The 144179-nt window shown below is 43.4% G+C and overlaps 2 protein-coding genes and 1 long non-coding RNA gene across 3 annotated transcripts in view; 1 reads left to right on the forward strand and 2 right to left on the reverse strand.

Moving 5' to 3' along the window:
* Window positions 1–5553, reverse strand: part of CTNNA1 (catenin alpha 1) — a 274271-nt gene extending 268718 nt beyond the window's left edge. The window contains exon 1 of the mRNA XM_089657034.1: window positions 5376–5553. The gene's annotated coding sequence lies outside the window, so the exon portion shown is untranslated. The remainder of the gene's footprint in view (window positions 1–5375) is intronic.
* A 64682-nt stretch (window positions 5554–70235) lies between these two features.
* On the reverse strand, window positions 70236–118221 carry LOC149441695 (uncharacterized). Its single transcript, XR_016307307.1, has 2 exons — window positions 115747–118221; window positions 70236–70625 (listed from the first exon to the last, which is right to left on the reverse strand). It is a non-coding gene; the product is annotated as an uncharacterized LOC149441695 (long non-coding RNA).
* Window positions 118222–138581: 20360 nt separating this feature from the next.
* Window positions 138582–144179, forward strand: part of PFDN1 (prefoldin subunit 1) — an 81029-nt gene continuing 75431 nt past the window's right edge. The window contains exon 1 of the mRNA XM_089657035.1: window positions 138582–138908. Coding sequence (XP_089513161.1) covers window positions 138876–138908 — 33 coding nt within the window. The 5' untranslated portion in view covers window positions 138582–138875. The remainder of the gene's footprint in view (window positions 138909–144179) is intronic.

Consider the following 144179-nt stretch of genomic DNA (forward strand, 5'->3'; position numbering starts at 1 on the left):
ATTGCTATGGTGTACAAATCAACGCCAAGATGGCTGTTGGAGGAGGCGCTAGAGCAGCTGTCATACTAGAAATGCGCCATGACGTTTGGGGAAAGTTGTTGGCACCCACCCACGAGTGGTAGTGGGGAGTGTTAGTGGATGGGAGTGTAGTTAGGAGAGTTTAGTGGTAATTTGCAAGTCTATTCTTTAGTTTTGTGAATTGTTCTTTTGTGAAATTCCAGACCACATCTGGACATGGCGAGATCGCTGTTCTCCACCGAGGGGCTGATCCTCATTTGCCGGGGAAACATTACTAATGTTGTATTTTCAGTTGAAAACATGTCCAATTCCTAGATCAATTGAAGTACATAGCAGATGTTCAAGGTTCTTCAGGTGGCACAGACACAAGCATACACCCAGGGCCAGTGTTCGATATCACGGGGCCCCGTACAGCCTACCTGGCAACCCCCCACCGCCAGAGAAAATATCCAAATTATATTTATGGTAAAAATGCACTAAAAACATTAATGGACATAATCCCAACCATATTCCTGTGAAATCTAAATGCTAAAACTGTACTGAGTTCCTAAATAAAGCTGTGCGTGTAATTGAGGTCTTGGGGCTCAGTCACATGGGTGCTGTGGCCTGTAGAGTGGGGAATCAGTGGTTTGTTTTTGTGGCTATCGCCGTTTGCAGGCAACCTGTTACACTATGGAAATGCTGCAGGTTATAATTTGACAAGCATATGGGTGCAGGTGTACAGCCCTGAACACAGTGAGCATTCAGGGCCACTTCCCCACACATGCACACCTGTCAGATGACAACCTGTGTTCATACAGCTGCTGTGTCCCCATAGTGTAACAGGTGTCTCCAGCCACATGAACAACCCCCTCATTCATGCTGTACAGGCCAGAGGACCTGTGTGAATGGGGCATTTGTTACTCTTTTTTTTTTCCTCAGCTCATTAATTTCAATGGGCTGCCTAACGTGTGGGAACATGCAAAAATACTGCAGGCATATTATTTTTAAAGTGTGTTGCACCTAACCGCACAGTAGTGTGGTGCCATGCGTTTTGGTGGCTGTGAATGCCTGTGTGTTTACTAGACATGTGAAGGTGCAATTAGATTTTCATCATGGTACCTACGCAAATCTGCAGAGGGCATTGCATTTCTTTGCTGTGCTGGAAAACAACATGCTCTTGCATGCGTTTCTGCACCACAAATGGTGTGAACAAGTCCTAAGGGCCAGTTCACACTATAGAAACAGTCTAGATGTGTTCCAGATGTTTTTGCATGCACTATTTTGATGCATGTTTAGCATGTTCCAGTGCATTTTGATGTGTTCCACTGCATTTTTTATGCATTCCAGTTAATTTTTTTCCCCTCTCTTTTTCTTAAATTTAATTAGGGACATGTGCGTTCCAGGGCATTTTACCGCGTTCCAGTACAGTTCTATGCATAAACAATGCCGCCTGTTTGTCTTTTTTGGCAGCACCTGCAACACACTGGAACTTCAAGTGCTGATGTGAACTATGACATTGACAACCATATAACCTTTCTGTGCGTTTTGGATGCCAAAAAAAGCAACTGAAACACATGTAGTGTGAACTGGCCCTAAAGGTTATTATAGGTCAGGGAACGGGACTGACCAGGAATTGTGAATTCAATCAGACTAGTGGTGAGATACAATCAGGAATCATATAATAATGTGAGATCTGAGCTGGAGGTGATAGGAAATGAGACACATTAACAAGAGGAGGGAGGAGGAGGAATTCCAGTCCGCTATTATGTTTTACATGAAAAGTCTTGCGGCTGCAACAATGTATCTATTTGTATCTGAATGGATACAAATGGATACATTGTTGCAACCGCAAGACTTTTCATGTAAAATATAATAGTGGAGCTCTCTGCAGGGACAGAAGTAAAAATGCCGGCCATAGACGGGACGAAAATCGGCTGTTTTTTTACCATTGCTGGTAACGTCAACCTATTGAATGATCGATTTTTTGTTTTTTGTTTTAAAAAAAACGGCTGGTTTTTGATCCGTCTATGGCCTACATAAGAACAGAAACTCAGACATATACTAGGCCCAATTAACCTAACAGCATGTCTTTAGAGTGTTGGCAGAAACACACCCGTGCAGAGAAAGCATGCAAACAGAGATGCAAACAGGTGCAGCCATGACTGGGATTAGAACCCATGACCCACGTGCTGTAAGTTCTGAGTTCTAACCACTAAGCCACTGAGGGAGACAGAGTTTGAGCTGCAATGCAGAATAGTTATATCATTTAAAAATAACGATAAAGCGAGCGCTGGTCAAATTATATAGACTACTAAAATGGTATTACACAAGATAAATATAGGTATAGATATGAAGGTAGCAGCTAGCACTCAGGGTATTGGCAACAGTCCCAGAATAGAAATATGTTACAGTAATAGTGTAGCGCTATAAATGCATGTTATCAATCAAACGCATGTAAAATAAAAACTGGTAAATGGTGCTCAAAAAAGTTTATATAATCATTCCTGAATAATGGATTGTCCTTCCTGTGAGAGTACCAACTCAGAGAGTGCCCATCAATGGCACGTGTGGTACTTATTTGCACGTTTTTGATTTTACATGCGTTTATGATTGATAACATGCATTTATAGCGCTGCACCGTTACCTTAACATAGAATAGTTACATGATTAAAGAGAATGAAGATACATAATTATATTGGGAAATTAGAACTAGACATTCCCAATTATTTGAGATATAAGTGTGAAAATGTTTGACATTTGAAAATAGAATGTACGACATTCATTAGGAAATGCATTAGTTGTCTGATCATTTTGGAGAAACAGCAACCCAAAAAAAAAAAATTAATAGGTGTACTTTAAATTATAAGTATTCTCATATGCAAACACAAAAACGCCAACAAAGCCTGCGGTTGTGCGCCACCTAAGGAACATATTTGCACCTAAGAATGTGCCAGAAGCGATTCCACATTTACTAACAGGAAAGAGTCTACGAAGTAGACGCTTTTCAATGAGTTTGCTAGACACCTTTCAGAAGACTGACAGGTCTAGATTGTTTGAATTGAGTCTGCCTGAATGTTCAGCATCTGCTGGTAGACTCAATTCTTAGTAAATCAGGGCCATAGTGACAGCCAATAAGGGAACCTCTCTGTATATACACTGCTCCTCTCCTGCCCCGCTCTTTGCACACACTACCCCCCCCCCCTCCAAAAATGGCCTGTCACTCATATGCTATAACATACTGCAGGGGTGTAAAACTATAGGCCCTCCAGCTGTTGGGAAACTACAAGTCCCATCATGCCCCTGCCTTTGGGAATCATACTTGTAACTCTCAATGCCTCATGGGACTTGTAGTTTCGCAACAGCTGGAGGGCCACTAGTTTGACACCTGTGACATAGGGGACTACTAGGAGCTCTCTTTCAGTGGTATTTCATCATCTGTGCGGTTTTTATTTTTTGCACTATAAACAAACTCCGACAACTTCGAAAAAAATAAATATTTTTGACTTTTTGCTATTAAACATGTCCAGAAAAAAAAAAATGTCCTCAAATTTAGGCCAAAACGTATTTGCTACAGGTCTTTGCTTAAAAAAAAAAAATCCCAATATGTGTAAATTACGTGAGTTTGTGAAAGTTACAGCGTTTAAAAATGGCGGTATATATACTGGGCTTTTTTTTTTCTTTTTTTAACGTTTACTAGTAATGGCAGCGATCAGAGACTTATAGCGGAACTGCAGCAGGCATTCTGACACTCAAGGGAACTGACTTGGTGTCACTGACATCCCCAGTGACACCAATACAGTGATTAGTGCCATGCAAAGCAGTGTGCAGGAGCTGACTGTTTACTAACAGTTCTCCCCAACATCAGAGATCCTCAGCAATCACCAGGCGCCGGTGAATAGTCACCGGGCTGGGACCCAGTGATTGGCAGCTGCAAATGGCAACACGGGTAGGGGGTGCGCACGCGCCCCCCCCCCCACCCAGAAATGCAAAATCATGTATATATACACACACACACACACACACACGATTTTGCGCACAGCTGCTGCCCTGTAGCAGTATTTCTGGTATGGGGCGGAGCTGAAGCAGTTAAAAGTAACGCAGTCCGTATCGCAAAAAATGGCCTGGTCAGGAAGGGAGGGGTAAATCCTATGGAGGGCAAGTGGTTAATTATATAGGGTTTTTGGTGGTTTATTATGCGTTTAGCAGAGTGCAGTGCTTTGTTACTCTAGGGATATTAGTCTAGAAAGTTGATGAAAGTCTTCTACAAAGAAAAAAAAATTTAATGTGAAAGTAAAGACCTCCAGCATTTTCTAATGCAGCCTCTCAACAAGGGTGCCTTGGCAAAATGTCTAAAAGCTGGCCAAAACTTGTATACAAGCCAGCGGGTGGAACAAGCCTGCCTTTTAGTTACACAAAGCCACAGGTTTTTTGTTTTGTTTTTTTATTGTGCACCATTATGACCTCCTGACAACCAATGACATAATCAGCTGATAAGGAAGATGTCAGCTGCCTACACACCATCCTAGTTTGACCCTCCCCTGCCCCTCAGTGCTGGAGTCACAGCTCAGTGATGGAGAAAGACTGAGGGAAAAGAGAAATCATAGATACTAGTCAGTACCAGTGAGCGAAGGTGTATTTGTTTTGGAATAATAAATCACCTCTGATGTTGGGTGTCCTAGATGTGGATGTTGCTGCATTATATATAAAACTATTAGAATAGTTTTTCAGAATGGGGTGCCCTTTTAAAATTATGGACAGTCCTGAGGCACCCTATTTTATATTGTCCGTGATTTTAAAGGGTGCCTTGACTGAAAAAAGGTTGAGAAACACTGCTCTAATGTATCAGAATGCCAATCAGATAAGGAAGGCTTGCTGGGAAAACTGACAGTGAACAAGAGGCGTACACACAGCCAGAAGAGAAACTTCCAGTGGGAAGGGCGTGGTAGTAAATTCCAAACACCGAATTAGGTAAAACATTCTTGTGTTGAGAACAATGTTGGGAGGGAGGGGCTGGAGGCCCAGAAAGTTTACACAAATCCAACATTCAAACTTGTGCTCCAACGATTCGGGACCTGTTACATAGCTGCAGAACAGTATGGATATATTTTCCTGTAACAAGAGGATATTCGGAAAGCTAGGCGGATACCGTGGAAGGAGTTCTGGCAAAGCTGTTCATTTTACATTTCCTCATTCTCAATTACTAAGAGACGCCCTAGCACGTGACCGAAACGAACCCCACGCTTAGAAAAGGTACGACGCGAGCAAGTTCAACCATTATTTGCCAAACAGCACGAAGAAGAATGCAATGCTATAACGACGATAAACACATCCCGAACATAACTATACAGTGTCATTTTAGTTTGCAATGTACTCACCTGTCTCTCACTTCGCCTATCTAACGTAGCTTTAGAAACTAAGGAGGAAAATAAAGCCCAGCCAAACTTTATCCAGCTCGGGGAGTTGGTGAAGGAAACAGGATGAGACTGGCAGTTCCTGTCTATAGACTCCTCCCACTTTGATGACCGTCTGCTGCTCCTACTCGCCGGGAAAGTGAGGGATCTTATCTGGCATTCCAGAGAAGCCAGCTTGTGGGTGAGTCACACCTCTACAAGGTGGTGACAGGAAGTTCCAGCTATGGCTTTCTATGTTTCTCTAATGGCCAGGCTTGACTACACATGATATTGAAGGCGCATGCCTGTTCAGCTCAAGCAAGAACACAAAAATAAATGAAAGCAGCTTCATCCCTTTCCACATTCTTTCACCTGGCCCTCACCCCCCCCCCCTGCATAATGCAGAAAGAAAGATTAGGTTCACACCTATGCGTTTTGCAGAAATGCACAGTATTCCATTTAACACCCCAGTCACAGCGGGTGCGACATGGCATGCGATTTGCATGCCATGCGACTTGCAAATCGTATGCCAAGTCGCACCCTATTGTACGTAATTAGAGCCGTCAAATCGGTATGGTTCCAACTTGGTTGGAGCCGCACCGATTTCTAAAGTAGTATGTGTACTACTTTTGGTGCGATTTTGCATAGACCTCTGTGTCAGATGCAGGGGCGGACTGACCATTTGGAAACTCGGGCAGTGCCCGGGGTCAGTAGGGGGCCCCGTGAGATGCCCCTGGTACCTTTTTCATAGGCTTTTTTGAGTGGGCAAGGACACAGGCCCCATGATCCCCTATTGCCCAGGGGCCCCATGAGTTGTCAGTCCGCCCCTGGTCAGATCTCTTGCAAATCGCACCTGAAATCGGCATCTCACCTGAATTTGAAATCGTGTGACTTCACTGTAAGTCGCATGATTTCAAAGTCGGGCTTGATGTGACCAGAGGGTTAAACCCCAGTCATATCGATCTGACTTTGAAATCGCACGACTTCCAGTAAAGTCGCACAATTTCAAAGTCAAACATCATGACTTGAGGTGCGACTTGCAAGACACAGATGTCTGTGCAAGTCGCACTTGAAGTAGTGCATGCACTACTTTACACCCCGATCACATCAAGCCCGACTTTGAAATCATGCGACTTACACCTTGGTCACACTTTGAAATTGTGCGACTTACAGTGAAGGATGACATGCGATTTTCAAGACATCTGACACAGATGTCTATGCAAATTTCACCACAAGTAGTGTATGCACTACTTTAGAAATCAGTGTAGCCGCACCGATGTGACCACTGTAATTGCAGACAATAGGGTGCGACTTGCCGTGCAATTTGCAAGTCATATGGCATGCAATTCCCATGCCAAGAAGACCCCGGTGTGACCGAAGTCTTACAGTGAAGTCGCACGATTTCAAAGTCGGGAGACATGCTGATTTCATTTACAATTTGCAAGACATCTGACAAAGATGTCTATGCAAATCGCACCAAAAGTAGTGCATGAAATCACTTTAGAAATCAGTGTGGCTCCGACCAAGTCCGAACCGCACTGATATGACCGCTGTAACAGCAGACAATAGGGTGTGAATTACCATGCGATTTGCAAGCCGCATGGCATGCAAATCAAATGCCAAGTTGCACCCAGTCTTAGGCTAGGTTCACACCTATGCAGGTTGTGTTTGAGCCGTTTCTGCATTGCGATTTGCATTTTTGCCACGTTTTTGATGCATTTGATATTTCTTTTTCTTTTTTTTGTTGCTAGGCAGATTTAAAATGCAAATCGCAGCAAAAACGCACTACATGCTTTTTCGGCAGCATTTCCATTGAAGTCTATAGAACCAAAAGCTCAACTAAAAAGTCCCTGACCCTTTCCAAAAAACGCACCGGGTGAAAAAGCGGAGATGTGAACATGTCCCATAGGAAATCATGTTAAATGGACTGAACTGTGTTTATGCAAAATGCTGCGGAAAACGCTTAGGTGTGAACCTACGGTAACACCCTGGTCACACTGATCCGACTTTGAAATCATGCGACTTCCAGTAAAGTTGCCACAATTTCAAAGTCGGATGTCATTCCAACTTGAGGTGCGACTTGCAAGGCATCTGTGGCTTGCAAGACACAGATGTCTATGCAAGTCGCACCTGATGTAGTGCATGTACTACTTTAAAAATCGGTGTGGCTCTGACCAAGTCGGAATCGCACCAATATGACTGCTTTAATTGCAAATAATAGAGTGCCACCCTACTCACATGGCATGGCAAGATGCACCCGGTGTGGCTGGGGTGTTGGGCTAAGTTCACACCTATGCAGTTTGCATTTGATCTTTTTCTGCAGTGCATTTTGCGTTTTTGCACATGCGTTTTTGCTGCATTTTTTATGCATTTTTTTCTTGTTGCTAGGCAGATTAAAACACATCAAAAATGGATCAAAAACACCCTACATGCTTTTCTGCAGCATTTCCATTGAAGTCTATAGAACCAGAAACGCAACTTTTTGCGCTTAAAAAAGTCCCTGACCCTTTTCAAAAAGCACACTGGGTGAAAATGTGGAGATGTGAACGTGTCCCATAGGAAATCATGTTAAATGGAGTGTTCTGCAAAACGCTGCAGAAAACACTTAGGTGTGAACCTAGGGTAAGGCTAGGTTCACACCTATGCAGTTTGCTTTTGATCAATTTCTGCAGTGCTTTTTGTGTATTTGTACATGCGTTTTTGCCACGTTTTTGATGCATTTTGCATTTTTTTAATTATCAAAAATGCACTACATTCTTTTCTGTAGCATTTCCATTAAAGTCTATAGGGCCAAAAACCCATCTTTTTGCGTTTACAAAATCCCTAACCCTTTCCAAAAAACGCACCAGGTGAAAACGCGGAGATGTGAACATGTCCCATAGCAAATCATGTTAAATAGACCATAGTGCTTTTCTGCAAAATGCTATGGAAAACGCTTAGGTGTGAACCTAGGGTAACATGATTTCCTTTGGGACAGTTTCACATCTCTGCGTTTTCACCCGGTGCGTTTTTTGTAAAGCGTCAGGCTAGATTCACACCTATGCAGTGTAAAACGCATCAAAAAAGTACTACATGCTTTTCTGCAGCGACTCCATTGAAGTCTATAGAACCAAAAACGCAACGTTTTGCGTTTAAAAAAAAGTCCCTGACCAAAAAACCTGTCCCATAGGAAATCATGCTAAATGGATAATGTACTTTGAAATCAATAAAGCAGATGATACGAACCCAGCTATTAATTGGGCAGCCCATAAGGCCTCAGTCAGGGGGCTTATTATTCAACTCTCCTCACGACTTAAAAAAGCTTGTAATGATTTAATTTTAACTAAAACTCAAGGATACGCTGACCTTGTTACTCAACACAAACAGAATCCTGATCCGGATTTATCGGTTAAACTTGACCAAGTCCGATTAGAACTTAACCTATGCCTCACTACTACCTCTGACAGTTACAATGGTCTAACCATAAATTTTTCACTTGGAGAGACCGGCCAGGTACTTTATTGGCACACAAGTTATCTCCCAAACATTCCCAAATAGCTCTCCCTAAACTCAGACTAAATGACAGTACTTTGTCTCAAGATCCCAGTAAGATTCTCCAAAAGTCTCATTTTTTCTATACTGATCTATACCGCTCGTCTCAGGGAGATACCTCTTCCTCCTCCGACAACTTCTTGAACTCTGTTGTTCTTCCTTCTCTTCAAGAGGCCCCTAGAGACTCAATGGAACAGCCTATTTCTTGCGTGGAGATTCGGAATGCCCTGAAAACTCTCGCCCATCATAAATCCCCAGAACCAGATGCCCTTCCTCATAACTATTATAAAGCTTTCCCTGACCTTTTAATTCCACATATGGCCCACTATTTTAATTATTTACGGGATGGGGGACTAATGCCTCCCGATGAAAATAAAGCATTCATCAGTGTTATTCCTAAACCCAACAAAGATGCTACGGTAGTTTCTAATTATCGACCTATCTCCTTAATTAATTGTGATCTCAAGATCCTTACTAAAATCTTGGCTTTATGCCTCCATAAATTCTTGGACCTTTATATTCATGGTGATCAATCAGGATTCATCAGCGGTCGACAAACTCTGGACCAAATTCGTCGGACTTTGACTTTGTTGTCAGCTGTACAATCTAATTGGGACAAATCCTCACCGAGGGAAGTCCTACTATTATCATTAGATTTCCATAAAGCGTTTGACAGTTTATCTTGGTACTATCTATTTCAGATGTTGGGTAGGTTTGGGTTTGGCCCCTTTTTTATGACTTTTATGCAGGTTCTTTATTCTAATCCTTCAGCTCAGGTTTCCATTCTTGGATACAAATCAGCTCCTCTGTCTATTGAGCGAGGTACTAGACAGGGCTGCCCCATTTCCCCTCTACTTTTCGCTTTGGCAATGGAGCCACTTGCCATTGCTATCCGCTCTGATCCTACTATTTCTGGCATCTACTGTGGCCAATGAAATCATAAGTGGGCCTTACTTGCTGATGATGTCCTTATGTATATATCTGTAGCAATCGTGTGCTCAAATATAGACGCGAACATCCATTTTGCTAAAGATCTTCCATCTTGTGTCATTCTCACTCCAATATCAGCCACCCTCCCTTTCTGTTGAGTGGCCGGTGGTCTGTGTGTGTGCTGAGTTCAGGACTGCACAGGGCACAGATGGATACACTTCATGTTTATAAACCCAATTAGCTGGTTCCATGAAGTCTGTCAGACTCTTGCTTTCAACTGATCGTAAAGCTATAAACCCTGGATTTGAAAAGCATTCCGAAATAGCACTTTTTCATACACTTTCATAATTTCTCGTAGGAAATACATACAATAACACAAAACATATATTTATATTGGTCAGTTTACTGCGAGTCACCTGATACCTTAGACCCCTAGAATACGTCTACCCGAGAGCAGAAAGCGATATCTCCTTAACCGCCCCTAGTAGATATGTCATATCTGGTATCTGGACATTCAGAATATCATTCTGCATATTATCCTACCAGTGGATAGGATGCTACATGTACCTATGGAAGATTATTGACCATGATATAAACTGGGAGGGATTTGGTCATAGCCTGAGTTCCCCGCCTAAACACCCCTCCCCAAATGAGGTGATTGTTTCTCTGCTTTAAGGAGACACCCTGCTGGGGTCCTAGAAAAAGGCTGTTATGCCTTGGGAAGGAAGAGGAAGAGCTCTCACTTTTAACATCAGGAACCAACTTTGGGAGAAACGGTACCCTTTTGTTCAGGACACTTGAACGCTGCTTAAACCAGGACTTCTGCAAGTATTCTACCTTCTTAAACTTCTTTCTTTATCTCTCTGCTGTGTTATTGCTCTCTGTATTTATATATATATTGGCTACATCTTTTTCTGTAATATTTTTCTTGCACCATTTTGACCTTTTTTAGTAATAAATCCTATTTTCTGAAAAGTGTTGAGCTGTTTCTAAAGCTCTTTAATGCAAACTAAGAATCCCTGTCTCTGAAGAGCGCTATTGTGTGTTTTAAACTTCTGCATACATCTGCCTGGGGTGACAGTGTGTATACAGACGCTTATTCAAACATCATAGTGTTACTGCTAAGATTGACGAGTTTCCTCCTTCTCTGTACAAAAAGGCGGTGGTGGCAGTGTGAAGGGTTAATTGTGTAATTAACCTGACCAAGTAACAATCGCTTTCAGGCTGCGGCACATAGATTGTGGTCCAGTGAGCTGGAAAATCTCTGTGCAGGTTGCAGCTGAGTGTGGCATTGTTACGCACGTGACAGAGCAGTTTTAGATTGACTAGTCCTTCGGTCACAGGTTGGTGAGAAGGGCTCGGGGTCTGACGCCTCGCCCATCACAATATCTACCCCTCGAACATCTTTACCTAGTCTCCTCCACTTATTTCATTGTTTTTCTACAGCCTCTGGTCTTACTCTTAATTCCCCTAAAACAATAGCTTTAAATATTTCTCTACCTGATTTGGAGGTTCAATATCTGCGGGACAACTTTGATTTTCAGTGGGCCTCTCATTCTCTCCCTTATCTGAGGATTCATCTCACAAATTCTATCTCGTTGCTATAGAATACCTAATTGCTTTTGACATTGCAGACAAGAGGGCACTATGCTCCATATATGGTGGAAATGCCCGATAGTTTATAGATTTTGGATCCGAATATTTAATTTCATTTATTTGGTAACGGGAATTAACATTCGTAGATCACCGGAAGTAGCCTTACTTCATTTGTTGCCCACTGATATTCCCAAGAAATCAGTTAAATTAACCCTTTATCTTCTGTTGGCACCACAAATTACTTTAGCTAGATGTTGGAGACAGTCATTTAAAGAGAAGGGGGTAACCCTTCTCTTTAAATGACTTAAAACTGACTTACATGACTGGGAGGATCTTCCTTTATCCTGGTTTGGTAGAATTAATTCTATTAAGATGACTTTTTTACCAAGACTACTATATTACTTTCAGACTTTGCCGATCATGGTACCCAAACGGGAACTCTTAATTTTACAGGCAGCAGTCTCTAGATTTATATGGAAAGGAAAACGTCCTCGGGTTAACTAGTCAACTTCATTTTCCCTAAAAAAGCATGGCGGTTTGGAATTGAGGCCTTATCTTGCTGTCCCTATGCTATTGGCACACTCATGTGGCTTCCTAGTCAGTTGCGTCCTCCTGTCCTGTGTCCTACATTATCTTATTCTTTATCGGTCTGGGTTAGGTGGCGGGCCCGCAAACCTCTCTATTCTCTACATACCCCTTTATCTCCAATCTTTTGTAACCCTGAGTTTATTCCTGGCCTATCACCATCTGCATTTCAGTGGCAGATCAATAAGGGTTTTTTTGCATGTTGGGGACTATTTAGATGGCTTTCGTCCTCGTTCTCTCCAATACTTTTTGATAAATTGCCAGATGCCCTCCAGTGAACTGTTCCGTTGCCATCAAATTATATCTTTTATCACCAGTAAACTCAAATTACTTGTAGAACCCTGTACACTCACACCTCTAGAGATCTCCTGTGGGGCTACTGGGATGATGAAAGGTCGATTGTTCATTATTTATGCTTCCCTTGTCGATCCACTTACTAAGCTATCCTATATGACTCAGTGGGAAAGGGATTTGAACAGTTCTTTAGATTTGGACACTTGGCGGACTACGGCCAATGCCCTATCTAAAATCTTGATTAATACTACTCTTATTGAATCCAATTATAAAACGCTTCTTCGTTGGTACCTAGTTCCTACACGTCTTGCTAAAATGTTCCCATCTGTGTCCCCTAATTGCTTTCGACATTGCAGACAAGAGGGCACTATGCTCCATATATGGTGGAAATGCCCGATAGTTCATGAAAGTAGATAGGTGGTCTTTTTCCTTTTCCTTGGGGGCCCCCTCAAGATACCAACGGTCACACCTGGACACAGCTACGAGATCTCGGAAAGTGATTGCACTCAAGTCACCTCAGTTGCGATTGCAAAACACTTCAGTTTTATTGGCATAAGATCAGGGTTATTATACTGTAGTCTTTGGGCAAACACACCCTCAGACCATCCAATCAAATACATGTACATTTTTTTACCTTAACTCAACAATTATTTGTATGAGGTTTGCATTTTCACTCTTCTGCTTTATCTATCATGCCATATCTGGTCTAACGCCCAGACCATGGCTGTAATCTGACCCAACGCCCAAGTTGTGGTTAAAATGTTTCAGAAATGAGAGTAAACCTTATCTGCTTTTTTGTAAAGTTTGCAAAAACACTCATTTCTACATGAAGCTGGCATAGACAGTTTTGTTAGTGTGTACATATCTCATATATGTATGTTAAACTAGCATCTTGTATTAGTGTATACAAAATGGATTCAGTTATATTCCATTTAATCCTTTCAGTCCCCTCTTTTATCACATAGTGATAACACTTTTCATTGACTTACTCTCCCTATCGTCTCAATCCCATGCATTTCCTCATATTGTTGAAGCAAAAACATTTCCTCCCTTTCCTTCTCATTAATTCTCATTTTGATACACATGATCATTCGGTATAACAGATATCCCATAAAAATCAGTAAGAAAAACATAATCATGAGGGAGATCAATTTTCTAAAGCTGCTGAATATGTTCCTAAACCAGGAACCATCTCCTACACTCATCCTCAGCTATAGCTCTAGCTTCAGCCTGGAGATCCTCCACTTTTTCCCTATGCTTATTAATCATTTCATAGTAATCTGGTATTTCAGCGGTTGCATTGTGTACCCAGGTACAGCACTTATAATCAGTGGTGGATTCACAAAGCCCAGTCAGTGCTGTACCAATTTGTTCAACCTTCATCTCATTAATAAACACTTGTTTTCTTAAGGCCCGTAATTCTACGTTAATAAGACTTATTTCAGCTTGTGTTTCATTTATTATTTGATCCATAATAAGTGAGTAGTTATTAAGTCTCCTCATTAATTCTATTCCCCATCCAGTCCATGTAGGAAACCATGACCAAGCCTGGTCTTCTACCTTGAACAAATCTCTCTTATATCTATGTTTCAGAGGATACCAGGGATGATTACTGGCCAATAGGGCATCACTATGTTCTCCTCCTATAACATCCATCACTGGTACCAAAGTGGCCAAATAGCACCAACCCTCCTGATCCCGGGGAATCCATGGGTAACAAACTTTCCCACAGCACACCTGGACTCCCTGAGTAAAAGCTACTGATTGGCTTTTCCATCCTTTGCTTACATTGGAGTCAGGGTAACCCACTAGGGCTAAATTAATAAAAACTCGTCCTAATCCATAATGTTTCGGGTGATCTTTTTGGTCAATTATTTTTTAATATAATTCTCCCATTCTCCGTCAGTTGTATTTATTTGTATAAAATGACCACCTGTAGGTTCCTTCCCAGTAATATTTAATTCAGATTTACTGCAAAACTCTTCCCCTTCTCTCGACCCCTTACCCAAATGAAAACACCATTTGGGTTTCATAACGACCCCCAATACCTCAAATTTAGGTTGGGTGGTAACATTAGTTAATATTGTACTCAGGTTACCCTCCAACATAGTTGTGACATTTAGGGGTACTGCATATATGGGTATGCTCATAGTTTCAGGGTGGAGCATGCTACAAACCCAACAACTTTTAAACCCTGAGAATTTAGCATACTTATATTTAAACTTCAGTAATGACATATTTTTAGTTGTAGACCTCTTCTGTCTTTTTACAGGTATGGTACACCCAAAATTAGCAACCACTTTGCTTCCCTTCTGAACATGTAACAGAAAACCTTCATTCCATTTACAAGTTAGTGCCTGACTACACTCATCCATAATGCAACATGTAAAGTTATGTGTAGTACTAATGTCTATTTTACATTGACCTTTAAAAGGTATCAGATGGGTATATGTTTGGTTAGCTCCTTTTACCAGATGTGATTCAGAAGGGCTATTCCATATTAATGTAGTACATGACTTATTCTCATCCGGTTGTGATGAGGTACAATCCCCCCCCCACCCTGAACTCCCAGAGGGTTTCTGAACCACTGGCCCCTTTCTATCATATGAAATCTTCAATAGAAATCAGAGTGTGACAGTGATAATAGTCACTATTGATAAGATAATAATCAGGTTCATCCAGTCCTTACGGGGATCCAATAGGTTGGGTAGCAAAGTTCTTGGCTCCTTCTTCTGTTAGTTGATCAGCTTGATTGTGTCTCTCATTTTGGGAAATCCTTTTGACTCTTGATGCATGGATCCAGGTGCCTGATCCTTCAGTAAGAACAGCTGTAATGGCCACAATCACTGTAGGTTCTCCAAACCGGGGTCTCACCCTTGGATCCAGTCTTCGGATCACCACTTGATCACCTACCTCGAAGGGGTGGGTTGGTTGCTCTGCAGGTAGAGGAAAAGTGGCGGCAACATCACCATATTCCCTATTCAACTTTTCACACAATGCTTTTACATATTCTGCCTGTATCACCTCTAAATCTCCTTTCTGCCACAGAGGGGGTTGCTGTGTAGTCCTAGGGGTAGGGAATGGTCTGCCCATTAGTATCTCAAAGGGAGACAACTTACTCCGTTTATGAGGTGTCATCCTTATTTCAGCTAGTATAGCAGGTAACACAGCTGGCCAATTCTTCAGAGTCCCTCCCGTGGCTTTCACTAATTTATCCTTAATTGTCCTATTCATTCTTTTCACTACTCCAGAACTCTGAGGGTGGTAAGGAATATGGAGCTTCCATTGAATACTCAAAGCCTTTGAGACTCCCTGAGTCACTGCTGCAGTAAAAGCTGGTCCCTGATCGCTTTCTATGAACAAAGGACAACCCCATCTAGGGATGATTTCCTTACACAAAACCTTGACCACTGTCTCTGCTGTTTCATTCCTACATGGGAAAGATTCCGGCCAACCTGAAAATCTGTCTACTACCACCAACAGCTTATCTCCTTCTTTGGATTTAGGGAGATGTGTAAAATCTATCTGTAGATGTGTGAATGGTGCCTCAGGGGGTGTTGAATGTTCATGTTTCCCATGCTGGCCATGCCCAGGGTTGTTTTGTAAACAAGTAAGGCACCTTCCCAATGTTTCCTTCACCAGATCATGGAGACACCATACACAAAATCGTTTGCGCATTTCTTTCTTCACTAACTGTTTTCCCTTATGACCTACACCATGAAAATTTTGAATGAATAATACAGCAGCTGCCTGTGGAAGTCCTACAATCCCCTCTTTTGACATAAGACCATGCTTGTCTTGTGTCAAACCTCTGCTAGCCCAAAAATCAACTTCACTCTCAGAGGCTTGTGCCTGCAGTGTACCTAAAAGCTCGTGTGACAGTAGGGATGGAGTGGACAACATTACCATAGATAGATCTGCTCGATTATGCAGTTGCTCTGCAGTTTTTGCAGCTGCATCTGCCATAGCATTGCCTTTTGTGACTGGGTCTTTGGCGTTAGTATGTGCCCGCACTTTAATGACCGCTATCCTTCTTGGAAGTTGGAGTGCAGCAAGCAAATCCTGGATCAAAGAATGATGGGATATTGACTTGCCATCGGCCGTAGTGAAACCACGGCGTTGCCAAATACGGCCAAAATCATGCACAACCCCAAAGACATATTTAGAATCTGTGTATATGTTAACATCTCGATCTTGATAAAGAGTGCAAGCTCGTGTTAGGGCCACTAATTCAGCTGCTTGTGCACTGGGGTAGGGGATGGAACCTGTTTCAATAATAAGAGGTGGTTCTACTACTGCATAGCCTGTGATGTATGTAGCATCACTAGGGCGTGTACAAGATCCATCGACAAACACATCAGGGGCTCCAGGAATCAGAGTCTCCAACATATCTAGTCGCGGAGAAGTGTCAGCTTGGATAACATCCAAGCAATTGTGCTCCTCCTGCAATTCTGGTGACCTTGTATTGTGAAGATTAAGCATGGAGGACAATAAAAGAGACGGTCCTGATGTAGATGGGCTGTATTTAACTGTGAGGTTAGTGGTGGATGTCAAAATTACTTCACATCCCGCCAGGCGTTGTGCTGACATGTGTTGAGTGTTAATGTTTTTCAGTACATGTAGGACATGATGAGATGTGTGCAATATCAATGGGTTCCCCAAAACTATGATAGATGCTATTTCCACAGCCAAGGCACACACAGACAAAGCTTGGAGACACTCTGGCATGCCCTGGACCGGGATGGGCATTGTTTTTGATAAATATGCTACCGGCCTCATGGCACCTCCGTGCTCTTGAGCTAGTACTGCAGCCATGGTTTTACATGCAGATTGAGAATACAAATGAAAAGATTTAGTATAATCCGGTAACCCTAATGCGGGAGACGAGACCAGTGCTGTCTTCAAATATTCAAATGCCTGCACCAATGGCGGCGTCCATTCAATACGGTCTGGCTGATCTTTCAGTGTCACTTGGCGTAATACATTGTCATAATAAGAACAGTCAGGAATCCACTGTCTACAATAGTTTACCATACCTAGGAAGGATTGCATCTGAACCTTAGTTTCTGGTTTTGGTTGTTGACATATTGCTGCCACTCTCCTTGGGCTCAGCCCCCTCTGAGGAGACAATACAAATCCTAGGTACTCAACTTGTGGTGCCACAAACTGCATCATTTTGTGAGAGACTTTCTGTCCCTGATCAGCCAGAAACCGTAACAATAACAATGAATCAGCCTGGCACGCCTTCTCGCTCACAGAACTAATCAGTAAGTCATCCACGTATTGGATAAGTACTGAACCATGGGTGGGTACCCAGTCATTGAGCATGGATCTAATGGCCATGGTATATGCTGCCGGCGAGTCTACATAACCCTGAGGGAGACGGGTCCAGGTTAGCCTCACCCCTTGAAAACAAAAAGCAAACAATACCTGTGTCTCCGGGTCAACTGGGACACTAAAAAATGCATTTGACAGATCAATTACTGTAAAATGTGTGGCGTTGGCGGGTATAGCATTTACCAAAGTTGTTATATCTGGGACTACAGGGGCAATAGGAACGACCAGATCGTTAATTGCCCTGAGATCTTGTACTAATCTCCACTCACCATTGGGCTTTTTTACCGGATTAATGGGAGTATTGTAGGGGGATACTACCAGCTTCAGTATTTCCCTCTTTTTAAAATCCTCCACAATAGGTTTAAGTCCGTCTATTTTATTTTTGGTTCCTGGTTTTAAGGTTGGCTTTATATGGTGTGCAGTCAATGAGGCCTGCATCTGTTGTGCTCTTAGTCCATAGGTTTCAGGGAACTTATTTAAATCATGATTCATAGCTGGACAGATTAGGAAAGGTGTGTCCAATTGCATACCTTCTTCCGTGATAGACATCACGACTTTAAGGTCAGCTAACAAATTTCGGCCCAATAGGGACACAGGACAATGCGGGAGCACATGAAATTTATGATACCAGACCTGTCCATCTTTTGCTTGTACCGGGAGGGGAGGTGTAATGCAAGTGGGGGTTTCCTTTCCCTCGATCCCTATTGATCAAGTGTTACTCGAGTAAATATCCAGGGGGGTCCCATACTTACAATGCCATTGTTTTAAAAATTCCTTATTTAATGTTGAGGCAGTGGCCCCTGTATCTACTAAAAAAGTGCAGGGAACTTCCCCCACTGTAAGTGTAATCATGGGATTTTCCGAAAATGAATCAGAACAACTAAAAGATGGAAACAAAGGCACTGTTGAAGAAGCATGCTCGAGCGGACCCTGGCCTCCCTATTTATTTTTATTAGTCCAGTCCACAGTGTACCTGGGGCGTTGTCCTTCAGGATACTGTTGTTGACCTCGCCTATTGGCAGCTGCCTGTTCCCTTCTCACCTCATCAAACTGTCTCTCCTCATCCGTGGGCTCCCTTCTCTGAAACTGTACTCCTGGAGCAGTACACTCCCGACGGAAATGCCCCTCCTCCCCACAATTGTAACATCGTAGGACCCGTTTAAAGGGCCAGCGCTGGTACTGACGCCGCTCCCTGGGTCTGTCCTCCCAGTCATCCCTATGTGCCAGTGCCTGTACTTGGGGCTTCTTTGTTCCCTTCTCAAAATTTTCTGCTGCATCTTTACTAAGAATCCATTTTTCAAAATCTAGTGCAGATTTATCTTCCCAACCATCATACAATTGTCTAATTGCTAAACTAACATATGGTAGTGCCCCATTCATCCAAGATTGGATAAAAAGTGATCCACACTCTCTACCAATCAGATCCATTCCCCCTTCCTCCAACCAGACTTTCTTAAACCTTTTAATAAAGTCAGTAGCAGTCTCTGTGACATTTTGACGACATGCTACTATTGGAGAAAATGATTTCCTTTGTTTGTACAGCCTAAGCAATTCACATGTCACCTCCTCCCATGCAGCATCCCATTGTGCTTTACGTAAAGGATACTGATCTACTCCCTGTGATGGGTCCCACTTTTTGTAACCAGCTCCATCTTTATTATTAAAAATTTTACAATTTTCCCATTCAAACTCTCCTGTAATATCTCCCAATACTTTCTCAATTATCAACCTGCAATCTTCCATCGTATAGTTCCTTTCTACACATGTCCTCTTTAGCCAGGATACCGCCCCACCCGGGGATTTCCTTGGATTAGGGCATCCCTGTACTATAGCATCCAGCTCCTTGGGATCTATTGCCTTTAAAATCAGCTGCTCCCCAATCATCATGAATAGAAAGGCTGAATTTGTCATATCTAGCTCAGCTGTCTCATCTTTAACTTCCCCCTTGTTACTTTCTGCTGACCTAAGAATTATATCACTCTTTTCTACCTTCTTTATCTTCCTCTTTACTTTCCCTTTACCCCTCTCAGTATCCCTTTGACTAACACTCCCAGTTTCCCCATCTGAGCTAGATTCTTCTGACTCCCCTGTATTTATCTGGGAAGCAGCAATAGGAAACTCTGCATCTTCATCTACTTGTTTTACCTGTGGGAGTGCTGGGTAATATGGGGCTGCATGTGGAGCTGTAGGGGCAGGACGTGCCTCGCTGTGTTTGTATGGCAGTGGTGGTGTGAAATCATTTGCTACAATTAGAGTTTTATAGCCTGGTGCATACTTCAACCAATTCTTACCCCCTTCATACATATAATTCTTGTCCCAATCTGGATTTACAGTCCCCCAGATACCTACCTGAGGCTGTTCATGCAAACACATTCATCTAATCATATCCATACACATAGTGTCATTTCCCCCTTCACAAGGAAAACTAGCTCCACCCAGTCTTTTTTACCATCCCACTAAATTATCCACCCAAGGATTAACATAATAAATATCATAAGGGGATACCCTTGCTACATATTCTTTACAAGTTTCATTTGCGGTAGATGTGTTCTTTCCCCTCAGCTTTCTAGTTTTTCTTAACAACTTAATCAACTTTTGTGGTGGCATATGACGGGGTCCTACCTCCTTACCTGAGGAATTACCCATAGCAGTAAATTAGTAAACTAACAAACAAGACAAAAAAACAACAATAACACACTTTTTACAAATTATACAAAGTGCTGTGCCAGGTGTGTCCTGGTATTATTCCCTGAGCCGAGAATCCCTTAGTCTCGCTCCTAAAACTTAACCCACCAAATTTCCCTTAAGTTCAGAATAATTACCTCGGTAAAGAAAGCATTAAAAAATAAAACTCTCACTTACCTTGGCAATTATCCCACTTCTGACACCACTGAAAGTAGGTAGGTGGTCTTTTTCCTTTTCCTTGGGAGCCCCCTCAAGATACCAACAGTCACACCTGGACACAGCTATGAGATCTCGGAAAGTGATTGCACTCAAGTCACCTCAGTTGCGATTGCAAAACACTTCAGTTTTATTGGCATAACATCAGTGTTATTATACTGTAGTCTTTGGGCAAACACACCCTCAGAACATCCAATCAAATACATGTACATTTTTTTACCTTAACTCAACAATTATTTGTATGAGGTTTGCATTTTCACTCTTCTGCTTTATCTATCATGCCATATCTGGTCTAACGCCCAGACCATGGCTGTAATCTGACCCAACGCCCAAGTTGTGGTTAAAACGTTTCAGAAATTAGAGTAAACCTTATCTGCTTTTTTGTAAAGTTTGCAAAAACACTAATTTCTACATGAAGCTGGCATAGACAGTTTTGTTAGTGTGTACAGATCTCATATATGTATGTTAAACTAGCATCTTGTATTAGTGTATACAAAATGGATTCAGTTATATTCCATTTAATCCTTTCAGTTCATGGATTTTGGATCTGAATATTTAATTTCATTTATTTGGTAACGGGAATTAACATTCGTAGATCACCGGAAGTAGCCTTATTTCATTTGTTGCCCACTGATATTCCCAAGAAATCAGTTAAATTAACCCTTTATCTTCTGTTGGCAGCACAAATTACTTTAGCTAGATGTTGGAGACAGTCATCCATTCCGCTAGACTCGGTCAAACAGAAACTTAATTGGATTATGATAAATGATAAACTTACAGGTATCATTAATAAGGTATATTTCTATTATCTAATGGACTTATGGCTGGCCCTCTTCTCTTTTTCTCTTCTCTCTTTTTTTTCCTTCCTCCTTTCTTTCTTCTCTTTTGTTTTTGTTTTTTTCCGTTGTATTCTTTACTCTCTTGTTTTTTTGTTCAATTTTTTCGGTCTCCTTATTTTGTCAGATGACTATCTGAAAACTGCCCAGGTTTACTGACCGATGGAATATGTTCCACCCTACTGGGGTTGTGTTCTCTTGTTTACAACATCATTGGTTGATGTATTCTTATGTGCTTATATACTCTATGAATCTGTTTATTTGCCACAACTCACCATGTAGGTGAGCTATGTTTCCTATTTTTCTGTATACACTTTCTACAGTTTTTCAATAAAAATATTAAAATATAAATGGACTGTACTGCATTTCTGCAAAACGCTTCAGAAAACACATAGGTGTGAAGCTAGGGTAAGGGCCAGCTTACACCACAAAAAATGCACTCTGGTTACATTCAGGATATGTTTTTGCTTACAGTGCACACCACATGCAGTTCCAGTGCAGTTTTGATGCAGTTTGCTGTGTTCCAGTACAGTTCTGTGCAGAAAAAATGCAGTATGTTCTATTTTTTTCTGCACCAGAAACTGACTGCACTGGTGTGAACTAGGGCCATTGGAATACATGGAAAACACTGTACATGCATTGTTGATGCAGAAAACAAATGCACTGGACTGCATCTAGTGTGTACTAGCCCTTAGACCGTGAATAACTTTCTTTTTTTTTTTTGCAGCGTTGCTTCCTAAAGACAAACGTTTTTTTTACATTTTGGATAGAGTTATTGCTCCTGTTTACCATTATCCTCCAGTGAAAGAATATCCCAAATTTGGGGTTGACAGCAGTAATACAGGGAAAATCTTCCAATGAGGACACAAGTTCAGGTGACCCTGGTGAGACCTTGAGATTCCCTCACTTTGGAGGCATTCTCTCTAACTTTCTGTTTTGGCTTTGGGACAAAAAGTGAAGGAAAATCTCTACTATGAAATACAGATAGCAACAAAAAATTGACACCCTTCCTTCCTTACTCTATCCAAAACAAAAACCAAAAAAACTTTTTCCTTTTGTGACAAAAACAGTGCCCCACCCCTGTCCTTCTCACCAACTCCTAACAAAGGACCAGCCAATCTTAGGTAACAGTGTCACTCTCAGCTGATCCCTGCACAAAGATTTTCCAGTTTGCAGGACCACAAGCTGGGTTAAGGAATTAACCCTTTAAATGCTGCCACTCATTGGCGTATCATCCATGGGTGCAGGGTGTTCCCTGCACACAGTCCCTGAGGGTTTGGGGGGCCCTCTGTGCTGTGAACACCCTGCACCCATGGATGAGATGTCAGGGATGCAGTGGTGGGGACAGTTACAAGCACAGATCTCCCTGTATGGCTTTCAATGTAGCAGCTGGAAGCTACTTCTCCTCCTCTCTCTCCCATGGGCTTCCAGCCATACAGGGAGATTGCTGCTTGTACTGTGTCCACCTCTGCACCAGTCACTCCTGACTGTGCATCGGATTTCCCCTCTGGGCCCCCTCGTGTGCTCCTCAGGCCCCCCTCCCAGGTCTCTGATGCCCCGTTTTCCCTCTGATACAGCGCCCAAACCCTCCCCCCATCCTCCACATCAATGAAAGAGCAGAGGAAAGAGACTGGATCTTCTCTGCCTCCCCCTGTCTCCGCCCACACTTTAGTCTGTGCAGCTTCTGAGAAGGAGATGTGTGTGCGGGAAATTGTGAACAGAGCAGCCGGCTGCTGTGTGAAGCTTTTGAATTTGCCAATAAGGCAGGAACCATCCATATGAGTCCTTCCCTCCCTTTCCTTTCTTACTTCCATCCTTCCTCCCTTTCTTCCTTCATCCATTCCCTCCCTTTCCTTCCTTCCTTTCCCCATCCCCTCCCTTCCTTCTTTCCACCCTCCCCTCCCTTCCTTCCTTCCACTCTCCCCTCCCTTCCTTCCTTCTATCTTTCCTTTCCTTCCTCCCTCCCTCCCTTTTCTTCCTTCCTTTTTTTTCTTGCTTCCTTCATTCCCTTCCTGCCTTCATCCATTCCCTTCCTCCCTCCCATTTCTTCCTTCCTTTTTTCCTTCCTCCCCTACCTTCCTTCTTTCCTCACCTACCTTTCCTCTCCTTTCTTGCTTCCTTCCTCCCTTCCTTCATCCATTCCCTCCCTTTGCTTTTCTTTTCTTTCTTTCCTTTCTTCCTTCCTCCATCCATTCCTTCCCTCCCCTACCTTCCTTCTTTCCTCCATCCATTCCCTCCCTCCCTTTTCTTTTCTGTTTCTTTTTCCTTTCTTCCTTCTCTTCCTCCTTTCCTTCCCTCCTTACTCCATCCATTTCCTCTGTCCCTTCTTTCCTCCATCCCTTTTCTTCCTTCCTTGCCTCCCTTCCTTCATCCATTCCCTTCCTTTCTCCTTTCCTTTCTCCATCCATTCCCTCCCTCCCTTTTCTTCCTTCCTTTTTTCCCTTCCTTCCTTCCCTTCCTTTCCTTCCTTCCTTTTCTTCCTTCCCTTTTTCCTCCCTCCCCTCCTTCCTTCCTTTTCTTCCTTCCCTTTTTCCTCCCTCCCCTTCTTCCTTCCTTCATCCATTCCCTCCCTCCCTTTTTCTTTTCTTTCTTTCCTTACTTTTCTTTCCATGCTTTCCTTTCTTCCTTCCTCCATCTATTCCCTCCTTCCCTCCCTTCCCTTTCTTCCCTTCCTCCCCTCCTTACTCCATCTCCTTTGTTCCTTTCTGTCCTGTCTTCCCTTCCTTCATCCCCTTCTCTCCCTCCCTTCCTTCATCCATCCCCTTTCTTCCTTTCCTTCCTTCCTTCCTTCCTTCCTTCCTTCCTTCCTTCCTTCCTTCCTTTTCTTTCCTTCCTTCCTCCCTTCCTCCCTTTTTTTTCCTTCCTTCCTTGCTTTTCTTCCTTTTCTTTTTTCTCCCTCCCCTCCTCCCTTCCTCCATCCATTACCTCCCTCCCTTCCTTCCTGCATTCCCTCTCTCCCTTCCTTCCTCCCTACCTCCCCTCCTTTTCTTCCTCCCTTCCTTCCTCCCTCCATCCCCTTTCTTCCTTTCCTTCCTTGCTTTCTTCCTTCATCCCTTTTCTTCTTTTCCTTCTTTGCTCCCTTCCATTCCCCCCTCCCCTGTTTCCTTCCTTCTTTTTTTCCTCCTTCCTTACCTCCCTTTCTTTCCTCCCTTTCTCTCCTTCCTCCCTCTTCTTCCTTCCTCCACTCCCCTCCCTTCCTTCTTTTCTCCCTCCCCCCCTTCCTTTCTTCCCTTACTCCTTCCTTCCTTCCTCCTCTCCCTTCCTCCTCTTCCTTCCTTCCTCCTCTCCCTTCCTCCTCTCCCTTCCTTCCTTCCTCCCCTCCCTTCCTCCCTCCCACCCTTCCTTTCCTCCCTTCCTCCCTTTTTTCCTCCTTCCTTCCCTCCCTTTCTTTCCTTCATTTCCTCCCTTTCTCTCCTTCCTCCCTCTCCTTCCTTCCTCCACTCCCCTCCCTTCCTTCTTTCCTCCCTCCCCCCTTCCTTTCTTCCCTTACTCCTTCCTTCTTTCCTTCCCTTCCTATCTTCCTTCTCTTGCCTCCCTTCCTCCATCTATTCCCTCCCTCCCTCCCTTCTTTTCTTTATCCCCTTCCTTCCTTGCTTCCTTCCATTCCCCCCCTCCCTTCTTTTCTTCCTTCCTTTTTTACTCCTTCCTTCCCTCTCTTTCTTTCTTTCTTTCTTTCTTTCTTTCTTTCTTTCCTTCATTCCCTCCCTTTCTCTCCTTCCTTCCTCTCTCTCTCCTTCCTTCCCTCTTCCCCACCCTTCCTTCTTTCCTCCCTTCCTTCCTTCCTTCGTTTCTTCTTTCCTCCCCACCTTTCCAACCTTCCTTCCCTCCCTTCTCTCCTTTAATCCCTTCCTTTTTTTTTCTTCCTTCCTCCCTTCCTTTTTACTTCCTTCCTTCCTTTCTCCTTCCTCTCCCTACCTCCCTCTCCTCCTTTTCTTCTTCCCTTCCCTCCCTCCTTCCTCCATCCCCTTTCTTCCCTTCCTTCATCCCCTTCCTCCCTTGCCTCCCTTTCTTCATCCATTACCTCCCTCCCTTCCTCCATCCCCCTTTTTTCCTTCCTTGCTCTCTTCCTTCCTCCCCTCAATTTCCTTCATTACCTTTCCTTCCTTCCTTCCTTCCCTCCCGTCCTCCCTCTCTTCTTCCTTCCATTCCCTTCCCTCCTTTTTTCTTCCTCATTCCCCTCCTTTCCTTCCTGCCTCCATTCTTCCTCCCTCCTCTTCCTCCCTTCCTTTCTTCCTCCATTCCCATTCCTTCCTTCATCCCCTTCCTTCCCTTCCTCTATTACCTTCCTTCCTCCATCCATTCCCTCCCTCCCTTCCTTCCTTTTTTCTTCTTTCCTTCCTTCTTTTCTTCCTTCCTCTATCCATTCCCTCCCTTCCTTTCCTTCCCCCCTTCCTCAATCCCCTTTCTTCTGTTCCTTCCTTCCTTCCTTCCTTCCTTACTTCCTCCCTTCCTTACTTCCTTCCTGCTTCCCTTGCCTCCCTTTTTCCATCCATTCCCTCCCTCCCTTCCTTCCTCCATCTCCTTTCTTCCTCCACTTCCTTCCTCCATCTTGTTACCTTCCTCCCTCCATCCCCTCCTTCCTCCATCCTTTCCCTTTCTTTCCCTTCCCTTCCTTTCCTTTCCCTTCCTTCCTTCCTCTCTTCCTCTCCCCTATTTTGTCTTCCAGCAATAGCATTCATGAGTGCAGCCAAAGAAGTTTAGTTTTGTGTCATCATCCTATGAAGCTTCTTTTCTTTATCGCTGCCTAGGGCCCGCTTTTGATCTTGCACACAGGCCTACTGATTTCATGATACACCCCTGCCGCCACTGCCTCAGCAAACCCACAATTGTAGTAATGACAACTATAACTTTAGATTAACTGTCTGTAACACACATTGTCACCACAGATTGGTACATTCAAAGGATTATTATATACAGTAGCATTCTTCAAGAGACAGGGATTCTTTAGTGATTGGCCAATCAGTGATCACAAGATGTCACTTCTGACATAATTGCTTACTACGTGTGAAATCTGTGAATGATCACAGAGGTCACATGGTACAAGGCTATTCACAACAGTCTTGTAGCATGTGACAAGCTGTGACCAATCACAGCTCACACAGTGGTTCTCAATGGCTTCAAGAATGCAGCCAGAGAGAAGGAGAAATGATTGCTTTTACAACCTTTATGGGTGTAAAAGCAATCGTAAAAAAAAAAAAAAATCTTCATCACCCCCCACAAGTAGTACAGTGTCACCATGGTGACACTGTACTGCTAGGGTAACAGTATGTAAAAAAAACCAAAATTAAATAATAATATAAAAAAAAGTAAAGAAATGTTTAAAAATTATAATTTTTGGTTATAAACTAATTTGGGTTATTTTTTTTTTACTACATTTTATAAGAAAAACACTTTTTCAAAATTTTTGGACATTTTCATTTACATAGCAAAAAAAATAAAAATCCCAGTGGTGAATAAATACCACCAAAATAAAGCTTTATCTGTCTCAAAAAAATGTAAAAAAATTAATATGGGTACAGTGTTGCATGACCGCGCAATTGTCATTCAGCTTGTGATAGCACTGAAAGCTGAAAATTGGCCTGGACAGGAAGGGGGTAAAAGTGTCCGGATTGGAAGTGGTTAAAAGCCTTCGTAACAGTTTAAACACTTTTCAAAATAGGGTTTAATGATGAAAAGGTCAAAATGGTGCAAATAAAATATTTACAGAAAAAAATGTTACAAAGAAATAAAGAGAACAATAAAGCAACAGAGAATTAAACAGAAGTTGAAAATTAAAAATACTTTCAAAGTCCTTGATTTTAGCAGAGTTCAGTCAATAAGCAAGGTATTATCAGCTATCAGAGACCATCTGACCAATCACCCGGTGTAAGGGGTGGTGGCTGGGAGGTCTCCACGTTTTACGATTGTATCGGGCCCTCCCTTACACACAGTTTTATACTAATACTAACATCTTCTACTTTGTACAGGTTGCATTCTAGAAACTGATAGATTATTATTCAGCATTATATTTTGTGTCCAGGGATGCCAAACACACAGTATTTTGGATGGATCTGTCACCCGGGAGGGAGAAGACTGTTTTCTCCCTTTTTGTATTGTTGTGTTTTGATTTTGTGTAGTAGTAGTGATTAAAAAGAGATATAATGTTTGGGGATTCAAAGGAATTTTTTTAGCAAAAAAAATATGTTTTTTCAAGTATACAAAAAGTGTCAGAAAAGGCTTGGTCTTCAAGTCGTTAGAAGAGTAGGTGACGTTTGGCATAAGCTTCTAATGTTAGTCCTGAAATGCTAGGATAGTAGAAGCACCCCCTGCCCCCCAAATGACCCCTTTTTGGAAAGTAGACAATCCAAGGTATTTGCTAAGAGGCATGGTGAGTATTTTGCAGATCTCTTTTGGAAAACAAAGAAAGAAAACAAAAAAATGTTTTCTTTTCTTTTATTCTTTTTCAAAACCCTGTGACACAAATGAGATCTGCAAACTACTCACCATGCCTCTTATAAAATTCCTTGGGGTGTCTGCTTTCCAAAAAGGGGTCATTTGGGGGGGGGGGGGGGGGTGTTTTGTACTATCCTAGCATTTCAGGGCCTCTGAAACTGTGATAGGTAGTGAGGAAGTGATATGAGGAATATTCCCTTTTGAAAGCTTGGAGGTGGTCATTGGATTTTGGGGGCTGTATGTGGCTAGGCTGCCAAAACGTCTCTCACATGTGGTATCCCCATACTCGGGAGAAGTAGCAGAATGTGTTTTGGGGTATTATTCCACAAATAGTGTGAATATGAATATGCTAATACCAATATTCCCAAAAGTATATCACAAAAATATATGGAAAAAAAAAGTAAAAAAAAAAGAATAGGAAGTACAATTAAAATAAATATAATATTATAAAAAGTCACTCTGTGCCAACTTCAATCATCAATCTTCATATTCAGCCTTTCAATGGCTCACAAAGAAACCTCAACATAAAAAGAAAAATCACATAGTGCATTATCTTAAATAAAATATAAATAAAACAGATGTGATAAACGCAAACAACCAAGCGTGATCACAAATAGTGAAAAAAGTGAAAGTGTCAAAACAGTGCCAGTGAATCAATTGAGTGAAAAATATGCATCCAAAAACAACTTGTGAAACACTGTGTCCACATCTATGGTGTAAGGAGTGAATACCCTTACCAAAAATATGTAAATAATATGCCTTTACACCTCCTGGCGATGGTATTAACACAAATTCTGCTTCAACCCAAGGATCATCACAGCCTCATGGATCAGATCAAGATGTCATACAGATATAGCAGCTTTCAAGTATAATCAACAATCTCCACTAATCCACCGATGCCCACCATATATAGAATAAATCATAGTGTAAACCCGCATATACAATTTAAAATACTTTATTGAATATGCTTCCTCTTTAAAAATAGACTTTATCAGAATATCCAAACCTCTCAGAGTCCTCTGGTTCCTCCACGTGAACTATGAGGTTTTGCCAGATTCTAAAATGGCCGCTGGATCACGTCCGATTCCTCTGTGCGTCTGACATCACTTCCCTTGACATGTTTCGTCACCTGACTTAATCATAAGTATGATTATTTAATCAAACTTTATAAATTTTCCAGCTTGCTCACATCTTCTGTGAAAAGCATTTTATAGATCCACACTCACCAAATGCTGTGAATTCCCAAACTGGTATGGCTTTAAGATGCAAAAAAGACAAGCCTGCAGGTGTGGTGTGGTGTCCTCAGAGATGATATAACTCTTTATGCGATCTCACACTGAATCTCCTTCCCAGATATTTCCTCATATAGCAAAAAACATAAAAGAAAAAGATGCCAATGATATACTGCTATATACCGATAAAAATATATTTTATAAAAAATGCAAAAAAAAAACCACCTTCCTTACACTCACATAAAGTAATTAAGCCCCTATTTCCATAGGGTAATTAGATCTCCGTGACGACACCTTTTGGGAGGGCGAAACAAGTTGACGCAACTTCCGGTTCCGACCCTGTACGCGTGACATCACTTCCGGTGTGGCATCACGTGGCCATCTATAGTGTGGGCAAAGAGGTGTGATTTTACAATTTTTATGTCACACAGTATTTGCACAGTATTTTTGAAATAATACACTTTTTAGAAATTTTAATGCACAACAACACAATATATTGCCCAGTTGTTTGCTAAAATATAAAAGATGATGTTTACCAAACATGACATGCTTTAAAATTGCACATACCCCTGCAACAGCGACAAATTACGTAAATTTGTAATATCCATAGGTGACGCTCTAAAAGCCTTTACAGGTCGCCATTTTATATTTACACAGGAGGTCTAGTGCTAGAATTTACTGTACTCAATCTGACATTTGCAGTGATATCTCACATGCATTTTGCAATCTCCACCACCATGGGACCGCCGCTTGCGTTTGCATTTGCGCACGGGAGTGGGGGTGAATTTTTTTTATATTATTTATTTTGTTTTTTAAAATTATTTTACACTGTACTTTTTTTCTTTTTTTTTCGATCACTTTTATTGTTATCAAAGGGAATGAAAATATCCAGTGTGATAGCAATAGGCAGTTTCAGGTATTCTTTTACTATTAGACTCTAGATCTCTCTTCTGCCCTTAACCCTTTGAGGACCGTAAGATTCAATGTTTTTGTTTTTAAAGTTCGTACACTTCAGTTGCTGTAACTAAGCCATTTCATGAAATAATTGGCAAAAAGCTAGATCCATTTGTTGTTTGTTGATAAGAACTAATATTTTGACTCAAACCAAAAAAAAAAAAAGAGTTTTACGTTCTTAATCAGATGATACACGCAATTAAAAACATGGGACAAATATGTCCCTTGGTCCTCAAAGGGTTAAAGCATCTGATCACATCAAGATCGGTGTGATCAGATGCTTTTCCAATTTAAAAATGGCACTGTTTATATCCAGCGAAATGGAAATGATGAAATGATCATAGCTTCTGGTCTCTTAGACCATAGAGATGATTGGAGGCATTCCAGTCCCCGAACAGCTCTATTTTCAGCCAGTGGAACAGCTGGCTGCATTTTTGGGTTCCCCGGTGGGACCGGAGAGCCTAAGAAAACCTTGGAAGGCAGCGTGAGGGGTGGGGGGAGTCCCTTCCCGGTGCTTGTAAAAGCGATCCAGCAGATATTTAGCGGCTAGGATTGACTTTACATGAAAGCCGACTGCCAGCTGAAAAAAACAATACAGGATGATGCCTGTAGCTGCAGGCATTATCCCGGTATAACCGCTCAAGGTGCAGTGAAGCACCAGTATGTTGCTGGTTCATATTGGACATATATGTAACAGCAGAGAACGTAGGCATATGATGAATTGGGTCTGTGGACCAATATGACCGCAATTCATTGTTTTTTGTAATGCCCATGTTGAGGTTAGGCCCAAAAAAGTTTTAAATTCAAAAACTGTGATAAGTTTCCATGCAAATTGTCTGGTAAGAGCTGAATTTGAGCGGGTGGCGATGTATTGTTGTGCATATAAATTGCTTTGACCCACAATCAATTGATACAAATATTCTGTGAAAAACAGCAGAGGGGCTAAGTGTTAGTACTGGCAGCAAACGGGGCTGATCCTGCTAACACTGCGTTTTTGGGGACAATAAATAAAGGAGGCACTAATATAGTTCTGTTTGTGATCAATATATTGATCGGTACAAACACTATACTAGTAATGTTGGTGATCAGCAACCTATAGCATGAGTGCGATAATGTGCAGGCAAACTAACGCTAGCTGACCCTGGCTGGGGGGGGTGCTAACTGATACTGAGACTATATGATGTCGCTAGTGGCAGTAATACAGTGATCAGTGAAAAATTCTATATGCTGACACTGTACTAATGGTACTAGATGAGTGACGGGGTGATCAAAGAGTTAATTGTGATAATGTGCGTTTAAAATGTAGGATCTTTTACTCGTGCCATGTTTGTTCTTCTCTCCCTTGACAGCATACGGGGACAGCGGAGGGGCACACACACATGCGCACGCACACCCGAAAATAGAAAGCGATATAAGTTTACGCCGCTTTGCCCAGAGCCGCCTCTCACCCACACATTGTTGACAGGTAGTTAAAAAAAAAATTTCTCTCAATTTTTTTAAACTTTTTTTTAAACATTATTTTCTTTTTTTAACTATTTTTTAAAATACTTTCATCAGAGTAGTGCAATGTTACCATAGTAACATTGTACTACTCTGGGGGGTGATCAGGGTTTTTTTTTATATATATACTTTGCATTGCATGAGCAATGTAAATCATTGCTCTGCAATGCGAAGCTTGCTTTGAACTGTCATGAATGAGTTAAGGTTGTGAGAGTTCAACATAATAGTGATCTGTGATTGGCTCCAGCTTGTCACATGGTACAGAGTGCTGTGATTGGCCCCATGTGTCATGTGAGAGCTATGGACCAATCACAGCTCTCTAGGAACACAAGCAAAGCTTTTATGAGTCAGATTAATTCATGCAAGCTTTGTTGTCATTGTGACCATGTGATCGCACTGGGTCCCGATTACCGTGATTCTCATTTTGCTGTGTCTGGTGGACACGGCAGACATGGGGGGGGGGGGCAGGGTAGCATGCCACCTCAGATGTGCAGCGTCCCCCCTCAGTTGACAGAAGGCCAGCGACGTACGGGTATGTCGCTGGTCGTGTAACTGCTGCCTGTCTACAGTACACTGAAAGTGGTTAATGTGATAGTGACAAGCAATCTGAATTATGCATATAAGGACAGTGCCTGACTTACATATATAACTATATCACAGTGCCTCCAACTGTTATGGCAAAACAACTTCATGAATAATATTAAATAATTCAGACACCTTAATAAAATATACCACCACAATATTACTCTCCTGAGTCCTTTTACTAATGTTATTTCTTACCAGATATACAAATATCTCCAAATTTGATTAATAAATAAAGATAATTTATTTATATACAAGAATAGTCATGTATATTTTATACAAAACTGACTGGTGATTTGTAGTTCATACACATGATCAAAGAAATGACAACAGTTAAAATGCAATTTAGTTCAAACCTCAGATGTACACAAGAAAAGCATATAGTTAAGTGTTCTTGCATAGCAGGAACACTTATTGTATTCTCACATATATATTCTTATTCTTATTATAGCCATATTTGCCACGCTAACTCCTCCCACAGTTTTTACACTACAAATACAAGTAATATATCAAAACGTGCGGATTGTTCCCGATCGGATTGCTATTACTTTGTGGAATGTTTCGCCGAATCGTTCAAGAAATATCGCGGTTTTTGCGGCAAAATTTTCTCATAGGAATGCATTGAGCAGCAGAGCACAGCTAGAGTGTGCAAAGGAAAAATCAGAAAAATCAGAACATGATTTGTAAACTGCCATCACTCTGCCATTTTCAAGCCCACCTACACATATCTTATATCAAAACGTTCAGCTAACCCTGCTGTCACTAAAAATGTTCACGGCTAGGACATACTCCTGATAGTTTTCACAATATGACCATTTGTTTGGATCTCACCCCTCCCATTGACTTTCATTGAAACTCCACTTTAGACACAAGAAATTTTAAGGGACGTTTTTAAACTGCGACTGTGCCTTCATTTTTTATCTTTCAGAGACATACTATACATCAAAATTTAGGTCTGTTTCTTGTGATTGTCACAATATAAACCTTTTCACGGTAGCATTTATACTTTTAAAACTACAAGCGTTTGAAAATGGCAATCGCCAGTGAACTTGGCAAGTTTAAACAGCCTGTTTAGAGCAGAGCTTCTCACACACCTGTGACTGACTGAGTCACAGGTGCAAGCAAAGGTCACTCAGGGGGCAGCTGAGTCACATTAGAGTGAGAAGTGAGAAAGCTACAGTTGGAAGGAAAAATCAGAACATGATTTGTAAACTGCCATCACTCTGTCATTTTCAAGCCCACCTACACATATCTTATATCAAAACGTTCAGCTAACCCTGCTGTCACTAAAAATGTTCACGAATGCCAGTAGTGTACCGCGCTCCAATATATTCTACCTTATGTGATATAATGAATTCATAAGTGTACCACCGATAATCAAATAATTACATCAATTAATTATACTTAAATATATGATTTGTGTAAATATATAAAATAAATTAATTTATCAATGTGAAAAAACAAAAACTATGAATGAAAAATATAAATAAAAAATATTTGCAGTGGGAATGACAGTTCCTTTTGTATAAATGAGATGGTGTTATTATTCAGTCTGGATAAAAATAAAATAAAAATAAAATTTAAAAAAAAAAAAAAAAATTAAATTAAAATAAAATTAAAAATTAAAATTAAAATAAAATTAAAAATAAAATAAAAATAAAATTAAAATTAAAATAAATAAAAAATATTTGCAGTGGGAATGACAGTTCCTTCTGTATAAATGAGATGGTATTATTATTCAGTCTGGATAAAAATAAAAATAAAATAAAAATTAAATTAAAATAAAAAAAAAATAAAATTAAAATAAAAATTAAAATTAAAATAAAATTAAAAATAAATTAAAAATAAAAATTAAAATAAAATTAAAATAAAAATTAAAATAAAAATAAAGTTAACATAAAATTAAAATAAAAATAAAATTAAAATAACATAAAATAAAAATAAAATTAAAATAAAAATAAAATTAACATAAAATTAAAATAAAAATAAAATTAAAATAAAAATAAAATTAAAATTAACATAAAATTAAAATAAAATAAAATTAAAATTAAAATTAAAATAAAAAAAAAATTAAAATAAAAAAAAAAAAAAATTAAAATAAAAATAAAAATAAAATTAAAATAAAAATAAACATAGACATAAACATAGACATAAACATAAACATAAAAATAAAATTAAAATAAAAATAAAAAAAATAATTGATATCCCGGATAAGACACTATGTTTCTTTTCCCTTCTCTGTATGTTCCATATATGGAGGACTAAGCCAAGCAGCCAGTGGAGAAAGTCTCACTGAGAAGGCTGTGCTGAGGAGAGAGGAGAGAGGAGAGAGAGGTTCACGCAGTGGACACAGACTCATCACACTATCCAGACTGAATAATAACACCATCTCATTTATACAGAAGGAACTGTCATTCCCACTGCAAATATTTTTTATTTATATTTTTCATTCATAGTTTTTGTTTTTTCACATTGATAAATTAATTTATTTTATATATTTACACAAATCATATATTTAAGTATAATTAATTGATGTAATTATTTGATTATCGGTGGTACACTTATGAATTCATTATATCACATAAGGTAGAATATATTGGAGCGCGGTACACTACTGGCATTTATGATTAATATTTATACACCTAGAGAGGGTGCGATTAGTACCTGGCGATCTAATATTTAATTAATACTAATTTTAGCACGCAATTAATTAATTATTCGTAATTAATTTGTAATATTTTATTATTTATATATTTTTCACGTATATTTTTTTATAATTTTTTATGTATGATATCAATTAACAATAGAGTTTATATATAGAAAGAAAACTCCTAGTGGCTCACAAGTAACTATCCAACTTTTTATAAAAATGTTCACGACTAGGACATACTCCTGATAGTTTTCACAATATGAACATTTGTTTGCACCTCACCCCTCCCATTGACTTTCATTGAAACTCCACTCTAGACACCAGAAATTTTAAGGGACGTTTTTAAACTGCGACTGTGCCTTCATTTTTTATCTTTCAGAGGCATACTATACATCAAAATTTAGGTCTGTTTCTTGTGATTGTCACAATATAAACCTTTTCACAGTAGCATTTATACTTTTACAACTACAAGCGTTTGAAGATGGCAATCGCCAGTGAACTTGGCAAGTTTAAAAAGCCTGTTTAGAACAGACTGCTGACATTCCTCTCAGAGTGAGTTGTCACAGCAACCCAGCTGTCTCAGCACAGTGAGCCTACTCCGCCCACTCCAGGTGCAGCAACCAAAGGTCACTCAAGAGGCAGATGAGTCACCAGGCTGGACTGTGAGCTTCAAAATACAAGCTGAAATGCATTTCTCACTATCAGGCTTGCAATGTGGACTGCTTACATGTCATCATTACTTGGTAAAGGTTGCGGCAAGAACACTTTACACAATTTCCCCAGAAATTGTAGATTTTCTAGTTCTTATTTTTATTATTATAGCCATATTTACCACCCTAACTCCTCCCACAGTTTTTACACTACAAAGACAAGTAATATATCAAAACGTGCGGATTGTTCCCGATTGGTGTGCTATTACTTTGTGGAACGTTTCGCCAAATCGTTCACGAAATATCGAGGTTTTTGTGGTGAAATTTTCCCATAGGAATGAATGGTGCATGTAGACTGGCAGCAGAGCACAGCTAGAGTGTGCAAAGGAAAAATCAGAACATGATTTGTAAACTGCCATCACTCTGTCATTTTCAAGCCCACCTACACATATCTTATATCAAAACGTTCAGCTAACCCTGCTGTCACTAAAAATGTTCATGGCTAGGACATACTCCTGATAGTTTTCAGAATATAAACATTTGTTTGCAACTCACCCCTCCCATTGACTTTCATTGAAACTTCACTCACAGCCACCTGAAATGTTAAGGGACGTTTTTAAACTGCGACTGTGCCTTCATTTTTAATATTGCAGAGACATACTATACATCAAAATTTAGATCTGTTTCTTGTGATTGTCACAATATAAACCTTTTTTACGGTAGCATTTATACTTTTAAAACTACAAGCGTTTGAAGATGGCAATCGCCAGTGAAGTTGGCAAGTTGCAGCAGTGTGTTTAGAACAGCACTTCTAACATTTCTGACTGAGTGAGTTGCTATAGCAACCAACGGTCACTTAAGAGGCAGATGACTCACCAGGCTGGACTGTGAGCTTCAAAATACAAGCTGAAATGCATTTCTCACTATCAGGCTTGCTATGTACACTGCTTACATTTCATCAATCATTTGGTAAAGGTTGCGGCAAGAACACTTTACACAATTTCCCCAGAAATTGTATATTTTCTAGTTACATTATATAGTTACATAGTTAGTCTGGCTAAAAAAATACAAAATACAAAATACAAAAATCCTTCTAGTTCAACCATAAAAAAAATATTAAAAAAAAGCTATAATCCTATACCCACAGTCAGGGGCGGACTGACCATTCAAGCACTCGGGCACTGCCCAAGGGCCCGGGGTCAGTAGGGGGCCCCATGAAATGCCCCTGGTACCTTTTTATAGGCTTTTTTGGGAGTGCTTTGAGTGTGGGCAAGGACACAGGAGCCTATTGCCCGGGGGCCTCATGAGTTGTCAGTCCGCCCCTGCCCACAGTTGATTCAGAGGAAGGCAAAAACCCAGCAAAGTATGATCCAATTTGCTCCTGCAGGGGAAAAAAGGATTTCCTGATCCCCGAGAGGCAATCAGTTATTCCCTGGATTAACTTTACCTATAAATGTTAGTATCCAGTTATAAGATAATAGGACAGTTCAGGCACATTCCAAATTACTCTTTTTCTCTGAAGCAGACACCCCAAGGTATTTGCTGAGAGGCATGTTTTTCTTTTTAATTCTTTTTTTAAAAAGTAATTCAAAGATTTTTACATAAAACAAACTTCACCCATAAGAAAATTCCACAAAAACCCATCAAAAACCAAATAATCACAACACCTCTCCCTCAAAACCTTTACCTCCGTATAAGCACAACTGTATGCTTTCCCTCCACTACTGGCCCTCCACTGTTGTTTTCACTCTGAAATAAAACAAGATAAAATTAATAACTTATAGTAGCAACACACTCACCAAAAACCCTTCAAACCTTTTTATAACAACAACCACCCCTACCACCCCCAATATATATCAACTTTAGCATCCTCCTCTCTTAACTACAAAAAGAAAACATATCATACCTTCAAAATCCATGAAATTCTACCCTCCACCCACAAAGAATTACATATTCCGCCCACCAACCACACCCACTCTCATTGTTATTCATACCATTACTAATTCCATTCCCTCCACCCACTCAATTTCCAAGCTTTTTGTGTTTCTTCAAAACCATATTTTTTACAATCACAATATGCATATACTGTATATAATGCCTTCCACGGACCATGGCCACACATTTTTTAACTTTTAATTCCTCTGTAAGGGAATTCCCATGAGATGGCTGGTGAATAGATGTGCGTATGCGCACAGAAATGTGCAATCGAGGACGTGCACACGCATGGTGAAGATTGGCACCAGATGGACTATTTAAAAGGTGCCTCTGTCTGTACTGAGTGCTGACTGGTCTTCAGCTGTTCCCCGTTTCCTGCTCGTTCCTGTGTGATTTCTGCTGATCCAGCTTGTTCCTGACCTGACATGATCATCCACCCCCCTTGGAAATGTATCTTCAGCTAAGGGACGGCCTGTATCTGCATAAAGAACAGATTTATATACCGGAACAACTCAGGACTCTCATTCTTAAAAGATGCCATGACCATCCTTTAGCGGGTTACTTTGGGATCCACAAGACCTCAAATTTGGTCTCCCGTTCCTTCTGGTGGCCAAACTTAATGAAAGATTGTAAAAATGACGTTGGATCTTGCTCAGTATGCCTCTGAAACAAGTCTGATAGAGCCAAAACCTGGGGCCTATTGGAATCCCTTCCAGTACCTGAAAAACCATGGAGTATGATTTCTCTGGACTTTATTGTAGAGCTTCCCCCATCTGAAGGGTTCACCACCATCTTTGTGGTGGTTGATCGTCTGTCAAAAATGGCCCATTTCATACCCCGGAGAAGGATTCCTTCTGCTGCTGAGACTGCTTCTGCTTTCATTAAAGAGATTGTGAGTTTACATGGTATTCCCAGCAATATCGTATCTGATCGGGGAGTGCAGTTCACCTCTAAGTTCTGGAAAGCTCTGTGTGAGGCACTAGAGATTGAACTTCGCCTTTCCTCTGCATATCACCCACAAACGAATGAGCAAACTGAGAGGACAAACCAGACTCTTGAACAATATTTACAATGTTTCTCTTCTTACTCACAGGATAACTGGGTGTCTCTCCTTCCATTGGCAGAATTTGCATATAGCAATTCCATCCACTCTGCTACCCAACAGTCCCCTTTTTATGCCAACTATGGATACCATCCTTCCTTCCTCCGTGAAATGCCGGGGGAACCCGCTGTCCTGACGGTACAAGAAAGGCTGGATTTCCTCAATAGGAATGGTCAAACGTTACGAGAAACTATTTTGGAGGCTCAGGCAAATAACAAGAGATTTTTGACAGAAAAAGGAGGGGGGACCTGAATCTGAAATGAGGAGATAAGGTTTGGCTATCTACAACAAACTTGAAATTGAGCTGCCCTTCAAAGAAGCTTGGTCCAAGATACCTGGGACCATTTGCAATCAAAAGAAAGATTAATCCTGTAGCTTTTGAATTAATGTTACCAAAGAATATGAAAATCCATCCAGTATTCCATGTCTCTTTATTAAAACCAACAGTTCCAAGTCTATTTCCGGATTGAGGTCCAGAATCTCCTGCCCCACTGCTTGTCGAAGGTAATGAGGAATATGAAGTAGAAGCCATCCTGGACTGTAGAAAGAGGGGTGGTCAGACCCAGTTCCTCATCAAATGCAAAGGCTACGGTCCAGAGGATAATTCCTGGGAACTATCCGCTAATATCCATTCTCTACGGTTAGTGCAGGCTTACCTTAATCTTCATCCTGAAAAACAAGCTTTAGTAGGCATCCGGAGGCTGCCCCTAAGGGGGGGGCAATGTAAGGGAATTCCGTGAGATGGCTGGCGAATAGATGCACACGCACGGCGAAGATTGGCACCAGACGGACTATTTAAAAGGTGCCTCTGTATGTGCTGAGTGCTGACTGGTCTTCAGCTGTACCCCGTTTCCTGCTCATTCCTGTTTGATTTCCTTATTGCTGACCCGGCTTGTTCCTTACCTGACTCTGATTACTCTCCTGGTTGATACTTGTTCCTGACTTCGGCTCTGCTTCTGACTTTGGCTTTCTTAAGATTTGGTACCTCGCTGTCCGGCCGTTGATGACCCCGGCTATTCCTATGACATTGCTCCTGTCTCCCATCCCAGCTTCCTGTCTTACTCTGGTGCACACTTGGCGATCTACCATACCAGCTCTGCATATCACTACTGATCCTGAATCGTAGGTTCATCAGTCTTCCAAAGTCTCCAGCTGCAAACAACATCTGCTGGCGCTCTTGTCCCCCTGGTCCCTAGACACCCTCTGTTCCACTTCCAGTGGGGTCAGGGCTAGTGACACAAGTGAGGCCAACCTCGTCATTTCAGTCTCCAATCAGGTAAGTGACATCCTCCTTCCTAAACACCAAAATGTTTTACACATCCCACAGACTCTTTTTTACACAGTTCATCAACATCCAAATAACCCTTTCTTCGCTCTTTCCCAGCTTACATAACCCAAACATCATCATTTCAAGTCACTCTTTCCATCCCAGTCAAACCCTTCACCATCTTCATAAAACTATTCCATACCTTTTTTGCAAAATCACACTCCCAAAACAAATGTTCCACGTTCTCCACCTTCCTGCATTCCTCCCTTGGACACACCGCACTATCCACAAAACTTCTCCTCTGAAACTCTCATCGGTAAACATCTATGCACAGCCATCTACGCCACATCCTTCTGTCTATTTACAAGTACCTTATTACACACATTCCTCCATATTCGCTTACTTTGTAATTCACTCAAACCACGTATCAATTCCAAACTTTCTCTCCCTTCTAACACACCCATCACCTTCTTACTCTTACTTCTTACGTAACCATATCTAACTCATATCTCATACATCTTTCAATCCTCACATAAAACCATGGCGCATTAAAACATATCGGCTTCCGCAAATCAATCTCACACAACTTATACTTTCTTAACACACTTCCACATACATATTTCATACAATATATATACAATAACATACAAATCTTCCTTCTTACGCATACGCACACACATACTTACATATTTTACAACCAAGAACAGTTCAATGTTTACCACACCCTTTCCTCCATATGTTTTTCCTTTCATCACTTTCACTCTCTTTAGTTTTTCCATTCTTGCTGACCATACGAATGTAAAACACTCTTTTATTATTTTCTTCAATACTCTGTCCATAGCTGGAAAAACATAATATAAATACAATAGAATTGGCAAAATGACAAATTTAATAATCAATGCTTTCCTCTCCAAAGTTAAGGTCCTTAATGACCAAAAATTAATTTTTTTCTTAACTTTAACATGCACCTCCTCCCAACTTTCCCTCCCATACAGTTCATCATTAAATTTGCCACCCAAAATTTTTATAGCACCCTTACACAGTTTCCAACCACACTCATCTACATCATTCCATTTACCAAAAAACTTACATTCACTCTTTTCCATATTTATCCCAAACCCACTCACAGAACAAAAAATATGAATCAATAACTTAACCCTTCTCAATCCAGCAATTCTTTTACACAATACAGTCACATCATCCATATATCCAATCACATTTAAACTCCCCCCACTTCCACCCCTCTCACAAACTTATTTTTTTACCAACATTCGCAACAAAGGCTCAATTACGCATATAAATAAAACAGAGGACACCCCTGCCTCACACTCCCACCCACCCTTAACAGTGACCACCCATTCACCTGTACCCTACTAACCATTCCACTATACAAACATTTAATTCATCCAAACATCACCTCAGGCACGCACATTCTGCCTAGTACCTTAAACATAATTTTATGTGAAACCCTGTCATATGCCTTCTCAAAATCCACCCCCAACACTGCAATCACTTGCTTCCTTTCTTTACAATGCCACAACACATCTCTCAAACATATCAAACTTTCTGCAATAGATCTCCCTGGCACAGCACACACTTGTTCTTCTCGCACCATTTTCCAAACCACCTCCCATAATCAATCCACAATCATTTTAGCAATCAAGTTCTAGTCCACATTCAACAAAGAAATTGGCCTCCAATTCTGCAAATTCTCCTTACACCCTTTTTTATATAACAACACAATTATACTCTCACCCATAGATTAAGGTAACTAACATCCACCCAAAATTTCCAAACATACTTTATACATCCTATCACCCAGTACTTTGCAAAAGGTACAATAAAATTCCACCAGCAATCCATCACTCCCAATCATTTTAGTTTCTCCTTTCTCTATATCACCACTCAACATATTCATTTCCTCCTCACCCAAACCCTTCTCAACATGCTCCAAAACGTCATCTTCCATACTTCTATCTATCTTTCTTTATCCACATACAACTTTGAATAAAAATCCCAGACTGCCTTTCTCACTTTTTATTACTATATACCTCTTCCCCATCCTCATCCAACACATTCAACAACTCCACTTTTCCACCATATACCTTCTTAAAGAAAACCTTTGTACACCTGTCATCTTCTTCCTTAAGCATAGCCTTAGCTTATGACAAAATATTCTTCCCTTTTTGTTCCATACATTTATTCAGTCTCTATTGCCTCATCCAACTCACACTTCACATCCTCACCTAACCTCCTCAATGCACTTCAAACCGCCTTTGCTATCTATCATACTCCTCTCTCTCACATCTTGCCTTTTCACACTCTTAACAAAAAAATTATTTGTTCTTACTGTCATCCATTCCCACCATTCAACCATGTTTTCAAAGTCATTCATCCTCCTTATCAATTTATTAAATAAACATACATATTCCTTCCTTACCCCCACATCTTCCAATAGACTCACGTTTAATTTCCATACTGCCCTCCCATATACATTCTCCCTTTTCATGCTTATGTCGATTCTACCATGGTCCGTGAAAGGCTCCCTTTGTACAGCAAACTTTTCCACTTCCCAACACCTAGATAAAAAACAAAATTTAATTTGTGAGCATACATCCCCTTTATCACTAAAAAAACATAAACTCACCCTCCTTCCCAGCATCCTTTAACTTAAAAGTATTTAAAATATCCCCTAATTCCTTCCCAGACTTATCCACAACATCCCCCCCCTTTACTCCCCCAACACACCTATCCCCTGCCCTTGAAATACACCACCATTGGTTCCCCCCCAGAAAAAGCTTTAATTTATCAAACAACACCACCCTCTCATGCCTATTTGTGCTAGCATACACCCCAACCACCTTATACACCATACCTTCATACTCAAAAACCACCACCACACACCTACCCCTTACAACGTGAACAATTTTTTTTATTTTAAAATTTTTCTTTTTAAATAAAATACAAATCCCCTCATTTTTTTCTTTCCCAAGTGACCATACGGTTGCACCATGTGGCCACTCAGCAGAACCCAGAAGGGTTCCTCTAAGAGATTACAGTCCTGTAGACATATTGGCCCTGATTTACTAAGAATTGAGTCTACCAGCAGACGCTGAACATTCAGGCAGACTCAATTCAATCAATCAAGACCTGTCAGTCCTCAGAAAGGTGCCCAGCAAGCTAATTAGAAAGAGTCTACTTTCTAGACACTTTCCTGTTCGTAAATACGAAATCACGTTGGGCGTATTTCTAGATGTGATGCATGATATGTTCACTAGGTGGCACACAAGCGCGGGCTTTGTCCCGTTGCATATGAGAATACTTATAATTTAAAATAAAAAGCACCTATATTTTAATTTTTTTTTTTTGTTACTGTTTCTCCAAAAATGATTGGCCAACTAATGCATTTCCTAATGAATGTCATACATCATATTTTCAAATGTCAAACATTTTCAAACTTATATCTCAAATAATTTGAATGTCTAGTTCTAATTTCCCAATATAATTATATATCTTCATTCTCTTTAATTGTGTAACTATTCTACATTCCAGCTCAGACTCTGCTACAGTGGCTTAGTGGTTAGTACTCAAAGCTTATAGCACTTGGGTCATGGGTTCTAATCCCAGTCATGGCCGCACTTGTCTGGAGTTTGCATGCTTTCTCTGTACAGGTGTGTTTCTGCCAACACTGCAAAGACATGCTGTTAGGTTAATTGGGCCTAGTATATGTCTGAGTTTCTAGTCTTAGATTGTAAGCTCCTTGACATTTATTAATGCCCAATATATGGAGATCAATTTCCAGGGTTCTGTCAGTGCCAGTAATATTGATCAATCAATTAAGATTTTGGCTAATGACTAGAAAGTGGAAAGGGAGTAAATCTTACCTGCGTCCTGTTCTTCTGACAAGTTTGAAACTTTCAATTTTCCTTCTGTTTATATTTCATTGCAACTTTGTTTCTCTTCTCTTAGGCTACATTCACACTAGCTTTGTCAGCAGGCATCAGACAGGCATTTGGGAAGCGTTTTTTACGCTTCTCAAACACCTATGAAAATTCTGCACATGGCAGCACACAATGCTGTTCACACTGAATCATTAGTGTAGCGTCGCAGCAAAACTGGCGCCTCATGTTGAGTCAGGAGGAGTTGAAGCCTACCATTCAAGTCTATAGTGCCGCTCCTCAAACGCCTGGCAGGCATTTGCGGTGCGGTTGCGAGGCGTTTGCGGAGCGTTAATACCATTTAACTTCATTATAGGCATTTGTGGTGCAGTTTTAACACTTGGTAAATGCCTATCAAACGCCTCAAAGCCCTGCATAGGGCATTTGGAGAGTGTTTGAGGAGCGTTAAAAACAAATGCCTGTCAAACTCTATAGAGGTGTTTGGCAAGAGTTAGAAATAAAGTCAAGTGTGAACAAGCTCTTAAACCTCTCTCTGAAACCTCTCTCTTAAACCTCTCTCCTTGACCCCCTCCCCCACCCCCCCTGTCATGACCTGTTCCATCTGCACCTATGCATAACCTCCCCACTCTTTTTATTTAACTATCTATTTACTGATCAAGTTAATGTGTCTCATTTCCTATCACCTACAGCTCAGATCTAGCATTATTATAAGATTCCTAATTGTATCTCACCACTAGTCTGATTGAATTCACAATTCCTGGTCAGTCCCGTTCCCTTACCTATAATAACCTTTAGGGCTAGTTCACACTACATGTGTTTCAGTTGCTTTTTTTGGCATCCAAAATGCACAGAAAGAAGGTTATGTGGTTGTCAATGTCATAGTACACATGCAGTTCCAGTGCGTTGCAGGTGCTGCCAAAAAAGTTGAACTGGCTGCATTGTTTATGCATAGAACTGTACTGGAACACGGTAAAACGCCCTGGAACACACTAAAACACACATGTCCCTAATTGAATTGAAGAAAAAGAGAGGAAAAAATTAACTGGAATGCATAAAAAAATGCACTGGAACATGTAAAAAACGCATCCAAAATACACTGGAACATGCTAAACATGCATCAAAAAAGTGCATGCAAAAATGCATCTGGAACACATCTAGACTGTGTTTCTATAGTGTGAAATGGCCCTTAGGACTTGTTCACACCATTTGTGGTGCAGAAACGCATGCAAGAGCACGCATTTTCATGCACAGCAAATAAGTGCAATGCCTTTTTGCAGATGTGCGCAGGTACCATGATAAAAACTTAATTGCACCTCCACACGTCTAGTAAACACAGACACATTCACAGCCACCAAAACGCATGGCACCACATTACTGTGTGGTTAGGTGCAGCACACTTTTAAAATAATATGCCTGCAGTATTTTTGCATGTTCCCACACGTTAGGCAGCCCATTGAAATTAATGAGCTGAGGAAAAAAAAAGTAAACAATGCCACATTCACACAGGCCTTCTGGCCTGTACAGCATGAATGAGTGGGTTGTTCATGTGGCTGGAGCCACCTGTTACACTATGGGGACACAGCAGCTGTATGAACACAGGTTTTAATCTGACAGGTGTGCATGTGTGGGGAAGTGGCCCTGAATGCACACTGTCTGTGTTCAGGGCTGTACACCTGCACCCATATGCTTGTCAAATTAGGACCTGCAGCATTTCCATAGTGTAATATAGGTTGCCTGCAAACGGCGACAGCCACAAAAACAAACCACTGATTCACACTCTACAGGTCACAGCACCCATGGGAATGAGCCCCAAGACCTCAATTACACATACAGCTTTATTGATTAACTCAGTACAGTTTTATCATTTAGATTTAAAAGGAATTTGGTTGGGATTGTGTCCATTAATAATGTTTTTAGTGTATTTGTACCATAAATATAATTTGGATATTTTTTCTGGCGGTGGGAGGCTGTCAGTTAGGCTGTACAGGGCCCCATGATATCTAACAGTGGCCCTGGGTGTATGCTTGTGTCTGTGCCACCTGTATAGTTAGGAAGAACAATAACTTCTTCTATGGAATACCTTGAACCTCTGCTATGTACCGCAATGTATCTAGGAATCGGACATATTTTCAACTGAAAATACAACAATTAGTAATGTTTTCCCTGCAAATGAGGATCAGCTCCTTGGTGGAGAACAGCTATCTCACCATGTCCAGATGTGGTCTGGAATTCCACAAAAGAACAATTCACAAAGCCAAAAAAATAGATTTGTATATTACCAATAAACTCTCCTAACTACATTCCCATCCACTAACACTCCCCACAACCACTTCCAGGTGCGCGCGAACATCCTTCCACAAACGTGATGACGTATTTCCGGTATGACAGTTGCTCTAGTGCCAACTCCAACAGCCGTCTTGGCGTTTATTTGTGCACCATAGCAATTTTCCACGTGGCTCCATTGTGTATATGACATTCGCAAATATATGTTTGCAGCTCTATTGTGTATTTGGCATTGGTTAATATATGTTTGCCAGTAAAGGCCCAAAGTCAACATAAATTGGGGGCCCAATTTATTATTATTAAGAAGATTGTAGAAAAAGAATAGCTAGCTGCACATTGAACACGACCTATTCATTGGTACAAACCATTGTCTTGTAGTGCAGTAGGGGGCTTTTGGTTTGTTAGTTTGGATATGCTTGCATATGTGCATTCTTAACGAGCTAGATTTGGGCATATTATATAGCTCACAAAATATAAGTGTTAGGGGTGCTAGTATATTGAACTTGAACATGAAATAACCCCCCAAAAAGATATAGTCCAAACATTTATTGATCAAATATATATTCCACATTTATTTGGACAGCAGAAACAAGTAGGTACAGTCAACTTCTTGGTGGGAAAAAAAAAAGCAGGGTTGATGTTGCTAAAATAGAACGGCCCTGCTCATAAGAGCTTACAATCTAAAGATTATACTTCTAATGAACTGTGCTTTCACAGGTTACAGCAGGAAAAATATAGTTAATATGAATCAAGCAACATTTTCAGGGCCATAAAATTAACACACACCATCATTTAGTAGGATTATCTATCCACAAAACAGGCTCCAAATCAAAATATCAATATAAAAATACATAAAGTACCAAAATAACAAACGCCTCCCACCTCCCTAAATCCCCCACACATACATTTCTCATCAGGTTTGTCCCAAAACTGCATTTCAGTTTAAATAAGCAAACTATAGCCAAGTGCAGATTTGAAAGAGCAGAGCAATTGACATGTGGGATTACAATGCAGAGATAATAAACACATAATCATTGTACAATAACACACAAACACACTTTAGAAGGAAAAAAATGCAAAACATTTACAGCCCACAACAAAACACAGCCTGAGTGTTGTCTGGGGCAATTCAGCACAATATCGCTTCTCCCCCCCCCCCAAACCACCACAGGCACGGACTTGCTGAAAACAACCTGGCCTATTACCAGGGGAAATCACCCACTACAGCAGATCTTTATATAACATACAGTCAGGTCCATAAATTTTGGGACATCGATACAATTCTAACATTTTTGGCTCTATACACCACCACAATGGATTTGAAATGAAACAAGATGTGCTTTAACTGCAGACTGTCAGCTTTAATTTGAGGGTATTTACATCCAAATCAGGTGAACGGTGTAGGAATTACAACAGTTTGCATATGTGCCTCCCACTTGTTAAGGGACCAAAAGTAATGGGACAGAATAATAATCATAAATCAAACTTTCACTTTTTAATACTTGGTTGCAAATCCTTTGCAGTCAATTACAGCCTGAAGTCTGGAACGCATAGACATCACCAGACACTGGGTTTCATCCCTGGTGATGCTCTGCCAGGCCTCTACTGCAACTGTCTTCAGTTCCTGCTTGTTCTTGGGGCATTTTCCCTTCCGTTTTGTCTTCAGCAAGTGAAATGCATGCTTAATCGGATTCAGGTCAGGTGATTGACTTGGCCATTGTATAACATTCCACTTCTTTCCCTTAAAAAACTCTTTGGTTGCTTTTGCAGTATGCTTTGGGTCATTGTCCATCTGCACTGTGAAGCGGTGTCCAATGAGTTCTGAAGCATTTGGCTGAATATGAGCAGATAATATTGCCCGAAACACTTCAGAATTCATCCTGCTGCTTTTGTCAGCAGTCACATCATCAATAAATACAAGTGAACCAGTTCCATTGGCAGCCATACATGCCCACGCCATGACACTACCACCACCATGCTTCACTGATGAGGTGGTATGCTTAGGATCATGAGCACCTTTCCTTCTCCATACTCTTCTCTTCCCATCACTCTGGTACAAGTTGATCTTGGTCTCATCTGTCCATAGGATGTTGTTCCAGAACTGTGAAGGCTTTTTGAGATGTCGTTTGGCAAACTCTAATCTGGCCTTCCTGTTTTTGAGGCTCACCAATGGTTTACATCCTGTGGTGAACCCTCTGTATTCACTCTGGTGAAGTCTTCTCTTGATTGTTGACTGTGACACATATACACCTACCTCCTGGAGAGTGTTCTTGATCTGGCCAACTGTTGTGAAGGGTGTTTTCTTCACCAGGGAAAGAATTCTTCGGTCATCTACCACAGTTGTTTTCCGTGGTCTTTCGGGTGTCAGGGCAGGAGCGATGGATTGGGCAGGCAGGCCTATGGTAAGGTCACGCAGCGACTGACGACAGCCACTACCCACAGACCAGAGTCCCTCAGGGAGCGGAGTCTAAGCCCAAGGCTGCCCTTCACCAGGGCCCCTGATGGTGGGGATGGACTTGACGCAGCCTGAGACCAGGTCACGGCCCCCGAGTAACCCCAGCTGCGGTAACGACTGCCGCCAATGGCGTACAGCTGGTGCGAGCTACATGGGAAAACGTGTAGCGTGGTCAGACAGGCCGGGTCTATAACAACGGAGCAGACAGTACAAGACGGTAGGCAGAGAATACACAGGTCACGGGCCGGGTTCAGCAACGGGAGGTCAGGTAGAGGGTTAAAGCAGAGAATAGTCTTGTCCAAGCCGAGTTGGTTACCAGGAGAGCAATGAGAACAGAACAAGAGCTTGCTGCAAGGGAACATACAGGCGGGGGCCGCCATCTATTGCCTCGAGAACCAATGGGGTAACTCGAGCCTGCAGGGGAATGGAGTACTGGGCAGCAAACGAGCTGTCCATAAACAACCCGCCGGCCCCAGAGTCTACCAACGCCTGGGCCGTCACCGAGCCCTCCGCCCAAGAGAGGACATCAGTGGTTTATTTTTGCAGGACGCCGGGGACAAGGAAACTCCACCCAAGATCTGTCCCCGACAGGATCTCAGGTGCGAGCCTTTCCCGGAAGGACCAGACAGGACTGCCGAAAATGCCCACCGAGGCCACAGTACAGGCAGCGACCCTCCCGGCGCCTAGCAGCCCGCTCCCCCTCAGAAAGGTGAGCAAACCCCAGCTGCATGGGCTCACTGTCAGACAAACCATCCACAGGAGGCGTGGGAGGAGAGGGAGGAACGGGTGGGACAGAAAACGCAGGCGCCAGTCGGTTGGGAGGCCTCCGCAGGCGCTCCTTGAGTAAAGGCCTCTCCCTGAGCCTGGTGTCAATCAGGATCAGGAAGGAAATGAGTGCTTCCAGCTCCACAGGCAGTTCCTTGGCTGCAATCTCGTCCTTCAACGCATCTGAAAGGCCATGAGAAAAAGCTGCCACCAGAGCCTCATTGTTCCAGCCAACCTCTGCCGCCAGGGTACGAAACTCTATGGCGTACTCGGCAACAGTCCGTGAACCTTGATGCATGGACATGAGCAGCTTGGCAGCCGAGGCAGAGCGAGCCGGCACGTCGAATACCCTACGGAAGGCGTCGACAAAACCGGCAAACTCGTGAATCACCGGTTTATTGTTCTCCTATAAGGGATTTGCCCAGGCCAAGGCCTTATCTGAGAGCAGCAAGATTGGGAAGCCCACCTTTGACCTTTCAGTGGGAAAAGCGTGAGGTATTAACTCAAAATAAATGCCCACCTGGTTGAGGAACCCACGACACTGACTCCGGGTCTTTTGGTGTTGCTGAGCTCACTGGTGCGTTCCTTCTTTTTAAGAATGTTCCAAACAGTTGTTTTGGCCACGCCTAATGTTTTTGCTATCTCTCTGATGGGTTTGTTTTGTTTTTTCAGCCTAATGATCGCTTGCTTCACTGATAGTGACAGCTCTTTGGATCTCATCTTGAGAGTTGACAGCAACAGATTCCAAATGCAAATAGCACACTTGAAATGAACTCTGGACCTTTTATCTGCTCATTGTAATTGGGATAATGAGGGAATAACACACACCTGGCCATGGAATAGCGGAGAAGCCAATTGTCCCATTACTTGGTCCCTTAACAAGTGGGAGGCACATATGCAAACTGTTGTAATTCCTACACCGTTCACCTGATTTGGATGTAAATACCCTCAAATTAAAGCTGACAGTCTGCATTTAAAGCACATCTTGTTCGTTTCATTTCAAATCCATTGTGGTGGTGTATAGAGCCAAAAATGTTAGAATTGTGTCGATGTCCCAATATTTATGGACCTGACTGTAAGTTGGATTTGGAGCACGCCAAACAAGGCCCCACCCCCAATGAAGGCCACACCTACCACTGTCCTTCATTTGGTCAGAGAAAGTGATTGCACCTGATTATCCAGCACCAATCCTCTTCTCACCTGCATTAACCATTGTATACAGGCCCCATAAATCAGAGTCAGAAATAAAGCAACAGTGAAGTGTACCTGTGCAGCATGAAACAGAAAATTGAACAGGGCTGTGAAGGGAAACCCCATGGCAACATTTATGGGCACTATGGGCACAATTCACTCCAGATTATCGCAAGAGTTAAGGCAGTCACATGACCACATCTTGCATGCAATACTGAAAATGTCAATTCACTTTTGCTACTATGCGGGATTTCCCATAAATCGGAAAAACACTCATGAAATCAAACATAAAAAGACCTTACACCCCGGTCACATCAAAGCCGATTTGGAAATGTAACAACTGATCTTTCCTGTTAATATTGTAACTGGTATATGAGTGCTAGCAGGGTTGAAGGTTTTGTGCAGTGCACAGTGTGCCGCATGTATGCAGCAATGGAGCAATAGCTCCAGGATGAATACTGCTGCGACAGATGTGAGCTGCTTGCTCTTCTGGAATCTCGTGTTAGAGATATGGAGGAGCAAGTTGCAACACTGGGCAGAACTATCAACCTTGAAAGGGGTCTTCTGCTCTCTGAGCAGGTAGCTAATGGGATTGATGTGGAGGGCGGTGGGGCTAATCAGGATTAGGTAGGAAGATTGGTTACTGTAACGAGAGGGAGTGGTAGGGGCTCACAGAAATGGAAGGCTGGCCCTGGGTTTGAGCACCCAAACAGATTTGCCAAGTTGGGTGAAGATGTGGGGGTGGCAAGCTCAGGGGTGGCAGCCCTGGATGTTATTGCCATCCCTAACAGCCGGGAGGGCAGACCATCTGGGAGGGCTGGTGAGGGTAGTGCAGGAAGGTCTAGACAGCTGGTGGTAGTAGGGGATTCTGTGATCAGAAGGACTAATAGAATAATTTATCGCCAGGTTCGCCTCAACCGAATGGTTTGCTGTCTCCCTGGTGCCAGGGTTCGGCATGTGGTGGACCGGGTTGATAAATTACTGGGAAGGGCTGGGCATGACCCAGCTGTCTTGGTTCATGTTGGAACCAATGACAGAATACATGGAAGGTGGAGGCTCCTTAACCACTTCCTGTCCGGACACTTTTACCCCCTTCCTGTCCAGGGCACTTTTCAGCTGTCAGTGCTATCACACTTTGACAATTGCGCGGTCATGGAACACTGTACCCATATGAATTTTTTACTATTTTTTTGAGACAGATAAAGCTTTATTTTGGTGGTATTTATTCACCGCTGGGATTTTTATTCTTTTTTGCTATGTAAATGAAAATGTCCACAAATTTTGAAAAAAAGTGTTTTTCTTAATGTGTTAGTGTTAGTGTTTTCATAATATTTTGCAAATAAATAATATTTCATCATAAATCTTGGCCAAAATTTATTTTGTTATCTTTTTAGTAAAAAAAAAAAATAAGCCAAATTAGTTTATAACCAAAAATTATAATTTTTAAAAAAATTTTTTACATTTTTATTTTATTTTTTTATATTATTATTTATGTTTTTTTTTTTACATACTGTCACCCTAGCAGTACAGTATCACCATGGTGACACTGTGCTACTTGTGGGGGGTGATGAAGATTTTTTTTTTTTTTTTTACACTGCTTTTACACCCATATAGGATGTAAAAGCAATAATTTCTCTTTTTCTCTGGCTGCATTCTTGCAGCCATTGAGAACTACTGAGTGAGCTGTGATTGGTCACAGCTTGTCACATGGTACAAGGCTGTTGTGAATAGCCTTGTACCATGTGACCTCTGTGATCATTCACAGATTTCACACGTAGTAAGCAATGATGTCACAAGTGACATCTTGCTTACTGCTTTGCATGTGATCACTGATTGGCCAATCAGTGATCACATGATCTGGACCTCATACAGAGGTTCCGTCTGACGATCGGTGTTTCACTGTGTCCGGAGGACACAGCGGGCACTGGATCGTGGTGCTGCGCGCTCCCGGGGAGAGCGCACAAGCAGGGTGCGGGGAGGCCGTTTATAAACGGCCACCAGACCCTGCACTGCCAGGCGGGAGGTTAAGAATCAATTTAAAGAACTAGGCTGCAAGTTGAAGGGAAGGATCTCCAAGGTGATATTCTCTGAAGTATTACCTGTGCTATGCGCAACTCAGGAAACACAGGGGGAGATTAGAGAACTCAATGTATGGCTGAACCCCTGGTGTAAGAGGGAAGGATTTGGGTTTCTAGAGCACAGGGCTGACTTTTCATTGGGGTGCAACCTATATGCTAGAGATGGTCTGCACCTAAATGGAAGGGGGTCTGCTGTGCTGGGGAAGAAATTTATAGGAAGGCTGGAGGAGTATTTAAACTAGGATTGAGGGGGGAGGGAGAATTAGATTATAATGGGGTAGACAGATCAGACAGGGTTCAGTACTTATTCGTGGGTGTAATGGGGAAAGATGGGGGGAAGGCTATGGCAGATGATAAGAAGGTTCCCATGTTACAAACAACCAGTGGAATTGGTATCATTTGTATGAAAATAAAAAATATGCAAAATACGTGTGAACAAGATGTCAATCAATTAAATTGTTTGTTCACGAATGCCAGAAGTCTGCTAAGCAAAATAGGTGAGTTGGAAGCTTTGTTGAAGAGCACTATAATTTAATTGGTATTGCTGAATCTTGGCTTCATTCTTCGCATGACTGGGCCATTAATATTTTAATATTTTATGTAAATGGATAGAAAACTAAAAGATCGTATTCAAAGAGTAGTAGTTAATGATTCATACTCTGAATGGTCTAGGGTCATCAGTGGTGTACCCCAGGGTTCAGTGTTGGGACCCTTACTTTTTAATATATTTATAAACGATACAGGGTCTGAGATTAGAAATCCCATTTCAGTCTTTGCAGATGACACCAAGCTGTGCAGTGGAATAACATCCTTACAGGATGTCTTCCACTTACAAGCAAACCTCAATGCACTGTTTAATTGGGCAACTATGAGATTTAATGTTGATAAATGTAAGGTTATGCACTTGGGGGCTAAGAATATGCATGCATCATACATACTAGGGGGAGTACAACTGGGAGAATCAATGGTGCAGAAGGATCTGGGAGTTCTAGTAGATCACAGGCTTAATAATGGCATGCAATGCCAAGCTGCGGTTTCTAAAGCGAGCAAAATTCTCTCTTGTATTAAAAGAGGTATAGACTCCAGAGAGAGAGATATCATATTACCCCTGTACAAATCATTAGCAAAACTTCATCTGGAATATGCAGTTAGTTTTGGGCACCAATGTACAAAAGGAACATTGGGGAACTGGAGAAAGTACAGAGAAGGGCAACTAAACTGATACTAGGCATGGAGGATCTCAGCTATGAGGAAAGATTAGAGGAACTGAATTTATTCTCTCTTGAGAAGAGGAGATTAAGGGGGGATATGATCAACATGTATAAATACATCAGTGGTTCCTATAGTGAACTCGGTGTTAAGCTATTCACCCTGAGGTCATCACAGAGGACAAGGGGGCACTGTTTACGTCTTGAGGAAAAGAAATTTAATCTCCAAACACGGAAAGGTTTCTTCACAGTGAGAGCTGTGAAAATGTGGAATAGACTCCCTCAAGAGTTGGTTCTGGCCAGCTCAGTGGATTGCTTCAAAAAAGGCCTGGATTGTTTCTTGGATACACAGAATATAACTGGATACTAACATTTACAGGTGAAGTTGATCCAGGGAATATCTGATTGCCTCTTGGGGGATCAGGAACAAATTTTTTTTCCCAGCAGGAGCAAATTGGATCATGCTTTGCTGGGGGTTTTTTTTGCCTTCCTCTGGATCAACTGTGGGTATAGGATTATAACTTTTTTTTTTTCTATGGTTGAACTGGATGGACGTTTGCCTTTTTTCAGCCAGACTAACTATGTAACTATGTAACTTACAGTGAAGTTGCCAATTTCCTTGTGATTTGCAAGACATCTGACACAGATGTCTATACATCTGTGTGAATGAGTATGGGGTACATGGTACCGCTACTCATTCACCAAAAATAAAATGTGTAGTGTAAAAAAAGACAGGGCAAAAAAAATCTAAAAGAATGTCCCCCAAAAGAGATCCAATGTCAATCACGATGTAAGCCGCCGGCGACCCGAAAAAAGATAGGGGGAGCGGGATCTGGGGGCCCCTTGTTAAAGGGGGCTTCCAGATTCCGATAAGTCCCCCGCCCACAGAGGCCCTTGTCCCCTTTAACATGGGACAAGGTGCCTTGGCGGGGAGTCCCCCCTACCCCAAAGCACCCCCCCATGTTGAGGGCATGTGGCCTGGTATGGTTCAGGAGGGGGGGCTCGCTTGTCCCCCCCCCTTTCCTGACCTGTCGGGCTGCATGCTCGGATAAGGGTCCGGTATGGATTTAGGGGGGACCCCACACAATTTTTAATTTTTTTTTGTAATTGCCGACCTTTATTTTTAGATTCAGCTGTCAAAATATATATCTAGATCTTCGAAGTATGTAAAAGCATTACAGAAATAAAATATAAAGAATAAGAAACAAAAATACTGTAGAATCAATAGAACTAAGGAAATCAAATTAGAATACATAAAGATATGCCTAGCTACAAATAGTGCTGTTTGTTAAACACAGTAGTCTAATCGTGTCGATCGATTGCTGTCTTGCAGAGGACTCCACACAGAGATTTACTATTAAACAGCATCTAAAAAGAAAGCGCCCATGGCAGACGGCTAGATTGTGTTCTGCGCATGTGCATTTATACCTATGCTTAGACGCTGGAAAAGCATCTAGTTCTTGACTGTCATGATTTCCTTTTTAAAAACTATTTTTTACCCATTTAAAAAAATTTTTTGAAATGAAAGATATTGTTTAACTACCTGCCGACCGCAGATAGCCGAATGACGGCTGCACTGCGGCCGGCCAGTTCTGGGTGGACGTCATATGACGTCCTCCCAGAACGCGCTCTCCTACGCGCCCCCGGGGGCGCACACCCAGCGATCTTCGTGATCGCTGTGTCCTACGGACACAGCTGATCACGTGACGTGGTAAAAGGCCAATCACAGCAGCCTTTTACCACGTGATCAGCCGTGTCCAATGACACGCTGATCACCGGGAAATGCAAATGCCGGTTCTCGGCTGCACTTTCCTCACGCTGTCAGAGCGTGAGGAAAGTGCTGCCAAAAACCGGCAGTTGTCAGAGCGGGGATCGGCACCAATCATCAGGGTGACTGATCATCAGTGCCCTGATGATCGGTGCCCAGCAGTGCTACACACAAATTCCGCCCACCTGTGCCCAGCAGTGCACCCACCTGTGCCACCCAGCAGTGCACCCACTTGTGCCCAGCAATGCACCCACCTGTGCCCAGCAGTGTGCCCACCTGTGCCCAGCAGTGCGCCCACCTGTGCCACCCAGCAGTGTCACCACCTGTGCCCAGAAGTGCCACCTACCTGTGCCCAGTAGTGCTACCCACCTGTGCCCACCAGTGCCACCCACCTGTGCCCACCAGAGCCACCCATCAGTGCAGCCCAGCAGTGCTGCCAGTCAGTGCCACCAGTCAGTGCCCAGCGGTTGTGCCAGTCAGTGCGCAGCAGTGCTGCCAGTCAGTGCCCAGCAGTGATGTCAGTCAGTGCCACCTATCAGTGCTGTCCATCAGTACCCATTATCAGTGTCGCCTATCAGTGCCACCAATCAGTGCTGCATATCAGTGCCACCTATCCGTGACACCTCATTAGTGCTGCCTATCAGTGCAGCCTATCCGTGCCACCTCATTAGTGCTGCCTATCGGTGCCGCCTATCAGTGCCACCCATCAGTGCCGCCTATCAGTGCCCATCAGTGCTGCCTCATCAACGCACATCAGTGAAGGAGAAAAATCACCTGTTTGAAAAATTTTATAATAGAAACAAAGAAACTTTTTTTTTTTTCAAATTTTTTTGCACTTTTTTTGCTTATAGCACAAAAAGTAAAGTGCCCAGCAGCGATTAAATACCACCAAAAGAAAGCTCTATTTGTGAGAAAAAAATGATAAAAATTTCATATGGGTACAATCTTGCATGATCGCGCAATTGTCAATCAAAGTGCAACAGCGCTGAAAGCTGAAAATTGGCCTGGTAAATAAGGGGGTATAAGTGCCCGGTAGGCAAGTGGTTAAAGTGAAGTCCCGATATTTGTGAAAGCAAATTTCAATGTGAACATGTTTCTACAGTGATTTTTCATTGTGTTAGACGTGCTTCTAGCATGCCTGCTTTCTTAGACAGATTCCTGTATTGTGCCTAGTTAGTAAATTTGCTCTCGCGTCTACTTGTTAGACATTTTCTTTAGTAAATGTCTTTGCCGTCTAAAAGTAGACGGACTCTAATGAATCCTCTGCACCATAAAACATGAATCTTCTGCACCATAAACAGCCCAACGGTATCTCACTTAGGCCCGGACACTACCAGCCTCACAGTGCTCGGAGCCTCTGGTGCTTTCGCTGCCACACCTTCAACTTAGACTCTCCCACAACAAGCCACAAGGACAAGCTGGGAAGAAGTACCACTCTTGTTAACTTTCAGCAGTGCTTTACCAAATAGCAGCATGGGGTGCACCCAAAGGAAACACTCCAAGGCTGAATAGAGCTGGTGCCTTCAGAAGCCTAATAGCCCAGACACATGATCTGAGCCAAAAGGCCGGGAAGCAAAGTTTTCAAAGGAAGTCAATTTTTTATCTTACTTCCAGACTACCTTTCACAGGTTTGGAGGCCCTAAAATGCAAGGACAGTTCAGGCACAATCCAAATGATTCTTTTTCTCTGAAGCAGACACCCCAAGGTATTTGTTGAGAGACATGTTGAATCAATGGAAGATTTAATTTTTTGACAGAAGGTTTTGAAAATTGAAAAAAGGAAAGATTTTTCCTTTCTTTTTACATAACATTTTGTCATTTTATTGAGAGATTTCTCATGCATGCCATGGTTATATATGGAAATGCACCCCTAAAACTATTCTGCTCCTTCTCTTGAGCATGGGGTACCAAATGTTGGAGACTTTTTTCTGATTCATGACGTATACAAGAGCCCAGAACCCATGAACTGCATCAATTTCTCAAAGGGTGTCATTTTCTCATTTCACAGGTTTGGAGGTCCAAAAATGCAAGGACAGTTCAGTCACACCCCAAACTACTCATTTTCTTTGAAGCAGAAACCCCATGGTGTTTGCTGAGAGCCATGTTGAATGAATTAAAGATTTAATTTTTTGACACAAGGTTTTGGAAAATAAAAAATGAAAGATTTTTCCTGTTTTTTTACTCAATGTCATGATTTCTCACGCATGCCATGGTTATATGTGGAAATGCACCCCTAAACACATTCTGCTCTTTCTCCTGAGCATGGGGGCACCATATGTTGAGACTTTTTTCTAATGCTAGACACATACAAGAGCCCATAACCCCTGAACTGCATAGAATTTTCAAAGGGCGTTATTTTCTCATTTCACTATCTAACTCCGTTTCAAAGGTTTGGAGGTCCAAAAGTGCAATGACAGTTAAGGCACACCCCCAAACAACTCTGTTTCTTTGAAGCAGACACCCCAGGGTATTTGCTGAGAGGCATTTTGAGTCAACGGAAGATTTAATTTTTGGACACATGGTTTTGGAAATTGATAAAAACAAAGATTTTTCCTTTTTGTACACAACAGTCACTTTATTGAGAGATTTCTCATGCATGCCATGGGTAAATGTGGAATTACACCCTAAAACACATTCTGCTCCTTCTCCTGAGCATGAGGTGTAATGCATATATTGGGCCTATAATAATTTTTACCTTCATTAACATTATTGTGAACTTTTGATAGGTATCTAATTCTCAGTTCTTAAGAAATTCCAGTATCTGGACATTTTGAGAACTGCTGTAATAAAAGGACATTATAAGCCAGCCTTTTTATTCTCTAGCCACCTGGTGTAATCTAACTTTCATGTTAAATAGCACTAAAGGGGTATGAGATAAATAAATCTTTGGGGGCATTTGTTATCATTTGGTATTAACCTCTTTTGGTAATAGCTGTATGAGGATTGGCTAGATTCATACATTGACAAAAGGTTGTAATCACTTATTATATTTATCATCAAGTGGTTAAGGGAGGTGGCAAAACCGCCAAAACAAATGGTGCCCCTTGGTGAGAAAGTCTAAATGTTTGGGTGAATGTTACTAGTGTGGAATACACAGCATTAATTACATCTCTCTTCGTTTTCATGTCTGTCTTCCATGTCTGACTGAAATACCTAGACTAGTAAGCTATGTCGAACGTCATTTTTAGCTTTTGTCTTTGCTAATATTTTAGTTAGACTGATTATGAACAGTACAAATAAAATTGTACTGCCAGTGAATGAAGTGAATGTGAAAACATCCTAACTGCTCAGTAGCACCTATTGCAGCAGGGTGTAAGTGTGAACGAAAAGAGCTCTGAGTAGACTCTTGAAGGCAGTGAAAAAAGAAAACGTAGGATCTGTGCCTTTCTGCCAAAAAGCAGTTCCAGTTGACCCTTGATTGAGATTAGGTCAAGACCAAGGGCGGACTGACAACTCATGGGGCCCCTCGGCAATAGGGGATCATGGGGCCCCTGTGTCCTCGTCCAAACCCAAAAAAGCCTATGAAAAAGCCAATGAGAGGTACCAGGGGCATCTCATGGGGCCCCCTACTGAGCCTGGGTCCTCGAGCAGTGCCCGAGTGCTCAAATGGTCAGTCCGCCCCTGGTCAAGACACTTCCCAATCCTTGTGATTGAAATACACCTGTGGGCCTAAATCACACAGAATGATCTTGTGTATGAATCTGTATTCTTTGTAATCTACTAACTGGGGATTGTAAACTTTTAGTTAGACCTGTGAACAATAGCTACATTGTAACTGCTACAAACCATACTGCAAATAGTTTTGCCTCAATTAACTGCCTGCTGTACTCCAAGCACTCAAATATTTTATTATTCAAATTTGCTCTAATCCTTTTTTTAAAAAAAACAAAAACCTTTCTGAAAAGTCCACAGGGGTGATTGAACTATTGATGAGTTCAGGAAATCTCCAGGCTGTTTTGAAGGACTATAGTCAGAACAGGGAAAAATTAAAGTATTGTTCTAACAAGTAGTAAAAAGCAGCAACGGTGACAGGAGTGGTACCTGTCAAAGCAATCACTGGACTGTCAAGGTCCTACCTTTTCCCTGAGGTTATGTTACTCCATGTGCTGGCGTCCATCTTGGATTCTGCTGTGCATGGTGGGAATCCTTTTATGCCTTCAGGTCTCTGTGGTCCATCCCCCAGAGGGGTGTGGCTGATGACATATAAGCCTGTGGCCCGCACATGCTCTTTGCACTTGTGTCTTGTGTCTTTGTGTTGCTATTACTCTGTTCTGACTCTCGTGACTCTCCTGGTATCTGATTCGGCTTGTGACTCGACTATTCTTTGTATTCTCCTTTGATCTGACCCTCTGTTGCTGAACCCGGCTCGTGACCTGTGATTCTTGTCTGCTGTCCTGTACAGTTTTGTCCTGCTGTTGTTGACCCGGCTTATCTGACTACTCTTTTGTCTCTTCCACCAGCTACACGCCATTGGCCACCAGCTGAGGTGTCTCGGGGGCTGCGACCTGGTTCCTGGCTGCGTCAAGTCCATCCCCACCATCAGGGGCCCTGGTGAAGGGCAGCCTGGGACTTATACTCCGCACCCTGAGGGACTTTGGTCTGTGGGTGGTGGTTGTCGTCAGCCAGTGCGTTACATTGTTAGGCCTGCCTGTCCGTTCCTCGGCCCCTGCCCTGACATGGACAGAGATTAGCTACCTCTGGGGGCAACTGCTTAAGGTTGGGAAATTTTTACAGTATCCACCAACTGACTCCGAGGGAAGAGATGATATGTAAATATGCCCTGGGTTGTAAAATATTTACAGTCAGGTCCATAAATATTGGGACATGGACACAATTCTAACATTTTTGGCTCTATATACTACCACAATGGATTTGAAATGAAACAAACAAGATGTGCTTTAACTGCAGACTGTCAGCTTTAATTTGAGGGTATTTACATCCAAATCAGGTGAACGGTGTAGGAATTACAACAGTTTGCATATGTGCCTCCCACTTGTTAAGGGACCAAAAGTAATGGGACAGAATAATAATCATAAATCAAACTTTCACTTTTTAATACTTGGTTGCAAATCCTTTGCAGTCAAGTACAGCCTGAAGTCTGGAACGCATAGACATCACCAGATGCTGGGTTTCATCCCTGGTGATGCTGTGCCAGGCCTCTACTGCAACTGTCTTCAGTTCCTGCTTGTTCTTGGGGCATTTTCCCTTCAGTTTTGTCTTCAGCAAGCGAAATGCATGCTCAATCGGATTCAGGTCAGGTGATTGACTTGGCCATTTCATTACATTCCACTTCTTTCCCTTAAAAAACTCTTTGGTTGCTTTTGTAGTACGCTTTGGGTCATTGTCCATCTGCACTGTGAAGCGGCGTCCAATGAGTTCTGAAGCATTTGGCTGAATATGAGCAGATAATATTGCCCGAAACACTTCAGAATTCATCCTGCTGCTTTTGTCAGCAGTCACATCATCAGTAAGTAAAAGAGAACCAGTTCCATTGGCAGCCATACATGCCCACGCCATGACACTACCACCACCATGCTTCACTGATGAGGTGGTATGCTTAGGATCATGAGCAGTTCCTTTCCTTCTCCTTGCTCTTCTCTTCCCATCACTCTGGTACAAGTTGATCTTGGTCTCATCTGTCCATAGGATGTTGTTCCAGAACTGTGAAGGCTTTTTAAGATGTTGTTTGGCAAACTCTAATCTGGCCTTCCAGTTTTTGAGGCTCACCAATGGTTTACATCTTGTGGTGAACCCTCTGTATTCACTCTGGTGAAGTCTTCTCTTGATTGTTGACTTTGACACACATACACCTACCTCCTGGAGTGTTCTTGATCTGGCCAACTGTTGTGAAGGGTGTTTTCTTCACCAGGGAAAGAATTCTTCGGTCATCCACCACAGTTGTTGTCCGTGGTCTTCCGGGTCTTTTGGTGTTGCTGAGCTCACCGGTGCGTTCCTTCTTTTTAAGAATGTTCCAAACAGTTGTTTTGGCCACGCCTAATGTTTTTGCTATCTCTCTGATGGGTTTGTTTTGTTTTAGAGCCTAATGATGGCTTGCTTCACTGATAGTGACAGCTCTTTGGATCTCATCTTGAGAGTTGACAGCAACAGATTCCAAATGCAAATAGCACACTTGAAATGAACTCTGGACCTTTTATCTGCTCATTATAATTGGGATAATGAGGGAATAACACACACCTGGCCATGGAACCGCTGAGAAGCCAATTGTCCCATTATGTTTGGTCCCTTAACAAGTGGGAGGCACATATGCAAACTGTTGTAATTCCTACACCGTTCACATGATTTGGATGTAAATACGCTCAAATTAAAGCTGACAGTCTGTAGTTAAAGCACATCTTGCTCGTTTCATTTCAAATCCATTGTGGTGGTGTATAGAGCCAAAAATGTTAGAATTGTGTCCATGTCCCAATATTTATGGACCTGACTGTACATGATTGGGAGCGCTGGACTTGAATGAGATTTTCTAAAAGAGGTATTTTTTAGGCCTAAGGTTTGGGAGGGTTTCTGGTATGATCATTATAGAAAGATGACATGCCCAAATGAAATAGATGTTTGGAGTATATGGTTGTTAGAGGCAATGAGTAGGGCAGAGGCAGTAAATGTTTTTAATATGGAATGTGAGGAGAAATCACGGGACAAACTAAAACATTTAATGTGAAAATGGCTTAATGTAGCTTAACGTGTAATAAACTACCTAAATCTCAATCAATTGACTTGAAACTTTGCACAGCCCAAGTTCTCAACATCCCAAACAGGTCATGGAAGTTTCATAGATTTTGGCTTGCCATAAAGAATATGGGGGACATTAAGCTTGTTTTTTGGGGAGCTTAATGTGGCTTAACATACAAAAAAGAGCTTAGATGTTAACCAATTTCCCCCAAACTTCGCACAATAGAAGACTCTATCTGTGGCAACATATTCTGAAAATTTCAGATCATTTTATAAATCATACCAAAAGTTATTCACATCAAGCTATATTTTACAATGCTAAAATATTTAATGAAAACAGCTTAATGAAAAAAGAGCTTAACATACCATATTGACTTGAAACTTTGCACAGCCCAAGTACTCGACACATCATAGACGTTTCATAGATTTCAGCCTTCCGCAATGAAAATGGGGGACATTAAGCTTGTTTTTTGGGAGCTTAATGTTAAGCTCCAAAAAGCAAGCTTAATGTCATTAATATTCCTTGAGGGAAACCAAAATCCATTAAACTTCCAGACTACTTTTGGAAAACTGAAAACTTACAAAGAAGTTCCAGTCACTTGTGAAAAACTGTAGTTGCTGACTTTTAAAAAAACAACCACTCACCTGTCCCATGATCCAGCGGTGTATTCACCCTAGCCGGTTTCACCCACAGTCTTCTTTCATCAGTGCTGGCATCTTAACCATTTCCATACCGGGCACTTTTACCCCTTCCTGCCCAGGCCATTTTTCAGGTTTCAGCTCTCTCACACTTTGAATGACAATTGCGCGGTCATACAACATTGTACCCAAACTAAAATTTTATCATTTTCTTCACACAACTAGAGCTTTTTTTTGGTGGTATTTAATCACCACCGGGGTTTTTATTTTTTGCTAAATTAACAAAAAAAGACCGAAAATTTGGAAAAATAAACACGTTTTTCATTGTTTCTGTTATAAAAGTTTGCAAATAAATAATTGTTCTTCATAAATGTAGGCCAAGATGTATTCAGCTACATGTCTTTGGTGAAAATAACCCAAATTAGGATGTATTTTTTAGTTTGTAGGAAAGTTACAGAGTTCACAAACTATGGTATAGATCTGAATATTGATCAATCCTGAAGTACTGACAGCCAATCTAATTTCTTGAGGTCCAAGAATGTCAGAACAGTACAGATATCCCCCAAATGACCACTTTTTGCAGAGTAGACAGTCCAACGTACTTCATAAGAGGCATGGCGAGTTTTTTGAAGTTGTATTTTTTTTGTCATAATTTTTCTGGGACCTGTCATGTGTTTCCTTGAAGACTGCAGGGGGGAGGGAAGGAGGAGAACTTTCGCTTTCGATCACCTCGGCAGTCGGAGTGGAACTGTGAGCGGTTATCTGTCAAAATCGGGTACCTGCTCCCCCCCGCTTGCGAAAAGTGCCAACAGGAGTGGGGGACAAGCCCTTAAAGTGGAACTTCCTCTTTTGAGTGCAACTCTGCTTCCAGTTGTGCAAAGTTTCAAGTCAATTGATAAAGGTCTAGAAGCATTATGGCACATAAAGCTATTTTTACAATAAGCTGTTTTTGAAACAACCTGAAATTTTCACAATTTGTTGGTACATGTAGAGTAGGCTTCACTAAATGGCGGACTGCGGTCCATACATGGACCAAGTGGGAGTTCAGTCCGGACCTCGGTCGCACAACCCAGCATCCTGAGCGGACTCCTCTCCTCCCACCACTGCAGATGTTAAGGATTACTGCCCTCCAGAGGGTGGGAGAAATGGCAAGGTGGACGAGGACCTGGACCCCCCCATGCACCCGCCCACCGCAGCAGAGCAGGCAGAAAGAATGGAAGGTCTACAGGGAGAGAAGCAGCTGCCCAACCCCTCCCTCTGAATACACTCATCGCCACTGAACCCGCAGCAAGGAGGACCCAAATCCCCTCCCCCCACATTCACCCACCTGCCAACGCTGTCGAAGTCACAGCAGAGTGGGCTGGAGGAAAGAAAGGTGTAGGAGTATGCCCAACCTCTTCCCTCCATTGCACTCATCCACCACTGAACCCACAGCAAGGAGGAGAGTGGGAGGCACAGAGCCTAGCGGCAGCAGCTGATGTGCGCACCCAGAAGAGGAGTCTACCCTGCCACTCTCCCCGCCCTCCACAACACTGAGTTAAGCTAGGGGGAGATTATGGGGGGCTGTGATGTCAGAGAGGGAGCTGTGATATGGGGGGCTGGGAAGTGAGAGGGGTGAGCTGTGATATGAGTGGCTGTGAGAGAGGGGAATTGTAATACTTGGGGAGTTGTGATGTGATAGGGAGAATCTGTGATATGGGGGCTGTGATATGGGGGGAGTGATGTGATATAGGGGGCTGTGATGTGAGAATGGGAAGCCGTCATATAAGGGGTTGTGATGAGAATGGGGGGGCACTGTGATATGAAGGTTTGTGAGAGGGGAGGCAATAATGTGAGAGGGAGAAGCTGTGGTATGGGGGGCCGTGATGTGAGAAGGGAGAGCTGTGATGCTGGAGGGGGAGCTGTGATATGCTGGGCTGTGATGTGAGAAGTGGGAGCTGTGATGCGAGATGTGGAGCTGTGATATGGTGGGCTGTGATGTAAGATGGGGGAGCTGTGACATGGGTGGACTGTGATGTGATATGGGTGGCTGTGATGTGAGGGGGGAGCTATGATAAGGGGGACTGTGATATGAAGGGTTTGTGATGTGAGGAGGAGGGCTGTGATGTCAACAGGGGGTGAGCTGTGATGTGGGTGGTTGTGATTGCAAGGGCGACTGTGATGCGAGGGAGGGGTCTATGATTGCAAGGGGGGTGTGATGTAAGCGGGGCTGTAATGTTGGGGGGCTTTAATGTGAAAGGGGGTTGTGATGTATGGAGAGCTGTGATTGGAAAAGGGGGACTGAGGACACTAATTGTGCTGATATGGACTGTCATCTTTCAGCATTTGATAAACAAGGAGAGCCACAAGATAATGCCAAGTCTGATACCCCAGTAAAATCCTCAAATGGATTACAGAAAGACTGTGAGGCACAGGAACAGAAAGGGTAAAGCAGAGAAGTAAGACATGGAAAGGCCAGGCTGGAGTTAGAAGAGGATATGAAGTCAAAGCCTAGCGGGAAAAGTTGTAGTAAGCGTGCGGGAAACACTAGCATCAGAATTAGTAACAGAAATTTATAAACTACTCATGTCACTTTTGGATATTTCAAGAGCTTCCTCTAGAGATTCATTTTACAACTTTAAATGTTCATATTGCTTAGCTATCCAACAGGCAGCAAAAATGAGTGGTGTTTCCCGCACGCTTACTACAACTTTTTTTAAATGTCAAATATAATAGCAGAATTCTCTGCAGGGATACTCCGCTATTATTTTTGACATTTAAAAGTATTGCGGTTGCAACATTGTATCTATTTGTATCCGAATAGAAACATCTGTATCCAAAATGGTTACAAATAGATACAGATGTTCTTCTTCTTTTTCTTTGTCTTCATCTTCTTCTTTTTCTTCTTTTCCTTCTTTTTGCAGGTCGCAGCTCATGCGCATTTTTTTTAATCGGTAAAAAGATCGGCTGATTTGCCCATCATTGCTGTGAAAATCAGCTGATCGACAAAATCGGCCGTTTTTTTTCCAACATGACCGATTAAAAAAATGTGTTAAAATCACGAAAAACGGCCGACAAATTCACCCACTAACGATCCGAAAATCAGCCAATTATTCTTTTGGACAAATTTTCAGCCGATTTTCCACCCATCTATGGCCTGCCTAAATCTCTGGATGGTCAGACCACTTGTAAAACTGCCCCTTCATCCTGTAAGCAGCCAGAGAAAGTTGCTAATCAAGTGTCAGCCAATGAATGCTCTCAGTCTAAAACAAAGCCTTTTGTCAATAGATGCTGTACTACATTAGAAAAGATAAAATGTTATGCATGTGGATTATTTGGCCACATTGCTCGATTTTGTCTATCCTCTTCTGCTGGACAGGTAGCGGAACAAAATCCATATAACAATGAGATGTGATTTTGAAGCGTATTCAGCATGCTTTGGAACATGGCCTAGGTATAACAAAATCCATATAACAATGAGATGTGATTTTGAAGCGTATTCAGCACGCTTTCGAACATGGCCTAGGTATAAGAAGTGTGAACAGCCTAGATCATGGGTCCCATTCCAGCATATTAAGGTACAGAATGCATCTATACAGGCTGAGAATAAGCAACTGAAATGGGATGAATTTCAAACTTCCAAATCAGATTTTATGGAAGTAAAAAGAAAAAGTACAGGTTATTGGAGAAAACATGCTGGTATTTATGGTGTCTAACGTTTGTCTTCAAGCTAACAAATTGTAAGAGTGTGTTTATGGAATTTATGTTGTGTTGTCTGAAGTTAACTGACTGATGTTTGTTTAGAGCTTCAAAAAGCAAATGCTGTCTTAGCTGCTGACAGCCCACTAACAACTGACCCCCTCCTGTATAGCCAGGTCTGTGAGTGCAAATGATTCTATTGACATGCAAATGTTCTGAGCTGACTTAATCCTAAAAGGCAAAGGTAAAACATCTGTAGTAGTGAATTGATATGTGTATTTACTATTATTTATTTTATTTATGTCAGGTACTTATATAGCGCTGTCAATTTACGCAGCGCTTTACACATATATATATTGAACATTCACATCAGTCCCTAACCCTCAAGGGGTTTACAATCTAAGGTCCCTAACTCACATTCATACATATACATATTAGGACCAATTTAGACAGGATCGAATTAACCTACCAACATGTCTTTAGAGTGTGGGAGGAAACTGGAGTACCCGGGAGGAAACCCACGCAAGCACAGGGAGAACATGCAAACTCCATGCAGGAGGCTATAATGTTTGTTTTCTAGAAAGACAGTTTTGAAGTTTCGTTGGTGAACTATACCATCTTGTAAATTAATGGTAACACTAAAATGTTTATTTTGAGCTGCTCATTTTTAACCATGGTGAACAATTTTTTTTCTTTGGATATTAATGGTATGCCATGAACAAAATCCACATTGTAATATTTAGTTGACGTCAATAATTTTTGTATTGGGAAACTCACTGTATGCTGTGTTGGTGTCAAAAAGTCCCTAACCGTTGGTTTATTTTTTAGGCGAAAAATTAAATGTTTATTACTAAATTTTATTGGTGTTTTATCTTGCAGGTTCTGTCATGGGCTTTCAGAACAGAAGACGATCATGGCCTCCATTGATTAGAAGGCCCTGATTTACTAAGAATAGTGTCCAACAGCAGACACTGAACATTCAGGCAGACCCAAGTAAATCAATTAAGACCTTTCAGTGGTCAAAAATATCATCTACAGGCAGACTGAATTGTCTTTGATAAATCTCTGATCCGACTAGACCAGGGGTGGGCAACTGTGGCCCTCCAGCTGTTGGTGAACTACAAATCCCATCATGCCTCTGCCTTTGGGAGTCATGCTTGTAACTGTCGGTTTTGCAATGCCTCATGGGACTTGTAGTTCTACAACAGCTGGAGGACCACAGTTGCCCACCCCTGGACTAGATGCAATTGTAGGAGCAATGCCGGATATGGTCCCTAGGTGGCGCACAAGTGCTGGCTTTGACCCGTTCACGTTTATTTGTATGCCAGATGAGAAACCTCACAGGTGTGCTTGTTTTAATGGCTTTTTTGGGGGGGGGGAGGGGTTGCTGCTATTATTGTTGCCTCTATTAATTTTCTTGCCTTTGCCTTTTTTCTCCAAAAATGATCTAATGCATTTCTTAATGAATGTTACAAAGTCATACATCCTATTTTCGAATGTCGAACTTATATCTCAAATAATTTGAAGGTCTAGTTCTAATGTCCCAATCTAATTATATATCTTCACTCTCTTTAATCATGTAACTACTGTACAATCCAGCTCAAACTCTGTTACAGTGGCTTAGTGGTTAGCACTCATGGCTTGCAGCAGTTGGGTCATGGGTTCTAATCCAAGTCATGTCAGCACCTGTCTGGAGTTTACATGCTTTCTCTGTTTGGGTAAGTTTCTGCCCACACTCCAAAGATATGCTGTTAGGTTAATTGGGCCTAGTATATGTATGAATTTGTGGCCTTAGATTATAAACTCCTTGATGTTACAGACTATTGTGAAGGCCCAAAATATGTAGGTCAATATGTAGGGTTCTGTCAGTGCCAGGAATATTGATCAATCAATTAAGATTTTGGCTATGGACTAAAAAGTGGAGAGGGAGTAGAAGAGCTGACTGGTGTATGCAGGGCCGCTGATAAGAGGGCATGGGCAGCTGACAAGCCCATCTACAGCTGTTAAATTCCATTGTTAGCCTCCTGTCGTTCTGCTCAGTGTTGTGAATGTTAGCTGGGCTCCTGCTCTGCTCCACAAGTTTGACATTTTCAAGTTTCCTTCTGTTTATATTTGATTGCAACTTTGTTTCTTTCCTCTCCCCCAGACTGCTACAAACCACTCTCCTTATACAACTTGACCCCCCCCCCACTGTCATCACCTGTTCCATCTGCAAATCTATGTATCACTGCTCAACTCTTTTTATTTAACTATTTATTTACTGATCTAATTAATGTGTCTCATTTCCTATCGCCTACAGCTCAAATCTAGCATTATTATAAGATTCCTAATTGTATCTCACCACTAGTCTGATTGAATTCACAATTCCTGGTCAGTCCCATTCCCTTACCTATAATAACCTTTAGGGCCAATTCACACTACATGTGTTTCAGTTGCTTTTTTCTGCATCCAAAACGCACAGAAAGTAGGTTATCCAGACTGCGTTTCTATAGTGTGAACTGGCCCTTAGGACTTGTTCATACCATTTGTGGTGCAGAAACGCATGCAAGAGCATGCATTTTTCTGCACAGCAAAGAAACCCAATGCCCTTTGCAGATGTGCGCAGGTACAATGATGAAAACTTAATTGCACCTCCACACGTCTGGTAAACACAGATACATTCACAGCCACCATAATGCATGGCACCCACTACTGTGTGATTAGGTGCAACACAATGGGCTGAGGAAAAAAAAGTAAAAAATGATACATTCACATAGGTCCTCTGGCCTGTACAGCATGAATGAGTGGGATGCTCGTGTGGCTGGACCCACCTGGTACGCTATGAGGACACAGCAGCTGTGTGAACATAGGTTTTAATCTGACAGGTGTGCAGGTGTGGGGAAGAGGCCCTGAATGTTCACTGTCTGAGTTCAGGGCTGTACACCTGCACCCATATGCCTGTCAAATCAGGACCTACAGTGTTTCCATAGTGTAAAATAGGTTGCCTGCAAACAGCTCCAAGTCCACAAAAACACACCACTGATTCACACTCTACAGGCCACAGCACCCATATGAATGAGCTCCAAGACCTCAATTACACACAGAGCTTTATTTATTAACTCAATACAGTTTTATCATTTAGATTTAACATGCATTTTGTTGGGATTGTGTACATTAATAATGGTTTTAGTGTATTTTTACCATAATTATAATTTTGATATTTTGATATTTTCTCTGGTGGTGGGAGGGGGGGGGCCTGTCAGGTAGGCTGTACGGGGCCCCGTGATATTTAACAGTGGCCCTGGGTGTATGGTTGTATCTGTGCCACCTGTATAGTTAGGAAGAACAATAACTTCTTCTATGGAATACCTTGAACCTCTGCTATGTACCTCAATGAATCTAGGAATTGGACATGTTTTCTACTGAAAATACAATTATTAGTAATGTTTCCCCTGAAGCAAGCATGAACTAACCCCTTAGTATTATAAAGCATCCCAAATTCTCATTTGCCAGAATGTACCCAATTATGCAGAGGCCAGATCTGTGCGCCCAGATAGGACCTCCCGGTGGCTATTCTATGGACAAGGTACACTTTTCTTTCTGCTTGATATAGGTTGATCTGCATTAGTCAGTATGTTGCAATGGCCAGAAATATTTGGACCCAAACCATATGAGCTCAGGTATCCAAACGTGAATGTTCCTTCATAGCAAACCTCCATTATGTACTGTATGGGCCTGACCCACTCTAAATTAATGCATTGTTCCAGTAGATCCTCCTATTACAGACTTTAGCTACATGTTGAGGAAATTGAACTGACTTTTCATCAATCAGATTGCATATTTTTCATCAATCAGATGGCCATCTGAACTCTAGGAAATAGAATCAAGAGGATATGACACTGTTTTTAGGAACAAAAATAGTCTTTATTCGACAAAACAAAAAAAGGCAAATACATGGCCTGATGTAAACACATGCCTGCCAGCTCCCAATTGTTTGGAAAACCAAAACCAGGCTCCAGCAGATGGCTCAATCATATCTGGAAAACATGGGGACTCCAATATCCATTGCAAGTTCGTTCAGGAACGAGAAACAATTATGCACCCCCAAATGCAGCATAGAGGAAAGGGATGGTCAAGTTGCTGTGCTGCTTCCAAACCACCTCTTGCATGCCAGGGTGTTTATGCAGGTCCTTGATGCCAGTTCTTGCCTAGTGCGACAAAATATCCACTGTCCACAAATGAAGGCGAGTGGAGGACATGAAGGTCAGCTTGAACCGCAAGCAGGACCACTCCTGTAAAATTAGAGCAAAGAATCACTGACATTTCATCATGACAATCACTTCTCAGTGCAGGCTAGCTAGAGTGCCTTTTTCATTCTTTACCATTTCAGGAGTTGAAGTAAACATTCTTGGAACAATTACAGTGTTTGGAAAGGCACAAGGTCCCCCCCTCCCCCAGGCACACTAATGCTTACTTGAGCCCAGGGTAGACTGACCAGTGGGACATTCAGGCATTGTCCGAGGGTTCGGGGTCAGTAGGGGGCACAGTGAGAGGCTCACTGGGCACAAATCACTAAGCGATATCTTAGCGCATGAGTATGAAGTAGGATACCGCATAGCATTTTTAATTTTTGAATTTACCCAAAAATGCTACTAAAATACCACATGAGTTATTTTATCAAGTCATGCGGTATTTTAGTAGTGAAAAACATGCCTTAATGTTTCAGCTGTCAGAGGGGTTCCCCACTGACAACTGAATGTAAAAGAAAGAATTGGGTGAAGGTACGAGCACTTATACATTTAAGGTATAGTAGGGAGTTCACAAACAAATGGGATGGGAATTTAATTCACTGTTGATACCATTCATGGGAACAGATTATTTGCCACCTGGGAAGGAAGTTATTTCTGGTACATGGATAAAGAAAGGTAATGCACAGTTAATAGATATAATGAAAAAAGGAGAAATATGTTCCTTTAAAGAGCTTGAAAATAAAAAGGTGTTTTTCACATTAGATGAATGGAGAAATTTCCAATTAAGGCATTTTATTGCAACACCCCCAAAACCATTAAGAACAGAGGAGAATTTAAACCCCTTTGAACAACTGCTTAGTGAAAGCAAGAAATGGAAACATGGTACCTCCCGTATCTATAAAATTCTTACTACAATAACAGGGTCTATCTCTACTCTGTATATGGAAAATGGGAAAGGGAACTTGGAATATCATTTAGCGAGCAACAAAAAAAGAAAATATTTACACTTATGCACAAGGCTATAGATATAAAGGTGGTGAATGAATTACAAATACCTAACTATAATACGTAGTATAATAAGTAGGAAACACATACGTGGAGAAATCACCTATGCGTTGGAGGGTATGTGGGATCAAGGGAACAATGTCACATATATGGTGGGAAAACCCTAAGATATAGGCATATTGGGAGGATATAATTCACTTAATGCAAGAGATTCTGGAGACTACTATCTTGAAAGATCTGGGCATGATCCTACACTCAGCGGCTAGACTCATCCACCTCAACAACCGCTCCACATCTGCCTCCCCCCTCTGCCAATCCCTTTATTGGCTCCCGACTGCCCAACGCATCAAATTCAAACTGCTAACTCTGACCTACAAAGCCATTCACAATGCCGCCCCAAACTACATAACTGACCTGATACCCAAATACTACCCTACCCGTGCCCTCCGCTCCTCACAGGACCTCCTACTCTCTAGCTCCCTGGTCTCCTCCCCCCACGCCCGATTGCAGGACTTCTCCAGGACTTCCCCCATCCTCTGGAACTCCCTACCCCAATCCATCAGACTGTCACCTACCCTCCTCACCTTCAGGCGCACCCTGAAAACCCTCCTCTTCAGGGAAGCCTACCCCAACCTCACCTAACACCCGACCTCACCTAACAACTAACCTCATCCACTCCTCCCACCACTCCATCCCCCACAGCCATCTCCTCCTGTACCACCTTCCCCTCCCTCCTAGATTGTAAGCTCGAAAGAGCAGGGCCCTCGAACCCCTCGTGTAGTGTATTGTTACTGTTTTGTCTCATGTTCTGTCCCCCTTGCTAATGTACAGCGCTGAGCATACCCTTTGGCGCTATATAAATACTGTATAATAATAATAATATGTTTATTCCATATAACTGAGGTTACTGTATAAAAATATGTCGCTATTCCACCTAATAAGCGCAGCAAAGGGATTGATACCCAAATACTGGCAGCAGCAGAAGGTACCGAAAATAAAAGATTGTATAACAAGGGTAAATTATATTTATAGGATGGAGGAACTCTATCATAATGAAGAAGATAGATTGGAGAGATTTAAAAAAAGGTGGGAAAAGTGGGATTAGAGAATGATGAAAAGAGAGTTCATGTATAAAAAGAAGAAAAGGAGGGCGCATGCGCGGCCGGCTCCGGGGATGGACGCTTACTGAAGAGAGCTCCGTCCACCCGCCAGCCTGACATCGGCACACTATGGCCCAAAGGAATTCTAATTAGCTCAAAAGAGCAATTAACCCCTCGCCATCCGACAGGGCTATGACCCGCAGGAGGAAATCGCCGGGTCACCCTGTCAAAATGACAAGTTTCTTCCCAGCACTCGCTCCCTGCAGCCAAGATGGCACTGGCCCCCTGCAGAACGGCTCATCTGCCCAGCAACAGCAGCAAGGGGAGACCACAGACCACCAGGCTGCATATCATCTGGACCCCAGGCTGAAGGGATCGCTCTACCCAGGAGACCCCGGTGGGTCCTCTCCCCCCCTGTCTCCCACAACCAGCAGCCTGGCAAAATCCAGACCCAGGCTGGATACGGGATCACCCCCTGACAGACATCAACCTTCTCTCTCAGCTACTGTACTCTCTGCTACTACTCCATCTTTAATTGAATCCTATCCTGCTTCTGACCAACCTATTATGGAGATTTCCATGAAGAACATGCTCCTGTCCCTGTGACAAACACTACATAACGACCTGACGGCTTCATTATCCCAAATTTCCAATACGGTTCAAAACCAGGATAAACGCATCCGCCATATCGAGAACAAACTAGGGGAAATGTGTACTACACATAACGATCTTATAGATGCACATACAGACCATAAGACAGACATCGAACAAATCAAGCTCAAACTGGCAGATTTAGAAGATCGCTCCAGGCGAAACACCATTAAATACCATGGGATCCCAGAATCCATAGTCATAGATACCATTGTCCCTTTCATACAACAATATATGAAAAATCTTATTCCCACCCTCACTGACGTGGAATTGGCTATAGATCGAGCACATCGAATCCCCAAACCGTCATTTCTACCTGTGACGATTCCCAGAGACATGTTGGCACGCATACATTTTTACCAGGTGAAGGAAAAAATAATGATTGCAACCAGGAATCTGTCCTCCATCCCTCCAGCCCAAGCAAACATTAAATTGTTCGCAGACCTGTCTAAAGCCACACTAAACAACCATAAGAAGCTCATTAGCATAACCAAAGCGTTGCAGAACCACAACATCGCATATCAATGGGGCTTCCCTACGAAACTCAATGTCAAATACCAAGGCAGATTTTTCACAATCCGTTCCCTAGAAGTAGGCATTGAATTATTGAAATCATGGAGCATTATGCCAACAGATTCCCATCAACCAGCATCCAACCGGCTGCAACAGATGGAAACAGAACGGGCATAGCCCCCACTCAAGCATATTATTATCTCCACGCTCAATTCCCTGGGCACCAATTTCTAACACACAAGCTGGCAATCGGCCCCGATTGAACAAACTGATCGTCCAAGTTCGTCTCAAGCATGAGCTCTTAAAAGAGTCATGCTTGCTCACGCCTCCATTTTACACAGTAGCAGATACTGCTACACATGTTACTTGAGTTGTCTGCAAGGATTTTTTACCCCTGTTTTTATCCTTGTTTTTACCGCAAGCTACCAGTCATCGTCTGCTAGAATTGCCCCTCTCAACAACTCTCTTCGCACAGTTGAACACCCAGTCCACAAAAGTAGCAGTCCCATGCTCACAGAACCACACACCTGATGGTCCATCGCCTCCACCACAGGGAAGTCCACTCCTCTTCATAGCATTTGAACCACCAAAGCTACGACATTCAAACCATCTACAATCAACAAAATGATAACTATATCTTCGCTAAATGTCCGAGGCCTCAACTCCCCCTTCAAAAGGTCCCTGCTTTCGAGAGAAGTCCGCACCATTCAACCTGACATCGTATTCCTACAAGAGACCCACTTCACCTCTTCCAAAATCCCTAAATTCAACATTCCTCAGTTCTCCACAATGTATATGGCAATGAATCCTAAAAAAAAGAACGGCGTCATTACAACTATAAGAGACTCCCTGAAGTTCCAATTTATTTCGGCAGCAGCGGACCCACAAGGTTGCTACCATATATTGATCTGCAATATCAACGATACTACATACAGTTGCAAGAAAAAGTATGTGAACCCCTTGGGATTACGTGGAGTTTTGCATGAATTGGGCATAAAATGTGCTCTGAACGTCATCTAAGTCACAACAATAGAAGAACACAGTCTGCTGAACATAATACTACACAAACATTAGATGTTGCCATGGTTTAATTGCACATAACATGTAAACATTCGCAGGGAGGAAAAGGTATGTGAACCTTTGGACTTAATAACTGGTTGACCCTCCTTTGGCAGCAATAACCTCAACCAAACAGTTCCTGTAGTTGCAGATCAGACCTGCACAACGATCTGGAGTAATTTTGGACCACTCCTCTTAACAAAATTGTTTCAGTGTAGCAATATTCTTGGGATGTCTGGTGTGAATCGCTCTCTTAAGGTCATGCCACAGCATTTCAATCGGGTTGAGGTCAGGACTCTGACTGGGCCACTCCAGAAGGCATATTCTGTGCTGTTGCAGCCATTGTTTTGTTGAATTACTTGTATGCCTTGGGTCATTGTCCTGTTGCATCACCCATCCTCTGCGGAGCTTCAGTTGGTGGACAGATGATCGTACGTTTTCCTGCAAAATGTCTTGATAAACTCTGGAATTCATTTTCCCATCAATGACAACAATCCGTCCAGGCCCTGAGGCAGCAAAGCAGCCCCAAACCATGATGCTCCCTCCACCATGTTTTACAGAGGGGATGAGGTTTTGATGTTGGTGTGCTGTGCCTTTTTTTCTCCACACATAGTGTTGTGTGTTCTTCCCAAACAACTCAATCTTGGTTTCATCTGTCCACAGTATATTTTGCCAGTAGTGCTGTGGAACATCCAGGTGTTCTTTTGCAAACTTCAAACGTGCTGCAATATTCTTTTTGGACAGCAATGGCTTCCTCCGTGGTGTCCTCCCATGTACTCCATTCTTGTTTAATGTTTTCCTTATTGTAGATGTGTCAACAAAAATGTTAGCATGTGCCAGAGATCTCTGTAGGTCTTTAGTTGACACTATGGGATTCTTCTTTACCTCATGCAGCATTCTGCGCTGTGCTCTTGCAGTCATTTTTACAGGACGACCACACCTAGGGAGAGTAGCAACAGTGCTAAACTTTCTCCATTTGTAGACAGTCTGTCTTACCATGGACACATGAACATCAAGGCTTTTGGAGATACTTACCTTTGTAACCCTTTCCAGCTTCATGCAAGTCAACAATTCTTGATCGTAGGTCTTCTGAGAGCTCTTTTCTGCGAGGCATGGTTCACATCAGACAGTCCTTCTTGAAACCAGTAAACCCAAAACAGGTGTGTGTTTTTTAAGGGCAGGACAGCTGTCAGCAACACATCCAATATCATCACACTGATTGGAGTCAAGGTTGGCTCACTCCTGGCTCCAATTAGCTCTGGGAGAAGTCATTAAGCTAGGGCCTCACATACTTTTTCCTCCCTGCACTGTGACTGTTTACATGTTATGTGCAATTAAACCATGGCAACATCTAATGTTTGTGTAGTATTATGTTCAGCAGACTGTGTTCTTCTATTGTTGTGACTTAGATGACGTTCAGAGCACATTTTATGCCCAATTCATGCAAAACTCCACATAATCCCAAGGGGTTCACATACTTTTTCTTGCAACTGTATACATTGGTGAACGTCTATGGCCCTAACACCAATCAAATTAAATTCTTCAACAAACTTAACTCCACCATAAATCGACACAGAAAAGGCAGACTACTCATCGGTGGGGACTTTAACATCATCGGTAATCCTCTTCTGGACTCCTCATCCAACAAAATATCTTCAAGACAGACCTTCAACCAATTTCTCCATTCCAACGATCTCTACGCCGTCTGGAGATGTCAACACAGTACAGAAAAGGACTCTACCTACTTTTCTCCATCCCACTCTAGAATCGACTTCTTCATCACCGATAAATGGACACTGCAACACATCACCTCCTCCAAGTTTGGCACTATTACTTGGTCAGACCATGCTCCGATCACAATCTCTCTTGACAGCAAACAACATTCATCTGTACCCCAATTATGGCGACTGAACTCGTTCCTGTTGAACAACCAAGTCTACAAGCAACAGATAATTGATGCACACAAAACATTCTTCGAATTTAACGATACCCCTGATATATCCATAACCACTTTATGGTCAACATATAAAGCATACATGACAGGTATTCTGATACAACTAAACGCCCGCATTAACAAAAACAGAACCCAACAAATAGATAACCTCCTAATATCAATCAAAACGAACGAAGAACAAAAAATCTCAAGACCCAAATATCTCTGCGTCTTTGACAGCAGATAGAAATAAATTAAGATCCCTTTTACTCCACAAATAAGATCTAAATCTCCAGAAAATGAGAGCGAATTTCTACTCACTAGGTAACAAAGCCAGCTCGTTGTTAGCAAAATCGGTAAAACAAAAACGGCTGAAATCCAAAATAGCCTCAATTAAACACCCATCTACGAATACCATAAACAAAAACCCCCAGGATATAGCGAACGCTTTTGCAATATACTACCAAAATCTTTACAACCTTAAAAACGACCCTAACACCATTCAACCGACGACCGCGTCCATACAACAATTTCTCCAAACGACCAAGCTTCCTCAGCTATCCTCAGAGCAACTTGACTCCATTTCGTGCCCAATATCGCCCAAAGAAATAGAAACGTCCATTAAAACATTACCAATTAATAAATCACCAGGAAATGACGGATACACTAACGAATACTATAAACATCTTGCCACAGAACTATCACCACACCTGACCAAAATCTTCAATCACGCTGCCACCACAGGCTCATTCCCCAAAGACATGTTGCAATCTATCATAACGACCATACCAAAACCTGGCAAAGACCCCCAACTAGTCCAGAACTATAGACCAATTTCGCTACTCAATACTGACATAAAACTTTACGTGAAAATCATATCCCGAAGAATTCTCCCCTACCTACCCATCCTAATACACTCGGATCAAGTAGGTTTCATCCCAGGTCGACAAGCACCCGATGCCAGCAGAAGAGTTATCTCCCTCCTGCACAATTTAGAAAGTACTAAGACCCCCTCCTTGCTCCTATCTTTGGATGCAGAAAAAGCATTTGACCAGATACATTGGCAATTCATTCAACTCACACTTCAAAAATTTGGCATCACAGGTTGGATGATGAAAGCCATCTTGTCATTATATTCTCACCCAGATGGCACATTATCCGATCCCTTTGACATATCAAACGGTACAAGACAAGGCTGCCCACTCTCCCCGATAATATTTATGTCAGGAATGGACTTGCCAATAATGGTGGGACTCACCTGCCTTGTGGGCTGCAGTACCAGGGCTGGCCAGCAGGTGCTCTCAGCAATCAGAGACTCACCCCTGCAGTCAGCCAAACACCTGAAGCTGATCGCAGGGGTTGTATTTAAGGAATGACCAGACTCACAGTCAGGGTCTTGGTGTGTGTTTTTCCATGGGCCCCTGTATCTTGTATCCTGTGTTCCTGTTTCTGCCTGACTTGTTGCCGACCCTGCCTGATCCTGACCTCTGCTGACTTCTCCTGTTCGATCCCTGGCTTGTGACCCTGACCATTCTCTGCCTGACCCTCTGCACCACGCTGCCCGTGAGTTACTGAACCCAGCTTGTGAAACTGACCACTCTCCCGCCTGTTCCTGGTACTCCGTTTGCCCGTTTGCTACTGACCCGGCCTGCCTGACGACTCTTGCATTGTATGTATTGTTATCTGTAGGTGGTTTGGTTTGGTTTGTTTGCACTGTGTTTATGTTTAGTTTTGCACTGCGTTTTGTATTGTTAGTCTTAATAAATCATATTGTTTATACCATATCTGAGCCCTGACATTACACCAAAGCCAATCCTGACCAGAAGTGGCTGCACAGGGAAGCCATCTTGGCTTATTGTTGCTGGGAAGGATGGATCTTGATGAGGTGGTGTATTTATCTCTGCTAGTGTTTGATGACAAAGACTATGCTTATCAGACTCTGAAGGAATATCCCAGGGATCAACTACTAGAGTGTATAAGGATCGCTCATTGCCTAGTAGATCAGGGCACAGAGTTTTCTGAGGTGCAGCCATTGATCCAGGTTTGTGCTGAGTTGGCTCGGTCCTGTACCCCTGAAAGCAGGAATGACTTTTTTCCCCCATTTAGTGTGGATCAAGTGGAATCACTAGTATGGTTGTTGGAGGATGATCCAGATAGCTTCCATGAGCATTATGCAGCTTGTCCATCACATGTGCTTATGGATTGCATAAACGCAGTGCAGTCTTTGATCAGACAGGCAATGTGTAAGCTGAGTTTTGTTCAACCAGTACTGCAGACATGAACAGATTTGTTGCACCCAGCCTCAGTCAGCTTGCAACATCATTCCTCTGCTCAAGGCACTCTTCCTGCATCCCCGACAGCACCCCCAGTGACAGCCCAGTATACTCTGCTAACTACCACATACCAGTCCCCTGCTCCCACTCGCTGCACCTATCCTTTCTTTAACCCTGTAAAGAAGTTCTCTGTAGCAACTGCTCCCTCCTCTGTTCCATCCTCCAGCTCTTCTCTGTCTTTAGCTGCTCCATTCGTTTACAGACCTGCGTTTACTTACAGTGCTCCAGTAACTAAAACCAGAAAAAAGCGAAAATTCTTTCCAACCAGTACCATCCTGCCAGTATCCAAACCGGTCAGCCTGCCGTCTGAGAACCCACCTTCTGTGGTTCAGCCTGGTGCCTCGGCACCCGCAATTCAGCCTGATGTCTCTACCCAGCCTGATGTCTGTACCCAGCCTGATGAACTGATCCAGCCTAATGATCCTATCATGCCAGACGACCCGATGCCCGCTGTTGAGCCAGACGATCCAATGCCTGATGACCCAGTGCCTGCTGTCACGCCTGGTGACCCGATGCCCGCTGTCGAGCCAGACGATCCAATGCCTGATGACCCAGTGCCCACTGTCATGCCTGGTGACCCGATGCCTGCTGTCGAGCCAGACGATCCAATGCCTGATGACCCAGTGCCCGCTGTCATGCCTGGTGACCCGATGCCCACTGTCTTGCCAGATGACTCGGTGCCTGCTGTCGAGCCAGATGACCTGATGCCTGGTGACCCGATGCCCGCTGTGGAGCCAGACGATCCAATGCCTGATGACCCAGTGCCCGCTGTCATACCTGGTGACCCAATGCCCGCTGTCGAGCCAGATGACCCGGTGCCCGCTGTCATACCTGGTGACCCGATGCCCGCTGTCATGCCAGTTGACTCAGAGCCCGCTGTCGTGCCTGGTGACTCGGTGCCCACTGCCTTGCCAGATGACTCGGTGCCCGCTGTCGAGCCAGATGACATGATGCCTGGTGACCCGATGCCCGCTGTTGAGCCAGATGACCCGGTGCCCGCTGTCGAGCCAGACGATCCGGTACCTGATGACCCGGTGCCCGCTGTCGTGCCAGTTGACTCAGAGCCTGCTGTCGTGCCTGGTGACTCGGTGCCCACTGCCTTGCCAGATGACTCGATGCCCGCTGTTGAGCCAGACGATCCAATGCCTGATGACCCAGTGCCCGCTGTCATACCTGGTGACCCGATGCCCGCTGTCAAGCCAGACGATCCAATGCCTGATGACCCAGTGCCCGCTGTCATGCCTGGTGACCCGATGCCCACTGTCGTGCCTGATGACCCGATGCCCGCTGTTGAGCCAGATGACCCGGTGCCTGCTGTTGAGCAAGACGATCCAATGTCTGATGACCCGGTGCCTGCTGTCGTACCTGGTGACCCGATGCCCGCTGTCGAGCCAGATGACCCGGTGCCCGCTGTTGAGCCAGACGATCCGGTACCTGATGACCCGGTGCCCGCTGTCGTGCCAGTTGACTCGGAGCCCGCTGTCGTGCCGGTTGACTCAAAGCCCGCGGTCTTGCCAGATGACTCGGTGCCCGTGGTCTTGCCAGATGACTCGATGCCTGCCGCTCCGTCTGGGGGCCCGGTGCCCGCTGCTCCGCCTGGGGGCCCGGGGCCCGCCGCCCTGCCTGGTGGCCTGGTGCCTGCCGCCCCGCCTGGTGGCCCGGTGCCTGCTGCTCCATCTGGTGGCCCGGTGCCTGCTGCCCTGCCTGGTGGCCCGGTGCCTGCTGCCCTACCTGGTGGCCTGGAGCCCGCTGCTCCGCCTGGTGACCCGGTGTCAAGCCCGATGTGCCTCTGTCCGGCGTCCAGCCCGATGTGCCTCTGTCCGGCGTCCAGCCCGATGTGCCTCTGTCCGGCGTCCAGCCCGATGTGCCTCTGTCCGGCGTCCAGCCCGATGTGCCTCTGTCCGGCGTCCAGCCCGATGTGCCTCTGTCCGGCGTCCAGCCCGATGTGCCTCTGTCCGGCGCCCCGCCCGATGTGCCTCTGTCCGGCGCCCCGCCCGATGTGCCTCTGTCCGGCGCCCCGCCCGATGTGCCAGTCTTTGATATCCCGACAGTTACCGGACCCGGGCGGTGGAACATTTTGCCCAGCTAGGACTGAGGCCGCTCCTTGAGGGGGGGTACTGTCAGGAATGGACTTGCCAATAATGGTGGGACTCACCTGCCTTGTGGGCTGCAGTACCAGGGCTGGCCAGCGGGTGCTCTCAGCAATCAGAGATTCACCCCTGCAGTCAGACAAACACCTGAAGCTGATTGCAGGGGTTGTATTTAAGGAATGACCAGACTCACAGTCAGGGCCTTGGTGTGTGTTTTTCCATGGGCCCCTGTATCTTGTATCCTGTGTTCCTGTTTCTGCCTGACTTGTTGCCGACCCTGCCTGATCCTGACCTCTGCTGACTTCTCCTGTTCGATCCCTGGCTTGTGACCCTGACCATTCTCAGCCTGACCCTCTGCACCGCGCTGCCCGTGAGTTACTGAACCCAGCTTGTGACCCCCAACCACTCTCCCGCCTGTTCCTGGTACTCCGTTTGCCCATTTGCTACTGACCCGGCCTGCCTGACGACTCTTGCATTGTATGTATTGTTATCTGTAGGTGGTTTGGTTTGTTTGCACTGTGTTTATGTTTAGTTTTGCACTGCGTTTTGTATTGTTAGTCTTAATAAATCATATTGTTTATACCATATCTGATGCCTGCGTTTCCCTGTGTCAGTCCACACACCTCTGGTCATACCCGGAGCCCTGACAATTTACACTCCTTATTGAATCCCTAGCTTCCAAACTCAGAGAGGATAGAACGTTCACAGGAATTATGCATCTTAGCATGGAACACAAAATCAGCCTATTTGCGGACGATATAATACTAATGGTGACCAACCCTAAAAAATCCTTCCAAACGATTTGCTCACACCTATTTACTTACTCAACAGTTTCATATTACAAACTTAATGAACCCAAATCTTCCATACTTAACCTTCACATCTCAGCCCAACTCCAAACCCAACTAACCAAACAATTCCCATTTCCATGGGAAGCAAACAGCATTCCTTACCTAGGCATCAGACTCAAACCAGTGACAGAACATCTATATACAGCAAACCACAAAATATTGCTTGAAACTATACCCCGAGAACTAAACACTTTACGCACTCAGAACTCTCCAAACTAGGCCACGTGGTGAAACTAAAAATGTATATTTTACCCAAAATTTTGTATATATTCCGCACACTCCCCTTACCAGTCCCTAATTCATTCTTCTCTAAACTACAAACAATTCTCACAAAATTCATATGGAACTCGAAAAAACCGAGATGTACCACCAATCTTCTAAGTAGACCTACAACTAAAGGAGGAGCAGGACTCCCACACCTCAAATCTCATTACACAGCTACCCTCTTAGACCAATTATATTTCTGGTGGAATCCTTCTAAGGAAAAAATCTGGTCCATAATGGAAACCCTCCCTTTTCAACCACTTAAACCCCAAAATATACTCTTGACCCCACCGTCCAAACGTATGGAATCCCAACTAAATCATCCCTGCATTGTATCCTCCCTACAAGCTTGGCGGAACCTTCTAAATTCAAAGACATTAAACATATACCTACTCCAACCAACATACTACACCTCATCATTCCCTCACTGGACCTATTTCAATAGACAAAACAAGGAATAACCAACATAAGGGACCTCTACACCAATCAATCCTTTTACCCCTTCCAAACTCTTCAATCCAAATACAATATTCCTACTGCTGAAAATTTTGCATACCTCAGAATCGCTCATTGTCTACTAACAACTAACTTACCCCACAATACTATAATACCAACTACAGCCTACATCTTCTTCACCAAACCCCAATACCCGGGTAAAGGAATATCCACTTTCTATACACACCTCATAAACTCACAATTTACTCTACAAACGACTTCCCTAACCAATTGGGAAAAAATCCTTTCAGCCCAAATAACTTTAAAATGCTGGGAAAATACCTTCAGCATCACTTATAAAGCTACCCGATGTAGCTCCCATTGGGAGTCATACTTAAAAATACTCCACCAATGGTACCTGACCCCGGTTAAACTTTCCATCTACTACCCGTAACAGTCTCCTACATGCTGGAGACTCTGTGGTGAGCCAGGCTCAATAATCCACATTTTGTGGTCATGCAAATCACTTCGTTCCTTCTGGAATACTACATTCCAATTAATCTCTGAAATAAACAAAATTCCATTAGTCCCGAACCCCTCATTAGCACTCCTACACATCGGAATCGAGAAACTCCCTTCCCACTCCCGAACAATTATTACCCACATACTCCAAAATTAATATTACTAGATTATGGAACACAAATAATACCCCCTCAATCACTTCATTAATTACAGACCTTAACACTCACTGTCAAATGGAAAAACTATCTGCAATTAATACTTCCTCCTACCACAAATTCAACATCCAGTGGACCCGATGGCTAAACCAGCCAAAATGTTATATACAACCCTGATGACATCTCAAGAGATGAATTCACACCCCACACCAAGACTGGTATTTCCTCAGTTCCCCAGTTATATTCCTCCCTCCCCAATCCTACCCTCCCCCACCTCTCCACTAACACCCCCCCCAATTCCCCAAACTCCTCACCAAGGTTCTTCAAATGCACACAAATACCACTGATGATATTGCTGAACAAGACCAACACTTCATCTGTCCAGCGGATCTACAACAAAATGATCAACCATATTTTGTCTACTGTAATGTTGTATGATTGAACCTTATCTCTTTTCCCTGTTTTTCCCTGTTTATCTTTGAAAAACTCAATAAAAATATTGAAACATAAAAAGAAAAAAAGGAAAAGAAAGTAAAAGGAAAGAGGGGAAGGAGGTAAAAGATGGGAAACGGAAGATAGGAAGTTGGGGAAGAAGAGAGGGAGATCTTGAGATTATTAGAGGAAGGGAAGGAACTGGGAAAAATAGGGGTAAAAATTGGGTGGGTATGAGGATCTTGGGTGTAATGTGAAAAGAAGGAAGTTTTTCTTTGATTGTTTTGTGGAATGATGTGATTATAGAATTTTGTAATATTGAAAGAGAAAGCAAATTAATTTAATACTTTCTTCAGCTCTGTATATACAAATGAGCATGGGGGAGCTCTTGTCCATAATGGGCAAAGTATTGACACAGCTCCAGATGATCCATATTGGCTCACAATTGATATGATCCAAAAATATATAGACAGAATAAGGTGAATAAAGCACCTGGACCGGATGGCAAACACCCACGGGTCCTTAAAGAATTGAGCTCTGTCATTTCAAAGCCATTGTTTCTAATTTTTAGGGACTCTTTAATGACTGGCATAGTACCACTGGATTGGCGCAAGGCCAATGTGGTGCCAATATTTAAAAAGGGGTCAAAATCTTTACCAAGTAATTACAGACCTGTTAGTTTAACTTCTATAGTTGGGAAGATACTGGAGAGTTTAATAAAAGACCACATAGATGAGTTCTTGCTGGAAAAAAATATTTTAAGCAACAGACAGCATGGATTCAGGAAAGACAGAAGTTGTCAAACAAATCTGATTTCTTTTTATGAGGGGGTGAGCAAAACTTTGGACAGAGGGGTGGCGGTGGACGTGGTATGCTTGTATTTTGCAAAAGCGTTTGACACAGTTCCCCACACACGGCTAATGTGTAAGGTAAAGTCTATGGGCTTGGAAAAATCTGTATGTAAATGAATAGAAAACTGGCTAAAAGATTGTATTCAGAGAGTAGTGGTTTATGATTCATACTCTGAATGGTCTGGGGTCATCAGTGGTGTACCTCAGGGTTCAGTGTTGGGACCCTTACTTTTTAATATATTTATAAACGATATAGGGTCTGAGATTAAGAATCCCATTTCAGTCTTTGCAGATGACACCAAGCTGTGCAGTGGAATAACGTCCTTACAGGATGTCTTCAACCTACAAGCCAACCTCAATGCACTGTTTAATTGGGCAACTATGTGGCAAATGAGATTTAATGTTGATAAATGTAAGGTTATGCACTTGGGTGTTAAGAATATGCATGCATCATACATACTGGGGGGGGGGGGGGTACAACTGGGGGAATGAATGGTGGAGGAGGATCTGGAATTTCTGGTAGATCACAAGCTTAATAATGTCATGCAATACCAAGCTGTGGCTTCTAAAGCGAGCAAAATCCTCTCTTGTATTAAAAGAGGTATAGACTCCAGAGAGAGAGATATCATATTACCCCTGTACAAATCATTAGTAAATCCTCATCTGGAATATGCAGTTCAGTTTTGGGCACCAATTCACAAAAAGAACATTGGGGAACTGGAGAAAGTACAGAGAAGGGCAACTAAACTGATACTAAACTGATACGAGGCATGGAGGATCTTAGCTATGAGGAAAGATTAGAGGAACTGAATTTATTCTCTTGAGAAGAGGAGATTAAGGGGGGATATGATCAACATGTATAAATACATCGATGTAGAGCTATTCACCCTGAGGTCAACACAGAGGACAAGGGAGCACTGTTTTCGTCTGGAGGAAAAGAAATTTAATCTCCAAACACGGAAAGGTTTCTTCACACTGAGAGCTGTGAAAATGTGGAATAGACTCCCTATAGAGTTGGTTCTAGCCAGCTCAGTGGATTGCTTCAAAAAAGGCCTGGATTAGATAAACATAATATAACTGGATACTAACATTTATAGGTAAAGTTGATCCAGGGATATGTGATTGCCTCTCGGATCAGGAAGGAATTTTTTTCCCAGCAGGTGCAAATTGGATCATGCTTTGCTGGGGGTTTTTTGCCTTTCTCTGGATCAACTGTGGGTATATGATTATAACTTTTTTTTTTTTTTCTCTATGGTTGAACTGGATGGACTTTTGTCTTTTTTTCAGCCAGACTAACTATGTAACTATAAAATATTGAAACTAATAAAAATGTAAAAAAAAAATCATCATTGGTCCCACCCCTTACATATCTAAGAACTGTCAAGCCAGCGGAGAGGCAGACAGCTTGGAGCCAGCATCAGGAGCAGAGCCTTTTTTTAATTTTTTTTTTTGGGTTGGCGGCTGACATCATGATTGAAGTTTGATCTACTGCGGGGGACATTCTTTTAGTTTTTTCTTTTAATAAAGGACTTGTCAAGGACTGTGTCCTGTCTTTTTTCACACTACAATTTTTGTTTTCGGTAAATGGGTAGCGGTACCATGTACCCCATACTCATTCACATGAGGAGAGGGATTTGGGGGCCCCCTTGCTAAAGGGGGCCTCCAGATTTCGATAAGCCCCCCGCCCGCAGACCTCCACAACTACAGCCCAGGGTTGTGGGGAAGAGGCCCTTGTCCCCATCAACATGAGGACAAGGTGCTTTGGGGAGAGGAGCCCCCTTGCCCCAAAGCACAACCCCATGTTGAGGGCATGTGGCTTGGTATGGTTCAGGGGGGGAGCTCGCTCATCCACCCCTTTCCTGACCTGCTGGGCTGTATGCTCGGATAAGGGTCTGGTATGGATTTTGGGGGGACCCCCACACCATATTTTTTATTAATTTTGGCATGCGGTTTCCCCTCAAAATCCAAACCAGACCTGAAGGTCTTGGTATGGATGGGAAGAGGGACCCCACGCCATTTTTAAAAATATTTTTTGATTGCTGACTTTTATTTTTAGATTCAGCTGTCAATAATATATATTATCTAGATCTTGAAAATATAATATATCAAATTCACAAAATTTTGAGCAAAATATACAGAAATATGAATAAATGTCATGTAAAACCATTACAGAAAATTATTATAAAGGATACGAAACAAAAATATAATCAATAGAGCTAAGGAAAACAAATTTAGAATGCATAAAGATATGCCTAGCTAAAAATAGTGCTGTTTCTGAAACTCAGTTGACAGTCATTCTTCCAGAGGACTCCACACAGAGATTTACTATAACACACAGTCTAAAAGAAAAGCGCCTGCAGTAGACGGTTTGATTTTGTTCTGCACATGCGCATTTCTATCAGTGCATAGACGTTGGAAAGAGGTCTATTTCTTGACAATCATGAATCCCCTAAAATTTTTTTTTTTTTACCCACTGAAATTTTTTTTAAAAGCAATATACTCTTTAAAGTGAAGTCCAGATATCTGGGAAAGCAAATTTCAATGTGAACATGTTTCTACAGTGATTTTTTGTTTCTTTAGACGTGCTTCTAGTACGTCTGCTTTTTTAGACGGATTCCTTTATTGTGTCCATTAGTAAATTTACTTTTGCGTCTATTTGTTTCACTTTCTTTAGTAAATGTCTTTGCCATCTAAATGTAGATGGATTCCAATGAAAAGTAGACTTTAGCCTACAGAAGTGCGCCTAGACGCCATCTATGCACTGTAATAAATCAGGGCCGAAGTGTCATTCAAAAAATTGTCTTTTTCCTGGTTTGTCTGTTTTCACATGTACATGTTTATGGGTTTCACCTCCCCCATTAGCTAGATGTTGCTTCTGTTTGAGTTTGTCAGTCAATTTGTCTTTTTGCTGTGTTCAGGTCTAGACCTTGCGTATGTTCTAATCTGACATGTACTGTATGGAGCTCTGATATTAACCCCCCCCCCGGTCAAATCAAGCTCGACTTTCAAATCGTGCAACTTACAGTGAAGTGCTGATTTTGTTTATGCAAATCGCACCAAAAGTAGTGCATGCACTACTTTAATGCATGTGAAGCAGTAGTCTAATAGCGGACAATAGAGTGCAACTAGGAAAACGATTTGCAAGTCGCACCCGATGTGGGTGTTAACGAGTTTCTTTGCTCCTCTGATTATCAAAACCAACTAGGTAAAGCCAGCACTCCCCAGTGACAATATAATTGGTCACCTCCAGTCTTTAGTTTTTTTAGATGGAAATTGGTTTAGGACTGCATTGAATAATTGTTACTCTAACACCTATATTCAGCTTAAAAGTGTTACTAATGCAGGCCATAGCCAGGTCGAAAATTGGCCAATTTAAAAAAAACAAAAAAACCCTAAAAATCGGTTGTTCGATCGGCCGTTACCACCAATGTTAAAAAAATTGCCCAATTTTCGTCCCGGGTACGGCCGACATTAAGCCGTCTACGGCTGGCATTAACCCCATAACTTATGTCCCTTGCAGAGACGGGAGCACACCATACAATGTGACAGCAAGAAGAAGAAGAATTTCAGTCCACTATTATATTTTATATGAAAAAGTCTTGCGGTTGCAACAAATGTATCCATTTGTATCCAAATAAAAACATCTGTATCCAAATAAAAACATTGTAATGTATCCATTTGTATCCAAATAAAAACATCTGTATCCAAATAAAAACATTGTAATACATTATTTGGATTACAATGTTTTTATTTGGATACAGATGTTTTTATTTGGATACAAATGGATACATTTGTTGCAACCGCAAGACTTTTTCATATAAAATATAATGGCGCACTGGAATTCTTCTTCTTCTTCTTCTTCTTCTTCTTTTTCTTCTTCTTGCAGGTCACGGCTCATGTGCAGATTTTTTATCGGTAAAATGATCAGCCGATTTGCCCATCATTGCCCAAAATCGTCCACAATTCCAACATGCCCGATAAAAAAAATGTGCAAGGACCCCGAAAAATGGCCGACCAATTAACTCATTAATGGTGCGAAAATCAGCCGAAAAATCGGCCGATTTTTCGGCTGATTTTCGCACCATTAATGAGTTAATTGGTCGGCCATTTTTCGGGGTCCTTGCACATTTTTTTTATCGGGCATGTTGGAATTGTGGCCGATTTTGACGATCGGACGTCTATGGCCGGGATAAGTTTAGTGTTGAGTGTTTCAGTGTTAAGATTTTAGATTAGGTCTGTGTTTGTAGATGGTCCATTTCCTCTATTCCTAAAGATCAGCAGGTATGTTGGTATATGTAGTTCTATGGCTTTACTTGTAAGGTTTTGCTGATACTTATGGGGATAACAAGTATTAGCAAGGCTTGTGTTCAATACTGGTTAACCTCCTGCTGTTAATTCAATTAGCTACACCCCCCAGCCAGGCTATCTCTTTTCAATCTTGCCTCGTTACCATAGGCTTTTCACCTAAGTGTTCCTAGCAGCCTGCCTGTGTGTCCCCAAGTGTATTTCAAGCCTGTTTCCTGTCCAGTGTCACAATGCACCTCTCCCAGCTTCTAGTTTGTGTGTTTGCAAGGCTGTTTTATCCTGGTTGTCTGCTGTGTCTTTTGTGTATTTGTCCCCAGTATCTGTGTGTTTCCATGCATACCTATCAGCTTGAAATGTACACCCTACTGTTCAGTGATCCCAGTGTCTCAGAGTTGCAAGGGATTCTTATTTGTTTATTGGCCCTTTGTTCCCAATAGCAGTAGTTCCTTGGATGCTTCGCCTCGGCCCTTCCAAGAGCCCTTCACCTTTGTTATACATGCAGGTATGCTGCAGTCTCCTCAGATAGTACCCATAGGTGTTTTTCCTGTCCTAGACTCCTAGGGGTTTATTTACTAAAGCTGGAGAGTCCAAAATCAGACTCCCTTCTGCATAGAAACCAATCAGCTTCCAGGTTTCATTGCCAAAGCTTCATTGAACAAGCTGAGGTTAGAACCTGATTGGTTTCTATGCAGAAGGGAGTCTGATTTTGGACTCTCCAGCTTTAGTAAATAAACCCCCTAGTGCACCTCAACTAATATTGCACTATGGATATGGAGGTACTCAGAGCCAAATTGGGAGGTCTGCTACATGTTGGTGAAAGGGTCAGGAAATCCAACTTGCTCAGCCCAGTACCCAGGTACAATCAGAGGTGTCCTAGGACCTCAGAGGAATGATTGCCTCTCTCAGTGGGATAATATCCACTTTGCAAAGACAGGTAGGCAGGCAGGCAGGATAGTAGCCTTGCTTGCTATGAGTCATAAGGATTGGTGGTTCCATGACTGCTAAAACCTGACTTGCAGTGCCTCATCCCTGATTCTGGTTGCAGGGACTGGTGCATATACCGCAGTCAATGTGGGTACTATTCTATTGGACTTTACTGTGCTATACCCCAGAGTTCATCATGTTTTGATGGTTTATGAGTCCAGACATCCTCAGTTGATTGATACTGATGGGTGCTGGAGAAAAGAGGGTGTTGGCATAACAAGGAAAACAAGACAGGATCATGAGACAGCAATGCTGGCACAAAGAAAGGTCATGACTAATGGATGCTGAGGAATTGTCCCAACCTTATTTAAAATACTTGGGGCAAGGGTATTGGTGCTGGTATCAAATGTCTAGTGATGCCCTGTATTCTATATACGGGTTACACTGTACTCAGTGGGGTACACTACATCGGGAAGTCTACTCTACATCGTTCCTATCCTTGGCATAGGTATAGTGGAGACACAGGGATGCACCCCTATTACCTTCGAGAAAAGGCTTGGTCAAACCTGACATTCCCATACACCTACATAAATTTCCTTTGGGATTTGGGAAGGAGTTACAAGTTTGGTTGTTAGACTTTAGGCAACAGGTTTTCGATAGCGCCAACAGTTTGTGCAGTGTGTTAATAGGAGGGCCCTGCTCAAGTGGCTTATAATCTAAAGGGAGGGGTGGTACAAAAGGTAATAGCTGCAGGAGAATGATCTGATGGAGCTGGCTGAGGTATAGTTTTTAGGTGGAGGTGGATGAGGCTCCCCTAAATTAATTAGTTTTCTAAGATCACCTAGTGGTGAATATGGTAGGAACTAGCTGGACATATTGGGGAGGTTCTGGAGCAGTTCTGATGTTGACCATGGGAGGAGGTAACAAGGGAGCTGGAGATCAGGATGTCTTAGGAGGAGCGGAGTGGTCGATTTGGGTGTTATCTTGGGGTCAAAATTGATAAATCCAAGTAACACACACATTAGAGAGAGATGCTAAGGTATCCTGGTGGGAGAGTTTATTCGGGTACAATCCTAGAGCCACAGCTTTCCTAAACATCTAACGCCACCCTGTTGTTCTCCTGATTTGTGTAACACTGTTGCTCTTCCTGATGCAATTAATAATGTGCACCACTATCGGGAGAATGAACGCCAAAGCTATGAGAATGTGTACCTCAACGAGGTATCTCCTCTTGAGGAACAGAGAGGCCAATAACTCAGAAACTACTCTCTGAAGAGCCTGATCCAACCCAGGCCAGTACAAAAGAATTAGAGAGGACCCTAAAACAAAATAAAGTTAAAAGAAAAGGAAACGCTTGATACTCTTTGTTTTTTTCCCTTGTTATTTTTTTTGGTTTGTTTTGTTTTGAAGAAGCCTCTGAATTGGAGTAATAACTTGCAGTCAGGTTTACCTAAATTCTAAAAGTTTGTTAACCAACTTTTTTTACTCTCTCCATTTTTTTTGTGTACCTGACCTATCCTGTTGATTGATAGTACTGGGGAGGAGTTGCCTTTTGTCAAGTAGCTGTTGCAATTGTTGCAATGTTTTTGGGTTTTTTGTTCGTTTTTTAATGCAGTTAGCAATAGTTTTCAGGGCAACTATGTACTGTTTTATTTATTTAATAATTTTTTCCTTTTCATTCTACTTGTTATTTTTTGTTTTATGAATACAGATTCATTGCTTTTTAACCACTTCCAGTCCGGACACTTTTACCCCCTTCCTGTCCAGGCCAATTTTCAGCTTTCAGTGCTATCACGCTTTGAATGACAATTGCGCAGTCATGCAACACTGTACCCATATTAATTTTTTAGCATTTTTTTGAGACAGATAAAGCTTTATTTTGGTGGTATTTATTCACCACTGGGATTTTTATTTTTTTTGCTATGTAAATGAAAATTTAAAAAAGTTTGAAAAAAAGTGTTTTTCTTATAAAATTTTGCAAATAAATAGTATTTCATCATAAATCTTGGACAAAATTTATTCTGTTATCTTTTTAGTAAAAAAAAACAACCCAAATTTGTTTATAACCAAAAATTATAATTTTTAAACATTTTTTTTATTTTTTTATATTATTATTTGTTTTTTGTTTTTTTTTTACATACTGTCACCCTAGCAGTACAGTGTCACCAAGGTGACACTGTACTACTTGTGGGGGGTGATGAAGATTTTTGTTTTTTTACACTGATTGCTTTTACACCCATAAAGGCTGTAAAAGCAATCATTTCTCCTTCTCTCTGGCTGCATTCTTGCAACCATTGAGAACTACTGTGTAAGCTGTGATTAGTCACAGCTTGTCACATGGTAGAAGGCTGTTGTGAATAGCCTTGTACCATGTGACCTCTGTGATCATTAACAAATTTCACACGTAGTAAGCAATGATGTCAGAAGTGACATCTTGCTTACTACTCTGCATGTGATCACTGATTGGCCAATCAGTGATCACATGATCGGGACCTCACAGAGAGGTCCTGTCCGACGATTGGTGTTCCACTGTGTCCGGAGGCAGGCACCAGATCGCTGTGTGTTCCCAGGGTGCGCGCACAAGCAGGGTGCAGGGAGGCCATTTAGGCCACCTGACCCTGCATTGCCACCGTCCGGCTGTTTATATACATGGGCCGGATGGGAGGTGGTTAACAATCTAAAGTGAATTATGTAAAGTAAAAGTCGTAGTTGGAGCAGCATTAAATCTGTGCCTTTTTTTCTATTTCTTTAATTTTTTTGTTTTTTATTTTATTACTGTTCCCTCTTTCATTTTCTTTCGAGTATGCTCCATTAGCATTAAATTTTTTTGCATAATTTAAAACTAGAAGTTAAATGAGCTGTGAATTATAAAACTTTGGCGTCCAGGCCCGACTCAGTTTCAAGAGTGCGGTGGAGATCCATTGGCTTATAATTGCTTTCTGCGGACATCCCTCAATCTGCCTACTGCTTCAACCTGAGCCCCGTGAGCAGGTGGGATAACCTAGAGACTGAGACCTGGCAATATCATGCAGCAACAACCATCTCTACCTTCAGGGGCTCTGGTAAATACCGGCTGTTGCTGAGACTCTGCCACCAGTCACCTCCCCTATCCATCTCCTGCATACGGTCAGATACTGTATGCTCCCCCACGACCGCCCCCCCCTTTCCTCCAGCACTGCAGGGGATCTGTCAACATATGCAGTCCCCAATGCTGACAGTACCCCCCCCCTCCCCTCACACAGACAGGAGAGGAGAGAGAAAACTGCCCCTCCTCCTCCCGCCCTCTTCTCCTGTGTCTGCCCCGCCCACACTTCCAGCCAGCTGTCAGGAATCTAGGAATGACCAGAAAGGTGTGGACTGACACAGGGAAACGCAGGTTTCAGGTATACTATAATAATACAGTTTATTATTAGCCACCCAGATATATATATATATATATATAAACGCACAGTGAGCAAACCAACCTTCCACTAATCTTAGGAGGTGCAGGAATACAGGCGTAGTCAGGGCTGGAGAGGTGGAACGGTCAGGCCGGCCGTAGGGTTCTGTAATGACCATTTGGTGGTACCTCTAGCGGTCCTCAGGACAGGATTCCCCAGGGCGCGGAGTCTAAGTCCCAGTCTGCTTATTCACCAGGGCCCCTGATGGTGGGGATGGACTTGGAGCAGACAGGAACCAGGTCGCGGCCGCTGAGTACACCTGCTAGTGGTAGAGGGATCCGCCAGAGGTATGTGCAGGTAGAAAGCCTGATGTGAAGAGGCAGAAGGTGTGAGCAGGGACGGCTGGATCTGTGCAGGATGGATGGATGGCAGAGTAGTTAGCGTGGTCAGACGGGCCAGGTCAGCAACGTGCGGGCAGCAAGGTACCAAAGGAGCAGGCAGAGAATCGTCAGGGTCACAAGCTGGGTTCAGTAACTCACGGGCAGCGCGGTACAGGGGATCAGGCAGAAGGATGGTCAGGCAAGCCAGGGGTTCAACAGGAGACGGTCAGCAGAGGTCAGGATCAAGCAGGGTCAGCAACGAAGCAGGAACACAGGATACCAGGTACAGAGGCTCATGGGAAAACATACACCAAGGCCCAGATCACAGGCCTGGTCATGCCTTAAATACACCTTTCTGCAATCAGCCCCAGGTTTGGCTGATTGCAGAAGTGAGCTTCTGGCTGCTGAGAGCACCCGCTGGTCAGCTCTGGTACTGCAACCCACACGGCAGGTGAGTCCCACCACCAGTGCTGAGTCCATTCCTGACAACAGCCTTGTGTATTCTTTCCCCCTTCTCCCTCTCTCTCTCCCTCTCTCTCTTTCCCCCTCCCCCTCTCTCCTCTCTCTTCCCCCCTCCCTCTTCCGCTCTCTCTCTTCCTCCTCTCCCATATCTCTCTCTCTTCCTCCTCTCCCATCTCTCTCCCCCTCCTCCCCTCCCCCGCTCTCTCTCCTCCCTCTCTCTCTCCCCCTCACTCCCTCTCTCTTCCCTCTCTTCTCTCTCCTCTCTCTCTTCTCTCTCCTCCCTCTCTCCCTCCCCCCTTCCCTCCCCCCCTCTCTCTCCCTCCCCCTCTCTCTCTCCCCTCTTTCTCCCCCCTCTCTCTCTCCCTACCCCCCTCTCTTTCTCCCTCCCTCCCTCCACCCCCCCTCTCTCCCTCTCCCCCTCTCTTCTTTCTCTTTCGCCCCCCTCTCTCCTCTCTCTCCTCTCTCTCTCTTCCCCATATCTCCCCCCTCTCTCTTTCCCCCTCTCTCTTCCTCTCTCTTCCCCCGCTCTCTCCCTCCCTCTCTTCCCCCCTCTCTCTCCCCTCTCTCTTCTCTCTCTCCCTCCCATCTTTCTCCCCCCTCTCCCCTCTCTCTCCTCTCTCACTCCCTCCTCTCTCTCCCTTCCTCCTCTCTCTCACTTTCTCTGATTGGTGTCAGTGGGAGGAATAGTGCCTCATCATTAGTGCCAGTGTGGGAGGAATAGTGCCCCATCATTGGTGTCAGTGGGAGGAAGTGCCCCATCATTAGTGCCAGTGTGGGAGGAATAGTGCCCCATCATTGGTGTCAGTGTGGAAGGAATAGTGCCCCATCATTGGTGTCAGTGGGAGGAATAGTGCCCCATCATTGGTGTCAGTGTGGGAGGAATAGTGCCCCATCATTGGTGTCGGTGGGAGGAATAGTGCACCATCATTGGTGTCAGTGGGAAGAATAGTGCCCCATCATTGGTATCAGTGGGAGGAATAGTGCCCCATCATTGGTATCAGTGGGAGGAGTTGTACCCCATCATTGGTGTCAGTGGGAGGTGTACCCCATCATTGGTGTCAGTGGGAGGAATAGTGCCCCATCGTTGGTGTCAATGGGAGGAATAGTGCCCCATTGTTGGTGTCAGTGGGAGGAATAGTGCCCCATTATTGATGTCAGTGGGAGGAATAGTGCCCCATCGTTGTCAGTGGGCGGAGTGCTAATAGGAAGAGGTGGAGCCTAAATAGGAAGGGGTGGGGTTTACAGATGAAGGGGTGAATCTTAAACAGGAAGGGGTGGGACAAATTTAGATGCGAGGGGTGCCTGATTTTAGTCTTGCCTAGGGCAGCACAAAACCAATATATACCACTGGGTCTGGATGTGAGATCTCGGAGGCACCAGGACTTCTTTGTTTGCTCAGGCTCAAGTCTATCGTGATGTGTTCATCAGAACAGATAAGGAGTTCCATCATGCTCAAGAAAGAAGGGGAGGCCGCAGTGGTGGTGGGGGGGTTGGGCTGTCATGGGTGTGTACAAAATCATTGAGGGAGGGAATATGTTCACCAATGAACTTTAGGGGGAAATGTAATGGATATTTTAGGCCTACAATAATTTTTACTTTCATGAACATTATTGTGATCTTTTGACAGGTATCTAAGTTTCAGTTCTAAAGAAATTCCAGGAACTGGACATTTCAAGAACTGCTGTAATAAAAGGACATTATAAGCCAGCCTTGGAATTCTCTGGCTACCTGTTAGTGTAATCTAACTGTCATGTTAAATAGCACTGAAGGGGTATGTGACAAATACAGTAACTCTGTGGGGGATGCCACTTCAAAGGACTATGAGGTGAGGGGGAAGGAAGGCAGCTGGGACTTTCTGTTTTTATAACAGCTGGTGATCTAAACTGACCAGTGTCTTCAGCACCACCCATTAGAGGTTAAGACATGTGGAAGGGTGTGACTTTACCTGGGTGGGTGAGTCTAGGAGTGGTTTTTGCAAAGAGTATATAACACAAAAGCAAGACCCCTACTTGCTCATCTCTTCTCTGGACCTCTTAAAAAATTATTTTCTCTGCTGTACACCTAGTTCTAAGATGTGAGCTTATTTAGATGGTCACTTTTTTGGTGTCCATTAGTAAATCTGTATTCGCGACTATTTGTTAACACGTGCTTTAGTAAATGTATTCTCTGTCTGAAAGTAGGCGGTCATGCATGGGCATGCACCTATTCGCTTTGGTAAATCAACCCCAATGGGCCTCTCCATGAGGCCAGGTTAGATTTGTACAGTATGCATTTTTGGAAGCATATACAACGTAGATGTTCCAGGAAATTTCACTAGGATGGAATCCTATGCATCCTTATCTATAACTTCCTGATGGTACGCTTATATAAATAACTGGGAGCACTCTTTTTGAAAACGTTCCACCATAGGCTCTGAAATTGTAGCATTCTCATTTTGTAGTATATTCATGCTCATTGTTTTATATTGTTCCTTATCCAAGACCATTACATTCTCACCCTTATCTGATGGTTTGATCATAATAATCTCATTACAGCTTAACTTGCTTAACTTACTTAACTTTCAGGCCGCCCACCCGCAATGTACTGCGGGCAGGCGGCAGCTACAAGACCAGTGACGTATGTCACTGGTGCTTTTCCAACACAGGGGGGCGTGCAACCCTCCCCCCCATGTCCGCTGAGTCCACCGGACACAGAGGAATGAGAATCCCAGTAGTCGGGACCCGATGATCATGTGAACTGTAAGACTGTATTTTGAACGGTCATGAACTTAACACATTCATGACAGTTCAAGGCAAGCTGTGCCTTTTATGGCTTCTGAATTGCTCATGCAATGCAAAGTGTAAAAAAAAAACCCAAAAAACCTGATCACCCCCCAGAGTAGTACAGTGTTACTATGGTAAGACTGCACTACTCTGATGAAAGCATTTTTTTTTTAAAAGTACAAAAAAAAGAAAAATAATGTTTACAAAAATTTTTTTTAAATGTTTAAAAATTATTATTTATATTGAGAGTATGTTTTTTTTTAACTACTCGCTGCTCAACTGCCAACAATGTGCGAGTGACTGGCGGCTCTAGCCAAAGTGACGTAATCTTATGTCGCTTTCTATTTTTGGGTGTGCGTGCGCATGCATGGACCCCCCTCGCTGCTCCCTATGCTGTCCAGGGAGAGAAGAATGAACATGGCACTGAGTAAAAGCACTGTATTTTACACACACATTAGATTAGTAAATTTAACTCTTTGATCGCCTCTAGTAACCCTTTGAACCCCCGTCACCCAGCCAGTGCAATTAACACAGTGTCAGTTTACAGAATTTTTCACTGATCACTGTAATACTGCCACTAGCAAAATAAGATAGCGTCAGGGTAAGTTAGCACCCTCCCAGCCAGGGTCAACTAGCTGTAGATTGCCTGCACACTATCACACTCACACTATAGGCCGTTGATCAACACCATTAGTGTATGTACGAATCGTTATATTGATCACGAACAGAACTATACTAGTGCCACCTATGTATAGTGTCCCCAAAACGCAGTGTTAGCAGGATCGATCCTGGTCGCTGCCAGTATTAGCAATTAGCTGTTTTTCACTGAAGATTTGTGTGTATTGATTGTGGGACAAAGCAATTTATATGCACAACAATACATAGCAGCCCACCCAAATTCATTTCTTGCCAGACAATTTGCATGGAAACCTATCATGGCTTCTGAATTTAAAACTTTTTTTGGGCCTAACCCTCAACATGGACATTACAAAAAAGAATGAATTGCGGTCATATTGGTTCACAGACCTGATTCAACATATGCCCATGTTCTCTGCTGTTACATATATGCCCAGCAGGGACCAGCAACGTACTGGAATGTCGCTGTACTTTGAGTGGTTATACCAGGATGATGCCTGCAGCTACAGGCATCACCCTGGTATTGGGTTTTTCAGCTGGAGGTCGGCTTTCACATAAAAACAATCCTAGCCACTTAGCTACTGGATCACTCTTACAAGCAGCGGGAAGGGACTAACCCCCGCCCACTGCCTTCCAAGGTTTTCTTGGTCTCTCCCGTCCCACCGGGGAACCTAGAATGCATCCGGCAGTTCCGCTGGCTGACAATAGAGCTGATCAGAGACTGGAATGTCTCCAATGATCTCCGTGGTCCAAGAGACCGGAAGCTATGGGCATTTCATCATTTCCATTTTGCTAGATATAAACAGCGCCATTTTAAAATTGGGAAAGCATCGGATCACACCGATCTTAGTGTGGTCAGATGCTTTAAGGGCAGAGGAGAGATCTACAGACCCCAGATTTCTCAGAAAAGAGTACCTGTCACTGCCTAAGGGAATATTTACATTCCCTGTGACAACAATAAAAGTGATAAAAAAAATGAAGGTGACAAATAATAAAAAAAGCAAAATAAATAATGAAAAAAAAATCACCCCACCCTCACACCCGTGCTCACGCAAAAGCAAGCACAAGCGGCGGTCCTCTGGCAGTATGTAAACAGAGACTGCACCATGCATGTGAGTCATCACCGTCAGATCGTTCCTCAGATCAAATAATTCTAACATTAGACCTCCTGTGTAAATCTAAAGTGACCCGTAAAGGTTTTTAAAGCGCAGCCTATGGATATTTAAAACTTACGTAATTTGTCGCCGTTGCACGGGCGTGCACAATTTTTATGCATGTCATGTTTGGTATCCATTTACTCAGCATAATATTATATTTTATCAAACAATTGGGCAATATATTGTGTTTTTATGCATTAAAATTCTAAAGAGTGTATTTTTTGCAAAAAAGTTGCATTTGAAAAATCACTGCACAAATATTGTGTGACATAAAACATTTCAACACCCACTATTTTATTCTCTACGGCCTCTGCTTTAAAAAATATATAGAATGTATGGGGGTTCAAAGTAATTTTCGACCAAAAAAACAGTTTATTCAAGTAAACAAACAGTGTCAGAAAAGGCTTGGTCTTCAAGTGGTTAGGAAAGTGGGTGATATCTGGAATAAGCTTCTAATGTTGGCCCTGAAATGCCAGGATGGTAGAAGCACCCTCCCCCAAATGACCTCTTTTTGGAAAGTAGACACTCCAATGTACTTTCTAAGAGGCATGGTGAGTATTTTGCAGATCCCATTTGTTGCCACAAGTTTTTGGGAAACAAAGAAAGAAAACAAAAATATATTTTTTCTTTACTTATGATTTTAGTTACAGGGTTTTGAGAAAGAATACATCTGCAAAATACTCATATGCCTTTTATCAAATTCCTTGGATAGTCTACTTTCCAAAAAAGAGAAAAAGCGGTAATTTGGGGGGGGGGGGGTTGTACTATCCTGGCATTTCAGGGCCTCCGAAAATGTGATAGGTAGGGAGGAAGTGACATTAGGAAATATGCCCTTTGAAAACCTGGAGGTGGTCATTGGATTTTGGGGGCCTGCATGTAGCCAGGCTGCCAAGCAGTCTCTTACATGTGGTATCTCGGGAGAAGTAGCAGAATGTGTTTTGGGGTGTTATTCCACATATATCCATGGCACGTGTGAGCAATAAATCATTCAAATGATAATTTTATGTAAAAAAAAAAATGTTTTGTCATTTTCCAAAACTTTGTGGCAAAAATTAAAATGTTTCATGGACTCAATATGCCTCTCAAAAAGGGGTCATTTGGGTTTTTTTTTGTACTGCCCTGGCATTTTAGCACCTCAAGAAATGTGACAGGCAGTAAGAAAGTAAAATCTGCGTATATCCCAATATATACAATATATACTATAGTTTGTAGATGTTAAAACTGTCACACAAACCAATTAATATACATGTATTAGGATATTTTTTTTTTACCAAAGACATGTAGCAGAATACATGTTGGCTTAAATTTATTACTAACTTGGAATTTACTGGATATTTTTTATAACTGAAAGTAAAAAATATAGTTTTTTTTTCCAACATTTTTGCCTTTTTTCGTTTATATCACAAAAAATAAAAAAACACCAAATACCACCAAAAGAAAGCTCTATTTGTGTGAAAAAAGGACATACATTTAATTTGGGTACAGGATTGCTGTTACACAGTTCTGCGTTATCACTATGCACATTGTATTTGGAGATATTGGATAGAATTTAGTGAGTTGTATACCACTGCCTTGTCCTGAAGAAGTCGTGAAATGCCAACAGAGAATATGGGAGGATGCCCTGCAATTCATGTTTATGGTCACTAGTCTTTGCAATATTGACTATTTAACAATACATTTGACTGGTCATCAATCAAATCTCTTGTGTGGTGTTGTATTGTATAGAAGCATTCACTTTTTTGAGGATTATAACCTTTTTGAAATACTGTTTTAAAAAATGTATGATTTTATACATATGTTGTTTTGCCCCATGTTGTACCTGTAAAGTTAATTTTTTGTGGGAAGTCTATAACTAAATTTACCTAACAGCCTAACTGGGATGGCACTACACCAACTTTTAAAAAGAAATATGCTTATATGAGTCAATAATAGTCTGTGAATGCAAAACCTGTCCATGGATTACAGAAAAGCCATGCTGGTAAAGTTAGGGCTACAGGGATGATTTTTAAATCTGAGACCTGAACAAATCACATAGTGCTGCTGAGGGACTAATGTATCTGTCTACAAAGACCAATAATTGAGGGCTCTGAAGAGGCATAGAAGCAGTTGAAAGCTGTGACTGGATCCCAGATAAATCTTCTTCTTTACCCAGCTGTCTGGAGGAATCCCTGGGCAAGGAGAGCCAGTGCCTGCCACTTTCAGATGAACAGTCTTGAGTAAGGAGCTAATCAGGTTTCCCACCAGAGTGCTCTTTTCTCCTTAGGTGGCCCAGAGGGTGTAGAATTACTCTCTCAGTCTCTTTCCTCTGAGCTGGTTTAGGTACGTGGCTGCCCTCAGGCCTTCTGCTGGGCTGGCTCCTTTCCTGGCTCCATAGGTAGTCCTCCTTCTGGGGACTGGCGAGGCTGAGCAATCCTCCTGTCCAAGACCCAGCCATTAGGTAGGCTGCTTCCCACTGGGCCCCCTCTCAGGCTCCTGCATCTCTTCCTCTCTCACTTCTTCCACCCGAACTCTCCTGCTTCTGAGCAGGCTCAGTCACTCTTAAGGGCTATCCTGACCCCATGCCAAGCCTCCTGCCTGGGGATTGGCCAGGATCCCTCAAGAGTGCAGACCAACTCCTCCTCACTTCTCCAAGTCTCTAGATCAGTGGAAGGTACTGATCTTTAGAGCCTCTCAGCCCTGACCTGAATTTCACCCCTCCAACTATCACCCAGCCTGATACTCAGCTTTCTAACTAAAAAAATAATTATCTAGCTCCTCCTAGCTAACCAGGAGGGTGCTACACCAACTAAGCCCACCAATATGTTGCATGTCCAGACTAGAGATTAGTATCGGAAGAAACTGAGGTGCATTTTGTTTTGTTACAACTTCTTTTTCATATTTTCATATGAAAATTTAATTTTCAGAGATTCGGATGTATAGGAATCTTCGAATGGACATAGTAACGAATGTCAATGACATTAACAAATGTATTTGTTTCATTTGGATAAAGTCACAGGCCCATGGGGATATTAATAAAAGTTTTGAATTTTTTCGATAATTCAGATTCGGATAAGAATGGATCCGAATTTTGTTCCATTGATTTGTTTGGATGCACATGATGCCAGTCAATATTGTTCAATCAGCTCATGCCATGTTTCTTGGTGGGTTGGACTAGCTTCTGACAAAATCGAATCCTTCCAATTCAAATCCGTCTGCTTTGATAAAATATTGAATATATAGCAATCTTCTGGAAAAACTGCAAAATGATCCACGCGGATCAATGAATATACAAAACGAATGCCGGAGATAGAAAACTAATTCTGAAAATTAATTGGTTCAACATAATGCATATGACAAAACACAATTCTTCAATGAACATATGCATCTGAAATGAAACAAATATTTCCAGCGTGTACATGTCTACAAGCTGCTCTGAAGAAGCCACCAGGCTAGGCTGAATCTCACTCAACTACAAATGCAGATCAGCTGGGAAAGAGTCTTCCTATGCCATTGCAGGAAAAAGGACATTTGAAATATTCTGTAATGCCATTTTCCCCATGGTACAGCCAGGAGCATGTCCACCAGCACTCCCAGCTGAGAAAGACAATAATAGGCTGATAGAAATGGTGGATTTTGAACTCTGTCATGTGATATAGCATAAAAAGTTTCTGATGAGGGAAAAAAGACCATCCTGTCTGCAAGCCGAACTGCAAGCCAAAATATGAACCCTGAAAATCTGAAGACCCTGAGAGAAGATACATATCAGAACAGAGGGTCGAATTCAACTGCCACTAGGCAAGAGTGTTTTGGAGCATGTTCTATAGAAGGAAACTGAGCACGGACTGTAATTCAAAAAAGTACTGCTGGGAGGCTGAAGATGGCGGACGTGCACTAGCTCTGCTCCGCTTCACCGCTCTCTCTTCAAGCTCCTCCGGAGCATACAAGAGCTTCCTATCGCAGAGGAGCATCAGTACTGGACCCAGCAACCTGTGCAGATCCCAATGGGCAAAATCGAGTGGCAGAAGTACCCTCCGTCACCCACCAAGCAGTTGCTGCCTACACATGTGGATCGTTATGTGTCGTGGGCCGCATCCCTGGCCTCGAATGACCACACTACCCCAATGACAGAACTGGAAGATTGGCTCTGTCTCCCCCTTCCCCTGTCCCATATCTTACAGCGGACATTCTGGATGATAAGTTACACTGCCTTTTGCAAAGTCTGACCCCTACTATATCGGCGGCAGTGGGGAAAATAGCACAGGAGCTTAGAGGGGAAATAGCATTGGTGGAAGAACGTACAGACCACCTAGAAACCAAATTTGATGATCTGGTGCAGTATGTATATGTACTAGAGGAAGATAACCACATTTTAAAACAACAGATGTCCCAGTTAGAATCCCTACAAGACAATGTGTTTCACAATCTGTAGGGGAAGCTGATCTACAAGAATATCTGCGAAGTCTGTTCACTGCATTGGCCCCGACGGTTCTGGACATAGAATGGTGAATGGACAGGGCTCACTGCTTTCTCGCTCCGAAGCTGCCACTGGGCGCGAGACCAAGAGACATCATTGTCCGGTTTTACTACTACAATAGCAAGGAATCTTTGCTGAATTCCACACTTAGCACTGCCTAAGTTGATTTTAGAGGGGAAAAATTGCAAATCTATAGTGATATATCCCCTATCACATTGTCTAAAAGATGTCCACTTTGTCCACTTACTCTTCACCTACAGAAACACCGCATTATATACAGATGTGGCTTTCCATTCAGATTAACAGTAACGAAGGATGGTACTCAGCACACAATCAGAGATCTTTAAGAAGGAGAGGAGTTTCTGCGTAATCTAGGCCTACCTCCTCTCCCGGATGAAGCCTTAGCATTACCTCTACCCAAACCAAGAGCAGCCAACATTCCTAACAAGATGTGGACACCGGCAAGATCCAAAAAGAAGACACGCCTACCGATTCCTCAAGGGTCTCCAGCACCCCGGTTATCTTCCATCACCTGATGACGTCATGCAAAACGTAGCTGAAGTCACATAAGACTTAATGTCTATTGATAGGTCTTGCCGGACAATTCGGATATCCCAATACAGACAAATCCGACACCCCATCAGGATCTTTCCAGATAATGTTCTGCTAATTGCTGTTTATTTTGGAAGAGAGAAGTGAAGTCACTACCTGACCTTCACCCTCCCTATGTCGTCCCTAAACATCTACAGCTACTGCTGTAGATGCCTGGGTTGCCTAGGCTGCTCAGGCTTCTTCCATATTTTGGTCACATATTATGTTTGCAAATCCTTTCTTGATTTGTTTATTCTGCCTACTACTTTTGTTATGACGCACTGGATGCTTCTTTCTCAGTGAATGTTTTTTGTGTTATTCTTTGTTGGAACAGCATGGTTTATTTGTCATTTTACCCTGCATATATTTGCTTCATGCTCAGATTACACCTACATGTATTTACGACTATACTCTTGCAATGTTAAAGGTTTAAGTTCAATAAGGAAGAGGTCGATAGCTCTTGGGAATTCCGTCAGTTCAAAGCGGATATTATTCTTATCCAGGAAACACATCTTAAAAAGGGAAGCTCATTTAACTTTGCCCTCAGATATTTTCCTATAGTATACATATAGCATACATCAAAAAAGTCTGTCCTATCTGGGTGGTATCTTTGGTGCTAGACACACAAGGCAGATTTATACTACTACAATGTCAATATGGTGATGTCTATATTACAATCATTAATGCGTATGCTCCAAATGCTAATCAAGTGGTGTTCTTTAAGGATACTATTTCTCTGCTTTTAGCTTCATCACACCCGTTCATTATCATTGGCGGGGACTTTAATTTATCCATGTCAGCTACATGCGATAGGAGATCCCTTCGGGGCCACTTTCCCTTTTGAAACAGTCTACATCCTTCCAACAATGGATCAGAGGACATGGACTGTTTGATATTTGGAGAATACAGCATACGAGTACTAAAGAGTTTTCGTTCTTCTCCCCGATGCACCACATTTACACCAGACTAGATTACTTTTTACTTTGATTCCCCCTACTTAAATAGACAGTTAGCTAGGATATTGTCCCCAGGTCCTGGTCGGATCATTCTTTTTTGCCATTAGATCTGTTTTTAGATTGACCACATTCTCGCACTTGCCATTGGCGCCTAAATGACACTCTTTTACATCACACAGATGTCAACGCTTCCATTTCAAAAGCATTGCGTGAATTTTTTTAACTTAATACAGGATCTGTATCAGCATACTCAACTCTGTGGGAAGCCCACACAGCATTTATTAGGGGTCGCTTTATAGTGGAAAGCTCACGTCTTAAGAAATCCATGCTTCACCAGTAAACTGATCTTATGAACCAATTATCTCAAGCGGAAAAAAAACTTATAGTTCACCCTCTTTGCCTAAACTCCGATTAGTGGTACAAATTAAAGATCAACTTAAGACACTTGAAGCTAGTTCTACAGCAAACAAAAAGGCTATGGAGAAGTTTTATCAATATGCTAATAAACCTCATAGGATGTTGGTTAATAAACTGAAAGCACATTCGACAACTTCTGCTCCAGAATTTTTGTTTCAAACAGATGGCACCCCTACTTTCTGCCCCCAACAGATTGCCCAAGTGTTCGGAGACTTCTATCGTAAGCTTTATCACCAGATATACACCCCCCTTTCCATAAAGATTTTTTTAATCTTTATTCTCAGCTCTTCAGCTGCCTAAATTGAAAAGGGAAGATAGACTAATTCTAAACGCACCTATTACTATGGTGGAACTATGTGCAATTATTAAGGAGCTACCGTCACACAAAGCGTCGGGACCTGACTGGTTTTTCTACACATATTATAAGCATTTCATCGCAGATATCGGCCCTGCCTTATTGGAATTTTACTCCTCTCTGCTGAGCAGAGAAACACCCCATTCGCAATTTCATCACTCTTGTCAGCACCTGTGGTAATGAGCCCTTGTAGATAGTCAACTTGGGGTTCCCCAGGGCGCGGAGTCTAAGCCCCAGCCTGCTTGTTCACCAGAGCCCCTGATGGTGGGGATGGACTTGCAGCAAGCTGGGACCAGGTCGCGGCCCCTGGGTACGCCCAGCTGAGGAGACCGCTCGCAGGAGCAGAGTACAATGGGAGGAGACAAACGGAAATCCAATAGACTAACCAAGGTCAGGACGGGTGGAAAACAAGCACAGAGAATGAAGCCGGGGTTTGTACAAGATTAGTCGATGCAGGATACAGGAGATAGCTACATACAGGAGCTCAGACAACTAGGAAGTTGCGCAGGCAAAGTGGCCTAGACTGAGCATGTCTTATATAGGCAGGCGGGCCAGGACATGATGGAAGGGAAGGAAATAAAACCCAGAGAACAGCAGATGACTCCCATAAGTGAGCACAGACAAACACACATTTGAAAGGGATCAGGAACAGCACTGCAGCAAGGAGGTAAGAACACAAACAAGAAACTGCAGGCTAACTTGTGACAACTCTCATATTACAGTCATTCCCAAACCATGCAACCCCCCCCCCCCCCCAGCTAACTACAGGTCTGTAGCATTATTAAACACGGATTATATCATTTTTACAAAACTCTTAGCAAATCGTTTGGCTCCTTTGCTTCCCAGAATTATCCATAACGATCAAGTGGGATTTGTCTTAGCGAGACAGGCAGGGGACAACACTAGACGTATGATCAACTGATGTACTTCATGGCTCACGAACGCCGGCACTATTGCTAAGTTCAGATGCCCAGAAGGCATTTGACTGGTTGTGATGGCCTTATATGTTTGAATTACTATGACATGTGGGAATACAAAGGCCTTTTTTAATGCTATTTCGGCTCTGTATTCACGGCCTACCACGCAGGTCAAGCTCCCCTATGCCACATCCGATATTTTTCCCATGCTGAATGGAACTAGACAAGGTTGCCCTCTGTCCCCACTCCTATTTGTGTTATGTCTTGAACCATTAGCAGTAGCGATCATAGCACACCCTGACAAAGCAGGAGTGACTTTGAGGGGGAAGGAATACAAACTCTCACTTTTTGCGGATGACGTTTTATTGATTATAACTAAAACTCACGACTTTACCTGCATTGCATAAACTTTTACAAACCTTTAGTGATTTATCTGGTTATAAAATAAACACTTCAAACACAGAAGCTATGCCTCTTAATATCTCATCCAAAGATGCTCCAACAAAATTATTCATAGCACTGGTGCATGTCATCTATTAAATACTTTGGTATCCATATAACCTCAACTTATGCTCAGTTGTTTGAAGCTAACTACCCCCCACTGTTTCAGGAAATTTATACTCTTCTAAATCAGTGGGATGCTTATAAGATATCTTTCCTGGGTAACGTAAATGTGTTAAAGATGTAAATTGTGCCAAAGCTACTTTACCTTTTTGAGACTCTACCAGTCGCAATCCCTCATGCTCAACTGCAAACTCTACAACTAGCATTTCTGAGATTTATTTGGCATGCTGGAAAGTCCAGAATAGCAAGAATGGTTCTTTTGTCACCTAGAAATAATGGATATTACCAATTATTATGTAGCTACTCATCTGAGACAAACGTTATCATGGTTCACCCAAGAATCTCAGAATAGATGGGCGGAGATTGAATTAGGCTATATTTATCCGATCCACACATGTTCATTACTACGCCCTTTTCATTATCCATCACCCCCCCCCCCCTTTGCTTGAATCTATGGAATTTACCCAACTTCAACTTATGTGAAATCTCGGCAGTTACTATCCATGTGTTCTCCATTGTTAAACATTTTATGGTAAGTTTCTAGGAAAAGGAGTGCTACACAAAGAAAAAGAACAGCTGCTTCACACCTCCACAAGGACGCAACCCTAAACTGGACACCTATATTGATAGCTTCAGACTGTGAGCTACATCCCTGATATCTACCCAGCAAAAGAAAATTCTGTACAATCTTTCACCACTAGAGCGCAGGGCTATACACGATTTGAGCAATAATCAGGCCATCACCATCAAACCAGTGGATAAAGGGGGAGCAGTTGTTGTGATAGATACAAATACATACAAGAAGGCCAGAGGCAGCTGGAGAATGCCATCTACTATAAAAAACTGGATAATGATCCGACCCAGGACTTTACAAAGCAATTAAAAGGTGTCATTAAAACACTTCCAGCCCACCTACATTCAGAACTTATAAATGCAATTCTGGATCATCCAGAAATCGGGGACTTCTACATGCTGCCCAAAATCCACAAGCCAGGAAATCCAGGCAGACCCATCATAACAGGTATGAACACACTCACCAAACAAATCTCAGGCTTTGTAGAAAAAATTTTAAAACCATTAGTCAAGAACACTGCTAGTTTCCTGCAAGACACAACTGACTTTCTGAACAAGATCAACAACATACAGCAATTACCATCTAATACACTTCTAGTGACTATGGATGTAGTATCCCTGTATAGTAATATCCCTCACAAGGATGGATTCGCTGCATGTCACAGATCCTTATCATCCTCACCAAACCACAAATACACTGCTGAAGATGTTACACAGCTCATTGAATTCATACTTACACACAACTACTTTGCTTTCAATAAAGACATCTATCTTCAATGTATGGGTACTGTGATGGGAAGTAAAATGGCACTCCAATATGCCAATTTATTTATGGCTGACCTGGAGGAAAAATTCCTGAACAGCATGGAACAAAAACCATACAGATACTATCGCTATATTGATGATATTTTCATCATATGGACAGAAGGTGAAGAAAACCTAAAACAATTTTACTCATTGATCAACACTTTTCATCCATCAATCAAACTAAAAATGGAATACTCAAACACACAGGTCAACTTCCTAGACAGCACAGTATACATCAGGGATGATACGCTTCATACCTCAATATACAGGAAATCCACTGACAGATGCAACTACCTCCACAGTTCTAGCTTCCACCCCCAACACATGAAACGTGCCATCATACACAGTAAGGCCATTAGATACCACCGAATATGTTCTGAGACAGAGATAAACATCTCGGGACACTAGCAAACTCCTTCCATAAGAAAGGTTAGAAGGACAAAACTATCAACACCAGCATAAGCACAACCTTGAGAACCTGAAGAGAAAATCTACTTCAGTACAAAGAAAAAAAAACAAACAACCGTGTACTTCTAGTAACTACATACAACCCAGCACTAGAAGGAATAAGAAAAATAATCAAAGATTTACAACCCATTATAACAGACGATGGAACTCTGAAAGAAATATTCCAGCAACCCCCAATATTGGCTTTCTCAGAAATAAACTAATCAGTAGGAAACTTCCTTCTGATCAAGATGTCACAAATAATGGAAGCAAACCCTTCAAAAAAAAATGCTGCAAACTGTGCAACCAAATCAATCCATCAAAAAGTGTCAGACACTCAAAATCTTCAATATCTCCAGATCATACAGCTGCACCTCTAGTAATGTTGTGTACCTTATCCAGTGCAGAAAATGTAGCAAAGGATCTTATGTTGGCGAAACAGGACAGAAGTTGCAAACAAGGATGAATTTGCACAGACATACCATCAAGGAACATAAAGAAGATGACTTTTGCACACCTGTGGGACACTATTTCACACAATCAGACCACACTATAGAAGACCTCAATAATTTAGTTCTTAAAGGAAATTTCAAATCTATTCAGGAAAGGAAAACTTTTGAACTATGAATGATAATTCTATTTGACACAAGAGAAAACGGCCTTAATTTTAACATGGGATTCCTCACTCATTATCCAACAGTTTTATGACCCCTTCTGTGAGTGTTGTCCCCCCCCCCCCAGCCTTTGCTTTTGCTGTGTCTTATCTCTAGTCTAATCCTAGTCTTTTAACCATTGCTGTGTACATCTGTTTGTGTGTGTTTCTTTCTGTTTTTTTTTTTTTTTTGTTCCTCCCCCTTTCAACATCTCCCCTAACATTCTGCTAAAACTTTGTAGTAGTACTGCCTGGACCTTGAAGAAGGGGACATACCCCGAAAGCTTGTTCTCAAAATTGTATGTTAGTGCAAATAAAAAAAGTATCACGTCAGTACTCAATTGTTTCTGTAAACATTTGATATAATCCGGAGCTCCCAGATAGTCTGTCCTACCCACAGATGAATTCCTCTTTAACACTAGAACGCCCCACAGATTTTGAATTCCCTCCCAACAACATCTTATGACCTCTCTATATAAACTGCTTCTCAATAAAGACACCCTTGTTGAGAGGCCTCACCGTTATATGAAGAAGTGGGAGGATGAACTTCAATGCTCAATTTCTTTGAAATGTTGGCAGGTGGTATGGGATCCTGCTGCTAAGACCTCTTGTTGTGTTGTGTATAAAGAAAACTTATATAAAATATAAGTACTCAATGTTATCCTACCCCTAGATCCGCTACACTATCTTTTGGGGCTACCCTTTATGGGTATCCCCAAGCAATCTAAGAGGTTGAGAGTGCATATTCTGACGGCCGCTAGAAGGGTGATACCACGATATTGTAAATCAGTAGATATCACCATGCTAAATCATCTTTTAAGAGAGATCTCAGAAATTAGGGAAATGTAATATCTTACAGCTCTAGTGGGTGAACACTCAGGTCGCTTTCACTCTATTTGGGACCTATGGGACCATTCTCCCTTTGGTAGACTTCCTTCCTCTCCCCCTTTCCCTCCCCCCCTTATACAGTGGGGCAAAAAAGTATTTAGTCATCCACCATTTGTGCAAGTTCTCCCACTTAAAAAGATGAGAGAGGCCTGTAATTGGCATCATAGGTAGACCTCAACTATGAGAGACAAAATGAGAAAAAAAATCCAGACAATCACATTGGCTGATTTGGAAAGAATTTATTTGCAAATTATGGTGGAAAATAAGTATTTGGTCAATATCAAAAGTTCATCTCAATACTTTGTTATATATCCTTTGTTGGCAATGACAGAGGTCAAACGTTTCCTGTAAGTCTTCACAAGGTTGGCACACACTGTTGCTGGTATGTTGGCCCATTCCTCCATGCAGATCTCCTCTAGAGCAGTGATGTTTTGGGGCTGTCGCTGGGCAACACGGACTTTCAACTCCCTCCAAAGGTTTTCTATGGGGTTGAGATCTGGAGACTGGCTAGGCCACTCCAGGACCTTGAAATGCTTCTTACGAAGCCACTCCTTCATTGCCCGCGCGGTATGTTTGGGATCATTGTCATGTTGGAAGACCCAGCCACGTTTCATCTTCAATGCCCTTGCTGATGGAAGGAGGTTTGCACTCAAAATCTCACGATACATGGCCCCATTCATTCTGTCCTGTACATGGATCAGTCGTCCTGGTCCCTTTGCGGAGAAACAGCCCCAAAGCATGATTTTGCCACCCCCATGCTTCACAGTAGGTATGGTGTTCTTTGGATGCAACTCAGCATTCTCTCTCCTCCAAACACGACGAGCTGTGTTTCTACCAAACAGTTCTATTTTAGTTTCATCTGACCATATGACATTCTCCCAATCCTGTTCTGGATCATCCAAATGCTCTCTAGCAAACTTCAAATGGGCCTGGACATGTACTGGCTTAAGCAGGGGGACACGTCTGGCACTGCAGGATCTGAGTCCCTGGCGGCGCAGTGTGTTACTGATGGTAGCCTTTGTTACGTTGGTTCCAGCTCTCTGCAGGTCATTCACTAGGTCCCCCCGTGTGGTCCTGGGATTTTTGCTCACCGTTCTTGTGATCATTTTGACCCCACGGGGTGAGATCTTGCATGGAGCCCCAGATCGAGGGAGATTATCAGTGGTCTTGTATGTCTTCCATTTTCTAATTGTCGCTCCCACAGTTGATTTGTTCACACCAAGCTGCTTGCCTATTGCAGATTCAGTCTTCCCAGCCTGGTGCAGGTCCACAATTTTGTTTCTGGTGTCCTTCGACAGCTCTTTCGTCTTCACCATAGTGGAGTTTGGAGTGTGACTGTTTGAGGTTGTGGACAGGTGTCTTTTATACCAATAACAAGTTCAAACAGGTGCCATTGATACAGGTAATGAGTGCAGGACAGAGGAGCCTCTTAAAGAAGACGGTACAGGTCTGTGAGAGCCAGAAATCTTGCTTGTTTGTAGGTGACCAAATACTTATTTTCCACCATAATTTGCAAATAAATTCTTTCCAAATCAGCCAATGTGATTGTCTGGATTTTATTTTCGCATTTTGTCTCTCATAGTTGAGGTCTACCTATGATGCCAATTACAGGCCTCTCTCATCTTTTTAAGTGGGAGAACTTGCACAATTGGTGGCTGACTAAATATTTTTTTGCCCCACTGTATAGTCCAGACACTTTTCCAGGTAACATGCCTTTGACAAATAATGTAATCCAATGATGTGCAGGTTTGTGTTGATTTCTGTTTTTGAATTGTGCAGACTACCATACTGTTTATTTATGTTCATATTTCTCTTGATTTTGTTTTCCTTTGTACTTATGATGGTTTTCTTTCACTGCAATGTTTACACTTACAGTGTTGTTGTTGCAACTATTGTGAGGGATTAGCACAGTAGCAGGTTGTGCTTGACCCCCTGGATGAGTCAGAACGCGGTGAAAGAGGCTTAGCATGACAGCAGGATCTTGGTGAATAAAGTTGTGCTTTATTTACAAGACTGGTGAACACACGGTGCATATATTCAAAAACAGCAAAACAAATACAAACAGAAAATAGAGCTTTACCACACTGGGCATCTAACTGCAAACATGGGTTCCTATCTACCTTCTGGATACAGCTTATCGCTGCTCAGACACAGGGGGTTCACACAGAGCATCTCCCAGCCCAAAATCACACAGATTTACTCTCACCGCAGTATTGTTTGGTTGCTCCCCAGTCTGTCCTGCACAGCAACCTGGTTCCAGGCTGGAGCATTCTCTCTAAGTAGCCTGGGAGTTTTATAGAGCCCAGAGCCCTTAACTCACTACAGCTGAGCTCATGAAATCATCAGTGAGCCAAACAGGCTCACTACACAGCACAAAAGGAGAAACAGTTGGTGTAGAGCATGAACCTGGGACAAATATACCTCCCATCCTGGACACATCCCTTAGTTCTTGCTGCCACACTATGTTCTGTTTTTAAAAAAAATGGGCACTGGCTCTTAAAGCGGAGCTCCACCCAAAAGGGAAAGTTCCGCTTTAAGGACTGCTCCCTTGCTCCCCATTAAGGATTGGCACCTTTGGGGGAGCGGGGGGGAGTGGGTACCCGAATTTGACAGGTACCCGCTCCCACTTCTGGTCAGATTACCTAGGCGATAGGAAACGAAAGGTGTCCTCCCTCCCTGTAGTCTTTTTGGACATGTTGCAGGTCAGAGAAGACTACAGGACCATTCACGAAGCGCAGCACTACTCGTGCATGCGCAGTGGGTACCCGGCTGTGAAGCCACAAGCTATCACAGCCAGGTACCCACACTGAAGATGCCGGCCTCCTGGAATACAGGACGGCTGGTGAAACGAGCTGCGGGGGACACACCACGGGACCGAGGGACAGGTAAGTGGCTGTTTTTTAAAAATCAGCAACTACAGTTTTTGTAGCTGCTGACTTTTATTTTTTGATAGTTTGAGTGGAACTCCCTTTTAATAAAAACTTACAATACGAAAAAAAAAAGTACTGTTTTACATGTTAATATACTGTAAGTGATAAATTTAAACTGATCTAACAGAAGAAGTGATAGACATTGTTGCTAGCTCTGAGCATTGGGGAAGAACCTAGGGATGCACCGATACCATTTTTTTTACCCGCGAGTACAAGTATCAATACTTTCTGTCAAGTACTCACCAATACCAAGTACTGATACCTTTGCGATGCAAAGCCTATACAAATTGAATGGACTCAAATCGCACTGCAAAGAATTGCATGCGATTTGAACAGAAATACGGTGCGATTCCTGTCTGAATCGTATGTGGTTTCACGCAGAGCTCTTGTGTGAACCCAGGCTTGTCATAGTGACTTTGAGCCTACATTCACACAAGAGCAGTATGGGAAACCTCCATGAAAGACAGGTTCCACCAGCTGCGGATTCCAATCCCACTGTGGACATCAGAGGCTGCCGCTTGAGTTCCTCTAGCCTCTCCCATGGCTCTCTCCCCCCAGCCTCCAGCGCCCCTCTCCTCCAGCCTCCAGTGGTTTCAGCCATCCATTGGACCCTCTCCCCATCCCCCCCATCCTGCTGTACCAGATTGCCAATCCCCTGCTGTCAGACAATGAAAAAGCAGATTCACCAGTCACAGGATTTGAAACCCCCGCTGCTTTCTCTCCTCTCCTTGCAGTGCTGACAGTATGGGCTAGACAGCTTCTGATTGGTCAGCGCAGTCCATGTGACAGTGCTGACCAATTAGAATCTTTAATTCTACCTGTAGTGGTAGCCCTTCTCCACCGAAATGGCCGCTGGCTGATTTTATATGATGATAAAATGGGATGAAATTAGTGATAATGTTGATAATGATGATGATGACCAGAGTTCTTCTCCTAATTGCACAAAGGCTGCCAGCGCACACATACACAAATTAGTGACTCAATGCACACTGACCCAGTAATTGGTCTAGGCGATGTCTTTTTAAGTTTTAATGCTGAGTAAACTTGTAACTGAGGAAGGGGAGATGGGCATGGGATACTTAGATACATACAGGTTTTAAAGAAAAGGACACTAACTTCACTGTCCTGAACATAGCACTCCTTGACCACTGAAAATGGAAGGAAAGGCCAGGTTAGCGTTCGTTGTGCAATCTGTACCCCATAAAGCTTCATTGGTTATTATATCCTTGGATCAGCAAACAGTTGTTTACTCACAATGCTAGAGGATAGCTGCCCAGACTTAGCTTTCTGTTGCCTTTCTAGTGAAGTGATAGCCATCTGGATCCTTAAGGGTGAAGTCTCAGAGATGTTTCTGTAGTTGCAGGTATGGGCTCCAAGGTTCTGCCAGAGCCATCAGAACAGCAAACGAAGCACCTACAAGGCCTTCAGAGGTGGCAGCTTTACCAGCTGGTGAACCTCTAGGCCAGATGTGTAGATGTTTACTTCAAATGTATGCTAGGTCTCAATCGGACTCCTGGGCCCAGCAGCAACAGACCGGCAGCAGCTTCTCAGGCCTCAGCCTGAGGCAAGGGAGCTAGCAAATGGCCTTCCCAAATATTTATACTCTGCCCCAACATGGCCAGCAACTTGAACCTCCTACTGGGTTGACTAGAAATATGAATACTCCTAACTCAGTCAAGTAGGAATGCTCATACAATGGCCAGTGGTGTAATGACCCCTACTGGTAACAGTGAAAGATCACTAACCTTTTTTCCTATTACTTAGCAACCTACACTCACCCCCCACAAAAAATAGGCCATGTCCACACTGGCCTGGCAACAAAAATACAATAGCTCCGGTCTCCCCAGAGCAGAGTATCCCGTGATGTATGCAGATGGTGAAAAAGGAAAGTAACAAAAAACAATATAAGAGATGACAATTCACATTTGTATAAATTTCATAAACATACTTGTATATCTAATGGATCAAATTTTTGAAAAAAAGCAACAAAATAACTACTGGGTTATAATCAAATTTGATAGCAATACCCTTTATGTATTGTGGCAGGATGAGACTCTGCCACTGTGTGAAGATAGGAAAATGTGACACAGGATTCCCACTTTCACACAAGAGGGAGGGGCTAGTGGTACAAAAGGTAGTAACTGTGGGGGATGGACTGGTTGGAGGAGTAGAAGATTCCATTATTAGCTGAGGGCAGGATAGGCTTCCCTGAGATAGGTTTTCAGAGATCGCATAAAAGTGATCAGAGTAGGCGATAGTCTGATCAATTGGGGTAGAGAGTTCCAGAGGATGGGGGAAGCTCTGGAAAAGTCCCGGAAATTAGCATTAATTTAGGGTGGGTGTGACGTTCCAAACTAGTGTATCTGGGCAGAGGGCTCAAAATAATAATGCATCTACCATGAGAGCTAACTACCTCATGTCACAATTGGAGTATGCAGGCAAACATATGGTGGTCGTCACTCCAATGGTGAGTTCATGTCAGGAACTGTTGGTTGTGTGTGGAAGTACAGCCAGGCAAAAGGCATTGCATGTTTCAGGTGGTGTACCTGTGAAAGGAAAGAAAAAACATCTGCTGTAAACTGTGTTACAATTTGCCGTGTGTGTGACTGCAAGGATGCGGTGGTCAAAACATAGAAAGGAAGCAATGTTTGCTGAAATGAAAGAAAGACTGTTATGGATAAAGGGATGTTGCCCAAGCAAGTCCCACACAGGCCAGAGTCCGCAGTGTGCAAACTGGTCATTCCAGGAAAAGTGAAGGTTGTCCCTGACAACGAGTCAAAGTGTGCCACAGCATGAAGCAAGGAGGTCTGTGCACTGCGTGTGTTGTTGCAAACGGGCTCATGCTGTTGCCCAGTGCCCTTTGTTATAGGAAGGTTCACAGAGTAACTAGACCAGACAAGAGATTGATAAATCCTGGAGCTCACCTGCTAAAGAACATGACCAGTGGTGTTCCAGAGAGAGGGATCATGTAATCTGGACTAACCAGCAACGCTCTGGTAAGGGAAAACTTAGCAATAGGATAAAGTCTGTTTGCAGATGAGACCTGGCTCAAATTCTCAAGTGAAGATGTTTGTGCAAAAGTGTCCATTGTCACCCCTGGCAACCGTAAACAAAATTTTGTTCAGCCTGCAGGGGGTGGCAGAGAGCAAAATAAAGGGAGAAGGCTGCGTATACTAGGACCCCATTGAGATCCAGGGTAGGGAGAGCCTGGAAACATACCTGGAAGAAGAGTTGAGCCAACGCATCGAATGGCTGGCACAGAGGTGCTCCAACTGCAGCACTAAGGGCTGCTGAGTTTGGTTTGGGTCCCCCTATGCTTTGCACAGCCAGGCAACACACATTTTCCCTGAGGTCCCTCCCAGATTCCACATTCCAGCCTTCTTTCAATCTATCTTCACCCAAGTCCCCTCTCTCCCCAGGCTCTATCATATTTAAGGGTTGCCCTGGTCACCATGCCCAGCATCCTGCCAGGGGATTGGCCAAGGTCCCTCAAACATGCAGATCTGGGCTTCCTCCCCTCCTCCTCCCCTGTTCCATGAAAGTTCTTCAGTTTCTGGAAGGGTGGGAGGGCTCCAGAAGCCCTGACCTGTAGAACCTCCCAACCTGTTCTGAGGTGAACTCCTGCCTCACTCCCAGGCTGACACATCCCATTCTGCTACTCAGCCTCTATCTAAAAAAGAAAACAAAACCTTTCTAGCTAATCTGGAAGACGTTACACAACCACAATGACGGGTTCATGTGTTCCTTCCTCTGGTTCAAAACAAGGAGTGTGGGATATGAGACAGGACGAGACTCTGTCGCTGTGAGAAGATAGGAATATGTGACATAGGATTTGCATTTAGGGTGAATGCAATGTTCCACACTCGTGTTTCTGGGCAGAGAAAGCTGTGGATTTTGCTTTCTTGGATTCTGCAGCTCTGAATCGGAACATTCAATCCTGTGTCTGGGTTTTGCTAGACACCTGCAATCTGAGACTGAGTACACAGGTGTGCAGTGTCGTTATATACTCAGTTCTGAGGATAGCTCAGAGCTCTCAGTTGGAGACAGCTCCCAGTGTGGGAAACAGAAGGTCTTATTAAGGGGTCAGAGGGCTCCAGCCAGAAGCCAGGAGACAGAAGTCTCAGTTCCAGGAGTCAGGTCAGCTCCTCTTGGGGTGTCAGGAGAACCCCAATCCATAGGCGGGCCTTGCAGCAGGGTGTTTTGACTAAAGGCTAGATAGCCAAGTATCCAGGAGAGCTGGACAACATAGTCTGAGAGACTAATAAGAGGGGCAGCGTGGAACTGCCATTATTTATTTATTTATTTATTTATTTCAGGTACTTATATAGCACCGTCAATTTACGCAGCGCTTTACACATATATATTGTACATTCACATCAGTCCCTAACCCTCAAGGGGTGTACAATCTAAGGTCCCTAACTCACATTCATACGTACACATATTAGGGCCAATTTAGACAGGATCCAATTAACCTAGCAGCATGTCTTTGGAGTGTGGGAGGAAAGCGGAGTACCCAGAGGAAACCCACGCAGGCACAGGGAGAACATGCAAACTCCAGGCAGGTGGTGCCGTGGCTGGGATTCAAACCAATGACCCTAGAACTGCCAGGCGGAAGTGCTAACCATTTAGCCACTGCCATTGAAGCTGAGTGAGCTTATGAGCTAGGTGATTTGGCATTTTCCAGTGTGTGTATTTAAGTTGGAGAAGATCCCCTGCATAGGAAGTCATTTGTTTGTAAATGTTTGCTTCCTTTCAAATAAAAGTGGGATACCAAGCCCTTAAAAATAGTTCCTGTCTGCAGTAGACTCAATATAATAATGCATCTACCACGAGAGCTAACTACCCCATGTCAATATATATACAGTGGGGAAAAAAGTATTTAGTCAGCCACCAATTGTGCAAGTTCTCCCACTTAAAAAGAAGAGAGAGGCCTGTAATTGGCATCATAGGTAGACCTCAACTATGAGAGACAAAATGAGAAAAAAAATCCAGACAATCACATTGGCTGATTTGGAAAGAATTTATTTGCAAATTATGGTGGAAAATAAGTATTTGGTCTATATGCCGTCTTCTTTAAGAGGCTCCTCTGTCCTGCACTCATTACCTGTATCAATGGCACCTGTTTGAACTTGTTATTAGTATAAAAGACACCTGTCCACAACCTTAAACAGTCACACTCCAAACTCCACTATGGTGAAGACCAAAGAGCTGTTGAAGGACACCAGAAACAAAATTGTAGACCTGCACCAGGCTGGGAAGACTGAATCTGCAATAGGCAAGCAGCTTGGTGTGAACAAATCAACTGTGGGAGCAATAATTAGAAAATGGAAGACATACAAGACCACTGATAATCTCCCTCGATCTGGGGCTCCACGCAAGATCTCACCCCGTGGGGTCAAAATGATCACAAAAACGGTGAGCAAAAATCCCAGGAACACATGGGGGGGACCTAGTGAATGACCTGCAGAGAGCTGGGACCAACGTAACAAAGGCTACCATCAGTAACACACTGCGCCGCCAGGGACTCAGATCCTGCAGTGCCAGACATGTCCCCCTGCTTAAGCCAGTACATGTCCGGGCCCGTCTGAAGTTTGCTAGAGAGCATTTGGATGATCCAGAACAGGATTGGGAGAATGTCATATGGTCAGATGAAACCAAAATAGAACTGTTTGGTAGAAACACAACTCATCGTGTTTGGAGGAGAGAGAATGCTGAGCTGCATCCAAAGAACACCATACCTACTGTGAAGCATGGGGGTGGTAACATCATGCTTTGGGGCTGTTTCTCCGCAAAGGGACGAGGACGACTGATCCATGTACAGGACAGAATGAATGGGGCCATGTATCGTGAGATTTTGAGTGCAAACCTCCTTCCATCAGCAAGGGCATTGAAGATGAAACGTGGCTGGGTCTTCCAACATGACAATGATCCCAACTGTAAAGCCCGAGCAAGGAAGGAGTAGCTTCGTAAGAAGCATTTCAAGGTCCTGGAGTGGCCTAGCCAGTCTCCAGATCTTAACCCCATAGAAAACCTTTGGAGGGAGTTGAAAGTCCGTGTTGCCCAGTGACAGCCCCAAAACATCACTGCTCTAGAGGAGATCTGCATGGAGGAATGGGCCAACATACCATCAACAGTGTGTGCCATTCTTGTGAAGACTTACAGGAATTGTTTGACCTCTGTCATTGCCAACAAAGGATACATAACAAAGTATTGAGATGAACTTTTGATATTGACCAAATACTTATTTTCCACCATAATTTGCAAATAAATTCTTTCCAAATCAGCCAATGTGATTGTCTGGATTTTTTTTCTCATTTTGTCTCTCATAGTTGAGGTCTACCTATGATGCCAATTACAGGCCTCTCTCATCTTTTTAAGTGGGAGAACTTGCAAAAATGGTGGCTAACTAAATACTTTTTTGCCCCACTGTGTATATATATATATATATATATATATATATATATATATATATATAGGTATATAATATATAAATAACCATATATACAGTACCTTGAAAATGTATTCATATCCCTTGAAATTTTACACATTTTGTCATGTTACAACCAAAAACGAAAAAGTATTTTATTGGGATTTTATGTGATAGACTAACGCAAAGTGGCACATAATTGTGAAGTAGAAGGATAATGATAAATGGTTTTCAAAATTTTTTACAAATAACTATCTGAAAAGTGTGGCGTGCATTTGTATTCAGCTTCCTTTACTCTGATACCCCTAACTTTATCTAGTGGAACCAATTGCCTTCAGAAGTTAACTAATTACACCTGTGTGTAATTTAATCTCACTATAAATACAGCTGTTCTGTTAGAGAACATTAATAAACAAACATCATCATGAAGGCCAAGGAATACACCAGACAGGCCAGGGATAAAATTTTGATGAAGTTCAAAGCAGAGTTAGGTTATAAAAAAATATCCCAAGCTTTGAACATCTCAAAGCACTGTTCAATCCATCATCCAAAAATGGAAAAAGTATGGCACAACTGAAAACCTACCAAGACATGGCAGTCCACCTAAACTGACAGGCCAGGCAAGGAGAGCATTAATCAGAGAAGCAGCCAAGAGGCCCGTGGTAACTCTGGAGGAGCTGCAGAGATCCACAGCTCAGGTGTGGAGAATCTGTCCACAGGACAACTATTAATTATGCACTCCACAAATCTGGCCTTTATGGAAGAGTGACAAGAAGAAAGCCATAAGAAGTCCTGTTTGCTGTTTGCGACAAGCCATGTTGGGGGACACAGCAAACATGTGGAAGAAGGTACAGATGAGGCCAAAATTTAACTTTTTGGCCTAAAAGTAAAAAGCTATGTGTGGCGGAAAACTAACAATGCACATCACCATGAACCAGGGGCGGACTGACAACTCATGGGGCCCCCGGGCAATAGGGGTTCATGGGCCCGTGTCCTTGCCCACACTCAAAGCACACCCAAAAAAGCCTATAAAAAGTACCAGGGGCATTTCATGGGGCCCCCTACTGACCCCGGGCCCTCGGGCAGTGCCTAAGTGCTCAAATGGTCAGTCCCCCCCTGCCCTGAACACACCATTCCCACAGTGAAACATAGAGGTTGCAGCATCATGTTGTGGTGTTGCTTTCCTTCAGCAGAGACAGGGAAGCTGGTCAAAGTTGATGGGAAGATGGATGGAGCCAAATACAGGGCAATCTTTAAGAAAACCTATTAGAGTCTGCAAAAGACTTGAGACTGGGGCGGAGGTTCAACAGGACAACAACACTAAACATACAAAGCATATTCATATGTTAGAATGGCCCAGTCAAAGTCCAGACTTAAATCCAATTGAGAATCTGTGGCAAGACTTGAAAATTGCTATTCACAGATGCTCTCCATCCAACCTGATAAGAGCTTGAGCTATTTTGCAAAGAAGAATGGGCAAAACTTTCACTCTCTAGATGTGCAAAGGTGGTAGAGACATAACCAAAAAGACTTGCTGCTGTAATTGCAGTGAAAGGTGGTTCTACAAAGTATTGACACAGGGGGGCTGAATACAAATGCACGCCACACTTTTCAGATATTTATTTGTAAATAATTTTGAAAACCCATTTATCATTTTCCTTCCACTTTACAGTTATGTGCTACTTTGTGTTGGTCTGTCACATAAATCCCAATAAAATATATTTACGTTTTTGGTTGTAACGTGACAAAATGTGGAAAATTTCATGGGGTATGAATACTTTTGCAATACTACAACCTAACTAGTAGAGCCCTACTAGTAACTACTGGCTACATAAGTATAAAAAATATCAGCATCTTGCACCCCCCACTACAAACGAGGGAGGGGTTGTATAACAATAAATAGTACCCAGTACTAGATGTCAGAATATAAGAAACATACAATACAAATAACACCACCAAAAATAGTAAAGTTAACTACAGCCTACAATTTAACTCTTTTTACCAAGAAATCTACAGCATACCAGGCAAAAAACATGGTTGATTAACAGGCTGATGTCAATGGAGGTGGAAGGTGTGACAGTACGCGGTATCAGACCCCAGCCCTTCTCACCGACTTGTGACCGAAGGACCAGCTGATCTCAAAACGTGCTGTCACTTGCGTAACAATGCCACTTTCAGCTGCGCCCTGCACAAAGATTTTCCAGCTCGTGGGACCACAATCTATGTGCCAGCAGCCTGAGAGTAATTGTTACTGGGTCAGATTAATTACGCAATTAACCCTTCACAATGCCACCACCACCTTTTTACAGAGAAGGAGGAAACTCACAAATCTTAGCAGTAACACTGTGATATTAGTATAAGCGTCTGTAACACACTGTCACCACAGACAGATGTATTCAGAGGATTATCACATACAGTAGCACTCTTCAGAGACAGGGATTCTTAGTTTGCATTAAAAGCTTTAGAAACAGTTCAACACTTTTCAGAAAATAGGATGTATTACTAAAAAGGTCAAAATGGTGCAATTAAGATATATTTACAGAAAAGATGTAACAATTTTATATATATACTATATATATATATATATATATATATATATATCTCAAAAGAGAGTAATAAAACAACAGAGGAATAAAAGAAAGAAGTTCAGAAGGCAGAATACTTGCGAAAGTCCTTGGTTTGAGCAGAGTCCAATCGTCCGAACAAAAGGTTGCCTTTGCTCTCAAAAGAGCTCACTTTTCTCCAGGCCGTCAGTCTTTTTCTATTATCTCAAAGGGGTGTCTCCTGAGAAGAAATAGCCAATCACCTCATTTGGGGATGGGTGTTAGGCGGTGACCAAGGTTAGGACCAAATCCCTTACAAGTTCATGCTACTGTCAATAACCTTCAATAGGCACAGCTAGCATCCTAGCAACTGGCAGATTAATATTTAGAATCATATTCAAAACGCGCAGATACCAAACTGTAGCATATCCTGCCACTCCGGATAAAGGATTGCTTTCTACCCTCTTGTAGGCGCTACATAGGGATGTAAGGTGTCATGTGACTCATATTAAAATGACCTGTCCGAATATATACTCCATATCAATGTGCCCAGTTCCTGCTGAAGTTTATGAATTTGTATGAAAAATGACTCATGTGGGATGTACGTTTTATGGGACACTTAACAGGTCATGAGTTATGGTTTTACAACCGGGCAGAGGAAAGTGGTTGTCAAGCAGACATTCTGGAACCAGGCTAATTAGGGGTTTACAGCTCTGGAGTATGATATGCACTTTTGACCTCAGTTCACTTACAGACTCACATTCCATTTAGGAGGGAAGGGGGAAGAATCATGAGAGTCATGAGAGACAAAATGGTTGCCAGCGTCCATATCTCTATGCGCACAATTGTCACACCTCCCCTCTCAGGTGGTTGCATGGGAGGGAACTGCAATTTCCCTCCTAATGCAACTGACTCCTGCTGGCTCGACTTGTCTCGATAACCCATCAGCATTGCCATCGGTGCTGCCCTTCTTATGCTGTATGGTGAAATCATATTGCTGAAGAATTAGGCTCCACCAAAGTAGTTTGCCATTCTCCCCAGCAACACGTATTAACCAGCTCAGACGATTGTGATCACTGTGAAGTGTCGCCCATAAAGGTACATTTGCAACTTCTGGAAAGCCCACACGATCGCAAGACACTCTTTTTCGATCGTGGCATATGCTACTTCCCTGGGAAGCAGCTTCCGGCTCAGATAGAGGATGGGGTGTTCCTCTCCTGCACCATCCACCTGGCTCAGGACTGCACCCAATCCATATGCAGAGGCATCCGTCTGTACTAGGAAAAGGTGAAGTCTGGATCCTGTAGCACAGGGGTGCTGGCCAGCTCCTCCTTCAAGGCCCGAAATGCCTTCTCACAATCGGGTGTCTAAGACACCACCTTGAGTAGTTTCTTTTTGGTTAGGTCAGTCAAAGGTTTTGCCAGGCTACTATAGTTACATACAAACTTTCTATAGTAACCGGCTGTCCCCAGTAATGACATAACCTGCTTTTTGGTTTGCGGGGTAGGACAGGCCAAGATGGCCTCAACCTTACCTGTCTCAGGCCTTAGGGTTCCTCCTCCTAAATACTGGACATCTGACATGCCTATCTGACACTTACTGGGTTTGACGGTCAGATTGGCGGCTGTCAGTTTGTCCAGAACTTTCGACAGATGCACCATATGTTCTTCCCAGGTGGGGCTGAACACGGTGATGTCGTCCTGGTAGGCTACTGCAAAGGGTTCCAGCCCCTCCAGCAAATCATTCATGACTCTCTGGAAGGTAGCTGGGGTATTCTTCCCTCCAAATAGCATGACAGTGAATTTGAACAAGCCAAATGGGGTGATGAAGGCAGACTTTTCCCCAGCCTCAGGAGCCAGAGGAATTTGCCAGTACCCCTTGCTCAGATCCACGATTGTGATATAGCGGGCAGCCGTCAGCCTATCTAAAGGAGAGGTCAGAGTCTAGGATTACGCCTAGCACCCTGGCATGAGGGGAAGGACCAATGTTTGTGCTGTTGATCTTAATGGTAAAGTCCTGAGTGGAGGATCGGGGAGGAGGAAATATTACAAGCTCAGTTTTTGAAAGATTGAGTTTGAGGTAGTGATGTGACATCCATGCTGATATGTCGCTTAGTAGATTTGTGATGCATGAGGAGATTGAGGGGGTGAGCTGGGGAGTGGAGAGATAGATTTGGGTGTCATCAGCATAGAGGTGGTATTGGAAGCCATCCATTGGCCTAGGGAGGAGGTATAGAGAGAGAAAAGGAGGGGCCCAAGAACAGAACCTTGGGGTACCCCAACAGAAAGGGGAAGAGGAGCGAAGGAGGAGGAGTTGTATGTGACACTGAAAGTGCACTGAGAAAGGTAAGAGGAGAACCAGGAAAGAGCAGAGTCATGGAGGCCGATGGAGTGGAGTTTACTGAGGAGGAGCGGGTGGTCGACTGTGTCAAAGGCAGCGGAAAGGTCAAGGAGTATGAGTATGGAGTAACGGTCGTTGGTTTTAACAGTTAGTAGGTCATTAGTGAGTTTTAGTAGGGCAGTTTCTGTGGAATGTTGTGGGCGGAAGCCAGACTGTCGGGGATCAAGAAGGTTGTTGTCAGTGAGGTAGAAGTTCATACGGTTGTGGAATACAGGGGATGCCCAGGCACTGTGGGACTTCTCAATCACCCCCAGCTGCAGCATTTCCTAAACCTCCTTTTTCATATCAGCCAGCACCTCCAAAGAGATGCGATAGGCTGATTGTTTAATAGGGGGATGGGCCCCGTGTCCACTTTGTGGACAGCGAGGTGTGTTCTTCCAGGCTTCCCAATAAACCTGCCCCCATATACTGCCAGCACTCTCTCCAGCCCAGGTACCTGAGTGGGGGTAAGGTGGGGGTTGAGTCCACTTCCCTGGTGTCAACTAGCAGGTCTAGAATGGGAGTAATCCTCCTCGGGCTCTGGTTGGCAATGTTGTATGTCCGCTCCCTGGCATTACGGTCATACCAACGCTTCTGCCTAGTCTGGGCCTTATTTTCCTGTACCATTCCCACCAGCGTCTCCATTTTATCCCTGAATTTTAGCACATAATCCACAACAGAGACCTCTGGGTCAACAATTTTGCCCTCACAGGTCTCACAAATTAGGTCCAGAGGCCCTCTCACCTTCCGCCCGTACAGAAGTTCAAAGGGTGAAAAACCTGTGGACTCCTGAGGCACCTCTCTGTATGCAAATAGCAGATGAGGCAGATATCGTTCCAAGTCCTTTCCCTAGGATTCCACAAAGGTGCGCAACATTTGTTTCAAGGTGCCATTGAAATGCTCGCACAAGCCATTTGTTTGTGGATGATAAGGACTGCCCATGATATGCGTCATCTGTATCTTTTGACAGAGAGCTTGCATCAGGTCTGACACAAACTGGGGCCCTTGATCGCTAATGAGCTCGGCCGGAAATCCCACTCTCGTGAAAATCCCCAGCAGAGCATCCGCAACCTTGACCGCCTGGAGGGAAGAGAGAGCCACAGTTTCGGGATACTGGGTGGCATAGTCAACAACTGTCAGGATATAACATTTGCCTGAGCTGCTAGGGAAGGTTAGAGGTCCACTGCCACCCTCTTAAAAGGTTCGTCAATCACAGGCAGAGGTTGTAGTGGGGCCCTGTGTACATCTCCTGCCTTGCCAACTTGCTGGCAGGTAACACAGAACCGACAGTAGTCACCTATGTCAGCGAGCATGGTGGGTCAGTAAAAGTTGTGAACTAATCGCGCCCTGGTCTTAGTGATCCCCAGGTGCCCTGCTAAGGGAATTTCATGAGCCACTTTTAGCAGCTGTCCCCTAAATTGATTAGGTACAACAAGCTGTCTCCTACCAATGTAAGCCCCCCTCCCCTCGGTGGGCAAGCCCTCCCTATACAGCTTTCTTTGGTCCCAGTAAACCTTTTGTTTGTCATTCTCTGCAGGGGGGCGATCAGCCAGACTTCTGAGCTGCTCTAGGGTCTGGTCTGTCTGCAGTGCTGCCTCGAAGGTGGAACTACAAGTCCCAGCCAGCGGTCCTGTGGCAAACAATGACAGCTGCTGAGACTCAATGGAGGCAGAGTCCACTGGGTCAGAACAAGGGGAGGGGTCAGAGACATCCTCCTGTTGTTCTGAGACCAGAGCCTGTGCCTTAGCCGCCCTTGCAGCACTGAGGGTGACCACTAATATTGGTAACACATCATTATTATCATTATCATCACCATCATCATTTACATTTGTAACATCAATGACACAGGAGTTCATTACCTCCCCATGCAAGGGGGTCTCCTCTCTTTCTCCAGGTGATGGAGAATTCTTTAACCCCACTCTATTCCCAGCCCCCTCCCTCTGTCCATCCACAGGTTGCCCAGATATTAACCCGACATCTGCACACAGTACCTTGTTATGTCCAGAGAGTTCCATGGGGGCATCCGGGGTGTTCTTAGCAGGTGCATAGTAAGAGATAAGAGTGCCTAGATCAGCACCCAATAGGACGGCTGTGGGGATTGCATCCGATACTCCCACCTCTCTCATCCCCCTTCCCGCACCCCAATCAATGAACACATAGGCACGGGGTATGCGGAAACGGGTCCCCCCACTCCAGTGAGGGTAAGGAACTTCTCTGGGATGATGTCCTTTTCCTCTATCACCTCTGGTCGGACTAAGGTGACTTCAGCTCCGGTGTCACGGAAACCAGTTACGGTCCGGTTGCCGACTATGACTGGCTACAGGTTGGTGCTAGTTCCCCAAGGTTTACCACTGACAAACAGCACGGAGGAAGAGTTGCGGGCCGGCTGGCCAAGTGATGTCATCATCTTCTGGTCAGGGCACTGTGTCCTGAGATGTCCGGGTTTCCCACAGGTGTAACATCTGTGGTTGCCAGTCAGGAATGGCTTGGCCCCAAGTACTGCAGGTGCTGGGTGATGGGAAGCTTGACTCACCGGCGTAGGAGTGGTTGTTATGGGTGATTTCCCTCCTTTCCAGCCATTCGAAGGAGCCTTGCGGTGGTCAGACACCCGCGTGTGGACATAGGTGTCGGCCAGGTCTGCTGCAACTTTGCAAACTGTCTGATGTCTGCCGGACAGAGGTGCAGTAGTTGATCCCGGATCATGAGATCCTCCAGTGACTCGAAGGAGTCAGCTTTCAGTCCTCTGGTCCACTGCCGGAATGTGGTGCGTAAGCGACTTACCATATCCGTACAAGAGTCCCCAGGTCCCTTTTGCAAGGGCCTAAACCGCTTCCGGTACACTTCCGAGGCTAGCTGGTATTTATGGAAAATTGCTTACTTTAGAAAAATCCATAATCGTCGTCCTGCTCCACTGGCAATTCGACAAAGGCATCCAGGGCCTTGCCTAATAGCCCTGGTGTCAGGTACTGAGCCCATTGTGCTTGGGGCAGATGGTACTGACGGCAAGTTTTTTCAAATGACAGTAAATACATGTCAATTTGGCTGCTGGGCCCACGGCCAGAGAGGCGTCCCTGTGTTCTAGGGACCCGAGGTTCTGAGCCAGTTGCTACTGCTGGAGCCTAGCTATCTCCAGTTCGTGCCGACCATCAGCTTCCCTCTGCGCATCCTCTCTGTCACCCGCTGCCTGGCGTTCCTCTCTCTCAACCTTTGCTAGGCGTTCCTCTCTGTCAGCCGCTGCCTGGCATTCCGCAGCTTCTCTCTCAGCCTGGCGTTCAAGGAATTGCAGGTATGCCAGAGGATCCGTCTCCTTGATGCATTTCAGGGCTTCCTGCATCTGAGGAGAGTCTCTGCTGGTTACAGGCACTCCGGTGCTGGCCTGTTCATGCTGTGGCGTGGAGGTGACATTCTGTGGTACTCCAGTGTCAGTCTCTATATGCCCATCCTGCGAGGCCGTATCTGAGCCACTGGGATCGGAGGTGGTGGGAACCCCTTCATTTTCAAGCTCCCCCGTGTTCTAGTCTGCCCGGATATCATGCTCCTGTAAGTCATGAATCAAATTTTGCCACTGACGTCAATTCCTCTTGCTTCACACTCAGCACATAACTCATTTTTGTTCATTCTCTTGTATTCTGCTAAACCAGGTATAATTGCAAGAAAAGGTAGAATAGAAAGCAGAAATAGGAAGGAGCTGTTGCTGTATGTCTCTTTATATATATAAAAAAAATATGCACCGCTTGTCTCTAAGGATTGTTTCCACAAAGATTACAATCCTTCAGTGCAGAGCTAATTCCTAACAATGCACTGAATGCTCTAATGCAGAACTATCCCACGTACGCTGCCAGCTAATATGTGACAGTACGTGACGTCAGACCCCAGCCCTTCTCACCAACTTGTGACTGAAGGACCAGCCGATTTCAAACCGCGCTGTCACTTGCGTAACAATGCCACTCTCAGCTGCGCCCTGCACAAAGATTTTCCAGCTCACAGGACCACAATCTATGTGCCAGCAGCCTGAGAGCGATTGTTACTGGGTCAGGTTAATTACGCAATTAACCCTTCACACTGCCACCACCATGTCAGGGCAGGAGCTGAGGAACGGACAGGCAGGCCTAACAATGTAACGCACTGGCTGACGACAACCACCACCCACAGACCGAAGTCCCTCAGGGCGCGGAGTCTAAGTCCCAGGCTGCCCTTCACCAGGGCCCCTGATGGTGGGGATGGACTTGACGCAGCCAGGAACCAGGTCGTGGCCCCCTAGACACCTCAGCTGCGGTAATGGCCGCCGCCAATGGCGTGTAGCTGGTGGAAGAGACAAAAGAGTAGTCAGACAAGCCGGGTCAACAACAACAGGACAAAACAGTACAGGACAGCAGACGAGAATCACAGGTCACGAGCCGGGTTCAGCAACAGAGGGTCAGATCAAAGGAGAATACAAAGAATAGTCAAGTCACAAGCCGAATCAGATACCAGGAGAGTCACGAGAGTCAGAACAGAGTAATAGCAACACAAAGACACAAGACACAAGTGCAAAGAGCATGTGCGGGCCACAGGCTTATATGTCATCAGCCACACCCCTCTGGGGGATGGACCACAGAGACCTGAAGGCATAAAAGGATTCCCACCATGCACAGCAGAATCCAAGATGGACGCCAGCACATGGAGTAACTTAACCTCAGGGAAAAGGTAGGACCTTGACAGTACCTCCTCCTCAAGGGCCCCTCCCCCTCTGCGGCTCAACAAAAGGTTTCTGAGGAAAGCGGGTATGAAAAGCGCGGAGGAGGGCAGGAGCATGGACATCCGCGGAAGGAACCCAGGAACGCTCCTCGGGACCATAACCGCGCCAATGAACCAGGAACTGTAATCGACCACGCACCAATCGAGAGTCCAGGATCCGGCTCACCTCATACTCCTCATGACCGTCAACCCGGACAGGACGGGGCCGAGGCAGAGAGGTAGTGAAGCGATTGCAGATCAGAGGTTTCAACAGGGAAACATGAAAGATATTGGAGATCCACATCCCAGACGGAAGGGCAAGGGCATAGGCCACCGGATTCACTTTGCGGAGAATGCGGAAAGGACCGACAAAACGGGGAGCTAGTTTGGGTGTGGAGGAGGAGTTGACCGCTGAGTTCCTGGCAAACTCTGCCCAAGGCAGGAGATCGGCCCAATCGTCCTGATAGTCTGAAATATAACACCGAAGGAATTGTTCTAAGGCCTGATTGGAACGCTCCGCAGCCCCATTGGACTGCGGGTGGTAGGCTGAAGAAAAGGAGAGACTAATACCCAACTGGGAGCAGAAGGCGCGCCAGAATCTGGACACGAACTGACTCCCGCGGTCCGAGACAATCACCTTAGGTAACCCATGCAGGCGAAAAATCTCCCTAGAAAAGACCGTGGCCAGTTCTTGCGCTGTGGGTAATTTCCTGAGTGGAATGCAATGGCACACCTTGGAAAACCGATCGACAATCATGAGGATGACCGTATGACCCCGAGACACCGGGAGGTCTACAATAAAGTCCATCCCTAGATGTGACCAAGGACGCTCCCCATTGGGAATGGGTTGCAGAAGACCCAAAGGGAGATGCCGTGGAGACTTATTCTGGGCACAGATCGAACATGCCGCTACATAAGAGGCAATGTCGGCACGGAGGGTTGGCCACCAGAATAAGCGAGAGATGACCCAGCACAGCTGGTTCTTCCCCAGATGCCCGGCAGTTTTGGCGTTATGGTAGGTACGCAGCAGGCGGGTGCGCAATCCCTCGGGTACGAAACATCTACCCTCCGGCTTCCCGGGAGGAGCATCAGTTTGAGCCGCCAAAATCTGCTCCCCAAGAGGAGAGGTCAGACTGGTGCGAATGGCAGCCAGGATCTGATCTGGAGGTATAAGTGAGATTGGCTCAGAGTTTTCCCTGGACAACTCAGAGTATTGCCGTGATAACGCATCAGCCCTGACATTCTTGGAACCAGGCAAATATGAAACCACATAGTTGAAGCATGACAAGAACAGAGCCCATCTGGCCTGGCGGGGTGTCAATCTCTTGGCCTCCGAAAGATAAGTCAGGTTCTTGTGATCGGTAAGAATGAGGACCGGAACCGCGGAACCCTCGAGCAGGTGCCTCCATTCCTTGAGAGCCAGAATGATGACCAACAACTCCCGATCTCCAATCTGGTAGTTGCACTCTGCCGAGGAAAGCTTCCTGGAGTAGAACCCACAGGGAAGTAGGGGTCCATCGGGCGACCGATGCTGAGACAGGAGAGCCCCTACTCCCGTCTCGGAAGCATCAACCTCGAGGACGAAGGGCAACCCAGGATTGTGATGCGCAAGAATCGGAGCCGAAGCAAAGGCGGCTTTCAGAGCCTCGAAAGCTATGATGGCCTCGGATGGCCACTCGTGAGGGTTACTCCCCTTCTTGGTTAGGTCAGAGAGAGGCTTTGCCAATGTGGAGAAGTTCCTGATGAACTTCCGATAGTAGTTGGCAAAACCCAGAAAGCGCTGAATGGGCCGAAGACCATTGGGACGAGGCCACTGCAGAACCGCCGCAACCTTCTGAGGGTCCATGGAAAATCCCTCCGCGGAAATTATCTAGCCCAAAAAGGCAACCTGGGATCGATGGAACTCGCACTTCTCGAGTTTACAAAAGAGTCCGTTCTAACGCAATCGTTGCAGCACCTGCTTGACATCCTGGACATGGGACTCCATGGAGGTAGAGTAAACCAAGATGTCATCCAGGTAAACCACTACGCACTGCTGCAACAAATCACGAAGGACATCGTTTATGAATTCCTGAAAAACCGTGGGCGCGTTACACAATCCGAAGGGCATCACCAGGTATTCGTAGTGCCCGGTTCTGGTGTTAAACGCGGTCTTCCACTCATCCCCCTGTCTGATCCGTACAAGGTTGTACGCCGCCCTAAGGTTGAGTTTGGTAAAGACTGTTGCTCCCTTAAGGCGGTTGAACAACTCAGAAATCAAAGGAATTGGATATGCATTTTTAATGGTAATCCGATTGAGACCCCTATAATCGATGCAGGGCCTCAATTCCCCACCTTTCTTCTTTACGAAAAAAAAACCCCGCTCCTGCTGGGGAAGTAGACTTACGAATGTGCCCCCGGGAAAGCGCATCCACAACGTACTCCTCCATGGCCTTATTCTCCGCAACCGAGAGAGGGTACACTCTGCCACGCGGAGGAGTGGCCCCGGGTTGCAAGGATATGGCGCAGTCGTAAGGATGATGCGGCGGTAAGGTACCAGCGCGTACCTTATCAAACACGTCCCGGTACTCCCCATAGTCGGTGGGCAACGCAGAGTCTGAGGAGGCACACAATACCTTAACCGGCCCCGGATGCACCCGGCCCCACACTGTGGAGACCATGAGAGAATCTCGGCTGTTTGCCAATTGAAGGTTGGATTGTGCCTCTGGAGCCAGGGATACCCCAAAACCACCGAATAGTGTGGGGAAGAAATCACCTGAAAACAGGCCAACTCCCTGTGAACAGCCCCAATGGCTACCTCTATCGGCAGAGTCTCGTGGGTAACCTGCGGCGGTTGCAGGGACCTGCCATCTATTGCTTCGAGAACCAATGGGGTAGCACGAGCCTGCAGGGGAATGGAGTGCTGTGCAGCAAATGAGCTGTCCAAGAACAACCCACCGGCCCCAGAGTCTACCAACGCCTGGGCCGTCACCGAGCCCTCCGTCCAAGAAAGGAGCACGGTGATCAGTGGCTTATCCTTGCGGAACGCCGGGGACGAGGAAACTCCACCCAAGATCTGACATGATCTCAGGTGCGAGCGTTTCCCGGACGGACCGGACAAGACTGCCGAAAGTGCCCACCGAAGCCACAGTACAGGCAGCGACCCTCCCGATGCCGAGCGGCCCACTCTCCCTCGGAAAGGCGAGCAAACCCCAGCTGCATGGGTTCCCCACCAGACAAGCTATCCCCAGGAGGCGTGGGAGGAGAGGGAGGAACGGGTTGGACAGAAAACGCAGGTGCCAGTCGATTGGAAGGCCTCCGCAGGCGTTCCTTGAGTGAAGGCCTCTCCCTGAGCCTGGTGTCAATCAGGATCAGGAAAGAGATGAGCTCCTCCAACACCACAGGCAGTTCCTTAGCTGCAATCTTGTCCTTCAATGTGTCAGAAAGACCATGGGAAAACGCAGCCACCAGAGCCTCATTGTTCCAACCGACCTCTGCTGCCAGGGTACGAAACTCTATAGCGTACTCGGCCACGGTCCGTGAACCCTGATGCATGGTCATGAGCAGCTTGGCTGCCGAGGCGGAACGAGCAGGTACGTCGAATACCCTACGGAAGGCATCGACAAAACCGGAAAAATCTTGAATCACCGGGTCGTTCCTCTCCCATAAGGGATTTGCCCAGGCCAAGGCCTTGTCTGAGAGTAGTGAAATCAGGAACCCCACCTTTGACCTCTCAGACGGAAAGGCGTGGGATTTTAATTCAAAATAGATACCCACCTGGTTGAGGAACCCACGACACTGACTCGGCTCACCCCCAAAGCGCTGTGGAAGAGGGGCAGAACCAGTCATGCCTCTGGGCACCGCTGATGCAGCCGTCGAGGTGGTGGACGCAATAGGCGGAGAAGCAGCGGGAGAGACCACCGGAGTGACTACCGGCCTAATAGCACCAGGAGCAAGGTGTGCAGTGCGTGCAAGCAGAGTTTGCAACGCCTGAGTGAACTGATCCAACAGGTGATCCTGTTGATCGAGTCTGGCGACTAGCATTGGGAGCGAAGGCGTGCCTGCACCGTCAGGGTTCATGGCACTTGTGTAATGTCAGGGCAGGAGCTGAGGAACGGACAGGCAGGCCTAACAATGTAACGCACTGGCTGACGACAACCACCACCCACAGACCGAAGTCCCTCAGGGCGCGGAGTCTAAGTCCCAGGCTGCCAGGAACCAGGTCGCGGCCCCCGAAACACCTCAGCTGCGGTAATGGCCACCGCCAATGGCGTGTAGCTGGTGGAAGAGACAAAAGAGTAGTCAGACAAGCCGGGTCAACAACAACAGGACAAAACAGTACAGGACAGCAGGCGAGAATCACAGGTCACGAGCCGGGTTCAGCAACAGAGGGTCAGATCAAAGGAGAATACAAAGAATAGTCAAGTCACAATCCGAATCAGATACCAGGAGAGTCACGAGAGTCAGAACAGAGTAATAGCAACACAAAGACACAAGACACAAGTGCAAAGAGCATGTGCGGGCCACAGGCTTATATGTCATCAGCCACACCCCTCTGGGGGATGGACCACAGAGACCTGAAGGCATAAAAGGATTCCCACCATGCACAGCAGAATCCAAGATGGACGCCAGCACATGGAGTAACATAACCTCAGGGAAAAGGTAGGACCTTGACACACCACCTTTTTACAGAGAAGGAGGAAAACTCACAAAGCTTAGCAGTAACACTATGATATTAGTATAAGCGTCTGTAACACACTGTCACCACAGACAGATGTATTCAGAGGATTATCACATACTGTAGCACTCTTCAGAGACAGGCATTCTTAGTTTTCATTAAAAGCTTTAGAAACAGTTCAACACTTTTCAGAAAATAGGATTTATTACTAAAAAGGTCAAAATGGTGCAATTAAAATATTTACAGAAAAAGATGTAACAATTATATATATAGAGTAATAAAACAACAGAGAAATAAAAGAAAGAAGTTCAGAAGGCAGAATACTTGAGAAAGTCCTTGGTTTGAGCAGAGTCCAATCATCCAAACAAAAGGATACCTTTGCTCTCAAAAGATGGTTCCTGATGTTAAAAAGGAGAGCTCACTTTTCTCCAGGCTGTCAGTCTTTTTCTATTATCTCAAAGGGGTGTCTCCTGAGAAGAAATAGCCAATCACCTCATTTGGGGATGGGTGTTAGGCGGTGAACAAGGTTAGGACCAAATCCCTTACAAGTTCATACTACGGTCAATAACCTTCAATAGGTACAGGTAGCATCCTAGCAACTGGCAGATTAATATTTAGAATCATATTCAAACGCGCAGATACCAAACTGTAGCGTATCCTGCCACTCCAGATAAAGGATATTGCTTTCTGCCCTCTTGTAGGCTCTGCATAGGGATGTAAGGTGTCATGTGACTCATGTTAAAATGATCCATCTGAATATACTGTATACTCCATATCAATGTGCCCAGTTCCTGCTGAAGTTTATGAATTTGTATGAAAAATGACTCATGTTGGATGTACGTTTTATGGGACACTTAACAGGTCATTGTAACAATCGTGCACACAGAGATGGACGCGGTCATCCATGTTGCTCCAAACCCTCCATCTTGTATCACTCTCCTACTCCAAATCCCCCCCTCCCTCTCTGTTGACTGACATGTGGTCTGGATGAGGCAGAGGTGACAGGCAGTCACGGCTCAGCGGGCGAGCTCCAGGGCTATAAAATCCCAACTAAGCTGGTGCCTAGATGTCTGTTAACTTCTCAATCTGGGATATCGTAAAGCCATAAATCAAGTCCCTCACTGAGCTTCAAGACATTCCAGATAAGCCATAAAGCAGACATTACATTCAAAAATCCATGTTTCGCTATGATTTCATATCTTGGGCTATGAAAGACGTACCTAAATGCCCTTCTGCTCTGAAGCTTGATCTGCTTAAACCAGGACGTTTGGCAAGTACTTTACCTCCCTAAATTTCTTTCTGTTATCTCTTTGCTGTGTTATTGCTCTCTGTAGATTTATATATATATTGGCTACATCTTTTTTCTGTAAATATTTTTATTGCACCCGTTTGACCTTTTAGTAATAAATCTTACTTTCTGAAAGTGCTGAACTGTTTCTAAAGCTCTTTAATGCAAACTAAGAACCCCTGTCTCTGAAGAGCGCTACTGTGTGTTTAAACCTCTATATATCCCTGCCTGCGGTGACAGTGGTATACAGACGATTATTCAACATCATAGTGCTATTGCTGATATTGCCGAGTTTCTTCTTTCTCTGTACAAAAAGGAGGTGGTGGCAGTGTGAACAGTTAATTGCGTAATTAACCTGACCCAGTAACAATCGCTCCCAGGCTGCAAGTACACAGATTGTGGTCCATTAGCTGGAAAATCTTTGTGCAGGGTGCAGCTGGGCGTGGCATTGTGACGCACGTGACAGCGTGGTTTTAGATTGGCTAGTCCTTTGGTCACGAGTTTGGTGAGAAGGGCTGGGGTCTGACCCTGTGATGGTCACAGTCATGACCGACTGAGTTATGGTTTTACGACCGGGCAGAGGAAAGTGGTTGTCAAGCAGACATTCTGGAACCAGGCTAATTAGGGGTTTACAGCCCTGGAGTAAGATATACACTTTTGACCTCAGTTCACTTACAGACTCACATTCCATTCAAGAGGGAGGGGGGAAGAATCATGAGAGTCTTGAGAGACAAAATGGTTGCCATGTCCATGTCTCTATGCGCACAATTGTCACAGAAGGCAAAAACTTAGTTGATAAACAATCCAGACAGCAGGCAGAGCCATTGTCGATAAACAGGTCAGGGTCAGTTAAGGTGGAAGGCAGAGGCCTGGTCTATCATGGCAGCAGGCAAATGATCAGTACAGATATTAGAAATATGGGCACTATACCTGATATTTTAGTGAGGTGTGGTAACATCGGAAGCGGTCTCCGATACATAAGCTCAGTTAGCAGGAACATTGAGGACAATGGAAACTGGTGTCTCTCCTAACTCCCCCTCTGCTGCATACCCAACATTCTTTTTCTTTGGTATCTTCAGCCTGCTTCTGTGGGTGGAATGTTCTCTGGAAAATGCCCCTCATGAAGTCTGCTCACAGAATCCAAACAAATGCCTTTTAATTGAGATCCTTGCTAGTAGTTCAGGGCAGTGATGACATCTTCTATAAATTTGAGAAAGGTGGTGGTGGGACTTGTGATTGGTGACATATGCATTATAAATGACCAAATGAAAAAGGTAAATTGCAACTTTTTTATACCAATAGAGGGACTTTCTTGTTGATAAATAGGGCTGTCACATCTGATCGTTTAAATCCACCCCTTCCCGAACGAATTATAATCATGGATACACTCAGGTTTCTGGATGGGACTGCGTCTTCTGTGAATTTCCACCAAGGTGTCATTGTGGATGGTGGACAGGATGTATATCTCTCCTATCCCTCCACTTAATGGCCAGTACGTCATCTTTCCTCAGACTCGCTGATTTACCCCCTTTGTAGCCTTGCGGTCACCAGACTTTGTGGGAAGCCAATCCTGTTAACGCATGCCAAGGTTTTCTGGAGCTACAGGTGGCAGAAAAGGGGCAGATGTGTGTAAGTTATCCAGGTATATGTGATATCCCTTTTTGAGAAATGGAAATGCCAGGTCTCAGACAATTTTTCCACTTGTGCCAATGTTGGTTGGGCATTCAGGGAGCTGGAGCTGGGAATATTTGCCTTCGTACAAACGGAAAGCATGTACATATCCTGTGGCTCTTTCACAGAGCTTGTTGAGCTTCAGTCCATACTTGTCTCTTTACTAGGAATGTCCTGCTTGATTCCCAGCCGGCCAGTAAAGTAGACATGGGAGTCCACACAAATGCTTTGGTCAGGGACATACAGTTCAATGAATCTCTTGGAAAAAAAAATAATTAGTGGGTGGATTTTGTACAGCTTGTCATAGCCAGGCTGATGGGAGGGCAATGTTAATTATCCCTGAAATGGAGGAAATGCATGATCATTTCATGCCTTAACTTGGGTATTACACCTGAGTAAATGGACATTTGATGGATGGGGTGGGTGGACCAGTAAGGGTGTCATTTGTTTTTTTTTCTAAGTCCCATGTTAATTGTAAGACTCAAAAATAATTTGAACATTTTGAAAAGCCCTAATGCAAACTCAAAGAATCCCTGTCTCTTGAAGAGCGCTACTGTAGTGTAAATCGTAGAATATACGTGCCTGTGGTGGCAGTGTGTGTTACAGACGTTTATTCTAAAAATCACAAGTTGCTTTTGCTCTTGTGAAAGTTTACTACTTCTCTATAAAAGTAATTGATGGTGGCAGTTTAAAGAGCTAATTGCTTAGTTAGCTAAACCCAGTGGCAACCGCTCTCAGTTTAGTGGCACTTAGATTGTGAAGAGTCCAGGGTGAGGCTGAGAGTGTCATTGTTGCGTATCAGTGACAACGCAGTGTGAGGTTGACCAGTCATTTGTCACAAGTTTATGGAAAGGGCAGCGGTCTGACAACGCATTTGTCACAGCAGTCACTCACCCTAAAATCCAGGTTGTCACCCTGTCTTTTGCCTTTTCGCCCTGCTTAATGAACAAATCTCCCTTATTCCTTCTAATTTACCAGAGACTTCAGGTTTAGGTGGACCTTGAGTTCAACCTAAACCCAGCTTGTTCTCAGTTTCCAAATGGACAACATGGTCACATTTGGCCAGTTTTGCCCACCCACGTGAACCTCCAGCTGATGAAGTCTGTTTTTAGCGGCTGCTAGGTGACAGACACCCATCAGCTTGTTTCAAATAGTATATATGGTCTTGTTAGGGCAACGCAATCACGGCTGTGGGTTATTTTGTTGATGTTTTGGTGGATGTCACTCATCATGAGTGATATTGTGTCTACATCACTGGACCACGATTGTCGTTGAATTTACATTTCTATGGGATTTTTTCCTACAATGTGGTTGTTTTTATTTTCTTTTTCAACTATATATCCTCTAGTCATGTACATAGGGGGAGGACCAGATAGCTGAGAACCAACTTATTTCTAACAGTAGTTTCAATAAGCCCCCCCTCCCCCATCAACCTGGCCAGAAATGTTAGGATGAGACCATGGCCCACATCAACATGACAGTGTGTTGGAGGTGTGGCTTTAATGCTCTTCCTCGCAAAGTTCCTGCTCAATGTTAGGAGCATGTGGCATGGTATACTCTAAGCCCCACCCATTAATTTATCAAGCCATTTACGAACAAAGTTTTATATATTTTGACACTGGAAAGATACACCCTACATACATAGGTTTTGTTGTTCATGAAATCACCGTGGTGCTGATTTGCCCTGTGATCGCATACCATAAATACATTTATCAGACTCTTCACATTTCTATTTGTATCTACATGCATATAACCTCCGTTGTTGCCTGTTTGCAATCACTCATTACTGGCTCGGCTTTTGGGTCTAAGCAACCAATCACATCTCGCATTGTTCAGACGTGCACACTTCAACTGAAGCAAAATGGCTGGACCTGTAGACCTAGAGCTGAAAAAGGTAAGCCGGTTTTCTATAGCGCTTTTTATTTGCTCTTTAAAAAGAACACGATGAAATGAATTGTTAGGTACTTTCTTGTGCTGCAATCGAAGGTCCTTTTGTTTTCACTGTGGACGTCTGCAATCGCCATCTTTGGTTTACCTCCACAGTAAGCATAGCTATAGCGTATTACAAAACTGTAACTGAGTGATCATGTTGTTCATTATGTTAATTGTAAAAAGGTATTAATCGACGTGATGTCCCTAATAAGGCTTGCAAAAAAGATAATGTAAAACGTTGTACTCATCTGATCTCGGTTCTGGTGGTTTGAGGAGCTAGATGAGACACGTGAACCGCCTTATGCATTAAAAGAAAACGTCCTTTTTTAAAGTGATAGTTCTGAAATGTAGTATTGCTTATCAGATAAATCGAAATTCACTCTGCTGATGTCAAAACAGTACAGCTTGGCTTCTCTTAGGTTGCTAGGTCTAATTGTGCTTTTGTTCACGGTTAAGTTAAAGCTGAACTCTGGGCACCAAGGTTGCATTTTATTTTCACACGTAACTTATTTTTATGCAGTGTAATTTTTATTTTTATTTTTTTATTTAGCTTTTGGAATTGGAATAAATGTTTTCTTAAGTGAAACTATGCCTGTACGTCTGGCTTCCTACTGACACTAGCATGGCATTCAAGATTCTAGACTCTACCCCCCCTGTATGCTTTGTCATTCACAAACCACAGCTTGTGATGACCCTTTTGCTGTTTCCAGCAGTTGAACAGTAAGATGGTTAGTTACATGTGGATATATCTACATTTTTGTGCAAAGAATCCAGCTTTAAGGTTTTTGGAATATCCGGGTATCATCTGGTTGTAGAGAGCCCATGTGTTCCCTTGCTGACCACTTTGATTGCTGGAACTCCTGTAAAGAAATTAGTATTTCTGTACATGGGGAAATGTGGTTCTGTGTGACCCTCTCTGTATTATCTGATTGGCTAATCAGTCCTGAGTCCTGCCTCATAAATTGGTGTAAAGAGCAGCATGTATAACCTCTGAATCAATGTATAGTAAAAATAGGAAGAAAGCGAGCGCCAAGACCAACTAGCAGCTGATACACCAAAGGCAACCAAAAAACCTCATAACATAACATGCACACATATGCTAAAGTGCCGTGCATGTGACATAAAATAAATAAATCCCACAAAACTTCTCTAAGTAAAGAGCATGAACAGTCCAAGCATGGATAAACGTGACTGATGTGATCCAAGATAATCTCTAGTGGGTGATCTGTGCTTTTCCAGACGATCAATCAGGTGATGTGTCAAAGGGATGTTAAAAATGCACACTCACCAGAAGAAAGATCATAATGCGCATGGTATATGAGATACAGCCGGAGTTCCCCTTAAGAGGTAGTCAGCCTGGTCAGGTCCAAGAGATCTCCTTCCTCCCTGGTACTCTGCCACACAGCTATCGTCCTCCAGGTATGGCTCTATGGTGGTATTGGTTGTTCCTGTGTCTGAACATCCAATCCGGTCCTGGGCTGAGTGTCCTTTCCTGAGGACACTCAGCCCAGAGGAAAGGATACTTTCCACTTTGCACGGCACTTTAGCATATGTGTGCATTGCATTTTGTCACTTTATTTGGACACTTTTATCAGATAGTTCATATACATATATTTAGCGCTGCACCTTTTTATTGGATAACCTCTGAATCAGACCTGTAAACCCAACATTTCATATTCCTGATATACACTTACTGGCCACTTTTATCAGGTACACCTGTTCAATTGCTTGGTAACACAAATTGCTAATAAGCCAATCACCTGGCAGTAACTCAATGCATTTAGGCATGTATATGTGGTGAAGACAATTTGTTAAATTTCAAACCAAGCACCACCCCCGGTTCACATATATGTGGCTGTGCGGGCTGCGTTTTGCATGAGAGCCCATTCATTTGAATGGACTCCTGTTACCGTGACATGCAGGGAAGAAGTCCCTGCACTTCTTTTGAAAATGCAGCCCGTACGGGAATCTCGGTTCCCAGTATGGGTTGCATTTTCCAGTATGGCGGCGTGCCATTAGAACTAATGGCACCCGCCCGCGGGTCCTGGATTTTTGTGCAGATCCGCAGTGGCACCACCTGCACAGATGTGAACCTAGGGTCAGAATGGGGAAGAAAAGAGGTTTAAGTGACTTTGAATGCGGTTTGGTTATTGGTGCCAGACAGGATGGTCAGTTGTTTAACAACTGCTGATCTACTAGGATTTTCACACACAACCATCTCTGGGGTTTACAGAGAATGGTCTGAAAAAGAGAAAATGTCAAGTGAGCATTAGTTGTATGGATGAAAATGTGGTGTTGTCAGAAGAGAATGGGTAGACTGGTTGCTGCGACATTCAGATGGTTGGGTCAGAATTTGGCATAAACAACATGAAACCATGGATCTATCCTGCCATGTGTCAACAGTTCAGGCTGGCAGTGGTGGTGTAAAGATATTGGGAATATTTTCTTGGCATTAGCAAGGTGTACCTAATAAAGTAGCAGGTGAGCGTGTACCTGCTGTATCATGTACTTGTAAGAAAAAGTATCCTGTTCTCTTTGAGCTCATGTACACAGGGTGTTTGAAAAACCCTTCTGACCGCTGGAAACTGCTAGAAAACATAGGTTACAAATGTCAGTTTAGCCGCGTTTACCTACCACGTTTAGCCGCATTTATGCACGTTTGCGTTTTAGAAGCGTTTTTAAAAGATAACCTCAGGAGACCCTCCCAAATGCCCAGAATGCATTTTAGTAGTGAAAACCATGCGGTATTTTAGTAGTGAAAACCATGCGGTAATGTTTCAGCTGTCAGCAGGATTCCCCACTGACAGCCAAGTGCAAAAGAGAAAATTACTGGCAATTAAAAAATAATAAACAAACAGCGTGGGGTCCTCCCCTCCCATCCATACCAGACCATTATCTGAGCATGTAGCCTGTTGAAGGGGGGCGAGCCCCCTCCCCCTCCCCCCCGAACCATACCAGGCCACATGCCCTCAACATGGGGTGCTTTGTCCCCATGTTGATGTGGACAAGGGCCTCTTCCCCACAACCCTGGGCTGTGGTTGAGGGTCTGCGGGCGGCTTATCGGAATCTGGAAACCCCCTTTAGCAAGGGGACCCCTAGATCTCGGTTACCCCCCCCCCCACACGTGAATGAGTATGTGGTAAATACTCTGCTTCCGATGCTGGCCTCTGGCCGTCTACCTCTGAGTTGGTTTGACAGTTCTTAAATATGTAAGGGGGGGGCCCCCCGCCCCCATGTGACGTCAGTGACCAACATGCCCCGGTGGATGATGTGATGGGGGCGAGGTCACATGGGTGATGTGACAGGGTGGCCCCGCCCCTTACATATTTAAGAACTGTCAAACCAGCTCATGGCAGATGGCCTGAGGCCAGCGTTGGAAGCGGAGCCTTTTTTTTTTCTGGATTGACGTTGGATCTACTTTGAGGGACATTCTTTTATTTTCATTCTTTTAATAAAGGACTTGTCAAAGAATGTTTCCTGTCCTCCTCCCTTTTTTACATTTTGGCGTGGGGCTTCCTCTCAAAATCCATACCAGACCCGAAGGGCTTGGCATGGATGGGAGGGGGGACCCCACGCCGGTTTTTAAAATGTTTTAATTGCCGGCAATTCAAACATTAATGCATGCTTTTCACTTCTAAAATACTGCATGACTTTGATAAAATAACTCATGCTGTATTTTAGTATTCTTTTTTAATGGATTCAAATGGGTTTTTTTTTTTAAAATGCTGTGCGGCATCCTACTGCATACTCGGTAAGATACTGCTTGGTGAATTGTGCCCTGGATATGGACCAGTCAAAAAACGCTTATAAACGCGGTTAACCGCATTTACAAGCGTTTGGCATTTGAAACACCGGTAAAATCTACTTCACGCAATTTTGCTGCATTAAAAAAAAAGACTGTAAACTCAACTGTCTGTAAACGACTGTGTACATGGACACATAGGAAAACATTAGGGAGAGTTCAGGGGCTGCTGAAAAAAAAAACACAGAAAAGCTCCTGAACTCTAGTTTATCAGCTGCGGTGTACATGAGCCCTTTGTATTGCTTTCTTTGTGTGAAATCCCAGGTGTTCCTGCTAGTGCCTCTGATTTTCAATACAAACTGACCACACTAAGCAGGAGAACACACTGTGGCCAGTTTTCTAGCTGTGTTGCCTGCTCTCCTCTAATGATCAGACTTGTCCTGACCCCCCCCCCCCCCCACCACTGCCCAGCCTTTCACTGGGAGGATCAATGTGCTGCTGTTTATCCTCCCTCACATCTCTATGCAGCTGAGATTATGTGATCACTTATTAAAAAAAAAAAAAAAGGTATTTATAATGTTTTTGTCTTTCATTTCTATTTTAAACTAGTGATCTGCTATGTGTGGAAAATATTACGTTCCTATATTGAGATTCTCTTTAGTCTTGCGCAAACAGGGTTTTATAGCTCCACCTTCAGGAGCAGGACACTAGGCAAAATTAAACTCAACACCTCCTGGATCTGTGGAGATGAGCTACATGTCTGGTGGATGTGCCCGCGATTCGTGGGCTTTTGGTCCAGTGTATATGGTCTTTTGTCGATCTTTTTTCGCTCTACTTATTGTAGAGATCCTCGTCATGCGCTCCTCCATTGCCCACTTCCTGGCCTCCTATCCCACCAGCAGAGATTGGCTACCTATCTTTTTATAGCGGCTAAAAGGGCAATTGCTAGGGCATGGAGGAAACCAACTGTTCAAATTGCGGAGGTGAGTAATATTATGACCACGCTCATGATTCATGAAAAAATGTTGAGTATCCTTAACCTCCCTACCGGTCCGATTATGTCCATATTTCTGTGCTCAGTGGTACATTTTTTTTTTGCATGGAAATATGTATTGTTTTTTTTATGGTAGGAGAACAAGAGTCTAGTAAACATCCCGGGTATGTTAAAATTTGAAACCCGAAATCATAAATTATAATTTAATAATCATAATATAATAAAACCAAAAACACTGAAATTTGAAATAGAGCGCCAAGTTCGCACATCACGGAGCTTAGTCGCAAAATAGTTTTCAGTGCCTGATGACGAATTTCCCCACGAATCATCACTCAATTCTGCAAGTGATTCTAATTTACTATCACTGTTCTCTAGCTGGTCTAAAACCTTTTTGACCGAAAGGGACGCTTTTTGGACGCTTCTCAGTTTCCAGGCAGAAAGAACAGTAAAAATGCAGGCAGGGCACAGGACAAAGCACTAGGAACAAAATGTATGTG

This window comes from Staurois parvus, unplaced genomic scaffold, assembly GCF_062004578.1.
Source record: "Staurois parvus isolate SC_StPar_1 unplaced genomic scaffold, SC_StPar_1.0 ptg000958l, whole genome shotgun sequence".
Classification (NCBI taxonomy): domain Eukaryota; kingdom Metazoa; phylum Chordata; class Amphibia; order Anura; family Ranidae; genus Staurois; species Staurois parvus.